Genomic DNA, 144,179 nt, shown 5'->3' with positions numbered 1-144,179 from the left:
TGTACCAGAACATCTTGTAATCAACATGACCATCACTCTACGCAATCGGGATATGATGTGGATTTGGACGCGGATTTTCGAGTGAGTGAGTGAGTTTAGTTTTAAGCCACACTTAGCAATATTCCAGCAATACGGCGGCGGTCTGTAAATAATCGAGTCTGGACCAGACAATCCAGTGATCAACAGCATGAGCATTGATCTGCGCATTTGGGAACAGATGACATGTTGTTTCAACCAAGTCAGCGAAGCCTGACCACCCGGTCCCGTTAGTCGCGTCTTACGACAAGCGTACTCGACTTGTGGCAAGCGTGGGTTGCTGAAGGCCTATTCTACCTTCGACCTTCACGGGTCCGCGCACCTTAGAATTTTCGACATACCGGGGTAGACAGCTCGATTTTTTGGGATTGAAAATGCGTCTGATTTTACGGCGCTTCACTGCGCATGTATATGCGGCACTGCGGTACTTCAGCTTGACCACCAACATGAATAATATCAACACAACAGACGGGAATCCTTTGTCGCCTTTTCGCCCACCCGCTACGATTATCGCGCATGAAAACCTATGTGAATGGCTTCTTTCCACTTATACCTAACCTACACTTCCGACCTATTTTCGTTATCAAAATATCTAAACATAAATATGCAAGCCATCAAACATCTCAGTCGATCTCTCACATAATAAGCGGCGCCATCTTGTATCCCTAATACAGTGACACGCGTGTTCATTACCCCGTTGCCTTACATACCTTATATTTAGAAAATAAATAATTAATGGGTAAACGAATCAGTTATCTATTGATTTCCTATATATATATATATATATATATATATATATATATATATATATATATATATATATATATATATATATATATATATATATATATATATATATATAATATTATAACTATTATAACTATGATAACTATAACTAATATTCTCTTGCCTTGAATATTACTTTTAATATTACTTTTAATATTACTTTTAATATTACTTTTTAATATTACTTTTAATATTACTTTTAATATTACTTTTAATATTTCACTGTCGTGTTAGGTTTCAATCACCTACTTCAAACCTTGTTATAACATGTTTTCATTTTCATGTTAGCAACCAGGTACCAAAAGAGTTTAAAAATTAAAAACAAAAATATAAATAAGGGGATGCATCTGAGTTTCAGTCGTTACAAGGAAAGGGACATTCAATTACATCACAGTGACAAATATCTTATTTAAACGCTTGACCACACATCATTCGACAAAAGGCGTTAATTGCTAGGTCAGTTGAAGAAATTTCATTTGCAAACCTTTCGACAGCAAAGTTTGGAGACTTTCCAAATTATCAATGAAGTATTAGTTTAGAATGTCTGTTTTACAAGATGCAATTAGAAGTTTGTAGAGAACTCAAACAATGACAAGGATATGAAATTGTGTACTGAATTTATTCTTTTGAAAGTTTAAACTTAAGCCCATGATAAACTAACTTAATAAATAATATGCACTTTATTTACTAGTCTTACCATTGTAATATTCAAGGTTTTATAACTGAGAGAAGAAATCATGGATAACAGTGTCTGTGCCCATTGCAAGGGCAAGTTCTTAGCGTTTGATGACGTGTGACTGGGTGAATATTGCTTTACACCACATTCAGCAATATTCCAGCTATATGGCGGCGGTCTGATAGTTACTTAAAGTTCTCCTTGATTTTTCTTTTTCACTATGTCCAAATCGTTTCCATGGAAATCACAAAAAATGTAACTGCCCAAAACTTGCAAATAACACGACACCACTTTTGAGACCTGTCTCGTATATCTACTAAGTTTTGTTGAAAGATATTACAAGATTTGGTGTTCCGGAAAAGATGCCCATCTCTTCGTTTTGAGGCTGTGCCCAAATCGTTTCCATGGAAAACGAGAGAACCGAAATGTGAAAAATCTGCAAACGGCACCACTTTAGACGTTTTGATATTGGTATTGAAAAATATTGAACGGTTTTGGAGTTATGCTCCAGAAACGATGATGAAATGGGCAGATGCACGGTAATAATAAATCCGTGAGAAAACACCATAAGTTGTTCATTGATCACAGGCGGGGAATGGGTTGATGTATCCTCCATGTTTATGTTCTCTGAGGCCGAATGTTACATGAACCCATGCGCCAGTAGGGACCAGGGAATAACGTATGTTACCTCAATGTTAAGTTTGAACTGTTTGAAGCATGGTTACAGGATCGTACACCACTCATGCTCCATCATGTCCTGTTGCATCGTTCACAAAATATGAGTCAACAATTGAACCATCAGAGTTCTACTCGCTGTCATTTCCCCTCCCCACCCCCTCCCCCCAAAAGCTTTCTCTGTTATGTTCGTACACTTTGAAAAACATGAGGTCTCAGATGATGAAAACAATGTAGGAATTCCAAGTTAGTCGCATTTACACAAACCTTGACAAAGCAGCACTGTCACTTTTTCGTCGCATGCCAAGAAGGAGGCATGAACGTGAAAACATGATCGACACTCAGATCATAAACATCAGGAGTCTTTGATGAGTGACAGGTCGTAGGTCGATCAGAAAAGGATTTGTTCTACGATTCTGACAGTCAGTCAAATATTTTCCACTGTCACGTCAAATTTCTCGACCGCTATTTCGAACTGTTGCGTAACTCTACTTTCAAGTAAATTAGTAGGTCAGACGATTCCATTGTGGTCAGGGAGGTACAGTAACTCGGCACACAAAACAATATGCTGGTTTCAGCCATGTGGAGTTCAGATTACAGAAACCCAGCTCTTAGGTATTGTTCTATTACATTGAATAAACGGTAGTTTGTTTCTTTGGACAAAATATGCTTTTATGTTGAGATATTAAAAACATACGAAAGGCACCAACATCCGCTTCACAGATGAGAGAATTCTCGTCCCATGCCGGATTAAGCGGTGTCCTCCACGGAAAGAAGGAGTGCGATTTATTTCGGTCACGGTAGAAAGCAGATAAACGTGCTGTGTTAGCAAATGAGATGAATGTTAGCCAGAATTGATAGTCTCTAAATTAATCATTTGAAACCTCGCGCAACGCTTCCTGTTCCAAGTGAACTTTAGAGACTATCAATTCTGCCTAAGATTCATATAATTTGCCACCACAGTACGTGCATCTCCTAATTGACATATATAGTCTGGTTCATAATTATTGAGAATTTTTCTTCTTACTTTGAGCTATCCTAACACCTCAACTGATTTACTGATACTTAAAACTAAGTAATGGTATAAGGGAGGTAACTCATCTTGGCCTACTGAGTATAGTACAATTAGAGTTACCTCCCCTGAATTTGTAGCAGACGTCATTTTCCTCAGCACTGTCAACAATGTCTGCTGAAGATAAAAGAAGGTTGATTTTTGAGTTGTGTAATCAAGGAATTGATGATGTAAATACATTGGCAGAGAGAACAGGAACTCCTCTTTCTACTGTGTATAGGATTAGGAAGAATTTTAAAGAGGAAAATGATTTTGGGCACCAGAAAGGAGCAGGGAGACCCAGAAAATTGGACTTCTCAGATCGCGTCCGGCTGGGAATTTTAGCGTCTAAAAAGCAAAGGGCAAGCATCTTCAACATCAGGTATGAAATGATAGAAAGGGGATCAACAGTTGTATCAAAATCTACAGTTAGAAGAAATTTGATTGATCTTGGATGGGAGAAAGAGACTAGAATTCCTTCTCCTCTCATGAAACAAGAACATAAAGACAGGCGTGTTGAGTGGTGTTTGGCACATGAAAACTTTGACTGGGAAAATGTGATTTTTACTGATGAAAGCTCAATATGGGTATATCCCAATAATGTGAAAATATGGACAAAGTCTGCGTCAGCACCGTTGTATCAACGACCTAAATACAGCCCAAAGTTTCATGTATGGGGAGGGATATCCTTATTAGGAACGACCCCGCTGTGTGTGTTTGAGGGAAATCTGACAAGTCAACGCTACACTAACATATTAGATAATTTTCTCCTTCCAAGTGCACATGTGTTTTATGGAAATGACTGGATTTTGCAGCAAGATAATGATCCTAAACACACCGCAAAACATGCCAAGCAGTGGTTTCAGGAGAAAAATGTGACTGCATTACCATTTCATGCATATAGTCCTGACTTAAATCACATTGAGAACATTTGGGGGATGATGAAGGAATGTGTGAATCAAAAGGGGTTGACAAAAATTGAAGACATGAAGAGAGAAGTGGTCCGATACTGGGACAGCATAACTCACGAGACACTAACCTCTCTGATAGGAAGTATGCCTACCCGTCTTAGACTGTGCCGTGAAGCTCAAGGAGACTTGATGAAATATTAAATTGTTACCTACACAACATGAAAAGGTCAGTTCACTTTCACAATACATTCAATTTTATCTGATTTGTTCTCGTTTAATAATATGAAATGCTTTAGCTATTCTCAATAATTTTGAACCATACTGTATGCTCCAGAGAAAACAATGAGGGGTATAGAGTGTCATTAGCTGATCTGTTGTACACTTAACGATACTTTTTATCTCAGTTCGTGTTGTTTACACCAATACGTAATCAGGACCAGAAAACTGTGCGATTAGAACGATGCACATCGATCTAAACGGGACATTATAGTTTTTACCATTAAATGGACAAGTTTGTCGTCTTCATCAGGGTGACAGCTGGGATTTCATCACAACAAAACAAGTTTGATTCAAAATATTGAGAATAGAAACATTCATAGTATAAAACAGAATATTTGAGCGAGATTATATACGCTGCTGTTTGTCAAGTTTTAAAATAGAAGACATAAACATAAACGCTTACTTTGTATGAGATTTCATTTTTGGAAACGCTTTTCCTTTCCTGTTTAGTATATCTGTAGCGGTATCCTCAACATGGCGAGAAATTTAGCATTGAAAATTAGGCTGACATGCCCCTGCATTTCCTAAAATTAAGGTTGTAGTAAAGTGGTGAAAGTGGGGACTTGCAGGAACTTTGTCGCTACCATTCTCGAAAGGTGTCTTTCTACAAAAAATCCTCAAAATGTTTTTCGAAAATACTATGTCTATGATAGCCATTGTGTGAAAGAAATCTTTAGATGCTAAAAAAGAGCCAGTGAAGTTTATAATTTTAAGATGTGTTAAATGTATTAAGACATTATCGTTTTCATTATCGAATACATTCGGTTTAACACCTTCAATAGCTTGGTAGAGTTTTCCTCTCGCGAATGAGACGCGAATCAACAATTTGAATTAATTTGTTCAATAATAAATATGAAGCCTTAAACTATTTGTCGTCATCTATCTTGTTTAATGCGGTATAAGTGTTGTTCCTGGTTTCGCGTTGTGGAGAGGAAGGATCAAGGACAATAACTGTAAGCCCACATAACAGTCTGACAATGTACAGGGTGACCGTATGTACAGTCGCTCTTATCACAGCTGTTTGTTCGGAACAAAGTAAGTATTACCAAATTACTTTTGGACTGAGCACTATATGGTTACATTCAAAGCCTCTGTCCTCGTTTCGGTTCGTTTTCCATGGCGTTTGTAGTAATGGTTAAAAGTGTAATAGAATTCTGTGTTACCAACTAAAATGTACATTTCCTTTTTCAAATGTTGTTTATAACGTGTCGTATTTGCGATACTTAACCCTAATGTCCCTGGTATCCTGTTGGTTATTCGGTTATACTATACTTACTCATTATCTGTACATGACATTGATACCACTATGTGAGTGAGGACGCCAATTTACCGCCACAATATGGGGCCATTGCTTGGGCGACCCTTCATCAAAATTTAAGCCCAGAAAACTTGCAGCCAGGATTGGCGACCGCTTACAAAGTCGAAATGTGATACTTATTTTAATGTCAATAGGTGTCAATTATTTTTGTTCATTTTTACCAACTTTAGAGCATGTACTTGTCGACTAGGTCTTCAGCAACCCATGACTATCCTAAATGGCGACTAGCGGTATCGGTGGTCAGACAGGCGTGTGTACGTACCAGTGATTGCGCAACACAGACTGCTTGGGACCACATCTAACCCTCTAACATTCGCAACCTGGAAAAGTACACCTAATGGGGTGGCCCTACATAGTTTGGTTGATTGGTTCTCGCTACACCCCACCGCCGTGTGCTCACGTGTGTGTGCGCTCACGTCTTTGTCTGGTCACGTGTGTGTACGCTCACGTCTTTGTCTGGTCACGTTGTGTGCGCTCACGTCTTTGTCTGGTCACGTGTGTGTGCGCTCACGTCTTTGTCTGGTCACGTGTGTGTGCGCTCACGTCTTTGTCTGGTCACGTGTCATGATTGTATTTTCAGCTGTCATTTTTCAACCAAACGTTGCTCCTCTAAAGATGATAGAGGGAAACCAAGTCAAACTTTCCTGTACGATAAAGGATGGTCACGACAGTTCGAAATTGAAATACAAATGGTCCATCGGGGAAAGGACAATCAGCCGAAAATCCAGCATCTCACTAATAGGAGATAGACACATGTTCGACGACGGAAATCTAACATGCACTGTACGAAATGCCTCCTATGTCGAATACGGGACAGCATCTGTTGCCGTGAGTGTACAATGTGAGTACAATGTCTGAATACCCATACAGTACACAACCGTTATGTCGAATACACTCATAGCAAACTGACGGATGTAGCGAACGTATTGTCCCGGTCGCGTTATGAATGTACATAATAACAAGTGTAACGCACTATCTGAATGTTGTGAACTTCGCCATAACCGTACTTACAGACTGTAACTGTATGTATGTTATATCAGGCATCAGTTCTCTAACATCTGGACATTAGATATTCAGGAGATAGGAAAGGGGCGAGAGCAGGGTGTGTGGGGGCTGGGGTATTTGGTCATGTGTGATGACGGTTTGGTGAAATCGTGAAAATATTATTTTAATCAGTACTTTGAAATACCTGGAAACTTAAAAACAAGAGCCGAGAAATTTCACAATGTTTGTTATTTCAAAACACACATTTATCAGGCTTTCATGTACTACAAAGACGGTTTTGGATAGCAACACGTTTCCCCAATAGGTATATTGGCAAATAGCACAACTTGATGTAAACGGGCAATCGAACACTGCATTCACTGAGTAAGGGCTGTCACACGTACACATTGTCAGAGTGGTCTTTGTGGTGAAATTATGTCTTGCTTCCATGAAGGTGAACCTCCACTTGTTCTACAAATGTAGACGTTTCCTGTTTGTTTAGATCCCCCGGAGGCGTTCAGTCAGAGGAGTCATCTTGTGTTCAGGGGTGAGGACGTCAGCATCTGTCAGGGGATCAGCGGTAACCCGCCGCCTGGGATCGTCAAGTATAAGAGGGTCGGCGTCACGTCAGGGTGGGTCACCTCTCACTGTCGTATTCGTCAAGTGAAGGCATCCCATTCTGGAGATTATATTGTTGTCATGAAAAACACAATGTCAGACAACATTCACAAAGAAGAAAGGACTGGCACAGGCGTGCAACTGGTCCGCTTGCTGGTATTATGTAAGTACAGTTTTACAATCAGGTTACTATTGTGTTTTCGCCATGATATTGCTGGAATATTGCTACAAGCGGCGTAAAACCATGCTCACTCACTCACTCATTCATTTGGTGATCATTGTCGTAAGAGGCGACTAAGGGATTCGGATGGTCAAACTCGCTGATGTGGATGACACTTGTAATCGTATCCCAGTTGCGTAGATCATACTGCTGATCACTGGACTGTCTGATCTAGACTCGACTATTTACAGACCGCCACCATATACCTGGAATGTTGTTGAGCGTGGATGTAACCAACCAAACTACCAGTAAACAAAATGTTTTGGTGATGGAATTGTTTTTGTTGAAGATGGTGCTCGGGTGATATGCCCCAGAAATTACACAGCTGTAGAGAATACCACGGCTGTGCTGGAGTGTCGAGTAGACGCTTACCCCCCTGCAGCCATCACCTGGACTAGAGAAGGAAGCCCCGAAGCGCTACCACAGACTGGTTCCTACCTCCGTATCCCACATGCACAGCTGTCAGACGGAGGCAACTACATCTGCACTGCGTCCAACACCCTCAGCGACTACACCGGCAGAATACACAACAAGGAAGACTCGTGCACCATACATGTCTTCGTCAGAGGTAGGGAACGTTTTCTGATGTGGGAGTGAGTGAGGTTTAAATTTATAATTATGTCATTATATAATGTCATTTGGAATAGTGATTGCGTGAGTATGATTTTACGCCACTTTTAGCATTATTTCAGCAATATCACTGCCAGAAATGGGCGTCACACATTGTACACATTATGGGAATCGAACCCGAGTCTGCGGTGTGACGAGCAACCGCTTTAACCACTAGGCTACCCCACCAACCCTTCAGCTGGATCAAATGCGGAAGTATTTCAGATTGTAAGCCTTTACTAAACTATAGGAAACTATGTACCAAAACGCAATAGCTGCAATGGTTGTGCATATACCTGTAAACCGTATATCTTGTTTTCCTTTACAGTCAATATGTCCGACGGTGCATCCCCAGAAACAACTTCCGTCTTTGCTATCTACAAAATCCACTTCATAGCTGCTAGCCTTGGGATATCCTCGTTGTCGACGTTGTCAGATGCATTCGGAGGAGGTATAAAGTGAAAGGTAAGTCATTGTCAAGTTGTGGGTGAGTAGGTGATGTGAATTGAAAGCTCGAACAGATGCAGATACACAAAGTGTACCACTTTTCTTTTACCCTGACAGCTAAGAATGTCCAGTATTGAGTGAGTTGGGTGCAAGAGGCGGATGCAGATTTGGGTGGAGTGGGAGGGTGCAACTTTCACCAACTTTCGAAAAAAACCTGCACCTGCCCGTCAGTTCAAAACCGCTTTGAGCAGTAATTCTGTTACAGCAGACGAGTACTCTCAACATAACACAAATGCCATGCCTCTGTATAAGTGTGATTGCTACTTTTCGGTGTGGGTTTTAGGCGGTGATGTACCCGTGGAAGTGGATGGGCAGGGTGACATTCAAGGCAAACGCACCGATGGAAATAAACAGGACTACGAGCAACCCAGCCCTGACAACCAGATGCCGCATGACTACAAGCAGGTCCTTACGGACGGTGGTGGTCTCTATCGTAACGTGGCAACAGGTGACCCCCACCTTTATGGCAATGTTTTCCCCGAGGAACACTCTGGTTACTACAGCAATGTTACTGTACAGGAACGCAAGAATATGTGTTATTCCGGCAAAGAAGACGCTGTCATGAAAACTCATTCTCGTGAATATGTCAACTGGTGAATCAGCAATTAGCTATCTCGTCACTGAACTGCATTCGATTGCGAGAAACATGGCTGCGATGGTTGTTCTGTGTATTGTTCAGTGTATTTGCCGTATTTTCACAGACGTTTTACAAAGAACACAAGGACAGGTTTTCCCAATAGGGAATGTTTCCTTGGAGAAGGTCCACAGATAGCTGGGCTACGTGTAGATGTAACTGAAGGAATTGCGACAAATTTGAAGGAACTGCATCTCAGATGTAAACAAATGCAGTTCACTCGTGGAACAATTGCAGCGGTATCGGTATTTTAGTGATAATAACATAAACACAACGCCCCCATCGGAAGCAATGTCGGTAATACTTGAAACACACTCGCAATTGTTTCGCGAGTTGGCTGCGTTTGGTTACATTTGAAGTACAGTTCCTACACATTTGCCGTAATTCCTTCAATTACTTAGAGGGGCCTGCCTGAGCTGACGATGAATGCCAGGATCATTTGAACCGTCACTGTTGCATTTGTATCTTAATCTTACCTAATGCACAGTGCATGCTCGAAGCGCCCAAATAATTCATTCATTAAAAGGATTTATTATATGTAGCACACATATCCATGCATCTGTTACATGCATACTCAAGGCGCTGTTTATCATTAGCCTGGGTAACCCAACCTGCCTGTTAAGCGCAAAAGGGTTTTAGTCACATGACTTTATACAGGGAGGGTATTTCTGTTAATTTCAGGCCATTGACATTGTAGATCCCATATATCAGATATTTATGGTTTCCTCGTTCGGTTCAAACACGAGGCTGTCGAACCAGGCAGCACTCCACGGTGTTGTTGTTTGTAATCAGTGTCAGTGATACGACCTTGCAAAATGCGTTGGCAGTTTCCATATAACGTGCAGAATTATTACTAACCAGCAACGACTCACATGTCAGCAGTACATGAACTGGCAACAATGGTCGGAAACAGGTCAATAGAATTCCCGTTGGATTCCAAAACAGAAAACATGATAAGTACATCGAGATGCAAGCGGATATTTCCAATTGACATAGCAGCATCTCCGTACTTTCATACTTGTCCTGCCATGGTCATAGACATATTAAACAGAACATGATGTTTATGTATGCGCATGTGACGAGCGAGTGGACCTAATGAGTGTTGTGTATTACCGTTTCATGGTGGCTACATACGCTGCGCTTAAATTATAATCAATTTGGTTCTTTCCAAAATGTATCGTTATCCTTTTCATGTATGTCAAGAGAGACTGCTAAATGGATAGCGTGGTTACATCCAATATGCTCCGACATTCTCAAGTGCGTAGGTCGACAGCTGACGATATTGTACCACAAAAGCTTTTCCTCATCGCAAATGGATATAGAATTGTAGATGTTGCGCAAATCAATACACATTCGTTTCTACGTATGGCGCTTTCATTGTTCTTCGATTTATGTTATTTCCATCATGTTTGTGTGATAGATATATGAATACAAGAACACCGGGGCCTCGAAGCTCCCTTTGCGTAAAGACAGTTGTAAGTGCCATACATTAACATTAATTAACGACTTTCTAAGCGTTAAGAGTGCTCTGACAATCTTGGCCCTGGTTAGTAATGATGATGAATATCATATCGCATTCCGCTCTATGCATGAGGAGCCGCTGACTATCTGTACAGAATAAAGCCATAAGCCAACGCCTCTGTTCTTCTTCCTCCATAACCCGCTTTGAATCAGTTATATTGTGGCCTGGTACTCATTGGATGAAACCCCGAAGTGAGCTCAGACAGAAAGGTGATGGAAACGTAGAAACACAATAATCAGACAAAAATCACCCTGCGAGTTTCCATGTTTGCGTAGGGTGTCCTGCGTACCATCATGGACGACAACTGGTTGGTGGTCAGCATCGCAGACTCGGTACGGCCTCTATTTCTTGTGTACGTAGAATTTTCCAGTATTTCCTTGACTAGGCATGCATACGACTGGAACAACATTGTACTGCCCTGGCTGATTTTATGAACCAAGCCAGGTGAAGTATGAACATATCCATGTGCTTTACACGCCCTTGCATGCATGAAGTGAATGTATAGGGGGAACATCCATGACCATGTCACGCCCTTCCATGAGTGAAGTGATGGTCTAGGTCGTGCATCCATGTTGTTGTTCCATGAATGCAGTAATGGTATAAGACGTACATATATATTTACCTTTCGCCCTTTCATACATTAAGTGCTCTTTTCTGATGTAAATCCATATTCATCTTACGTCCTTCCATGAATCCAGTGATGGTACAAGACGTGCATCCATGTTGATCTTACGTCCTTCCATGAATGCAGTGATGATACACGACGTACATCCATGTTGATCTTACGTCCTTCCATGAATGCTGTGATTGTACAAGACGTACATCCATGTCGATCTTACATCCTTCCATGAGTGAAGTGATGGTCTAGGACGTGCATCCATGTTGATCTTACGTCCTTCCATGAATGCTGTGATTGTACAAGACGTACATCCATGTCGATCTTACATCCTTCCATGAGTGAAGTGATAGTCCAGGACGTGCATCCATGTTGATCTTACGTCCTTCCATGAATGCTGTGATTGTACAAGACGTACATCCATGTCGATCTTACATCCTTCCATGAGTGAAGTGATGGTCTAGGACGTGCATCCATGTTGATCTTACGTCCTTCCAAGGATGATTTGATGGTCTAAGACGTATGCCCGTGTGGATCTCGTTGTCATGATTCTATTTAGAGAAGGTGCATAATAATATGTACCGAATGAGACAAGTTTCAGATAATGCGAGCCAAGGGGTCCATATTGATGGTGCCACTCCAAACATACCTACACGGAAGTAGGTAGTGACAAGAAACGACCGAAAAGGTATTGCTTTAGGTTCCGTTCGAATACATATTGACGTTACTTTCCAAACTCTTTCATCATCCAAGCTGATGTTTAATTGTTCCCCTTTGGAATAAAACGTAATGTGAAATATGAAATATTAATTCACCAAAGACGATTCGCATCTTAATCTGATATTCATGAAATCACTTGTAGCTGCCGTCTTTGGTGCTGCCATGCCTGAACTACTTGACTATAGATCTAGCGTGTGCTTTTAAGCCACTAAACAGGATAAACATGAAGAATATGAATATTCCCCTCAAAAATGCCTTGAATTGAAGGATAATAGGAACCCGTTGTTTCAGTACAGATGCTAACTTTAAAATCACTGTGAGCTTTGATGGCTATTACAGAATTGTTCACTAACGTCAGAATGTTGAAAACTAATGGGTCATGTTCTGCAGACATATTCCTAGTGTTAACCCTGAATGCGAAATGCATTGGCGTATCAACAACTTGGTGGGAATTTAATTGATATTTTTGTAACTGAATCTAAGTACATCTAATTGTACTCGGGGAACTCACTTAGAAAGCTTAGGTATCATTTTAGCTGTATACAGGACTATTCATATTGACGCCTTCATATATTCTAAAACGTCTTCCCTTCATAAATGTTCCTCCCGGTTTATCTCTAGCATATAGGCTGTTTTTGCCTCTCGCGGTATGTCCTTATTTTGAGATTAACGGTAAATACCGCCATTAGATGAAAACAGATACAGATGGAGCGTAAACAGTATTGAATCGCGAGGAATCTCATATAAATCAAGATTTGTTCTTGCCTGTGTGACAGTTTAAATTCTAGCGATCACACAAATGGGAAACGACATAAGATTTATGTTGTCAGTTATATCTTTCTCTATCAAGACAGATTTTATTTTCCACCAGAGAAGATACGTATACCGTGTATCAGTATGCGTTGACGTTGATATTTTCCATCTTTGAGATTACATTTAATGTTTTAATATTGTATATCACCAGTGGTCTATACATTTCTCCAGAGACATACAGTCGTAACATTACTGTATCATGGCGTGTTGGTCACCTTGGGTTCATTCTAAATAAGCTGGTCCATGGTTTCGAGGAGTGTTTGACATGTACAAGAAAAAAGTCCGATTTCTTGCGCTGATAGATATCGTATACCATTCATCTACTGCAACGATGGACGCAGGTGCTGTTAGAGTTCCGTTTGGTCTTACAATATGTGTGGAGTGGTGTCAAAGACTTCGGAAGTGTCGTTCCCCAATTTTTGTCATTCCTGACTTGTCATGTCATTTTGACAGGTACAGTTGTCGACCACTGAATGCATCAGGAACATATTTGATCACCGTGAATAAGGTAAGTCTGTTTCGGAAATCACTGTTATTATTCACTTGTCAAATGCGATTATAAAATTCAAGGCTATTCAAATCTGGAGCTCTAAGATGAAATGTGTCCAAAAAACAAACCCCAAACGCCCAAACGTTCTCTTTTGAAAACTCAGTTTGAATTTTAAAATGATCTAACGTCCATAGGATTCAACGAAGTTAATCCATTCTCGAACTTCACGCCATTAGGTTCGTTAGATTCTAAATGCCCATATTTTAGAATAGAAAAATTAATGTATATATACCAACTTCTTTTATAGAAAAAAAACAAAACGAATGTGTTAAAAACAAAATCACTCTCTGCATGTAAAAAAAATTAAACCCTCCATTGATAGGGATCAGGGCCATTACATCTCATTAGATGACAACCACATAGTCCATAAATAAGACTCTACTCACCCGATGCTTCTGATTAACCTGCCTGACTGGCATTCCTTCAACACTGGTTTGCCACTAGTTACAACACACTGGTAGACGCCCAACACCGGCAACACTTCAGTGTTTTGCGTGTATCCTGTCGAGTGTTTCCTTATAACGTTTGATCTAACAACTACACTTAACACTACAAAAGCACTTAATGTTGTTATGTGTTGCACTATGCACATTGTGTTCCATCTCAGGTGCCGCTCCCTGACAGAAGTCGACGACAGAAGACCATTATGGCCCGGAGTTCAGAATGGGCAACCAAGTTTGGTAAGTAAAAGTATTCTCCTTAAGTGAAGCGTAGGGCACAACCACGGTATAATGAAGCATTATGACTGGCAGGATCTCGAAATGCCTCACTCTGTAGGATTAACACTTTCTGTTGTTATATTTGTTGTCGTTCTTTCGCAAATAGATTAGCGCTTGACTAATTCTTTTGCACTTTGTAACATTCGACATTTATGTCCAAAATTTACTTAGTATGATTCTAAACACCGAAAAATCTTGGCTTTCTCTGTGAAGCTAGGATAAATGATGTGTAAGGGCTGGTACACGTTTCGTCTCAGCTCGCGTCCTAATACATACATTCAAAAACGATACCAACCCCAGAAAATCTTATCTCAAACAAAACACTTCACGAATTATTTATATCATAACGACATTTTAGTACACTAACGTTAAATCCAGAACAACCCGGAAATAAACAATACCTACGAATGAATACAGAGAGTTAATATTGTTTGTACCTTTCAGATGGGACCGGGAAGAAGGTGAAAACCTCCACATATATATTGAAAGTCAGCGAGCTACTTCTGTACGCACCAGTTGAACGGTTGTGGAGGCTTGCAAGACACCGGACAAATACCAGTGAAATTGTTCTGAAAATAGCAGGAGGCGGCGCCTCGCCGGTACTCTACTACCTGAGTACTGATGGTTATTATTACAACATTAGCTACTGCAATGTCAACAATCCTACCGAGCAAACACCGATTGTAGCGCATGGAAGAAAAGGTACATGCGTTTTCTAATAAAGATCCAAATGAAAGATCCAAATGAAAGATGGGATTATATGTGGAACACAGTCCTGTCGTTAACGTGTACCGGATGTTAATACAAATTGAACGATCCTACTGGTCAGAAATATGCTTTCGTAACGAAAATTGGCAGTCACTACAATTGAATTACTGAACATACTGAATCCCCATATTCAAACCTCTAGAACGAATGGGGGTAATCAAATAAAGCTCGCTTACACGTGTATCGTCATATTTGGATAGAAAACCGATCAGTGGTCATATATCGGTATAAAATATGGCCCTACATACCAGATCAATATTAAGTAATGATTCCATATTTTGTATATTTGATGTAAGAGATAAGAGATGTCTGTATTCTTGTTAGTAGTAACCAAACTAACAATTTCACGTTGTCACAATGTTATCCTTTCGGTGACTGGACCTTATTCAGAGGATTCCTATTACGTTGACGTTGTTATGCGTCGCCACAGGGTTACATACATTTGATGCACACATATTTTACGTTGTCTTATTGCTCTACTTAACGTTACTAGATTAATATTTTAAAATTTTTACCAAAGCAGAACATGTTTACCAATGTTTATTCGACAAATTGAATGTGGCCTGGTTCGTGCATTTTCTGGAGCTATGACTGAATATTGAAGACTGAATCCAAGATCTCCGTGACACCAAGTTATAAACAACGTTGTGAGGATCCCAAAGCGTGTGGTTTCCTAAATGTAAATCTGCAACGTTGTTATTACGTACTCACGATATACCGATAACAAACTGAAGTAACACTAACATTGTGACAACGGTGTGTCATTACGTTACCGGTCTACAACTTTCCCGCAACGCTGCCAAAGCGTCAAGTGTTAAATGGGAAGTCCCTAGTGCATTCCTATGATGAACCAACTGCAGCCATATCAACAGGTGAAATCGCGCGTTCTTTCAGTTCTGCTGAGCAGTGTACATTGAAACTATTTTCATATTTTTATTATTATTACCTTTTCTAGAAGCAACTGTCGAAATGGCTGTCGATGATGGTGCCGGGCTTATATTTCTTCTGAGCGTGAGCAACATGAGACGTTGTCGACTCCTTGTATTTGAGAACAGAGAGATCTCCAAGAACATCTCTCTGAAGATGGATTATTATGGGAATGTTGATATCGACAGGGTCCACAGGTACTTATCTGCACGCCGAGTACACGTATCATGTTATCATGAACAGCTTTTGTGAGCATTTATTTAAACATGTACTGAAACTGTCAATTATAACATCATAAACTTATATTCACTAGTTGCAAGACTAAGGGCATTTGTGGGAAACGTGTCGGTTTATGCGTATGAGCAGCTAAAGGTTATAAATGTATGTTGTTGGCTTCCTCCCATCTTATCACCCAAGGTACCACTCAGGTTACTAACTCGCACAAAAGTAACGTTCACTGACATGGACCTGAATATGATTTCAGGCTCAGGTTAAAAAAGAATCATACGATTCAGTGAAAGACAGTGGAAAGTTTTACAGATACATAGTCTTAAGCGTTCAGATTTACTTGCAACGCATACTATCTTCGACTACAGTCAAATATTGCTTAGATCCATTACAGTATGTGAACGATACAAGAATTCGTATTCTGGTCAAATCAAACGTGTTAACATGCATCCATCTGAGGGACGGCCATCACACGTTCTCATCAGTTACAGATAACTTCATTTGCCATCTGGGGACTTCACTTCATGATGAAGCACTACTGATTAAGAGACTTTACTCCAGTGTATACTTGGGAGATAATGTGACATACAACTTGAGGCAGTGAGGTGTGAAGTGCCTATGATTTCTAAATGGAGGACATACGATATTGATGATGATGATGATGTGATCATCGTCATCATCATCATCATCATCATCATCATCATCATCGAACGATCCTGGAAATTAAACAATGTATGCATTTGGCATTAACACCAGTGTTGGCATGTACCAGGAAGTTGTTTATCCCTTACAAGAGGTCAGACACTGCCTATGTGGGGAAACTGGACTACCATGGGTGGGTGTGAGACAAGATCAGACTACCTGGGCAATACCCCGTGGCACTTGCATACGACGCGAGGGGTGAGTTACAGTTTATCTTGGCCATGCAGATATTTTCACTACAATATTATCTTCAGTTTCTTTGCTGGGTGTAGCCCCATGGTTCTCTGTAGATTAACACTTCTGTGAATGGGCAAGCTCTTTATTGCAAGGGATGTGACGGTCCTACCACCGTTAGCAAATATAAGTTGTCACAAAAAGTGATCATCTTCAGCACACCAGCTTCTAGACGCTGTCGAAATAACGACGTTTGTAGCTATATGTTTTAACTATTTAGGTAATCTACCGAACATCACTGAAACTAAACAAGCAAGTGATTGACATCATGAGCATCTGACTAACCAACCAACCTAACTGAGTAGACTAATTAACGAACCTAACTAATCAGCCAACCTAACTGAGCAATCTAAACACTCAAACAACTAACCATATTAACTAAACAAACTTACTAACCCTAATAGACAAACCAACTAACTCACTAACTGACAATTTCAGGTTTCAGTTTTAGTTTGAGGTCACTGGGTGATTAGATTAAACTGACCACGTCTTGTCATAGGGACATTTTGTGTTTTGTGAGCAAAATATCAAATGTACAATAATAATTTTTCAGGCGAAGTAGTGTATTCCATCGGCAAGAACGCCAAGTATCTTTACTTCTTCAACTTTACGGACGGGTCAGAACAGAAGGTGACATCGATTCCGAGAGGAATCCAACCTAACATCATACTGATCAGTTCGACCACGCTTGCGCTGATTGGAAGAAGATCGACCACGCTTACACTGATTGGAAGAAGATCGTAAGAACTTACCCTGGACGCATCTACGGCGCACTTCGCTGGCTTTTTATCCAATCAGGTGTCTACGCTGGAAAGTTGAGCGAACCAATCAAAACTCACTTTCGCTTTTTCAATTATCTAACCGAATAAACTTGGAGACAGAAACCATGCAGAGGTTCTCTGAAAGAGGTAGGAGTTCTTGCTTATATTTGTTTAAAGTTGCGGACCTGTAAATTCGTCTGAATGATTTCCCTCAAATCCGTAGATGCATCCAGGGTATAGTGGAGACTTATTGGAACGTATACCTTGGAGATATCGAGGATGTGGTGGGTGTACAGAGAGATATATAACGCAGTAGAGTGGGTTGTCTGATGACTTCGTAGCCCAAAGGGATGACACCTAATCAGGTGAACAACACAGCAATATGTCCTGATGTGATTCGCTGTTACAACATGTGAAGATACGGGTTTAAGTTGATTTTGAGCAACCCATGTGAAACGCGACTAACTGGATGGCAGACTTGTTTGACATACTCAATAACTTGATCAATTTCCATCGTGATGATCACTGGGTTTTCTGTTCCAGGCTCGATTTTTCCAGATATATTACGGGAATATTATTGAGTGCGGCGTAAACTAAAGTCACTCACTCACTCTTATGGCAAGCGTGGTTGCTGAAGAAAATTCTAACCCTGGTCTTGAGGTTTATAACACTGGGGAAGTGATGGGACACGTTTATGAAAGTCGGCGTCAAATTTGATTTTTTTTCTACAGGGGAGTGCTGTATGACAGAATGCTTGGCGGAACACGGACAAATATCGACAGAAGGAAGTGTGAAGTAGGAGTCATCTTGGAATATTCTTGACATTCGTCTATATTGTCACATATTTTTTTGTAAGTCTCTGTGTTGCCCTACTCCCAGAGAGCAAAGATGTTATGTAAGATGCACCAGTGTGTTACGGGATGTAAGGATTTCCTTTTAGTGTGTGTTTCATGCTCATAGATAGCAATAAAGAATATCACAAATTTGAATAATTTGTATTGTTTTTAGAAACAATGCAAATTGACACGAAAATCGATAAAGGAGTTCAGATTACCCTCTAAGGCTGGAGAAAAGAGGATACTTTAATGAAAATATGGATGACATTTGAGTCAAATACTATTATCCACTTGTTCAATGTAAAAAGATATTCAAAAGGCCGGTTCTTCCTGTGATAAACGACTATGTACTAGTAGACAACCAGCAACACAAAATTAAGTGACGAAATCGAAAGGAATGCCTAGTAAGTTTGAAAAAACGTACCAAGTCAAAACATTCATTGCAGAACAGTCTCGTTTCCTGTTTACTTGGTTCTGTCCTATTGCGAACTATTGTGCTAAAACCAGTCCAGAAATTTTAGACTAATTCATTTAACTGGATACATAAAAAATGATCAGTATGATTTGATACGTCTAAGCACTTGTATATTGCAACTCCATGCTTCTTCCAAACCTTGCAAATACGTCGAACAACACGATCTCAAATTGAGACTGTTGTTGGTGCCCAATTGTCTCATGCCTATGACACGCTTTCACTCATTGCACTGTCACCCGTGGCATAATTTCGGAGGTTTTCTGTCAGCTTAGATGTGTGGCTACCGATTCGCTGCCTATTTATAGTATTACCATTTCTCTACAAGCATTTTGCAAAATCTCTGAGATGTACGTTTTGCCATTATTCGCAAAGTCACGTGCTTCTACATAGCCAAAATGCTTCGTTTGGGAGAATGATTGGTATCTGGGTGGACCGTTTCAAATATTTCCACACATCTTATTGCACCTGCCTGTGAAGGTCTGGATTAGAATTGATCTTCGCCAACCCCTACCTGTCATAAAAGGCGACTAAGGGGATCAAGTGGTCAGACTGTCTCACGTAACTCATCGTATAGCGTTTGCGCAGATCGATGTTCATGTTGTTGATCACTGGATTGTCTGGTCCAGATGCGATTATTCCAGATCGCCGCCAGCAGTAGAATGACTATTGGGGAATGACCTTAATATATTCGAATTTTATTTATGTTGTAAGAACATAATTTTTTCAGCAACCACAAACCCAATTTTCAATCAAGACAGGTTTACGAACGAAATGGCACCCAGGCTGCTCGAACTTCAAATTATTGGGGGCAGCAAAATAGTCAGGACTACCAGAAATGCTGCTACCTTTTACCACCAAATATCCCTGGCGACTGTTGAACCAAAATATGCGTAAACAAACATCCTATATATCTCCGTATATAGACAGAAGAAGACAAGTAGTTCAACACATACACAAGAGTAATCCCCGTGGAGGTGCATCCTCTCTAGAAGCATCGTATTTGGTTTCCGATACACTCCAAAAGTAGTATACACACATGCCACCGGTCTGAGTGCACTTCGCTTAGAGATATAGGAACCTGTCTACGCGGCACACCGATCCATGACATAGTTGCGATGTCACACCGTCTATAGCTTGCGGTCTGTGAGATCGTGTTACCCCTGTTATGTGTTCTCGTCGTCACATCAGAATGAAGTGGTCGACACTGTCGAGTGAGTGAGTTTAGTTTTACGTCGCACTCAGCATTAATCTAGCTAAAGGCGGCGGTCTGTAAATAATCGAGCCTGGGTCGGACAATCCAGTGATCAACAGCATGAGCATCGATCTGCGCAATTGGCAAGCGATGACATGTGTCAACCACGTCTGTTATTCACCTTTTACGACAAACTATGAGTTACTGAAGGCCAACGTCATAGCCCGGCATTGCACGGGTATTGTGCAGGGGTATTGTGCACGGGTATTGTGCACGGGTATTGTGCAGGGGTATTGTGAATGGGTATTGTGCACAGGTATTGTGCACGGGTATTGTGCAGGGGTATTGTGCACAGGTATTGTGCACGGGTATTGTGCACGGGTATGCACTCTGAGATATAGCAATGGTTCATCGTGTTAACGGTATACGATCTGACAACAATACTCGGAAATAGATCATTAGGTTTTCAGTTTCAGAGACATTAGAAAGCAAAACTACTTATCACATCTCTGTGTAGGTTTATGAGGATGTTTCCACTTGATATTGTCATACTACTTATGCATTGTGTTTGCTGTTCTGTTGAAATATGACATTTCAGCTCATGATGTATATACCTAATTTCCTCTATTAAGCGCTCGTGGGCTTATTTTGTCAACGGACCCTTATTAGCTGAACTTCTTTAGATCTGTTCTATTGAAAGGCACCCAACACGTCGGTAGTAGGGCAGATATGGTTCACCAAGTGACATTAGTTTTTGTCAGCCTATCCATGCATGTAATAGGAGATGACTTAATGGAACGGGTGGTTTGATTACTTGGTTAGATTTATCTCATGTAGTGAGTGAGTGACTGTGGATTTACACCACTTTTAGGACCATCACAACCAGCGTAACACAGGACCCGTAAGTGATGACTGATTAATGATACTATCGATTGACAGGTCAGATATATCACCTCTTAAAGATGAAAATACAAGCGCAAAAACATTTATTCACGAGGAATCTCATATAATTCAAGTTTGCTTCTTGCTTCTTGCCTTTGTGTCAGGTCATATTCTAGCGATCACACAGGTGGGAAACGATATACGTTTCTGTGTTGTCAGTTATATCTTTTTCTATCAAGACATTGACTTTATTTTACACAAGAGAACATATGAATATCTTGTATTAGTACGCATTGATGTTGATGACCTTTACCGTCTTTGAGGTCATATTTAATGTTTTAATAATGTATATCTCCTGAGGTGTATGCATTTCTCCAGAGACAAATAATCGAGGTAATGCTATATCATGGCATGTTGTCACCTTGGCATCATTCACGAAAAGTAAGTTCACCCATGGTTTTGAGTCTGTTGAAGCCCTCTACCACTATTTTGAATGCAGATGAGGAAACATGCACAAGACAAATGTCCGATTTCTTGCGCTGATAGTTATCGTACACCATTCATCTACTACTATGATGGACGCATGTGCGGTTAGAGCTCCGTTTGCTCCTACAATGTGTGTGGAGTGGTGTCAAAGACTTCGGAAGTGTCGTTCCCCATTTTTTGTCATTCCTGACTTGTCATGTCATTTTGACAGGTACAGTTGTCGACCACTGAATGCATCAGGATTGTATATGAAAACCGTGAATAAGGTAAACTCATCGAAAATCACTAATGTTATTATTCAGTTTGTCAGGCGTACACTTTGAGGTAACGTGAGTGTATACGAAAGCATAATGCTGCAATCTTTGTACCATAAAATATTTTTTGTGCTCGTGGCTCACTATTTTCTCACTACTTCTTTTACCTTTTCATTGCTTCGATTAAGGTTTCGTTGCTTAGACTATTTTCTCGTTACTTCAGATATCTTTAAAAATAAAAACGTAAGTAATATCTAGTTACTTCAAGTTTCTATTTCGAGAGTCTGAAAAACACAGGACGTAACGATTAACCAACGACTACATAATTGGAGTAACGAAAGAATAATTGGTGCCACTAAAAAGTTCTCTGCAAAAATAGTTTATGCTACTAAAGTGTCAGCATTGGGGTTTCCTAAGAACGACGGTACTTTGAAAAGACAATCTTTGGCAGTTTCTGCACTTAAAATGTCTAGTAAACTATTGTTTTATTCCAATGCAAACATTGATGATATTAGCTGATTAAGCAAGATGGCGAAGCTTTGTATTTTCCAATGTAGAGTGATTTTCATTGACATGTCCATTGTTAAATACAGAACTCATACATGTAGTATATTTCCCACAAAACATGGACTAATAAGGCAAAATCATCTCCATTATCATGGAATATCAGTATTATTATTATTATTCAAAAGTCGGTTGTATGATCGTGATGACATCATGTGTTTACGCACAAGTTATAATTTCGACTTCGCGTCCCCTTCGCTCCATTTTAAGGTATATGTTTGTTGCCATCATTTCAGATTCAAAAGACTTCAACACAGGGAGAAACATATTGTAAAACAATATACAGAAACGGAATGGAAGAATCTAACAGAAATTCCATAGAAATTCCATTCGATAGTGCTCAGTTACGGTGGTTTCAATATGTATTGTTATCAAAATCATTCCAGTTGGAAAATAGGTGTTTACACTGGATATATAGCCTCACCTGCTTGTACATTTTGTGATAAATTCTCCTATTTCAACATTGTGTGATAAATTCACAGCTGACATATGTCATGTTTTGTCCATTTCTTATTTCCAAAACTGGATAAATAACGAGTCTGAAAACATAATCGAGTTCACCAAAGAAACCAATCTAATGGGTTCCCCTTCTAAACGGTCCATTAAACTCAATAGGTCTTGTGATGAAAGGTACAATTTTCAAGGTTTAAAAGAAAGCAACGTTCTTTTGTTTCGTTGCAGAGAGAGTTAGCACATTACTATAATTTGAATAAAACCGTAGCATACTCCAATTGTGACTGCTGCAAAAATTTTGATCCATTTACCAAAAACATTTGTCTGAACCTTTTCTGTTAAAAGCCTTTGTCTATGAAACGTTGCATATTGACATGACACTAGATATGAATTCTTCAATGAAACATTATATGTCGAATTACATTAAATAGTTAACAACAAAAGTTCTTGTGACACATGTAAATTGATAAATTCGATCCAGTTTAACCCCATCCGTAAAAATCAACAATACGATAACCGGGGGTAAAGCGCAAACCAGGTGACACTGAGTTTGTAAATGCCATTTCCTCACAAACGAGATAGTCTGTGGGTGTTTAAGCATGAGTTGCGGTTTGAACCTTTCATTGTAGATAGAGACAAGTTCAATATGTGTTAACTGAAAAAAGGACATTGTATTTCGTACCATCAATTTTGACACCAGGGCTTTCTGAAAATGAACAGTCGGGTTATTTAGAGTGCTCCAAGCTTTAACTGCACGACGGGAGGTTGCTCGTCAGTTTAATGTCCATATGGACATTGATGGAACTTCGTTCACATCTTATTGTTTACAGGCGTGCTTATTCCAAACTCATGTATTTGTCGTGCATTGTTTTGTTTCTTCTTCTTTCTTCTGTGCGCGTGTCACTTTGAATGACGTCAAAAGAACTTTTGTTGTTGGGTATATGATTGTTTTGTACAACTAAAGACTGGAATAACTGATAAAAATCAGCGTCAAAGGATAAATATATATGGATGAACAACTCCTTTTGTTACAGTAAGGGTGACGTTTAACTTTCTTGATGACGATGTTAGACCGGAACGTCGCTCTCACTGTTATATGAAGTTCATCCATACATTGTTATACTTCCCCACTACTCCAGCTTTTAAACACTCCATCTTCTAGATGTCTCTCAAAAGGTGAGACAATGAGTGAGCCATTTCTGTCCTTTTTTACCTCGATATTTAATCATGTCATGTAAAAATATGATGTCTACTACCTATGATATTAAATGCACACATTTGATATATCTGTATTTGAATCAGTAAATTCAATAGCCCCACTTTCCCACTGCTAGAATAAAAGAAACTTAGATCAATACAGTGGAATCTGGCTCTCTCCAAAATCCGGACCATTTTCTGAGTCTCGGCAAAATTGTTCTTAATATGTTCAAAAGACATTAAAAGGTTCTTCATAATCCGGACTATCCCAGTTACAGATTTCAGACTAAAAAAACAGTCTAGACAATCAACTTGCTATGATGCTTTGTGATCAGGACATAGATGACTAAAATTTATAACAGTTCCGACAATGAACTTGCAATGAGAACAATGCTTCGAAAAACTTTGAAAACAAATCCATACTGAATACACTATGTCGTAATGTGCAAGTGTAAATACTAAGTGCTTACTTCAAAAGAGTAATCGCCAAATACAATGACTTATTGCTCAATATTAGCTTACCAAATTAACCTTTTAAAGAATGGCTGATATCATGCAATTAGTTGCCAGGTGTGTTATCTTGGGTGACAAATGCAACAATACACATTGTGAAAAACCGGAAATGATGTATCCCTTTTCGCACATTTACTGTTAACAGACACATGACACGGAACGTGATTCTTTTCAGCTGCAGTTGGATGTCATATCGTTCCTTCACGTGGATATTGATGGATACATTCCTCGAATATAGTAATAGATTGGCAGTGTTGCTATAAGTTTTGTCAGCTTAATTTCAATGCTTGAACTTTGTTGTAGCAATTAATATAATCACTGATTTCGCCGTGACGTGTTCTGAGACAGACAACATACACTATGTCGCACTTAGTGCACGTGTGAAATATGAATCATGTGGGCAGTTTATTTTAATATCTAGATGTAATGTCAAGGTGCAGTGCCCCTTTAAGGCATTCGCTCGTTTCGCCGACAATCTAGGTTCAGTTCCCCACATGTAATATTGCTGGACTATTCCTAAAATCGGCGTAAAAATACACTCACTCACTTACTCAGTACCATTCCAGTGCTAAAGGGTTACATCAGACTGGTAAACGTCCATGAAGTTTTCTGCCTGTCTCCGGATGAGTGCTTCCTATTGCAGTGCTTCCTTTTAAAGTTGATGAAGCACCTTGATTTATACTTAATAAAGCAATTACGTGTTGCTGTGTGTTGCCCTAAACATTATGCATCTTACGTCCTGTCTCAGGCACCTCTCCCTGGCAGCAAGACCACTGGGACCAGGAATTCAACATTACTAACCGTGCCTGGTAAGTGAACGTATTCTCCCTTAGAGCAGGGTACAATGTATGTACTGCTGGATAATCAAGTGATTCTCTGCCCATATAGGATTAAGACGTTGTTTTGTTTTGACTTTTGTCGTGGTTACGTTTTGCAAATAGGATAGGGTGATTTCAATAACCGGTAGCATAGTATTAAAGCGTTCTCTCGCCATGCCGAAGTCCCGGGTTCGATTTTTAACGTAGGTACAATGTGTGAAGCCCACTTCTGGAGTCCCCTGTGTGATATTGCTGGAAACTTTAGAACTGTACTTTAGAAACGCCCCATCCCCCAACCCCCCAACCCCCTCCCCCCACAAGAAGATGAACACGTCACGTCAGAATACATACATTCGATATTGAGTGAGTGACTTTAGTTTTTAACGCACTCAGCAATATTCCACCTGCATGGCGGCAGTCAGTAAATACTCGAGTCAAGACCAGACAATCCAGTGATCAACAGAATAAACATCAATCTACTCTTGGGATGACATGTGTCAATCAAGTCTGCGAGTCTGACTACCCGATCCGGTAAGTCGCTTCTTAGGACAAACAAAGGGTATTGAAGGTCCTGGCTGATGGGGTAGCGTGGTGGGTAAAAGAGTCGGGTTCGATTCCCCACATTGGTGAAATATGTGAAGCCCGTTCCTGGTATAACCACCGTATTGCATAGAAGCGGCGTGAACTCATATACACTCACTCATTACTGAAGGTCCAGTCTAACCCGGATCTTCACGGGTACATGTGATACCAATCCCAGACAACCGAATTCCAACCCAAACACTACACTATATGATAAACGACAACCACAAACTTTAAATTCAGAATATACTCATAGATAAACAACATCTATGAATACATATCGAGTGTTAATATTGTTTGTATCCTTCAGATGGGACCGGGAAGAACGTGAAAACCTCCATATATCTTTTATCAGACATTTACCTACTTGTATATGCACCGGTTATACGGTCATGGAGAGTTCTACGAAAAACCGGGGGGAAAGTTATGAAAATAGCAGGTGGTGGTAACTCCACGAGACTCTACTATCTGATTACTGATGGTCAGCGTTATAACGTCAGTTACTACGACGTCAACAACCCAGCCGAACCAAAACCGATTGTGGGACATGGCACTAAAGGTACTTGTAATCACGTCTATTTAAGCCAAATGCAAGAAATGAGAGTGAGTGAGTTTACTCTTTTGGCAGTATTCCAGCAGTATCACGTCAGGGCACTCCAGAAATGGGCTTCACATATCGTGCCTATGTTAACCCGTATCCACGAGGTGCCACAAGAAAAGTGAACATTGATCAGCTTCCTTATTACGAAATGAAGACGGTGACATCAATAAATTCTCACCTTTAGTTGTAACATTTTCACATACCTTCCAAACACTGACTATTTATTTACGTTTTTGTTTTTGAATGAATTTATGTTTTATTATCAATCTGTTTTGCAATCATGTATGAAAAACCGAGATCTAACATTGTATCGATTCCTAATACTAATCTAACTGTTAACCTTTGATAAATTTAGTGTGAAATTAAGAGTGTAATGAATCCATAAAAACACACCAAGGTGCCCATAATTCTAATGGCAGGACACGTTAGACTTCTTGTACAAATAATAGAACAGTTAAAATATATGTATCAAAATAGCACTGGTTACAGCAACGATTTCAATAAAAATAATTTTCACTCCAAAATATGCTCAGATTGGATAAATAGTATGGAAGTAATGAGTTTGAACCTTCATAAGGTATGGATGTCTTTCATAATGTTTCATACTTCAGTTGATACGTCGATACTGATTTATAGGAAGGTATGGTAGCCTTGTGATGAACGCGTTCGATCGTCACGCCAAAGACCAGGGTGTCATTCCCAACACGGGTACAATGTGTGAAGCCCATTTCTAGTGCCAGGCGCTGTACATGTGTTATTGATGAATACAGGTAACTCACTCACTCATTCACTCACTCACTCACTCACTCACAACTCACTAACTCACCCCAAATGCGATGACAACCATATTGAACACCGCATTCGAAACTCTAAGACGAATGATGGTTTTGAAATACCACGAACTTACACGAGAATCTTTCAATTGAAAACAAAACTGACTAGGTAATGAAAATAAATCGGTTTAAAATACTGCTGCCATTGCCTAACATACGAGGGTGCCGTTGTACTAAACAACCTTAGCGCAAAGACTACCTTAAGTCTATGTTAAGGTATGGGAATCACAGCGCTAAGGTCGCATTGCACCCAGATCAACAATAAGCAACAATCCTGTTTGTTGTATATTTGACAGAATAAATGCTATTGGTGGTAAGTCCCTTCCAACCAGCGCATGCCCATAACAGACCATATGGAAATGTGAAATAGCTTGTTCTTTAAGCTTTTTTTAGTGGTATACATTGACCTCATGTTCATAATGGTTCTTATTGCTATTTCTAGAATTGACTGTCGAAATCGCTGTCGATGAAGGTGCTGGCCTTATATTTCTTGTGAACGTTAACATCACGAGGCTATGTCGACTTCTAGTGTTCAAGAACAAAGATATTTTTAAGAACATTTCGCTGGAGATGTACTACTTCGGGAATGTAGATGTCGACAGGGTGCACAGGTATGTATATGCACGCCATGAATACATATCACGTGTTATCTCCTACAGAGGACAATACGGAACAGTTTTTGTGTGCATTTATAAAAACAAGTTGTGTAGCTGTCAATCATGACGTCACAGAGTTACAATTACTAGTTGCAAGATAAGAAACATTTGTGGGAAACCTGTGTGGTCATGTACAGGAGCAGTTTAGGGATAGTTCCATCACACATAAACATTGTTTTCTGATTGACTGAAAGACTGAGGATTCGTTTGGTACTTCGTGTTAGTGGTGTTTGGGTTGTTGCCTAACTCTGGTACTCCTTGGTATGATCCTATACCCGTGCTTCAAACATTTCAAAAGTACAATTGAGGTGTTAAATATGCTGCTCACATGTCCCACGGTGTCATGGATTGATCGAAGATCTTAGCAAGATTAATTTAGGAAAGCTTCAGATCAATTCTCAAATGATTTATTGAAAGATTTGCAAATGTAGACAGTTTTACAAATGAGCAACCATAAGCGTACTTACTTACTTACTTACTTACTTACTTACTTACTTACTTACTTACTTACTTACTTACTTACTTACTTACTTACTTACTTACTTGCAACGCATAATACCTTTGACTACAATCAGATATTACTGAGACCCAACACAATTTGTGAACGATACAAGAATTCATATTCTGATCAAATTAACGTGTTAACATCATGCATCCATTTGAGAGACTTCTACTACCCGTTCTCATCAGTTACAGACAGTTTCAATTGCTATCTGGAGACTAAGCACTCCTGATGAGGAGACATTACTCCAGTATATAATTGAAAAGCCATGTGACATACAATTTGATGTAGAAACAAATAACAGTGTGAGTGAGTGAGTGAGTTTAGTTTTACGCCTCTTTTGAGCAATATTCCATCATTATCACAAATAACAAATAACACATTTTTGATCTGTGTGCATCATTTTTGATGACTTCTCGAAGAGAACTTGCTTTCAGTTGTCAGCAAGTACACACCATGAATGTGAATAACCGCCTTAGTTGCATTCCCATGAAATATGGTATTTAAAGAGAAAGTCTTCACTACAATGTATTGTCTTGTACGAAGTTGAAATAACCTATTTATTTTTTTCTACTAACGTTTTCTCGCATGGTATGTGTGATGTACCGATGATTTCCAAAAAGGAGATGATGATGATGATGATGATGATGATGATGATGATGATGATGATGATGACTAAACTGACATTACTGCTGACATCGCCGTGGTACAAATGACTCTGACATCATCTAGGAAATCTATACAATACATGATTTTACATTTTGCACTAAGACCACTTTTGGCTTGTCCCAGGAAGTTGTATATTGCACACACATGGCCAGACATTGCCTATGTCGGGAAACTGGATTACGATGGATGGGTGTGCGACAAGATCAGAATACCAGGAAAATACCCTGTACCACTTGCATACGACGCGAGAGGTGAGTTACGCTGCAATCTCAACCTAGCAGACATCCGTTTCCATAACGGTGTTATCTTCACTTCCTCTGCTGACTGTAACTTCACGATGCCCTAACGATCACCTTTACTGAATGCACACAACTTCCTTATTGCAATGGCTGCACGGTTCGGTGTAGATCGTAACACCCTAATCACGTATATGCTATTATAAAAAGTTCTTCTTCATATTTAAGCTTCCAAATACCACTAGACGTTCTTTGACATACGACATGTATAAAATGAAATAAGAACAGTCACGGACACCCCCAATGGGACATACTGCATGAGAAGGACGGATGTGCAGGTTACACAATAACAAATGTTTTCCTATAGATTCCTATAGTAACCATAGATTCCTACAGTAACCACTTTTTTAAATCATCCAGGCTACGAACAACCATTCCATGTACACAAGGGTGCAGTCTGGCCTTTAAACTACCATAAACCACAATTTCTGGCGAACTTAAACCTTTAACTTTCCTAGCACAGATAGATACATCAAACCCACTTCTTCATCAAATGCCACCTACTTGAAAATATCCCTACGCACAAAAGCATGTCATGGTAATAAAATGACAGCACTAAATTTTTAAAATTGTGGTCAGTTTTAATTACTAAATGGATGTGCTTTTAGGAAAAACATGTTTCCAAGTAATCGACCAAATATCAAGGTCAGTTTTATGTAGTCTCAAAGACCACCATGACACCAAACAAACCAGTGACTGACATCATGAGCATCGATACATAAACACTAATATATGAATTAACCTCCTGACCATATCTTATATAACTAAGCTTTCTAACTTTCTAACTACTTAACTGTCTAACTAACCATCAATTTCACTTCAGACGTTATTGTTAGATCAAACGATGGTTGTATTAGAATAGTCATTTCTTGTCACAGAGTGAGAAGGATATTAAATATGTAACAATTTGTCTTTTTCAGACAATGTAGTATATGGGCTGGTTACGGAAATGGACAAAAAATATCTTTACTTCTTCGACTTTACGGACGGGTCAATACATAGGGTGAATTCCATTCCAGGACCCATGCAGCCTAACATCATACTCATCAGCTGGACGACGTTTGCACTCTTTGAAGGAGCTGCGTAAGAAACAATAGAATGTCATTTACATGAATCGTTTCATGAACCGTTTCATTAAAAGGATCGCCACTTTTAATTACGTCAAAACGAGACCGCGATTTGTTGATATGGAGAAATACAGAAAAATCGATGTTTGTTTCCGCAACTCATTAGCATTCAGTAGACTTTGTACACACATCAGCCAATTCATGATTCCGTGCCTCTGAAATTTGAGGCGATCGCGACCTATTTACTTAGCTTGTGATAAATATACTTAGTATTTCAAACAGCAACCAGTTAGAACTCTGTTCTAATGCGGTTTCGTTTTCATACTCTCATAAAACTGTTCAGTGTCGTGATTTGCCTGAATGACATATTTCCAGCGATCTGGACTGAGTGGGAAGAGATATAAGTAATGCAACGCAATAGATTTGGTGGTCATTTACTGGGGATTTCATTGGCCAACGACCCAATCAAGCGAAACCTACAGCAAAATATCCAGATCTGTTGTGCTCATCTGACACAGGAGAATTGGTTTTCAGCAACAGAGGCTTGTCGTAATAGACGACTATCTTGATCATGTGGTCAGTCAGGCCTGCTGACTTCGTATATCGATACTCACGCTTGTGATCACTGGATTGTTTGTTTTAGACACGATTATTTCCAGACCGCTTCAATGTTAAGAATTTTTACTGAATACATCGTAAAACAAAGCTCACTCACCCTTACGACAAGCATGTTGTTAAAGAACAGTTGTAACCCTGGTCTCCACGTTTATCTTTAAAGTTGTTAGGTAAATGGGAGTAATACTTTGTCTTGGTCCAGCAACACGTTTATGAAAGTCGACGTCAAAGTTGGTATTCTTCCACAGGGGCGTGCTGTATGACAGAAGGCTAGGAACAAGGACAAACATAGCCGGAAGGTATTCTACATCTGGTGTCATCTTCGAATATTCCTGACATTCTCCGGCCGCACGGGAATAACGTCAACTATTGTTATCGGTCTCAGTGTTCCTCTACTCCAAATAAAAAGTAATGAAGGATTTCATCAGTGTATTTAAGTCTTCTTGCGTCCTTCACAGTGAATAATCTGGTCCTATTTGTGCAGCACGATGGGTTGATATGAGTGATACACCAGTGTATTACGGGACATTGTGAACCACGTGGAGCTGGTGGTCTACCTTCGGGAACACACAGACAACCAGGTACAACATCACCATAGACAGGACCTCGTGGACGCTGGTAGTCTACTTTGTTGAACACCCAGGCAACCAGATACAGCATCACCACAGACAGGACCACGTAGACGCTGGTGGTCTACTTTGTTGAACACACAGACAACCAGGTACAACATCACAACAGACAAGACCACGTAGACGCTGGTGGTCTACTTTGTTGAACACACAGACAACCAGGTACAACATCACAACAGACAGGACCACGTAGACGCTGGTGGTCTACTTTGTTGAACACACAGACAACCAGGTACAACATCACAACAGACAAGACCACGTAGACGCTGGTGGTCTACTTTGTTGAACACACAGACAACCAGGTACAACATCACAACAGACAGGACCACGTAGACGCTGGTGGTCTACTTTGTTGAACACACAGACAACCAGGTACAACATCACAACAGACAGGACCACGTAGACGCTGGTGGTCTACTTTGTTGAACACACAGACAACCAGGTACAACATCACAACAGACAGGACCACGTAGACGCTGGTTGTCTACTTTGTTGAACACACAGACAACCAGGTACATCATCACAACAGACAGGACCACGTAGACGCTGGTGGTCTACTTTGTTGAACACACAGACAACCAGGTACATCATCACAACAGACAGGACCACGTAGACGCTGGTGGTCTACTTTGTTGAACACACAGACAACCAGGTACATCATCACAACAGACAGGACCACGTAGACGCTGGTGGTCTACTTTGTTGAACACACAGACAACCAGGTACAACATCATAACAGACAGGACCACATAGACGCTGGTGGTCTACTTTGTTGAACACACAGACAACCAGGTACAACATGACAACAGACAGGACCACGTAGACGCTGGTGGTCTACTTTGTTGAACACACAGACAACCAGGTACAACATCACAACAGACAGGACCACGTAGACGCTGGTGGTCTACTTTGTTGAACACACAGACAACCAGGTACAACATCACAACAGACAGGACCACGTAGACGCAGGTGGTCTAATTTGTTGAACACACAGACAACCAGGTACATCATCACCACAGACAGGACCACGTAGACGCTGGTGGTCTAATTTGTTGAACACACAGACAACCAGGTACAGCATCACAATATATCTGCTGTGGCGACTTAGACTATGTTACTGAAACTGTAAATGTATTCATCAGATCATGTGTCTCGTCATTAGAATTCCATTCAATTGCACGAAAGAAGGATGGATTTAGTAGGGTCCCCCGGTTTTTTTCCTTTTCTTTTTAAGTTTGTTTGTGGATGTTGTTGATGACCATACATTGTCCTTCACCATTTCAAGACTTAGTATGGTCTGCTGATTGTTCTGTTTGAGCTGCGTGACGGGGAGTGGATTTTTTGCCGCATTTACCAATGTGTCTAGCATGGTCGATAGAATGATACTTCACAAAATGTACGCACGCTTAATGTAAGCACATACTCGCTTCCTCTGTCATCTCCGATCCCCATACTCCGGAAAACTCGCAAATATGGTTATTTATTTTGATAACATAGGAATTATACTTTTGTCTAGTCTACGAAAATGTTCATTCCCAAATATCATTCCTCGCAAATGAGACATTTGCACAATTATATTTCACCATTTTGCTCCTTGCTTGGGTTAGCGTGAGTGATACGACTTAGTGCGTCTTCAGTTTCTGTTTTATTTATGAAACTCATGAGCACTCTGAGATATAGCAACGATTCATCGTGTCAGTTGCATATGATCAGACACCAGTGCTGTGAAAAAGATCATTAGGTTTTCAGTTTCGGGTACATTAGAAACCAAATGTACTTGATACTTGTAAGTGTATTCGGATGTTGCCACTGCTGTTGTAATACTGCTTATTCTTTAGTGTTGGCTTCTCTCATTAAATGCAACAATTTGGCTGTTGACAGACATTGATCTGTCTATTTTATATTTGAAGATTAATTTCATTTCCTTGTGTTATGTCATCAATATACCAGAATATCATTATGTCAATCCATCCCGTGGTAAATGTGCCTCATTACAATTAATAACAAATTCAGTTTCCATAAAGCGGATATCACTGTTCCTCAAAAGGAATTTACCATATTACATGCTATGTCGACCCGTGAAGGTCCCGGGGTAGAATAGGCCTTCAGCAACCCATGCTTGCCATAAAAGGCGACTCAGCTTGTCGTAAGAGGCGACTAACGGGATCGGGTGGTCAGGCTCGCTGACTTGGTTGACACATGTCATCGGTTCCCAATTACGCAGATCGATGCTCATGTTGTTGATCACTGGATTGTTTGGTCCAGACTCGATTATTTACAGACCGCCGCCATATAGCTGGAATATTGCTGAGTGCGGCGTAAAACTCAACTCACTCACTCACTCACTCACATGCTATGTCAATATATCTTACACGATGTGTGAGTTGCAGGAGGTCTGTATCAGAACTATTTCAGACAAAGGATCTTTTCAGAGTGTATTATACATTTCGTTGTGCATTGCATAGATTAAATGTTCATACTCAAAATATTAAACGTTTGAAAGATCATTACCAACTGTTATATATGCTCTAAGTTTAATCATGCCTGATTTGTTGAAGATGAATTCCTTTTTTATGTCCTTATAAGACGACTGTAACTGTGTATACCACCATGCCAATCTATCTATCTCTATGTCGCATTAATGTCAACAACAAATTCGGTTCTTGTAAAGACGATATCACTGTTCCGCAAAGAAATGTATCATGTTCATTAATCTTTCATTGTATATCACTATATCTTGCTCACTATATTACTTGTGGGGAGTATGCATTACAGTGTAAAGTGTAATTAATCTATATACATTATTGTGCATCGCATAAATTGTGTATTTAGTTGCTATGTTTTTCAAAGATCATTATCAACTGTTTTGCTCGAAGTGTAGTGTAGCATCTGTTGAAGATGTTCATTTCCTTCTTTTATGCCTAGTCCTTACTATAAGACATGTAGAGAACTTTCTGTACAACCATATTATTATAACAATCCATTCCATGCGAAACGTGTCTTATTAATGTCAACATTCTCAAAATAAACTTGCATGTTGAGTAGTCTTGCAATGTATATCAATATATCTTGCCCACTGATGATTTTTGTATCTTTCTACTATGGGCCATGAGGCCTCCAAAGGAAAGAGACTTGTCTCCTGTCACTTGTCACTTGATCTGTTTATATCGAACGAAGTCCATCGGCATGTCTGTACTTTCTATCTAAAGTGGTGTCAGAGATGGCTTAATCGAGCGGGTGGTTTGATGACTCGGTTGATACATTGACATTGTGTATCGAATGCACTGGGCGATGCCCAGTTGGGTCATGTTCTGTAAACAGACCGTCGCCACATAGCTTGGATATAGTTCTGATTGATAATTATTATTTTCATTGTTGTGACAAAACACAAAACCAGTTGCTGTTTGAAGTGAGTGACTTGATATGCTCTTACACTGCTGTTAGCAATATGCCTGCACAAATACGGCGGTGGAGACCAGACATGGGCTTCACACACTGGACCCATGTGGGAAGTCCAATCCGGGTCTTCGGCCGGACGAGAGAAGGGTATAACTACTAGGCCCCCACCACCCCTGTACATTTGATATCCAATAAACCCTTTTCTGTGTTATCCTTTCCCTGTACACCGCTTTGTACGATATTGCACTTATATTACGGACTGGCAGGGTTTTTTTCGTCAGTCTGAAGATACGCAGGTCGATTGCTGGAATGATGCAGGATTGTTAGTCCGAGTGGTTTAAGTATTGAACCGACAAACAAATTGAACCAATGACCATCGGTGCCTGGTACTACTCAGACACTCGACCTTGCATAGCGCATCCTTTGATGATTTGACACCCTCCCTTTCTCGTCAGTGTATGTCTGCTCTGTCGAAATGTTCAGACAACTTATAACAAAGTCCAATGACCATTGGCACAGGCCACTTGACTTGCTCGTATAATGCCAGTGTTTAAATGCTAACTTGACGCGACATGCACATGGGCTGGATCATCATCGCACTGTCTTTGTTTGTGGTAATCGATCAAGGTAGGTGCATTATGGCTTCTTTTCAAATATATTTACATTTCAAAGTTTTTATACATCTGTGACACAAATAAAGCATCAAAATAGAGACTAGAATTCAGTATGAATGTATTTTTTTTTATGTATGTGATGAAACATGTTAGTTGGTGTCTCTGAATATGTATTTAAATGATTATTGTAGGAATAGTCAATAAAACTTAACATGCATGTATTTCAGTACGGTGGGTAGTTGATGCATTATGCGAAATGTATGAATCCTCCTGTCACAGACATTAATTGATTTTTTACATCATCACAAATATTTCGTAGGTACAATATTGCTAAGAGACCTGTGAAACGATGTTAAAAAAGCGTAAACTATACCATCACGGACGAATTATGACGATCATCTTCCGCACATATCATAATACAATGTTTGACATTCAATTATTAAGAGCAGCAGTCCCTTCATATCATATTTGGTAGGTTAAAGGATTGTGGTCCCCGTTGTTCTAATTATTAAATGATTGTATCGTTGAATGATGGATATTTGTTGCAAATTCTCACAATAAATAAACTGTGGATAGTTTTCCAAGGACAAACTAGCTATAGCGCTTACACATAGTTTAAATACCAATCGTGGTGATTCCTGGTCAGTGTTGGTCAGTGCCAATTTTCGCTGCTTTTTATTATTATATCTTTTCAAGCTTACGAATCTGTTGTACTACACATCAGTTCGTGTACCAACAAGACAGAATGGAATATTTTGCAAAATCTAAATTAAAACATTTGACTGAAGTAAGTGGCTACATTTAAACGAGTGAGAGTAAACTTTTAATTTTATTGGGTAGTATATACAGGTTGCTGGTGGAGTGTATCAGTGCTCAGTAATTTGACAGGCTCGTCGGCTTGTAGAGACACATTAGATTCGTATGTTTGTTGCGCATCGCAGTGAACAGCTACTTAGCAATGTGACGACACACCAGTGTATGAGCACGCCGGATACTATAGCGCATAATCCATATTGTCCACCATCCGACAATCAAATACAACTCGGAATCCCAACAGGTTAGAAATGTGAGAATCTGTGGAAATCCATGACATCATCATGAAGAGTACATGCATATTTTGATGAGGTGTTGAATCTTGTTTTGACTCTAGGTGAGCCTGCCTTGATTCGACTTGTACCAGGAACCTATGCTGGACGCCTGGAGGTCTACCATGGAGGAGAGTGGGGAACTGTGTGTGATGATGGTTTTGACATGAATGACGCTAAAGTTGTCTGCAGAGCATTTGGTCTTAACGCGTAATGTACATTATGAATTGTGATCGAGTATTGTATTGATCAAGTTAGTAGTATGTGTGTAAAGCAAGATGTCGTTTGCAATTGTAGTATTGCTCAATTTCAAAATATAATCGTTCCGATATAAGTCGGTATCCTTGAAAATGTTTGTGTTTGTGTTTGTGTTTGTGTTTGTGTTTGTGTTTGTGTTTGTGTTTGATATTCACTGCATACAGAACCTTCACCCTATCACGTGTTTAATTACTCAAAGCAAAATATTCATAGGGTGTTTGACAAACCTCGTGTCATCTTACTGCTCCTCCCATGACTTAATGTACAGAGAGCAGAAGGGGCAAGAAAGGGGTGTTGGGGGTGCAAGTATCAATATTTTGTACAGAAAACGATTTTGGAAGAGGCAAAATGTATCACCGCAACCTCTCCATGTGCTGGACTACAAAAAGGCATATGACTCTGTCCCTCACGAATGGATTTTGAAGTCTCTTCAGTGTATTGACCTCCCTGAACGACTACTTGATCTACCCAAGTCTTTAATGAGTTGCAGGTCGACTCAACTTGAGTTGTACTCGCAAAGGCAGGTGTAGATTTCAGAATCTGTTCCAATCACAAGGGAAATATTTCAGGGGGACTCCTTCAGTCCTTTGGTTTTTGTCTGTCTTTAAATCCTTTCAGTTTTCTGCTCAATGGGGAGGAGGGTTACCACCCCGAACCTCCTCAGCACAGATCCCCAACACCTCTTACTCATCTAAATGGAGCTCCTTGCCAAAGGAGATATTAATTTGAAAAACATATTCTCCTTGTCGAGTCCTCTTCTAGTGATACTGGCATGACATTTGGACTCGACAAATGTAATACGCTTCATCTGAAACGTGGCAAGGTACCCTAGATGGATCGGTCAAGTTAGAAGGAGGGACTATTAAGCCTACACCTATCTTTGAATGAAAGTTCGAGACAAGCTCCAGACTGACCAGATTCAAGATAATACTTCGGGCCGAGTATAAATCTTGTTTAATGAAAATCTGGAGCTTCGAGCTAAATGCTCGAAACAAGGTCAAAGCCACAAATATATTTTCTTGCGTACTTATGGACACAATTATTTTCGATGGTGATGTATGTCAACACTCACGATGAAAGGAAGGAATTCCTAAGCTATTTTAAGCGTACCAAGGTTGCTTCAACACAATCTGAATTTTGAGGTTGATTTTGTTGATGGTCATGTACTGGTGGACGGTACAGCGATGGGAGTAAACCAGGTGACGTTGTTCACCAAGTCTGCCCAGGGTTGGTCCTTTGTGAAGAAGCTATCTCAGAAGCCATTGCATTGAGTGCACATGCAGTGCGTGGAACAGAACAGCATGGCATGGCTCGCTGCTTTTACTATCATTGACCCCGGGGTCCATCCATGGTACGACCCTGAACAAGTCCAGGGCGTCATGGAAAAATGATGCTTTTAAACATGTATGAAATAGGCCAATATACAGCTTGAGACGAATTCCAGCCAACAAACTTTATCTTGTCAATTATGATAATGCTAATGAATCTATGTATACCACTGAATTTTCTGACCCCCTAATCACAGCAGTGTGATTAGCACGATTAAGGAAAAGCATGCTAAATATGCGAAGCTCGCCTTTGAAACGCTGTACTTGAAAACCAAGTACACTGTCGTCAGGCTCCCCATTGTTCTCGGTGTCCTTGGTTTGGTACCTTCTGATCTCGTGCATATTCATCGTGATCTGTAAAACATAACTTGAGTAAATGATGATGATGATGATGATGATGATGATGATGATGATGATGATGATGATGATGATGTCGATTCAGATCAAGCGTCAAGGCTTCTGCTCACTACGGGCAAGGATCTGGTGATATCATGATGGATGATCTTGCTTGCACTGGAACTGAGACTTCCTTGGATAGATGTTCACATAGGGGTTGGAGATCGCACAATTGCGGGCATGGCGAGGACGTGGGCGTCGAGTGTGTCACTGGTATTTTTCTTGGAGTCCTTCAGAATGTAGTACATTAACGAAGCATTAAATGCGTGTTTGGAATTGAATGAATTCAATCATTCCAAAAAGTTCATCTATGAAATGGTATTAAATTTGATGAAAATATATCGCTGAACTAACCCTCTATTCCCTACATAGTTACAATTGGCATCATGAAGCAAACCTATTCAGCGACTGTTACTGATCACTGACTACAAACTTTGAAGTTCGCAGCTGAACTTTGCAGTGCCTGGTCAACGGTGGAACCAAGGACCTGCGCCCACCCGACTCATATCGCCATCAGCTGGAGGACGTCTCGAGGTGTTCGTGCAGAGTTGGGGCACTGTGTGTAGAGACAGGTTTGATGAAAATGACGCTGAAACAGCTTGTCGGGCACTCGGTCTACCCACGTGAGCAATATCTTTGTTTGTGACGCCGCACTCGGCAATATTACAAGTAGGTACAGCAACAGAATACCGGATATCTACCAGCCATACTGTGTATTATCACCTCATCATAACCTTAACGCTAACCCTAAACTTTACCCAAACCCTAACCGAACGTAAACTCGCTTGATGTCAGAAGGTATCCAGTATTCAAATGACTTACAAATATATGACGGCTAATTACAAGTAGTAGACGAGAGTGTACTATAATCCCGTGGCTACACAACCAGATTAAAGTGTCTAATGTGTCAGTGAGGTTACGCTTACAGTTACATGTGCAGTATTTCGGCTAGTAAGTTAAGTGCCCTTCACATTCATATCAAAATTATGCATATATTCTGGGGTGTGGTGACCGATTATTCACTGACACACGTTCTTGGATTTAGTGATGGTTTAGGAGTCTAACAAATAGTTAACTGACGTTCCTCCGTGGATGAAGTGGTGATGTGGGACGTATTACATTTATTAAGCTTATTCTAATGACTCAGCCGTTCTTCAAGCTATGGACGGTGTGATCATGCAGGACGTATTCCAGTGATGCGCCGACTTTTCACTATACAAGCAGTGATGTTTCAGGAACTATGCCTACGTTGTGCCAACGTCCTTCTTCGGAAGTGGGAGTGGGGAAATATGGGTGGATGAACTCCAGTGTTCTGGCAGTGAAGCATCAATAGATTCATGTCCTAGGTCGACATGGGGCGTACACAACTGCAATCATGACAAAGACGTGGGGATCATTTGCGCTTCAAGTAAGTGACTCCATGACAGAACTCTAGCATGTGATTAACATTTCATTATTTCGTCAGGTAATAGGGGAGAGGTGAATTGCAGAACATATCATTTATTGGATAACACTTTGTATCTTTGTTAAGAAGAGTATTTGGGACAAACTGAAGAAGCAGGTGCAAAATCCGAAACTATCAGCTCCTCTCTGAATAATGCAGAACTAGGAACAGGAGTCAGCATGCTGTTTTATGTATCCTTCATGTACATGTCAAGTGTGTGGGTACATGATGCCTAGCGAAACCAGTTAGACAATGTGTAATTGTAAGGTTTAGTTACTGTGGAAAATCAGTGTAAAAAACGGAAACTCACTTGATTCCAGGTGGAGGTTTCGGTGCACTTTCCATCAGGTTTAAGCTTTACCTAAACCAAGTTATTCTTGTTTTGCTGGTTAAGTGTTCCATCTCTGAACAAGCAACGCTTCAAATCATGACTTTTGAAAACCCATTTGGGAAAAATAACCAGGAGTATTATGTAAACGTTACACCAACAGTTACATAGATCCTTTCTTAGGATACCACGGAAATATGTTGGTATAGATGTAGTTACTGTAGCATATGCTGTTTTGTGTTTATTGCATTGGATTTCATTACATAGATCGATATTTCCTCAAAGCATTTCCAGATGTTCTAAGGTACACAAGTGTATCTCTGAGTGTGGATGCAGTCCAAGTGTTAGCAGGAACTAGTCAGACGGTCACCTGTAACGTGAAGACACCCTTAGCATCGACAATCACGTATACATGGACGGTTGGGGGCATCATCAATGGAACATCCTCCACATTCACTAAAGTTCTTGTCAACACTGATAATGATAAGGAACTCACGTGTCGTGTCCGATCAGGTGGAACTGAATTGGGCACTGCGTCTGTTTCACTGAATGTGCTGTGTAAGTATTTCGGTTTATAAATCTTAAATAAATAAGTTGGATAATTGTATACTCCTTCTAGCAGTATTCCACTACAAAATGAGGACATACCACGTTGCATGTGGCTTACTGAAACATGGCAACGAGCAAACGTTTGAGCCTTTGGACTACCCCTCCGTCCTCTATGAAGCTGACTATCATGAATCATGAAACCTTAATTTTAGAAGTGGGACTAAATTTTCGTGTATTTGAGGGGCATAAGATCTAATGGTTAGGAGGAACAAGTTCATGATTCAGCAAAACGCTATGAATCCCCACAAATGACAGATAAATATTACCTGCATAATAGAGCATAAACGTAAAACCCGCAATACTATCCAGGTTTAAGTGGAAGGGGACTCAACCAACATCCTTCCAGAACTTCTTGACATCAGAAGATCTCACATTGGAGACTATGTCATCGTTAGCAATCTTCGACCATCTACGTGGACAGGGGATGCAACTAGTCCATTTACAACTGCAGAGCACATGCTGTTTGTATAATAAAATGAAGAATGTCACGCCTTACTTTGCTATAAACTCCTCTACCGCCTGATTAAAAAGCATACATACTCACTCACTCACTCACCCACTCACTCATCGTGCCTCGTGATGGAATAACGCCACAGGAAATGGGTCATTTTGAAAATATGCTCGCAAATTTCCGTCAAATAACCTTGTGTGTGTTAAACTGTTTTAGTTTGGAATTGATGGATGGTAACCGAAAGACAAGGCATACAGTTATGTATGGACGTTTATTTTGTAGATCCACCTGATGTCTCCTGCCAAGACCAATATTTTCTAATCCAAGGCACAGATGGCCAGCTCATATGTACTGTTAATGCTATGCCATCACCAACGTTCCTCACCTGGTCACGTGGTACGACCAATATGACGTCACTGAATGGACAATATTTTGGTCTGAAGATATCAAAAGCTCACCCTAGTGATGGTGGGGTCTATGAATGCCGTGTCTCAAACACAATGATCACTAGAACAGGGAACATGAAAACGGGCAATGGATCTTGTGCGATCAACGTTGAGATATTGTGTAAGTAGCTTTCAATGGTAACACGGAGGAACCTTTCGGAATTTCGTACACATGTTTTAGGTCACATGGTTGAAGGACATGCAGAAGTGGAGTGCATACGAAAAATACCAGATTTATGGATTTATCAACTTTTTTGTTGTGAATAACACGACATGTGAATCATGAAAGAGCAAGCATACTCTCCGAAACGTCGTGTTATTCACAATAAAGAAGTTGACATCCATCAATCCATACATTTTGCTTTGCTTTTCTCATTTGTATCGCTTTTCTCATCATTCACAGCAATAGCATTTCCCTTTGAACTCTTTGAACTCTCTGATATCAAAATAATACCAAGTTCGAAAATCAACATGGATTGTCTCCCTCATGATGATTACAACAGTGGAACAACAGACGAAATTAGGTGTTAGACATAAAGGTAAAGCTAAAGGGCATAACAGTTGGAAATACAGAATGTCTAGCTTCCCAGTTTGCAAATAATACATCCCTTGTTTTAGGTGCTACTGAGAAGTGTCTGCACAATGCCTCAGAAATATTGTGCCTCCTTGTTCGGCTGGAGAGTAAATGGTGATCAAACCAACACTTTATTTAAAAAATGAACTCGTCCCAAACTGACTTTTCTCCACATTGCATCCCCTATAAAAACAACTGAAATAGTTGAAAGGAACAACTTGATTTTAACGACACAATCCTAAAATCCTTAATTTTGCCAACAATAAATCTGTTACTGTTCTAAGAGAGTAAGTTACATTCATGTGTACGATTAGCCAATATCAAAATAATTCAACTGCATAAGAGCAAGAACAGACGTCCCATTGAAATTTGATAAGAAGAAAAGGGAATGATGTTCTTAATATAACATTTGTCAGATTTACTCTTTTTTGAAATGCAAATATATAAATGTACGTCAGCTTTCGATATGATCAGAAAGGTAATAAGTAAAATTTACAATATCGAGAAAAACATGCCATCTCTTCATGCAATGTTACCACATTTGTTGGATTTAGACCAGATTTCCATCAAATATTTTAATGATATATACTGAGAACTTGCTTATTTTGTTACATCTGTTATCATATCCTTGTCAATGGTTGATATTGCCCAGACAAGAAACAGTATGGTGTATATTTTGTTATTTCATGCTATGATTTTTTTAAAAAAGGTAAATACCAAAATGTAAGAACAAGAAAATTAGATGTATTTTGTGCGTCTTCCCAATGCAGACAATCGATAAATTACTGTTTGATAATCATTATTTTTTTTCGATCTGACTCTGTGTAACATTGCTGTACAATGTGTTACAGACCCCCCTCGGCCCCTGGTGTCTGCAACGATTACTGTGTTTGAATCAGATTCTGTCACTTTCCCGTTCTCCTCTAATCCTCCACCACATCTGTATAAATGGAAAAAGGACGGTCTGGACTCCAGTTTTACCACGACTGTGTATCCTCCTGCCATTAACAACACTGGACGATCAGATGCCGGGACATATGTCATCACAGCTACAAATATGATGAATGATACACGAGTTGGTCCAATGGAAGGTCATGGCATGCACATCGTTTCGCTAAATGTACTTTGTAAGTATATTTCGTCTATCAGGTAAACATGAGTGAGGGTCAGAAGTCTCCATGTAGGAGCAACGGTTGCAGATTGTGGGCAACTAATGCGCGAGGGGTTTAGGGATGTATTAGGTTCAGCAGATACCATACACAGCATCCCATAGTAATTCATGAATTTCATGCTTAACGACATCCTTCTTATATGATCACTCTAATGTTGTTTATAATTACAGAGAGTTAACCAAATTTTCTGTCGAACAGATCAGATGACACTATGACCACAGCATGGTGGTTTTTCATATCCTGTTCTTCACGAAGAATGTACTGGAGCTGATATATCATGTTTCAGATCCCCCTGAAGTGTTTTGTCAGGAAAATGTAAGTGTGCTTCTCGAATCATCTTTTGACCTGACGTGCAAAGTGTCTGCCTCCCCACTCCCTGATGATGTGACGTGGACAAGGTTAAGCATCCAAGCGTCCACAATCTCCCCTGAGCCTTCACATGAACATTTCACCCCATCTGGATCTGGTGAAATGGAGACTATTCAGGTTGATAGCGCTGAAGACACAGGTGAAGGTTCCGGAGATGACACAGATCAAAGATTTTCTTGGATACTGTCTAATACATCCATAAACTCAGAAAGAGAAGTGACCGAGCTAAGGTCTATGAATACTTCATGGCTGGGTGTGATTCCAGAGTCTTCAGAGAAGGGCAAAATTGGAACATACCACGTCCAAAGTGCTGCCATTGCTGATGCTGGGGTCTATCAGTGTACAGCTGTGAACAGCATGTTAGATCAAACAGGAAGGAGAGAAACAGGGACAGGATCATGTTTAACAAGCCTGAATGTTCTCTGTGAGTGATGACTTCATATATTTTGATACAGAAATCCTAGATTTGATATGGTGTGTTACTGATGATGTCTCTTGAGTGCCATGTACAGCTGATCATTGTAAACAGTTTCTATCATCACACAATGCCACGGATCCACCTGATAACGCCAGCAGAAAATACAACTCTTACTCACTAGTTTGGCTCAGACTGCAACATTCAAAACCCCATAAAAAAATTCAAAGCATTTTATAGTAAACGTGAAAATTTCAAAATCCGATAGCTTGTTTGCGTGCTTGCTTGATTTACCTGTGTCATTTAGGTTTGATACTCACTCATAAACACTAGCATATGCTATAGGCGGGCTACAGGAAAGGTTTCATCGTCTGTAGCATAAGTAGGTGTTGCATCGGATGATATTTTATAAATATATATTAAACTTATATATTAAATATATTAACTTTAGTCAGTGTTCCTTTTCAACATTGAATTTGCACTAAATTTATTCCTTCTTACACTTTCTCCATTTAGATGCCCCGCCTCCTTTGAAGACGGGTATAAAGGACACGTTCGAGGGCGCCAGTGTTATCCTGAGTTTGCCTCCAGATTCCAACCCTCCCCCACATATCTATACTTGGAAGAAAGAAGTGGATGAACGTGAGGTATCCTCCAACACTCCACCTATGTTATCGAACATCAGGAGATCCGATGCTGGAACGTATATCGTCACAGTCACTAACTCCATGAATCTGACCTATGGTGGACTGATGGAGGGACACGGGATCCAGCTGGTGCAGATTAATGTTCTATGTACGTCAACTCATGCCCTTTGTGTGACTACCGTATGTAGACTGAAGTTGGCATTTCCCTGTTTCACGAATTGTATCAATAGTGGGAGGTGAGGTGGCTGAGTTGGTTAGGTAGCTGACTTTGTGTGCTGGCGATTAGGTCTTACACTGAGAGTGTGGACTCAACCCCAAAAGTACTAGAATCGGTACTTTACAGAGACGTTACTGACGAATATTGTATCTGTTGTATAGTACAAGTGTTTTGATTTTCATAATACAAATTTTTGATACATTGATTCTTGATTTTATGTAAATAGTATGGAGACACTGCTTTATTCATGCATTCATACCATATGTTACTTATTCTCTCACTCATCGACACTGAACCGTCAGTACAACCTCCGCAGATTCTCCGGTGCTGTCTTGCCAGAGTGAATACGTTGTCATCCAGAACTCATCTGTCAGCCTCAGGTGTTCTGTAGAAGCCTTTCCGACTCCCAGTGTTGTACGATGGCGACGGGAGACATCAGACAAGACTTTGATGACCGGAGACAAGTTCACAATGGACGATGTCCAAATGACAGACGGTGGTGTATATGTATGTACAGCAATAAACAGCATGACGGATTATACTGGTCAAAAGCGTACAGGGACTGGGTCATGCGCAGTCCGAGTTAAGGTCACGGGTAAGTGCTATAATATGCATCGATGTCAAAGTTGTATTGACTTCAGTAGGTCAGTAACCTGGTACGATGTGAAGATGTGACATGTATGCCCCAGCTCGACTTGCATACGCATGAGGGAGAGAGAGAGAGAGAGAGAGAGAGAGAGAGAGCGGGGGGAGAGAGAGATTGTGTATAGGCGGCGAGGGGCTTAGAAAAACCGGATAGAGAGAGGGAGGGAGGGAGGAAGGGGGGAGTGACTAAGGAAACTGTAATACAATCGTGTATACTTGTGGTGATTTCGAGACCTTCCCCTGCAATGTAAACACACTCAATGTTCCCTCCAGATTTTGTGATTCAGAAGGAACATCCATTGAAACCGTGATGGAAGTGACAGGGAGGTGCATGATAGTAATAATGGTAATGTATTCGGGCGGTGGAAATGTACGTTTACCAGATGCTGTTCCCAACAGAATAAAGCTACTATCCGATAGTACCGAGCAACAAGAGATTAGAGTATGGATATAAGTGTGAGGTCTTGCGTGGTTAAGGGTACACGGGCAGCCGACTTGGGCTGAGCAGAGATGCGTCACTTTGGTTAGTCCAGCCACTGAATATTGTGTTACTATGTTTCTTAGTATCGTATCCATGCTCGTGGCTTCATCAAGGCGGTAGACATCTCAGACACGAATCACTGTCCCCGAAGAAATCTCACAAGCTTTCATATAACTGAAATGCTCCTCCAAGCGGCCTACATTCAGCCTACCTGAAAAAGGGTCAGATGTATAACGTCTCAAACACTGACTGGGTTTCATCAGGACTGCTAGTGCTTTGTTTCTGTATAGAATTCATACTTGGGGACACAGAGGAATTCGCATTGCGCCTCTCAATCCCATTTCCGATACTTGAACATTGTGAAGAAAGATACTGATTTCCATTTTCTTTTGCAAATTCTAAATAGCACGTGACACAGCGGGATGTCCATATCATCCCCCCAAGAGCTATCACCCCCTTCAACGTGACATCATCTACATCGTGGGCGGTGTGTTTGTCGTCGTCCTGGTGGTCATCCTAGTGATAACGTTCATCTGTTTCAAGAGGAAACTCAAAAGAGAAAATCATCATGGTTTGTATAGAAATATGTTTGGTTTCTCAAATATAACTGAAATCAGTGTAGAAAATAGCTGCAAGTTAATAGTGAAAGCAGATAGATAACAATGAGCCTTATTCTTCCACTGTGGAGCGTTTAGTAGTTGCAGCTATGGCAATAGCATATTAACACAGCGCTGGTATTTCATTGTCAACAAGGATAATGCTATATCCAGTGGTAATGCATACTAATATTTTCCTATAGATTGTCTTAAAATAACTACAACATATTCCCACTGTTTCATTGCAGATCAAAACGTCGATAAAAAGTAAGTATAACTGTTTTCATGCATGAAAATCTACCACTTGACATGGGAATATTTATTTTCTTGGTCTCCTTAAGCTCCAATCAATACATCGTTGATAGAAAAATGGAACTTATGAAAATGTTTCTTTGATTACAGCGGAGACATACCACTGACTGAAATCCCGGGAGGTAAATATAAGCGTCTTTCTTCCCAGTGTAATCACTTTGTGGTATTGGTCCGTGGATACTTTAGGGTGATCATGAGATGAGCCTGTCTCAGTAGCTCCAGCAGTCAAACAAATGTGTACAGTCACATTACTGTAAGCTGCCATCCCACATTAGACTCACCGGCCGCGACATAACTGAAATACTGTAAAGTTCACCAACACTCTGGAATATGATGTGGTGTGTAATACAATGCAAACAAGTGGTTAACGTTATGAACATAGACGTACAGTACGCTGATGCACCCACCAAGTTATTAAATGCCTCCAACAAGCTGAGGTGTGTGTGTGTGTGTGTGTGTGTGTGTGTGTGTCTGTGTGTGTGTGTGTGTGTGTCTGTGTGTGTGTGTGTGGTTTTTTTGCCGTTGGTCGGGTTAGAGGGCTGACTTTGTGTATTAAACTGTATTATTCAGTCACATGCATTGGCATAAATTGAACGAAGGGTTATCATTAGCATAACTGCTACATGTCTTTCTCTCAACAGTGACCACGCTTATCTATAAACAGATGTGATTGTTGGGATCTCACTACTGGACGTGGAACGTCAACAGACACAACCGTAGTATTCACTTGATTCCGTACAACCGTAGTATTCACTTGATTCCGTACAACTGAAGTATTCACTTGATTCCGTACAACTGTAGTATTCACTTGATTCCGTACAACTGTAGTATTCACTTGATTCCGTACAACTGTAGTATTCACTTGATTCCGTACAACCGTAGTATTCACTTGATTCCGTACAACTGTAGTATTCACTTGATTCCGTACAACCGTAGTATTCACTTGATTCCGTACAACTTTAGTTCCATGTTAGATTACGTTCACTTGGACATATTTCACCATTCATTACGCACTTACATATGTTATATTAGGGATTAGCCATCATACCCACTTAGCCACCATTGCTTCCACAATTACAACTTGAGTGGAGCACAAAGTATGGGACCTAGATTACCAAGTGCCCCACTTCAATTTCTGTAGAAGTCTCTTAAGTAGAGTGGGTTAGAGGGCTGACTTTGTGTGCTGGCAATTAGGTGCATGACAAACTGTGTGGGCTCGAATCCCGGACGAAACACAAACTAACAAATGTACTAGAATCTCTGCTTCACCGAAACGTGTAATAGCAAATAACATATGCTACATTTGACCGCTTTCTAAAATGACATTTTGTGTTCACCCATTATAAATCATCTGGGAGATGGCGCGATGTCTGTAATGATAACTGCTTCGTTGTAATGAATAAAGTGTTAAAATATGTTCATATTATTATGTTTGAATCATTAAGTCATGTTTTACGTATTGGGTAGCTTGCTTATGTATGATGCATAGAGTATTTCCTCCCAAGGACGTAATCAACAACATCATACAAGACTGTTACAGAGAAGCAAACATGTTAACATATAAGATTTGGGATTACACTTTCTCAGTAGTGGAAACTGTTAAGGCTGAGTGGATTAGATGGCTAAATTGGTGTGCCGGCAGTTAGGTGCCTGATCCTTAGAGTATGGGCTCGAATCTTGGTTTGGACTCAACCAAACACATGTACTAGAGTCTGTACCTTACTGAGAAAGTGTATTCCCAAATATAACGTGGTACATTTAACCAAACTAAATGGGCTTTTGTATGCAGAAAAGCAATGATAAACGTCATCACAACCTTTTCGTAACAATTGAGCTTAAAGGCCGCGACAGTCCTTGTCGCCGTGTCATATTTTAAGACATTATTACAAATCAACACTGTCTATTTTAATTCTGGATATTCATAGTTAAACTCTCGTTGCCTTTGATCTGTTTATTTTCATAATGGATAAAGGAAGTTGATATTAACTACAAATGTATATACAATGTGAAATTCTAAGTGATTCACCGGTGCTTGTTAAACTGCGTGTTTGGCGATATATCGGTACACTTAAATGTCATCCTGGTTCAAAGTGGAAGAGGTCATGGAATTATACAGAAACGGAAATAGAACAGATCTGTTGTGAGCTTTACGAAACAAGCGAATCAGCACTTTACCACTTTGTAATCGATGTAACAATGGTTTCAGGAAATCAAGACTGTGTATATTTCCGCCAACCCCTACTCCAAATGAAGAACTTGTATTTGCTTATACATACATGTACGTTTACGGTGGTTTTATTGTCTTGACCAGGTTTTATGACAGTAAAGTCTACGCATATTGATTTCTTTACCTGTACGATTTATTTGCAGCTGTCCGATAAACATTTTCGTGTGAATTCATTTGCGGGTGATCATGGCTTAAACTCACTATGGCACACAGCTCTATTGCCACCTGACTGGCAATATGCATTGTACTGTTATACTGTGAGTGATTGAGGGTGTTTTTTATTTATAGGATATTAAACGAGCTTCCCCTTTCATATCAAGTTTATGTCCCGAGTGAAATAATGTTTGGTTTGTCACGAGCTTTAGCCTCTACATTTAGCCTCTGCCTCTACGCAGCGTACGTTTTCCTGGAGTGAAGCGGTTGCCATTCCAATCACCAATATGATGTATTAATCCGCGTTACATGGTTCTATATAGGAAAGCAAAATATTGCATTATTTTAACGATATTTTCATTTTTTAGAACGTGGATAATAAATAGGATACAAAACTCGTTCCCCTTTCATATCAAGTTTATGTCCCTCGTGAAATAAACTTGATATGAAAGGGGAAGCTCATTTCATATCCTATAAATATAAAAGTGGTCTTTGTGGCTTTCATTATATAAACATCACAGTACCACTGGCAAACAGTGTTCTAATGCAGAGGCCTACGTTGTTTACGCAAAAAACACGCAAACGATATTTTCTGATCTGCATACACTTTGATGTGCTTAATTTCTAAAAGTACCTTAAAAAGCAACATATAAATAAAGAATAAATATTGAAATGATTCATGAACATTTCACGCGCGAAAACTTGGACTACATGTGTATAATTGTATATCCACATGCACTCGTACAAAACATAGAGCGTATACTGGCAAACAAGGAGAGGTTGAGCACCGACCTGACAATTGACCCGAATTAGCATTATGAGTGCCACCAAGTAGCGCTTGCCATTGTGAGCGAAGGCGCCCCGGGTTTTGCGCGATCAAGTGCAGTCCGTATATTACGCCACGCGAGAGTCTTGTGAGCAAGACGTGTGCAGCTTCAGTTTCATCGTCATGCACTACATGTGCATTAGCTACATCAGCTCTTCCTTTCACAAACCAAATGGGTTTGCTCATTGCCGTGCACCGCCTACATCTCATAAATTCGTTTTCTGCATGCACTTGCTCATTCACTGGTCCAGCAAACACATATTCACAGCATGCGAAAATACTCAGTATGGAATGGGTTTTAAAGGGTGCATGTGTATATATATGCCAAATCTTACCCTTGTGCCAAATAATGTGGCCACTCTCGGTATCATATAACCACAATGACGCCATAAGTCAACGGGCAAAACATGACACAAATCATTTATGACAGCAAAATGTATTACCATGATAGATTTCAGGGAAGCAGTTGCAAGTACATTGCAGACGACAGTGGCAAAATATCATAGGGTAAGAACACATCCGACACTATGTGCTTGCTTGTCCAGGGCAGCGGAACTTGACGTTCCTCACTTGCTATCAGCACACCGGTGACCCAGTGGAACGGGTGGGGCGTGATGTTGTTCACTTCGTGTGAACGGACGATGCTCATGATATAAGCAATTAACTTATCTGAATGATATCCTGTAATAGCTGCATCACTGCTGAAAATATCGAAAAGCAATCAAATAAGCACACGAAGATATGCACCTTGTCCCGTTGGATGAGTATTCATTTGGTGAGACCGAAGAAGAAGACAGCTGTGACGGTAAATGTTACAGTAGAAAATATGAGGAACAGCATTCGATCCACAGTGAGAGCAGCATCCTGCCATAGCTCAATGTGGGCAGGCTTGGTTTTGACGCTGGCGTCTGGATCAATTACTGTTTCGGGTGTCGGGTGCCATGACTTTCTTCTACAACGGAGTAGCAGCCTGCATTTCATAATCCAAGATGGCGGAGGTTGTGGGCTTTTGCTATAGTGCATGTTAAGGACTGCAACGGAGAGCAACAAGGTCAGGACCTTCAGGCAGACCATGACGCTGAGATAGATGCCATATAAGGATATGGTGTCGGAGATTTCAGGGAGAAAGCCATGGATGATGGTCAGGAATACAGCATAGGAGAGAAAGACTGAAATACCCACAGTCATCTTCTCGCCGCTCTCACTTGGAACTAGAAAGACGACGAGATTGAGAACAGAGAGAAGGATGACGGGCAGGACACATAGTTGAATGTAGTACAAACTCTTTCTGGTAAATGTCACGCAAAACCGCAGTTCTGTTTGATTGCTTAACTCAGGGGTGACTGTCTCCACATTCGTGTGAACAATGGTGTACTCGCCGTTGTTGCCAACGTAATTGCTCAGATCTATATTACTGGACGCTGGACTAACACGTACTTCAGAGTTGATAGACGCCCACTGTCCGACGCGGATCTGACAACTTTGAGTGTCGAATGGAAACTCAGTTACGTCAATGCGACAGTATGTCTCACGTCTACCTCCAACACTGAACATGACGTCGCCCGTGAAGTGTAACACAACCCTGATGCTATCTGTTGTCAGGTATTCGTTGTTGTTGACGTCGTTTAAAATGACCAGATCTGGTACCCATAATGTGTTTGCTGGAACGATGATCCTGCTCACATTGAAGTCTCGTTTCGACCACGCGAGAGTTTCATCTTTCCACGTGACAGTCAGAACGCCCTGGGTGATGAATACTTGTCGTCTCTCGTCATGGTTCTCAAGAATGATTAGGCCAAAACCCACAGTCACGTTCACGGGGCTTACGATGTTTGACACTGGCCGAGCTAAGGTGCTGTGGTTGCTAAATAAATGATCGTACAATTCTCGTTGTGCATCACTCATCGACATGTTGCGTAACAAGCATAGAAAGGCAAGGTAGATGAAAAGCTGCATTATTGTTGTGATGTCAGCCTGTAGTTTTACAGTTATCGTAGTTTCTGATGAAGTCTAGGACTAGGTGGTGACACAGGTGTAAATCATGTCCACATCACAAATAAAGTTGATCCGTTCCTGAGATCACAAGCTGACATCTCAGTTCTGACCGCAAGCTCAGGTGAAAGGTTACAACAAGATGATGTCAGATATCCCAGATCCAGGTGATACATCCAGGTGTTAATATCGCAGATATCACTAGATGATATCAAAGAGAGTCTGTGAAACACGTGTCAATACAGAAGATCAGAGTTTTACATTAAATATTTCCAGTCACTGCTCCATACAACTGCACACAGTTTAAGGACGAAATCTACACAAATTGTACCGGAAAATGTTTTCCCTGTATGGTGGCAATGGCACCGTCGTCAATGTACCTCGCCATCAGTTCTGATGGCGATGGCCAATCAGCACTGTGTATCTGGGAGAAAGACGTAAACATATATTATACTGATTACTCCAGCATCAGATTTGTTGAAACACCTTGAACCGTTCATCCTGCCTGGACACAATCAATGGTGGGTGTTTGTGTTCGTGTGCGCCATCCCACTATTGATAGGGCCGCGCCACCTGATCACCCTGGGAACACGAGATGGCAACAGTATCGGTGTGTACTGTTCACTCAACGTGGGCAGTTGCATACACATACAGGTTCATATGTCAAGGACTTGCTCTAATTGTGTTTGCATTGCATTAGATAATTTTGTTTCAGAAGTAGAATACAAACGCATTATGTGGAGGAGTGACGCTGAGAGGAGCGTTGGCTCAACAGTGTTATACATACATGGGCATTAACCAAACCCCACCAACGTGTATATATGACGCATGTGAAACACTACATGTTGCTGTGTGTACTTTCAAAACCAGATTACCGAGTAACATGACAGAAACATGACATTTAGTCTAAATTAAACAATTACCAAAAGTTAATTTTGGTAAGAATGTCTAACATTACTGCTAGACACATATTAAATGATCCTGCGCACTAAACGCATTTGTGACAAGAGTACAACGTATTGGGCGAGTACACTTGGCTGCTACAGGTAGTTTGACGATTATGCACGTGCAATACATGCTAACCGTGACATGAAATCAACACCGCATATTCCTTCGAATGATAAGACTGCAATTTCAGGCATAAGATACTGATATTCCACGCTAACCTTTAGTTAAGACGAAGACAAATAGATGATTGGGGCTTTGACAAGCATTTTAGATATTCAACAATTTTGTTTAAAAAATATCAGGAAAATGTCATTTGCTTCGTGAAATGGATCGGTGGTCCTAAACATATTTGCTCAGCATATTGTGTTGATTCAATTCGTTGGGATTGTACCTGTTCCCAAATCGAGTGTGCTATAACAATTCATGCGTGAAACGCATGGGGAAAATGAACTTCTCGATACTTGTCAGACAACCTGTCTCCCTCTTGTTTCAAGTGGACCGTTCTATGGGGCGTTCCCAAGTATGCACATTGGGGTCATTTGTCAGGTCGTGGATCATCTTATATGTGTTTACCAGTAGTTATATACATCTCACCCTCCACCTTTTCACACTAACTTAAACTGAATCCTCAACCTCATAACGTTGTGCTTAGAAAAACACATTAAATTGTTTTGATGGCCTCACCGTAAAATAAAGTGAACTAAGTATGGCTGCCGGAGGCGTTACAACAGACATAGAACATAGTTTACTTTTCGTTAATGTTCAACATATTATCAAGGTCCACAATGACTGGTTACCTGTCTAGACGTCTGGACCTCTGTTGGGGCAACTGATGCCTCTCATCGTGTAATGCATCGGTCAATTCCCGAAGGTTCTAAACTGTAGGACCTCTTGCTCTCCCCCTAAGTCCAAAATGCCCCAAAAATGCTCAGCTGGATTAATGTCTGGACTTCTGCCTGGCCGTGATAGTATCTCAAAGGCGTTGTGTTGGAGACTGGACAACAGCTAGAGCACGATGATACCTTCTAGATAGAGATTCCAGTACATTCGTTTGGGCTGATTCAAATCACAGCCTGAGTGTGGCAACAATTTCTTGCAGTCTTAGTGGAACTCGGATTGTGTATATGAACAGTGCCGGAAAGTATGGTCACTGTGACTACGCCGCCAGTCTCATTTTCACAGTTCGATGATACAGAATATTATGATGACACATACCACTCTCCTCTAGGTACTGCCGATCAGGCGTCAAATTCACAGCATCATCTTTCTTTGACATTGCTCCGATCTGGTACCCAGAACCTGCGGCAGTACTGCTTATTTGGAAAAGTGTGATCTTCAGCTTAAACTTTGCGTCCCAAATATGTCCATGGTGTTTATACTGTCGCCCATGCTGCCCACGATAATGTTTCGAGGCCGTTGCCCTACTAAAAGGACGAAGGCGTCTGACTCTCACTATAATCTAGTTTTCGTCATGGGGTCATTACGGTCATTCATCTAGGATGCCGTTTTACATAGGGATCTTAGCGCTAAGGTGGCCCTACCTCCCATACCTTAACACAGACTAACCTTGTTTAACCTTGTTTTGTAGAACCGCTTCCAGGTCTGAAAAGATCCTTCATTTCACCGCGAGCCACGCGTTTCCTCACATGTCGACTGATAACTGTGGTTAATGTTGGTAGCCACGTTTGCGGCAGGACACGCATCAAGAATGACATTAACAGGTTATTTCCTGAAATTCTGCCTCCTCCCATGTCAAAAACGTTAATTGTTGACGCTGCCGTTATCAGTTCAAATACGTTTACATCCCCTAACACGCTTAGTGTCGTCGAAGGCGTGTGACCATGTCACCGTAGCTTTGGGAATGTTGTGTGAAGAATGTGCTTTTAAGTGCATTTCAGTATGATCAGCTGTTTGGACCAAATTGATCTACGATTCAAGTAGGGCTTAATTAATGGTTACTTTCTGAGGTTCGGGACAAACTGTAGAAATTGAAAGCAAATGTGTTCTGAAATGATGACCCCCTATGATAACACATTGTTGTAATGGTTGCGAAAGAAACATTGCTCGTACAGATTACCTGTTATGTCATATACTTCGCGAAAGAGGGTCCAGAATTCAAAATATTGCTAAGTAAGATTCAACGGAACTTCACTGGAGGTATGGATATGCGACATACGGTATGTTCAGCTACTGGTTTAATTACAACTGTGAACCGAAATATTGTTATAGAAATATCGTGGAACATTGTACATTTATGACTGTTTCTTTCAATCAACAGATTGAATCATAATATTTTATGGACCATATTCATTGACAAGTGTTTTTTTGTTTGTTTGTTTGTTTGTTTTCTATAACATCCTAGTGATAACCAAGTATGGCAGCAAGAATGAAATAAAAAATGGTAGCACGTCACGGACTTCAGGTTCAGTTATATCAATACATTAGACATTTGGCAAAAAATCTGAAACAAGCAACCAGTACCCACAACTGGATTAGTGCGGTCATTTCGCTGATATGTGTTGATTGCATTTATCACACTATACCTCCTCAGGAAACATTAAAATATAACGTGAATATTTGCTAACCATGCGTGAGATGTGTACCTGTAAGCACGTGAATGGAAAAGGTGGTGAAACACTCAGATACACATAGGGTGTATCTGAGTGCCATTGATCCAGGATTACTAAACTCCAGATCCAGATTAAGCAAAGATAACGGAAATGTGGTGTTTCGTTCCAAGATCTCATGACATCAGCAGAGTATAAATATAGCAATTCTTGTACGATCGACGTCAATAATGAAATAAAATATATAATGGGTAAGGCGTCGATGTGATCATATTTGAAGTTCTGTATACGACTACTGTTTATCTGTGTTAACCTTAAATCAGCTTAACAATCAGAGTAACAACGGACAGACCGAGAGCTCTGTCAATACCAATGGAAAGCCACTGGCAACAGAAGTTTGCGAACAGAGGTCTTGTTTAGGTTACACTTCAAACGCGTTGGTGAATATATAGTTCAATAATGATCAGAGTGTATATCCTCTACCAATGATTTAGCCAAGCAGGAAAAAGATGAGTAATAAAACCATACTCCATGGTTAGATCTAAATATAAAGATTTAAATGGACAAATGATCATCTGGCTGGGTAACAAAAATGAGTCCAAGTTGTAAATCTTCAAACCACCGTTGATGTCGAGCAATAGTGCAGAGGTTCCAGTCTTTCATGTTTGCATTTCACAACCTTTCACATACAATTGATTTTTCTCTGGCGAAGCGTTATCAGACTCTTGCAGAGATGTAGCTATTGGTCACATTTACTACATCTACAAACACTCTGTCCAAAATGATCACTCGGGGAATCCACTGGCTCCTGTACGTCTAATATCTCGGAATATGGCTACTTTCGGTTTAAACAAAAACTGATAGCATTAACTTTGAGAAGTTCTTTCTTGAAACAAATGGCATATCGAATAGTGAATAGTGTCAGTTTATCATTTTGGGTAGTTGTCAATTTCAACAGTTTATTTTTCTTACAAAATTGACAGTCTTTATGGATAACAACGTCTTTATTATGAGAGTGCAACGTTTCGATACAGATTCTTGTACCGTTGTCAAGCAGGAATGTAACGTGTATACAGATTCATGTACCGTTGTCAAGCAGGAATGTGACGTGTATTAAGATTCATGTACCGTTGGTTGTCAAGCAGGAATGCAACGTGTATACAGATTCATGTACCGTTGTCAAACAGGAATGTAACGTGTATTAAGATTCATGTACCGTTGGTTGTCAAGCAGGAATGTAACGTGTATACAGATTCTTGTACCGTTGTCCAGCAGGAATGTAACGTTTTCACAGATTCTTGTAATGTTGTCACGCAGGAATGTGACGTGTATACAGTCCTGTTTGACAACTGCAAGAATCTGTATCGAAACGTCGGACTTTTCCCAACTTCTAAATTTCCATTCAAAGAAGTATATTCTTCCTAACTAAGATCACATGACTTATCTGTGTCAGATATCTAAGATTACAAATGAAATATATAATGTTTGTTACACTGAGGTACCGTTATGCACGTAAAATTGTCTCAATGTGTCAAATTCATGAAACTCGCAAGCAACCAACATGTGTGTATTATGAAACTCCGAATGTTTACATACCGACATGAAAACTTGCGACAAAGCTTCCAGGTGACGTCAGCTGAGTCTACAACTGCCGTTCAACAGGACCTGGGGTATCATTGGTCTATCCTCCGCTTCTCACACATTTCAGTATGAATTTGGAAGATCAAGAAACTTTCCCCGTTTATCGGGAGATTCTAACCAGCCTAAAACCAGCCTACTATATCTAGTGACCACATTCTCAAAATGGAATATTCAACACACAAGGCGTTCCCAGAATGGAGCGTACATGATCACTAGCAGACGTTGTGTATAAGTCATGTCACAGTACCTCAGTCGTCCACGGACAATCTACTAACTGTGTGATAAAAGACACCTTAAACGAAAGACCCCGAATAGAAATGTCGAACAATGACCCCGGTGATATAATGTAATAAATATATATTCTGAAATATCTTCGGAAAAAATGACTCGTCTGTAGTCATATCATCGACTTGCTGGAGAAACGTTCGCCATATGTTTTGTGGACAAGCATGACGAGCCTGCTATTCAAATTTTGATCCAAATATTGAGCCGTATTTTGCTATGTAAAACCCAATTAAATCCGTAACACAGTATGATATGCACACGCACGATTTATTTACTAAAATAATCAAAGATCGACAAATATTGACCGAAAGAGTAGTTATAAAATTGATTGAAACTACATGAACAAGTCGTTAGCCCAAGTCAAATCTGCCCCACTCATATATTATAGGGCTAAAGCAAAGAGGCTACCTATTTTAATTGTGTGAACAAATAATCAAAATCAAAAACAGATGTTTGTCCGGTGAGACCTATAAAACTGTCATCGGTGAACAGTGCTTTTGCTACCTGCATGGACCCTTGTTGGATATGCACCATCCCTTCAGTCACTGGCGATAGTGACAAATACAGCACATATCCTACGAATAACTCTACTTTGAATGACCTGACCGTACACATCCACAAAATAATGATTTTACGCTACTTCCATCCCCGTTGATGGTAAAGCCAATAACAACCTATGTTACGATGCACACACAAGAATCTTCTGCCAATCATAAAAACGGCATGATATTTGCAGTACATGCTCCTCGCACTTTAGCTTGGGTACGAAGCTTTGAAAGTTGTATATGCATTCATTAAACAGTCTAGCTGTGATGGGCGGTTCCCAGTGTGCCTATGTCCTAGTTTGCCAACACTGCTATCAAAACAAATCCGGGGTTTGTGGTTTGTGTATTGGGTTCCTCTAACCTATGTAAGCAAATTAATTCTTCCACGGGGTGAATAAGATTTCATAATAATAATTATTACAGTATGTTTTGTTTTAATATATGCATAGCATTACTGTCACCATAATCACAAACGTCACTGACATCACTGTAGTCACATAATCACAATGATCAAGAAATGTTCAATCTCAATGAAGTTTGACCAGATGTCTAACATCGTCAATACACTGCAGCGGTGTTTTCTGCCTGTGGACAACTCGTCTATCGGTCGTTTTACTTTCGAGACCATGTATTTGTAGATTCAAGACCGCTGGTGGTCGGTACCGCCGTGTTCCAACTGTCTCCTAAAGACGCGCTCTTCAGACTCTTCTTACGTTCGATAATAAGTTCGTTTATATTAGGGTGGACTTTATCGGCTCTTTTCTTCAACCCGTTGAGTGGTTATTGGTGCTTGGTCCAGTGTTGTCGTGTTGGTCCCACATCCTGACAGGGAAGCTGACGTCGTAGTCTAACCACGTAGGTGATGTAATCGCTGAATGTCTGGATCTTATCGCCATCTGGCCTAGACTCCATCATTTCCCTCCAGGCATCGTCACGATACTCTGGAGCAAGACCTTTTCCTGAGGCACGTAGCCCCAGTGCTTAAGTATAGTGGAATAAAACACCCTGTGATATCAGCTTCAGGAAAAAACGTCTTCGCCTGCCCTGATTGTCGTCCATCCATGGGATGTGTCCATAGTTCTTCTAAAGACACGTCACGGCGCGTCTGAGGTAAAGGTGGAAGAACTTTCCAGCGGTGGTTGTACACAGCTGATTACACTAGGGAAAGTGGCATCAGTCGTAGAAGCGTCGTCATCGAGTAAAGCTATCGCATACTTGTAGCTAAAAACAGCTAAATCTGGTTGTGTTCTCATGTAAGATAGCAGATTGTTCCAGAGATGAGGGCCGGTCGTAGGTACTGAGGAGTTAGACCATGTATACTTTTGTAAACAAGAAGGAGAATTTTATATTTTATGCGGTCTGGATGGGAAGCCTATGAAGTGAGTGAAGAATGGGAGTAATGTGGTACGATTCCTTGACTGAGAGATCACTCTGGCTGAAGTATTCTCCACCTTCTGAAGTTTGTGTATGAGATAATTTGACCGACAAGAAGCGCATTACAGTAGTCCAGACGAGATGTTACATATGCCTGAATCAGAGATTCTGTAATTTTGACGTCCAGGTATCGTCGAATCATGCCGATGTTGCGAATATGGCAGTATGTCCTTCTACAGATGTTAATGATGTGTGGCTCCATTGCCAGTGATGAATCAAATATAACTCCCAAGTTGCGCACCTCATGCTTTGGCTGAATCTCCCACTGGTCGATGCTGAAATAAGGAAGAGAGATATTGGGTTAGAGGCGCTTAGGATGGAAAACTATGAGTTCAGTTTTATCATCATCCAGTTTTTGATGCATTTGACACATTCTTCAATAGTGAGAAATGAAGACACAGCTGATGAGGGAAGTAAGGGTTTGAACGATGTGTAAATCTGAGTATCGTCAGAATATAAATGCAGTTCAAGGATTATAGGATCTGACGATATCGCATATAGAAAAAGTATAAATTGTGAAAAGTAGCGGTCCAAGAAGCGATCCCTGGGGCACAACGTAAACAAGATCCTTGGGACTGGTGATGTGATCATCACCGACGGATGCCTACCTGATATGTAGGACTCAAACCACTGAAGAGCAGTTCCCCTAATGCCCATCCTGGTCTTAAGAGTATGCATCAGAATAGCATGGTCAATAGTATCGAAGGCACTACTCAGATCAAGTAGAACCAGTACCGCCGCACCATCTTTGTCTACAGCTCTCAGAATGTCGCTGTGTACTTTAACTAGTGCGGTTTCTGTAGAGTGAAAATTTCTGTATGCTGATTGCATAGCTTCGAAACACCCATTTAAGGTCGTGTATTCCTGGAGCAAAGTATCCAGGGAGTTCTTGAGAAGCCATGTTGGAATGGGGTCAACGATACATGACTTTGCTGGAGACTTAGAATTAAGTTTCACAATCTCTGCTTCTGTTGCTGGTCGGAAATGGGATAGGCATGGAAATGCAGCTGGGGACCATTGTGTGGAAGGACATTGTGTGATGGTGAGTCTCTGATAGTGGACATCTTCTGGGAAAAGAAGTCGGAAAACTTGGCAGTTAATTGATCAAAGGATGTATGAGGTGGAAGAGACAATGGATTATCCTTAAACAGAAGCCTGTTAGCTATCTTGAACACGTCCTTCTGTCCATTAGCATCCTGCAGTGCAGTTTCCTAATAGCTTGACTTGGCTGTTTGGATAAGAGAGTGAACATGATGTCTCTGGTTGTCATGCATCTGCTTATGAATTAGTGTGTCTAAACTGTTTCTCAAGCTTACACTTCAGGCGTTTAGCCGATCGAATTTCGTCATTATACCAGGGTAATTCTGGATGAAAGGTTACAGTGCAGGTTCAGTGGAGCATAATGGTCAATGATATTCCTGAGTTGAGTGTCATACAGAGTAACATATTCGCTGGCGGAGAGATCTGAAGCGCTAGAAATAGCTGTAGTGACATCTAGCTGAAACTCTAGAGGATCAATGTCCTTCCACTTGCGAAATGAGATGTTCTTTCTAGTTCGTCTTTCAAGTGTGATGTTGACACTGAACAAGACACTGTGGTGATCAGATCTTATGTTACAGGCCGTCAGCTCATTCTCACGCACAACCACCACGTCTAGTATGTGTCCCTTAATGTGAGTTGGGTCATGTATAACTTGTGTTAGACCACGAGTTTACAGAGTATTGAACAGCTTCTGCGCATCACTGTCGGCTGTGTGGTAAGTCCCCACATATCAACAGCTTACCGGATATTGTCGTCAGGGAATCAGGAAGTGCACTAAAGTCATCAAAGAAAGTACCAGGTATAGTCTGTACAAAACTGTGATGTTGAAACATTGGTTGTAAGATGTGAATTGTAGTGGTATAAGTTCAAATGAAGTATGGGGATTGGCAACTTTCGGTTTCCGGCCAACAACTTTTTCGTTGTATACCAAAACCGCTCCACGCCTGTGTTTCCTCGACACAAGAACAAACGTGTACCCTTGTCACGAGTTTTATAAGCACTGTCGACACCAGAAGTTTGAGAGTTTGAAAAAACTTATTTTTCCTGTTCACACATCTGTTATTCTTCCCTGAGCTTCTCCGACCCCGGCGTGTTTTCTTCACACTGCAGATGTTTAGGCGTGTCAGAGAGTGGAAAATTTCTGCTGAGACTTTATTTGATCTACCTTTGTTGAGAGAAGAATATTATGGTGGAGAATATGTTATCAATAACGTGAAAAGTAGACACAGACACAGCCTAAGAAAGTGCTCCACTGAAAACAGCTTGTAAGCTTGGTGATCCAAATGTGCCTATTGTTCTCCAATCAGTGATGGTTGCGTGAGCCTGACTTGAACAATACACTGTGTTCGAAATGATCAATCTGCTTGGGTTGAGTTAATTACACAAATCCAGTCATACTTGAAAACACCTCAAAGCTGATATTTAGAAAACCTATTTCCACCAATGTTTTCGAAATATCTTCATATGCAACTCTGCCAGTTATTTGTTCTGTAGCTTGTGTCTTCTTTCTCATGATATCGAACAATATGTGAGAGCTCTGTTGAGGTGCAACCAGTCGGCGCGACACTCACAATACCTAGAGATCTACTGCTAAATGTCCACGTTCAGTTGTACTAAGTTACCTTCCATAACAATTGTAAGTAGATTATAGTGGATAAGGTACTGGGTAGAAAAGTACCGTGTTAAGGAGACGCAGCGTGTTTAAGGAACGGTGCACAAAAACAATCTCCATAGGTTTGCAAGTCATCTGTGTAAAGCTAGGTACACTGATGGCTCGAGGGATATTGTTTTCATAATGAAGGGTGGTCGGTTAAATATCTTACATGTAAGGGCCATATCTATTCCCTGAGTAGGGGTGGAATTTCAGTTCCAAAAGCACTTACAACATTTGTAGGCAAATTTGTGGACGTAGGCAAACTGGGAATAAACCTCTGTAAGACAATGAGTCGTGAAGCACAGAGCATTCATTGCTATTTCGTGTGCATATGTTTGGGTAAAATTAGAAATTGTTCTACCTGAGTCTTGGTTATGAATCGAAACGTCTTGTCGTAAAATGGGATATGAGCAAATCTTGACATGTATGGAAGATAACTGTGGATTTACACGAAAGCAACGACCGCTCAAAAGTCGGGAAAATCTGCTTTCGTCACTCTCTGCCAACACTGGAGATGTTTGACAAGTATCTGGGTATTAACATTTTGGGATAGGTATATTTGAAATGATGCAGACATTGCAAAGAAAATAACAAAAAGTAGTGATAATTAGCTCTACCAACGGTTTTGTCCCGTGCGTGTGGCTGGACGTTGTTGATCTGGAGATAATTACGAGACTATTAATTGTTTATTTTGGCATACATCCACCTGAGCAATCTACACACACAAACGTTCGAGCTTTGCGAGATCTGGAAATATTTCCACACAAATGGAATAAATGTGTGATTAACCATGTGGAAATCGAAGAGCAGTTGTCACTTACCGATCGTGTATTTTGCGTCGTCCCATCATATGTTGAAATGACAGTACAAAATGTCAACTGTACACCAAAACAGAATTGTCGGTCTAAAGATTTACTCCCATTAATAAGCCATCACAACTGTCAGACTGTGGACTAGGGATTAATTAGGACAACACCTACGTTCCAATAGGGATGTCCCAACTGCATATTTCAAAGTTAGATGACCCTAGGGAAAACTTATTGTGTGTATTTTGTTTTACGTTGAAGTAGAATGCTAAACCTGTCAGTAGAATGTCTACTCTATCACTTTGATTCAGTGGCAAAGCTGTTGTCTTGTTGTACGGCTGTGAAACACGGGGATATGTTAATTTGAATATATGGTGGGATATGAGAAAATTATTACCCCATTGTATATGCATCATGGTGTCACATTCCTGTTGATGTTAAAACTTGCGTGTTAACTTGCTGGTCTAAATTGTTTACAAACAATTCATTGAAGTTATCTCCAATCTGTTCTGGTACTGTGTATGATTTTCATAATGAAGGTATTCACAACTGTAGCTGGATTTCATGTCTGGAGGCTATTTTCGGGTTTTGTATGGTTTCACATTCTGCTATTTCATCTTCTGGGATAAACCATAGAGATAATTCAATTTTAAATGCGAATGCTATTAAAATGGAGCACGGTTGTGGAAAATTAAAAGAAAGGTGAAACATATTCTCTTTTGAAATCTCAGTTTGAATTTTAAAATTATCTAACGCCCCTATCCTTTTAAAGCACTGTCCGAAATAGAAAAAAACGTTGTTATGCGAAAGTGTGAAATATCTCCTAAATAAGTTCTGCCTAACTACAGTTCCAGTGGTAGGGAGATGGGAAACGTAATGAAATGACTTTACTGAGGAGAGATCACTGTAGAAATGAGCAGTGTGAGTTTCTTTAAACTCCAAAGCGACTTATTTGGAACAGACCATTGCTTTATGCGTTGATATTGTATTACAAAGGGCACTTTTTAAAAGCCTATTTTCAAATTAGACATATCTTCATTACAAAGGATAACTGTCGTAAAAAGTAATAACTTTCAGGAGAATGTAGCTACCGTGGAGACTTTATAAAACGAAAGCTATAATTGCCATCTATAGTCTGATCTGTTGTTTTCAGCAGCTATTCGTATTTTTTAATAGGTTTTGATCGATTCTACGAGTAAACATGCTTTTCTGGACACTCTCTTACGTATCCCACTGAATGCATCAGTTAGGCAGAAGGGAGTTATTTCGCCGTATCCTATTTGTAGTTGTGTAAATTTGACGGATACAGTGTAACAGCCTAAAAACAGTTGTTTTTTTCCCTATTCCGACAGTACTTTAGTTGTAATCTTATTCCATTTTCATACTTCATGCCTCCGTTTACCTGTTGAATAATGAAGATGACACAAGTAGATGAAAAACGTCAATTATTTTGTATGAATGATGTGGGTGATGGCAGTGATGAGTTTCATTACACTCTTAAATGCGCATATTTTAGAAAAGAGAGATCAAAGAAATATCAACACTCACTGAAATGCTTGATCAAATGTTGAAACACAAGACACTATCTAAACTGTTTGGGGTCATTGGGGTCGCAGTTCATTGACACTGTACATATGTATCTCCATAAAAATCATCACTCCACCCGCACCCAAACCCCCAGTCATACATTAGAACAGATGTCATTCAGTCATTTGCTTCCTTGTGTGTGCTTGTGAAGATATTAAGTATAGCTTTGGATATTTGTTATGATGTCTAGAAGAGGGCAAGTTAAGCTGTGTTGAACCTGAAGGTGGTTGCGCATCATTATTTCGTGTGGTTAGCTGGTGTGTTCGAAAGAATGAGTTATGTCCCTTAGATAGCCTCAGACCAAAATGGTTCAGCAGACAACGAAACTTTGACCCCATGACGAAGTTTATTGATAAAACGTAAACAGTTATGGACTTAGGTCCTCAGATTAATCAAGGCTTGAAACATCTCTCAGAATTCGAACTAACCATGGTATTTATGTTTGTTACATTCATATCTAACGTAGTTGTATGTTGTAAACAAGGAACCACGCAACATGCAAAACATGTACAAACTGACAACGTCTTGTTAAATTATGAAAAAACAACTGTCAAAAGTGACAGTCTGCTTATTACATTACATTGAATGAAGTATGTGTATTTCCGGCATTGGCGTTTCCTCAAAATTACACTGACAACTTCACTGAACTGTTTTAAAGGATTAATCTGGATAAAGTGCAGTCCCATGGGAAAAAAACGCATACATTGTGAAACTTCACGTACGCACAGTCAGGGGGGTAAACGATTGTTTTGGAAGTCTTGTTTGGTTCAGTTTATAAATCAGGGTCGTAAACAATTGTTTTGGAAGTGTTGCCTGGTTCGATTTATTATTCAGTTATCTAGCAAAACCTTTCAGTTTTCGCAAACATTTATTATGAGGTCTAATTTGCTAGTTTTGACGTAAGTGCCATGTTTTGAAGGGGTTTTATGCATGCTATGTAATGCAGACTCTTTTCAGTTTTACAGAAAGTAGGTGCATAATGAAGTTACCTTAGAATGTCACCTTTCCACACTATGCTAAACTGGACCATGGCACATACAAGGCAAACCGCTTTGAAATCCAGCATGGCCATTCATATTCTCCAAAATATCTCCAAATTTGAGGTTGGAGGAATATGGAATGGCCAGCAGTTTTGGGGTAGCAAATACCATTTTGGATTTGGTTAGGGTTGATATCTCCCCACGCTCTGTTTGGCAATTTCAGATTCTAATCTTACTTCATTAAGTGTGCTTAATGATAAAAATAAGGATCTTGATGTTGATGGTTCCATTAAGCACAACCCATTTCAATCCAAATGTTTCCTCATAGTTCTAAATGATATGGAAGAACAGAAGTTAAACTCAGGCAAAGACCATATAATCACTAAGTCAGTATATTGTCCCAGACTCAAGGAATGAACATGTGTGCAGTTTTGTGGTGTTATTGAAACTTTATTGATTGTAGGAGGAAACTTTGGGGAGATTTGTCTTTAGTTCACAAACAAAATGTAGTGCCTTAAGATCTAGTGACAGATTGTCTGCAGAGTATGGAAAAGATCTTTGAACAAATGTTACTGTTAGTGGATGTTGTTATGTGGTCACTAGATGTGATGAGATCTGTATGAAATAATTGACCCATGCTTCTAACACATGTGCTGATGATGGTCAAGATCCTATATTGAATCCTTGCCTCGATGGGTAGCCAGTGTAATGATGTAAGTGGTGCAATCAGTGCAGTCATACCATTTGTGCTAACACATGTATGCACTGCTGACTTCTGATGTTTATGAAGTTTGGAAGTAGGACTGATTGATGTGATGCACCTATTGCAATAATCCAGTGTGGAGAGGGTCACATCTTTGATGTGCATGATGTGCAGCTTTTTTTGTGAGGTATGTGTGAATGGATTGATGCACCTTGCTACTTGAGTAGAAAACACAGCGACCACATGTATATGTTTGCATAGTCACAGACAGACCAGAGTCAAGATATGTATGGTATTCATGGATCTCAGTGCATCATAGAAAACATGATATATTTGGGATTACACTTTCTCAGTAAAGTACAGATCCTTGCCTTGTAGGGTGTAGTCCCATCAGGGGTTTGAATCCACAGTCTCTGATTTATCAAACCCATTCAGATCTGACTCACTTTGTGTGCTGGGGATTAGGTGTCTGAATCTGTACTAGTATCTGTGGAATAAGAGGTCCCTTGAGTTTGTTATAGACATAGTTTACTTTATATTTAGTTGGGGAACACTAGTACTAGACACTAGGCAGTGAAGAATTTACTTTGAAACTCAGAAATACTAACATGGATTAAGTTTGAATGCTACTTCATTACTCTGTTGGATAAAATACTGCAGTATAATATTACCAGGAATATTACACTAACTTCTATGTGAGGGATTTGGAAGTTGGGGCAGTAACAATGAATGATAATAAATGGAGGAACAATTTCTATTTTGCTGTGAGAGTGGTGTTTAGTATCCTCTATTTGTTATAAAGTGGAATATATTTTCTACTGAGTCTCAGGGCTAGGAGACCTGTGAAGGTCTGGATTCGAATGTATCTTCAGTAACCCATGCTTATCATACGTGGTGACTTAACAGGACGGATTAGTCAGACTCGCTGACTTTGTTTGATACTGCTGTCATTGGTTGCCAACAGTGCAGGTCAGTGCTCATAATGTTTTATGATTATTTACACGACTGCCACCATATAGCTGGTATATTGTAGAGTGCTGCATAAAACTTAACTTACTCATTCAGAAGTTGGACTTCTCTTCTCTGCAGCTTTCTTATACATGATATATCATAATAGTGGTGTGTAATTTAGGACAAAAAATATAGACTGCTAATTTTTTACAAGGGATGCCAGCTTGGCCATTTTCAAAATTACAATCTGGATATCTGATCTTCTTCGGGTCTGATTGAAGTGGTTCAAATATGCTGGTGGAAATTATGGTTTGATTATGTAAGCGTATTTATGTAATGTGGATTAAAACAAGTCTTCACTTATCATGAATTTGTAGAAGGCACATTACATCACTAGTCATGTTTATTATTACCATTTATTTGATCATGGTAGGATTAACATAAATCTACTATGGCTGAGTCCAACATGAATGATTTAGTCCCTGCATACCCTGGATATCATAGAAGACAAGGATAATATCCCCATGTCACCATCTTGATAAAAATGCCAACAGCTATCAGTGTTATGTCAGTGTGAATTTTACAGGTATTGAATGTGTTCCTGAAATATTAACTTTTGTGAATATAGTATTTTCTGACTAATTTGTTTTAAAAGTATATTTTATTGACTTTGCTTGACTACAGATCAACCGGATTTATTGGTAGAACAGTATGATTCAAATTCCATAATGATAAAGCAGACAGTACTGCCTTTTTTGACTAATTTGACCAATTGAGACATGGAATCAAAATAAATAGCAAAGAATTATTTCTGTTTTGATATTTTTTTAACAGTTAGTAAGGGTTTGGGTATTTTTTGTCACAAAAGTTAAAAAAGGAAGTGTTTTGTTTGAAGTTTGTTCTGATTATGATGGTCTACAAGTCAATAAGACTTCAAGTGCATCACAATGACTGATGTCCAGACATGGGTTACAACAAAGGGAATCATAGCATAAGGATCCCACATCCACATCTGCCATCAGATGTTAATGAGTAAGCTAGAGCCACTGACATTAGGAATAAACACGGGGCAAAAATATCAATATCGTTGCTTCATAAACAGGGTAATGGAACACACTGACAACAATCACCACACAATATGCTGATGGTTAAATTGTTTCATTTCGTCAACTATCAGAATCCAAAAGCCAAGTAAGATGTCTGTGTTTGTTTATTTTCCTGAAGTGGTTCTTCGGTTTTTTTCTTTACTTAACAACGTCAACCCATCTACCACTAATTGTTACTTATTTCATGATTCTGGTTAGACTGGCTCTCAAGACACCTATGTCCGATATCTGTGGTTGGGTTAGGTATCGAGTGATCACTCTGCGATTTGATGCCCCATCAAAGTAGACTGAGAAGTACATCTGAGAATATAATTGTACCCCAGGGGGATAATTAAAGACAGATTCAGCAACATATGCTTATTTATAATTAGTAACTTATGGAACATTTGGTTGGATTCTGACCTGACTGATAGAATGTCAGTCATGATTTTACGAGGTGTGCAAATGTGCATCCAGTAATACAAATGTGGAGAATGGACCCAAAACGTTCAGTGTGTCCATGTAGCGAAAGTTGACATGAGCACATGCCTTTTGAACTTTTACTTCGAAACAGTTTGTACCCGAACAATTCCAAATGCTATTTTCTGTATGATCGCTTCTGGGTCAGTGGGTGATGCACATGGAGCACACTACAAGATCGTCATTAGAGTAATCAGTTGCTGAAAATAGCTTTTTGGCAATATTAAGGATTTTGACTTGCAGAAATATTAGCTAATGGAACCATGTCATCAGAATGCCTTAGTGTATATACTGCAGGTCAAATATCAGTGCTTTAAATGCAGATTTTGATTAGTTGAGAAATCAGTGTCAGTGAGCAGGGAATTTTGTAAGTCCCGATAAACCCTAAACAGTAGCCGTTTTCTGATTGGTTAAATCCATTCGGCTATCTTGCATTTGATTGGACTGTCATAGTTCGCTCAAAGGATATCTGATGTTTCCTTCTTACTATAGTGTGTTATACTCACTACAACAGGCCTACCATACAAACGGTGAACCAATCATCAAAACTGAACTCATATACACCAAAACAGAACTAATATCCACCAAAACAGAACAAAAATCACCAGAAACTGCCACAATATCCTCTAAAACCGAAACCAACCCCCTGTAACGGAAAACTAGGAAGGGGATGCCTGCTTGACTTTGTCTTTGGAAACATGTTTTTCATTCATTTGATTCAAATTCCTGATTTCAATTAACCTTTGTTTACCTGTTTAGTTGTTTCTTCATACGACTTCATGGATGGTGTTATTATTTTTAACTCTCCGGGCTGAATATCATGGCCTGTTTGTACCATGTGTATTTTTGTCCTTTAGCAGCTGGTCCAAGGACGCTGAACCATCAGGTTATTGTTCCCAGCAGCTGGTAGCATAGTTTTGTACAAGAGCTTCAAAATGTTCAATATGGCCAGCAGTACAGAAAATGCCTAATCATAGTCATATTTGTTCCCGTTACAAAATGTGGTATATGTTCTGTCACTGTTGAGTTTTAGTGGAATTAGACACACAGTCAGGATAAATTGCTTACCTTTCATGTCTGCTTGTCTACAATGTGGCATGTTTTCTTTCTTGACAATGATTTGCATGGTTTACATTTGCTCTGGAGTATACTGGGCGAAAATAGTTTGGAATATATGCAAATTTGGCAATTTGAATGGTGATCTATTGATTCATTGACAGTAAATGGCACATTTATGAAATATCAATCATAAACATTCCATTCCAATATCCTTAACTTATTTTGTCCAGTATATAATGGCAGGGATAGAAATGCATTCTTTTCAAAGGGTGCCATAGGGCACCAGACAGATGATTTAGGTGTTCTTGTCAGTGTGTTCATACCTTTTAAATCAGTTTATTGCATAACAATAATTATGCCATTTCAATCTACTGCTAGACCAGTAAACAGCATAGAAACCTGTAAACATGGATTTCTTCAATGTTGTTATGACTATATTAATATTTTAGTTCCATATTACCCATAACCTTACCCACAAACAATGTTATCATCGAAAATGGGATTTCCCATTATGCACACTGACATTCAGATGATCATGCCCATGGTAAACTGTCTGAGTGAGAGTACCATCGATGAACATGGGGTACACAAATAGGATTTGACTCATGGTCAAAATATATCCATTAAATTAATAAGTGATTTATGTTGTGTGTTATTGTTATCAAGTTAGTTGTGGCTGTTAAAATGCTTCATCCATGTCATTTGAGCATTTACCTCACCATGGCAGACACATTAAGCGCTAATTTGATCCCTGAATACCTGTGTTGGTCTAAGGAAGTGACTTTATGGATTGGGTCGTTGGGCTTGTGTTAAATGTGTGTCATACTAGAACAATATCATCAATGCACATTACATCAATCACTGATTCGTCTGGTCCAGACAACTATCACAGCTGTAGTGTTTTTAAATGTGGCTATAAACGAGTGAGTGATTGAGTGACGTTAGTTTTATGACGCACTCTGCAATATTCCCGCTATATGGCGGCAGTCTGTAAATTATCGAGTCTGGACCAGTCCATCCAGTGATGAACAACATAAGCATTGATGTGCACAACTGGGAACCGGTGACGCGTGTCAACCAAGTCAGCGAGCCGGACCACCCGGTCCTGTTAGTCGCCACTTATGACAAGTATAGTCACCTTTTGTGGCACCCATGGGTTGCTGAAGGCCTATTCTACCCCGATACCTTCATGGATTGGCTTTAAACAAGTAACAAGCATAGGGCATCCACCATATGTTGTTATACCTGTTCTTCAGCACTTAATGTTCTTCGCACAACATCTTCTTCAGCGCTATGTGTTCTTCACCACTACATTAACTTCACCTGTACGTGTTCTTCACCTTCACCAATACATGTTGTTAACCACTACATGTTGTTATAATGACAGCATGTTGTTGACCATTCAACTGCCCACCTGTGGTACAAGTGAAATAGTAATTGCCCATTAATTTGGAGTGGATGAGTCCTGGCCTAGAAAAGATAATAGTCTATCAGCCACAAATGTTTTCCATTGCAGAGCATCATGATCACTTTTGTTGTTGCCACCATTACCATCCTGGTTGTCCTCTTCTTTGGAATATGGAAGTTCAGAACAAAAGGTAAGTGTTGAACATGCTGGGCTTTTATTGCAGTCCCTCCACTGTAACGCTATCACGATATCTTGGACAGTATATGCTGACAGGTCAGTGATTTGTTTTTGAGTTACTGGCAGATATGGGGATCATAAAAATACACAGACTCGGGTGAGGTTCATTACTCTGTTGTAATGATATTTTATGGTATTCATAGTAAACAAAACACTGTGCCTTCCCTGGGATATGGACATGCCACAGAGAGAGACTTTATAGTGAAGTCTCTCGTTTTGTCTATCTGCTCATGTTTTGTTGTGTTTGATGAGGGTATAAACTTATGGTTCCCATTGTGATGTTCCCAAACATCTATGCTGGTTGTAAGAGGTGATTACTTAATCGGGAGATAAGACTAGGTGACTTTGTTCATGAAGGCATGAGAGTGATTCTCATGATATCTTGATACCAATCACTGGTTTGTCTTGACCAGATGTGATTATGCAAAGATTGTCTTGTAATAGCTGAATATTGTTGAGTACCTTTTTAAATGACAAACAGACAGTGGTAAACAATTAATAATTTTCAGTCTGTTGTGCTTTTGTCAATGTAACGGTGACATCCTGTTTGGTTCAGTGGATTAAATGTCTGCTGGGAGAGCAGAAGGTTTAGGGTTTGATCCCACTGTACCAAATCATGTTTAAGATGGTACTTCTTGTACCTTGCCTGGTGCTTGGTATTTAGGGTAAAATACAGAGATGGTCAGCATGCTATGTCCCTGGTGTGGTAATGTTAAACTGCAGCATCGTATCTTGAAGGCAAGCACTTTGAAACATAAGTCCCTCTGAAAAGGGGTAAGCCCCACTTTCACCACCCACCACTCCCCCAAGACATGTGCATATATGCATGTTGCATTATGAGTGCATATTTAATGCCAAACTGAATCAGTTTCAGCTGAACTCACTAATGTCAGTACTCAGTTTATGAGTGTATGTTTGTTCTTCCAGTGTTGCCAAGTCAAAGTGAGGCTAACAGAAAGTATCGTTTCCGGAAACGAGACAAGATGCTGTTTTATGGCAGAAAGATGTTACGCAAAGTAAGTGTATGCACAGTAAACATAGTGAGTGAGTTGCTACGCAAAGTAAGTGTATGCACAGTAAACATAGTGAGTGAGTTGCTACGCAAAGTAAGTGTATGCACAGTAAACATAGTGAGTGAGTTGCTACGCAAAGTAAGTGTATGCACAGTAAACATAGTGAGTGAGTTGCTACGCAAAGTAAGTGTATGCACAGTAAACATAGTGAGTGAGTTGCTACGCAAAGTAAGTGTATGCACAGTAAACATAGTGAGTGAGTTGCTACGCAAAGTAAGTGTATGCACAGTAAACATAGTGAGTGAGTTGCTACGCAAAGTAAGTGTATGCACAGTAAACATAGTGAGTGAGTTGCTACGCAAAGTAAGTGTATGCATAGTAAACATAGTGAGTGAGTTTTGTTGCTGCTTTTAGGAATATTCCAGCAATATCATTGTAACGGACACCAGAAAAGGGCCTCTCATGTTGGGAATTAAACCTGGGTCTTCGGTGTGAATGGTTTAAGCAGAGGGCTACACTACTGCCTCTGGTGAGCTCTAGGCCACATATTTATATCTGTGTGCATTGTAGTTGGTTTATGCGTGTGACAGACAAAAGAATGAAATGCAGACACAACTATGGGGAAATGAAGATCTTCACAAGTGCTTTTATCTTACTGTAGGTGACAAGGTACATTGTTATGTTACTGCTCTTCATAAGACACTTGTGCTGAATAAAATGTACAAATGTCAATAATGTTATGTTATGATGTTGATTGCCTTCAGGTGTCATTCTGCTGTAGTAGTGTGATCTTGTTTACATTCATAAGTAGCAGGGCTACTCTGAAAGCTGAACATTATTGTTGGCTCATTTTATGCCACATTTAGGCCACATTGCCTGTAGACAGAGAATAAAAGCGTTTATGCAATATTGATTTATTGTAGGCAACTATTAGCTCATCAGTGTACCATGGACTGGAACAAATATGACCAATTTATTTTGCTATGAGCAATTTGTAGTGATAAACAATAAACACATTGAAATAGGAGAATGTACATATAAACATGATATGAAGGCCTCATTTGCAGCAGGTGGCTTTGGAATCTGACATACTGTTGGCATTTTGAACAAATAATCAAATATGTTCTTGTCTGAAAACTTGTCGTGGGAGTGTGTATGGTGGTATATGTGTGTGTGGATGTGTGTTTGGTGGACAGGTGACAGTGTTGGGCGGGGTGTGGGTGAGAATCATGTCCATCTTTCAACTGTAAAAGTGTGTTTAGCATGTCAGAATCAGTTCTCAATCTTTCATGGGATAATGAAACCTTGTGGAAACATTAACCTGACTAATCTAACTGTTACAAAGTGTTAGTACAAACAAAATATACACAAAATATATACATGGCCTCTGTGTTTCTTGACTCTTACATTCTATCACGACCAATATTGATCTCTTTCTTAGAATGTCCATTTTGACATGATTAATATACACTAGACCAGTATACCCTGGCAATGAAATGTTACAGGACATGTTCAAAAGTCGCTGAATTTGTATCATGTACTATAAGGAAATACTGGCTATGCATATCAAAATCTTGCTTCAGTGGAAAATGACAAACATCACCCAAAGTTTAGCCAGTTAATGGTACCGGTAAATATGAAGATTTAAGGACTCCAGATTCAATTACTGTAGAGGGACCACCATTCATTTATTTTGAGCTCTCCGAAATAATTAATCATTGTATTCCCAGGTTCGAAGTTTCACAAAGAACACAATAGCTGTGAGTCGTCATGGTAGAAAAAAGATGAGCCAGAAGGACATGGTGAACAGACTGCGCAGGTATGGAGGTGTCCGGATAGGCCATGCTGCCTAGAAAAATGATACTATATTAGCCAAAAATGTGACTTGAACTGCAAGCTTGAAATCTGACATTTCCAAATTTATGCCACAGCTAGTATTATTGCTTTGCAGAAGAAACTTGTACTTCACTGATAACCGGACTGATATGGAGGAAGAGATTTTGATTCATTCGTATCACTAATTTGTTCATGGAGCATTTGACTACCTTGAGAGAGTCATGGAAAATATGAACTGCGAAGCAATCCCAATTTGGAACAACATAACAATTGCTCCCATTGTCCCAGCAAAGGGCAGACGTGTTTATTCTTGGATAAATCAACAACCCATGCTTGTTGTAAGAGGTGACTAACAGGATTGGGGGCGCTGACGTGATGACTTTGTTGACTCATCATCATATGCCAGTTGTGTAGATAGTTGTACATACTTTTGAAAATTGGATTTATCTGGTCCAGACTTGATTATTTACAGGCCACCACCATATGACTGGAATGTTCCTGAGTTTGGCAGTAAACAACAAGAAGAAATAATGGAGCATGTTTAATATTTCAGATGACCATGTTTGATTTCATGAAGCCAATAGCTACTGTATGGGAAGATTAATTGACTCTCATGAATATTCCCATTTCAGATTTTTAGAAAGAAGGAAAGATTCAAGTCTACCACAGCTACGTTTAAAGGAACCTCCCAAATCATTCTTTGAAGCAGATACGCCAGATGTTCAGGAAATAGATAACAGACTGCCATCAGAGGTCCTCTATATGTTGAGAAGCATCAGGTACGAAATACTCTTGGAAGTCTACATCATGCATAGAATTCGAACTCATACAGTATGTCACATCCTCGACACTGAAGGTGTACATGTTGTATGAATGTTAGGCTACCAAGTCACCAGTTGCAAGATGTGCAAAATATATTTGTCAGGTACCCTGTGTCTTTTTGGCATATATAGAAATGGGTAGTGTCCATCTTTCCTCCTGTCACTCGATATCTAACGTGCACAGATCATTGCTTATCTTGTCAGTCACTCTATTATCTGATGCAGACATGTTTACGTACTGTTGTTATTAATAGATGCATTATTGTTGAATATGGCATTGAACAACAAACAAACAAAAAACAACAACTCAAAGACTGTTCCACATATCTTGTCCAAATAAACTCAGTTAACTGTTGCATTTTATTGGTTAACTTTGTTCTGGTAAGAATAAGTAATAAGAATAAGAAATTGTACTTAGGTTAGAGGGTGGATTTTCGTTTCTTGAGTATTATCAGCAACTGTTCAATATTTCTTGATCAAATCTTGGCAATGTCTAGTCATCAAATTACACCTTATGCTTTAGGAACATTTACTAGGTTACCATGACATGGAGTCAGTATGCTGTGTGTTATTGAAGTATCTAGATAACTTGTGGTGTGATATCTCAGTGAGCTGTGGCAAAAGAAACATAGTGCATCATTTCTTATTTACTATTTTGATCTTTGTGTATGTACAGTGGAAGCCCTCCAAACTGACTTTCAGTGGGACCGTCAAAGAATGCATATATTGCATTCATGCTGGTCTGGAGAACTTTTCCTTTTTCAACCTGAGAATAATCTTCCATGTGCTGTAAAACTCTAAACAATTGACAATTTCTCTTTTTTATTTTATTTAACGTCACTCACACAAATAAGGTATTTCGGCGAGGGTAAAGACAAATTGTGGCATGACAATTAATCTATGATACAAATGACGTGTCACTCACCAACCAACTTGGCTAATCCTTATCCTTTTTTCAGGCAACATCCGCGAGCTTAATATAGTAGTTAGTTAATGGGACTCCTTCCACTGATAGACTGACGCCAGATTAGAGGGCGTGTAAATTATCATAAGTAGCTTCAGGAGGGATGAAATTCTACTGCCAATATTGAGAACGTGCCGGATTGCAGGGCTACTTGTTGAGATGGCTTCCACAGTTTATTCAGTGACACTTTTGCTATGCAGGCCTGACAGGCTTATGGATGCTGTAATGTTTCAGAGTATTTGGTCACCTGGAAAAGCCATTTTTCTTAGAGCTGTGCCGACACATGGAGCCCCTTAATATCAAGACAGGCAACTACTTGTTCAAGATTGGAGATCAGGACGACAGTATCTATGTGGTGCAGAGTGGCCAGATCGAAGTGTTTGTCACTGAGAAGGTGCGTACAAGACTTACCACCTCTTCCGTTAACTCTTTTAAATGCATACATCAGCTGTAATAACTTCACAGAATGCTTATTTGACCAGCATCGCAAAAAGTAACACACATTCATACTATAAAAGTCATGTCCAATTTGTCGTCATTCAGTCAGGAAATAGCATTTAAAGTTATACTTCAGACCTGGATAAGTCATTTTCAAAAATGTTGCTACGGTAACAAATCAAATGGCATAGAATCATGTGAGTTTATGATGAACATCTGGAAAGAGCTGCAACACCATGCATGCACTTCAATCATGAAGGTGAAAATTCATTCACTGAGGCTTGAGACCCAAGTCTTTCAGTCACGTCTCATCTGATTATGCCACTGTCTCTTTTTCAGGATGGGAGTCAGCATCTGGTGAAGATGGTGACAACAGGTGACAGTATCCACAGTCTGCTCAGTATGCTGGACTTCCTCACGGTCAGTCCACACTCAGCTGTACTGTCATAATTCATTGTAAGGGGGATATCAAATGTGTTAACTCATCCCTGGGAAACTAAGCAGTAAATGATTGCTTGCAAATTTTATGGTTGTCCAGGGACAACTGGAGCTGATTTTTCAGCTTCCGTTAAATCTCACGAATTGAGTGTTTCAACTCTTGCATCAATTTGTACACTTTGTACAGTAATTGCAAGAGTCCGATTGATTGTATGAATCTGAAGGAGAAATAAGGATGTACTAGAAAATTAAAGAAATATATTTACATAACAATAGGAATATAATTAGATTTCTAATGTCCATGTATTTGCACCCCTTCCATCACCTGTTACATGTAACACTGCCTTCTAGGGTCACCCAGCTCCATACAAGACCGTTTCTGCCAAGGCAGCAGTGGACTCGCTCATCCTCAAGTAAGTTCAGAATACACTTGTGAACTTGGTCTAGAGGTTACCTCCTAACTCAGGTCAGAACCTGATGATTTGAATCCCCATATTCTGCTTCTTGATGATTGTTTGCCTAGCTTCTTTGCCTTTCATCCTTTCTGGTCCTCCATCCTCCATTAATGCTGCAGTAACACATGTTGTGGCATAAATTTTAGTGCCCATGAATGTTCACAAGGCAAGGGAGATAAGGGAAACCAATACACATCTCTCCTCCTTGTGTGGCTGTCAGGAAAAAACAGTCCCTATGAGGACAATCTTATTGGTAACTGCAGTCTGATTGCAAGAAAATGGACGCAGAGGATGTTTTTAGTTTGTTGGAGAGACAGTCCTAGAGTTTGACATAATTCATGACAAGCAAGGCTGAATATGTTTTGAGAATGAATTATAGGATGGAATCATTGCCTTTCTATGGATCTAAAGGATGTTGTTAACATCTCATCTGTCCCAGGTTACCTGCATCTGCCTTCAGCTCAATGTTCAAGAAGTTCCCTGAGTCTATTGTCAGGGTAGTCCAGGTTAGTATGACTTACTTCAGTTATAACTTTGATGGGGTGAGGGGGTAGCCTAGTAGTTAAGGCGTTCGCCCCGCACGCTGAAGACACAAGTTTGATTGCCACATGGGTACATTGCATGAAGCCTATTTCTGGTGTCCCCAGCCATGACTGCCAAAAAGTGGGGTGTACCTAAACTCAGACTCACTATAAAATTGATCTCTGTTTTGTATGTCTTTTAATGCCACTCACACCAATATTCCGGCTGTATGTCTTGACCAGACAATCCAATCATTGACACTGATCTGCACATAGGTTACAGTGCCATGCAATAATGCTAGTGAGCATTAGAGGAATTAATACTCAGCTGCTTGTATAATATAAATTGCAGAAGAAGTTTATGTAACTTCATCATTACTGACAAACTTCACAGAACTGCTTGTTCTGTTCAGATGGTTTCACATAAAAGTTGTGATGCCATGAACTATGAGTGCCTTCATGTTGACTTTTTTCCCATAATGAATGTGTGCCACCAACTATCAGAGATTCACAAAAATGCATGTTCAAATATCAGAAAAATGTTACATGTGGTCATTCAGCTGTTGTGACTGTTTTGGGGTTCATATTTCTCATATGATGCCCTAGGATAAAATATCACTTTGTCATGGTGACATGACGTCATGAACAATGCCATTCTTTTGTGATGTTGCGTTCCACATGCGTCAACTGCGGGTAGCCAGCCCATGTTTGAAAGTAGATTTGGGTTTATTTTCGTCAATTTAGCGGCTTCTGTAATAAACAGAATATTATGTTCGTGCCCATAACATACTATGTTTACGACACTCATGCCTAAATATTGGTATGATTGAGAGTGATTTAGGCACTATGTCGTAAACATAGAATGACATGGGCACTCATGTAATATCCGCTATTTGTTTCTGTACCACAGATAATGATGATCCGACTGCAGCGAGTGACATTCATGGCTCTCCACAACTATCTTGGTCTCAGCAGTGAGCTCATCAACCCTGTAAGTACAGTACTACCCTCCATTAGTAACTGCCAGGAAAAAAACGGTTTGAAGGTTGGAATTCCTGCATTGTCAGTGTTGTGGGTTCTCACTGAAATGTATGAGATAGTTTGAGGGTATGTTGAAAAAATCCACAAAGTTCGGCGTTAGCTTAACCAGCTCAACACATTGACACAAGACCAGCAGATCAACTAGTTTCTGTGTGAGTCTGTCTTGTTGCTTTTCGTAACTGCTGTTAGTCTATGGAGTTGAAAATCACATTTGTCTCATAAACTTTCAAACAGCATTCCAATTTAACTTCACACATCTTTGTCATTTTTGTTGTAAATTCAGTCATGCTGTGTGACTCCTTTATCAATAGTCTAAAGGTTCTTGATATATGTTTTTCATATTTTATGTGAAGACAAAATATATCTGTATCAACTGATAATCAGTTGTAAGATACTGAGAATCTCAAAATGTGCTGCTCATTTTTGTAGGAAAGTCGTACAGATCTTCGTACCCTCTCCATTCAAACTATCGCCCACCATGGCAGCCCCCACAAGATCCACAAATACTCCCACAGCAGTTCAGTTGGCGCTGGTGGTGCGGAAACGGAGGAGAAAGCCGAGGATGCTGACTCAAAACGACCGGCCTACATCAGATCTACATCTGAACAAGTTCCAGGTGTGCATTCCACCCCCTTGCTCATCAGTCAGGTGGGACTTTTAATAACTGGACAAGTGGATGGATATTTCAGTATTTATCAACATACTGTAGGCGGCTGTTGTAAATATGATCCATGTGGGACACAAAACCAAATGAAGTGTGACTGGAATATGTACCTGATGACATGGGCATACTTGTGTGTTTTTCAGGTCGTACCAAGCTGTTGAGCAGCACTTCAGACAAAGATCGCCACCCATCAGATTTTGACACTGCTTGCATGCGAGCCCGGGTTCCGAAGCAAGACAATTACAGTACCTCCATCACAGGCTCACCACCTACTAAACAGGTCAGATTTCTTGCCATGAGTAGTCTTGCCAGTCCAAAGTCATGTGTATGTGTGCGTGTGTATGCATGTGTTTGTATGTTTGAATCTGTGCCCAGGCTAATGTATGTATCTGCTTGTACTATTCAGGATTGATGCCCATTTTATGGGTGTTTCTTAGAAATTTTCCTCCCAGATTCAACCCTGAACCATCAGTTTTGTACCCATAATGCTGTGTGCTGGTCAGGATGACCATGGACCAGCACTGAACCACTAGGTAGAGTATCCAATAGAGCATGGAGATGGTGTTCTAACATTTATGGAGTTACTTTGTAGATTTGAAAAGATCAAAATATCTTGCATGTACCTTCAAACCTTAGATGACTGCAATACTAGTATGTAAAAGGTTTGCAAATGTTACACTTTGTAATCTGTTTGAATGTAAAAGTATGACAACCAGATTGTAATAATTTTAGAAAAGTAAAATGGGGTATTGATGGCAAAGTAGTCCTCATTTTCTTTGATCAATCCTTTTGCATTTTTACAGTCCTGATTAGTTATATTGTTACTGTTGTTATTGTTACTGCATTGTACATTTGTCCTGTATCCTGGGGATGACGTTTCAATAAAAGACTGCTTTATCCCCAGCTGTTCAAGGAGTCTGATGTTGACGGCCCAACGACGCCCAGCTATCGACATAGGCCCAAGAGATCCAGTGGTCACAGTGACACTCTGGGGATCATGTCAGACAGCTACACAGACGAGTACATCCTGGAGCTGGCACAGAAAGACCTCCTTAATCTCCTCGGACTGACTGTGAGTTAGTGCCAGGCAATGTCTTATACTAACATATGTATGCCCTGCATTTGATTGTTGTTGTATGATATCAAATTTTGGTGGTCCAGTGACTACAGCCCCCAAAATATTTAATGTATTAATGTCTTCCTCTAAATTATGATAACAGTATGGTACAAGAACTATATGGTTCATAGGGCGGCAGATAAGTCAAACGTGAAGAGTGTTTGCTACATTACTGAAATATTGTTAAAAGCAAGGTTGTGGTAATTTAGGGGCATAACATGTCATGCCCTCTTTGTTTGTTACCAAGGTAACCTTGCATTCCTACAGTGGTAATGGGCATGACATTCTGTTGACTGCTCATGACATTCAACTGAATAAACTAGTTACTCCCTATTGTTGACAGTTATTCACCAATTTATCAAATCATCCTGATAGATTTTTTTCTCTCTAGCTTAATCAATGGAAAGTATTGAAACTAAACCAGCAAAGACTTTGTACCATCCATTCATAATCATTTTGTTTCCAGAGCATAACTTTTAGTGGTGCCTTTTCCTGTTCACAGATTTTGGGGGATTTTATCATCTCATGGAAACATGTTGGACTTTGTCTCAAAAAGGAGGGGTGGGTTTCATTTTCGGAGACAGGATCAGGTGGTCAGGCTCTGTTCCCTGTTGTGCAGATCGATGTTCATGTTGTTGATCACTGGATAGTCTGGTCCATACTCGATTATTTACAGACTGCAGCCATATACCTGGAATATTGCTGAGTGCAGGGTAAAACTAGACTCCCTCACTCAAATATATAGAGGACGGGGGGATTTGCCATCCTTTGAAGACTCTTGTTGTTGCGTGTGTTTTGACTTAAATCAGCCCTCTGTCTTTTTGTTGCCATTCAGAACAGGTTCAGTATTTTTCATGTGTCATCGTGTTAAATCAGGTGGGTCGTAATTGCATTTGATCTTTCTTGTCAGCACGTTAAAATCACATGGTTGCAGTGTTTCAATGACTTTCTGAATGGCCAACTCATTGTTATCCCCCCGGCATGTAATGCCTCGTCTGTCTGTCTGTTTGTCTGTCTGTCTGTCTGTCTGTCTGTCCGACCATAATCATTTTGTTTCCGGAGCATAACTAAAAAATTGTTCAGTATTTTTAGACCAAAATTGATAGATACAGTAATCTAAACCTATGGTTGTGCCTTTTGCTATTTACAGATTTTTGGCTTTTTTATTTTTTTGTTTTTCCATGGAACGTTTTGGTCTCAGTCAAATAAAGGGATGGGCTTCATATCCGGAGCAGAACTCAAAAAACGTTCAGTATTTTCCTGCAAGACTCGGTAGATATATCAGTCAGAACATAAAGTGGTGCCTTTTGCTATTTACAGGTTTTTGGGGTTTCTTATTTTCTCGGTTTCCATGGAAACAGTTTGGACTAAGTTTCAAAGTGGAGGGATAGGCTTCATTTCCGGAGCAGAACTCAAAAACTTCTCAATGTCTTTCCGCAAAACTTGGCAGATATGTGGGGCAGACCCTAAAGTGGTGTCTCTGAACCTATGGTTGTGCCTTTTGCTAATTACAGATTTTTGGCATTTTTTTTCTTTTTTTGTTTTCCCCTGGAACATTTTGGTGTTAGTCTACCAGTGGGGTGGGCTTTGTTTCTGGAGCAGAACTGACAATCCGTTCAATATTTTTCTGCAAACCTTGGTAGATATATCAATCAGAACCTAAAGTGGTGCCTTTTGCTCTTTACAGGTTTTGTGATTTATTTCCATGGAAACGTTTCGGACTTAGTCTCAAAATGGAGGGATGGGCCTCGTTTCTTGAGCACAACTCAAAAACTATTTAATATCTTTCAGCAAAACCTGGCAGATATTTGAGGCAGACCACAAAGTGGTGCCTTTTGTCATTTACAATGTTGTGACATTTTTAATTTTCCTGGTTTCCCCAGAAGCAATTTGGACTTAGTCTCAAAATGGAAGGATGGACTTTGTTTCCGGAGCACAACTCGAAAAGCATTTCATATCTGTCAACAGATCATGGCAGATGTATGAGACCGATCTTGAAGTGATGCCTCTTGCTGTTTACAGATATCTGGCATATATATTTTTCAGGAATTCCATGGAAACAATTCAAACTTAGTCTAAAAGACATTAAGTAACTGTCATTTGATTTGTCCTTTCAAATATGTTCTGGTCTCGGGGATATGTAATCTTCTGATGACTCTTGTTTAAATATACCTGTAGGAGTAAATCATTCCTCTTTATTGCAGGATCCAAGTATTTTGGAAGGTCACCTGAGTTTGCAATATGTCAAGGCTGGTACAGTGTTGTGTAGGCAAGGAGATCAGGTATGTCAGTGCATTGACTGTGCAGCATAGGCAAGGAGATCAGGTGTGTCAGTGCATTGAGTATGTAGTGAAGGCAAGGAGATCAGGCATGTCAGTGCATTGACTATGCTGTTTAGGCAGGGAGATGAACCATGTCAGTGCTTTGACTACATGTGGTGTAGGCAAGGAGATCAGGTATGTCAGTGCATTGGCTGTGCTGTGTAAGCAAGGAGATTAGGTAGGTCACTTTGTCAGAGAATTTGTTATACTGTGAAGACATCATATGTATATCACTTTCTTAACATTCAACTAGTACCCTTGTCTTCTGTTTATTTTGGGTGCTGATGATGAGACAAGTGGTCTGTGAAATTATATTAAGTTGGCATTTATTTACTAGTTTCACTTTGAAGGAATGTTCTGTAGATGTGAGAGTCTCTTCTGAAGTAAATGGACATAATGGTTATGAACAATGACCCATGTGTTATTTTGGAAACAGTTTGTAGTTTACTTTGCCAGTGCCAGGTATTGACTGTGGTTATGTTCCAGGATGCCAGCCTGGTGTTTGTAGTGACTGGGACGCTGCACATGTTGCAACAGATAGTTGGCGAGGAGACAAGGGAGGTAAGTCATGGCTCCATGAGACTGCAGGTTTTGTCTTCTTTTGATTACAGTACATATGTGAAAAGAATAATGAGTTTCTGATGGGTGTATAAAGTTATTTGTTGCGGAGTGGATATACAGGATTGTGTAAGTGACTGGCTATGTACATAGCATCATTGAAATTTTGTTGAATGAGGAGCTGCTGACTGTTATGACTGTGAACAGAATTCAATGCCTTTCTTCCTTTCTACTTGCTCGCACAGTGACTGTATGCTGTTGCTGTTGTTGTGTCCAGGCTATCCTGTTTACCGCCGACCCCGGGGAGATTGTCGGGACCCTGGCTGTGTTGACAGGAGAGCCGTCACTCTTCTCCATCAGGGCCAAGACTGACTCTAGGGTGGTCTCTATCTCCAAGGAAGACTTCTACATGTGAGTCAACCCATCAGTCATAAGAGAAAAAACATATGTTATTCCTAGGAATGATATGCTACTTCAGTACATTAAAGTATATTGTTAAACTATTTGTTACTTAATCAGTTGAAATATGCTAGCTGTTGTGCTTCAATAACATCATGAAGTCTGTTGTTTCTAGAATTATGAGGGAGGAACCATTTGTTGTTCTGAATGCTGCCCACACAACAGTGAAGAGAATGACACCATTTGTACGTCAGATCGATTTTGCACTAGACTGGCAGATGACGGAAGCAGGAAAAGCATTGTTCAGGTGAGACCCGATGTCTCCATGCATGGTCAATTTGCAACTGTTCAGGAGAAATCTAATGCATGAATGCAAGGTATGTTCCACACTGCTCGGGTGAGATGCGATACCACAATGCATGGTTTTCTTCCCAATGTTCTATTGATATAAGATACTTGCATATGAGTGTATTCACCTTTTCTGATCATAGAAGGAAACAGTAACAGAGGGATTGTGTTGTGAAATATTTGTTTTCTGGAAGATCGTTGTCAGCTACATCTTCATGAGTACACAGGTCTTTCCTAATCCTATGGATTGATACATTTAATTTGTTCATCAGCAGTATTAGATTAGGTGTTGGTTTCATTTTGTATGACTCTTTAGCTTAAAAGGAGTAAGATTTCTTTTCTTTGTGATATGGAATAAACAGGACTGTATATCAAAGGTCCATGACACCTATGTGAGGGAACTTTGAATAAACATCTGTGAGTTCTAAATTACCTATCGTATGTTTACCTGCTCTCTCTTGGTTCCCAGACAAGGTGATGATTCAGAGAGTGTGTTCATTGTGTTGACGGGGCGTCTGCGATCGGTGCTCACACTTCTAGGGGGCAAGAAGGAGTTGGTTGAGGAGTATGGTCGTGGGGAGCTGGTTGGAATCGTCGAGGTCCTCACACAGACAGAGAGGGCCACCACCGTCATGGCTATCAGGTAATGGATCACTGGCCACACTGTTAGTCACTTGGAGTTCCTTGAGGTCAACTTGGCCAACATTTTGAATTTGATTTGATTCCGCTTGTGATATATATATTAGTCATCACCTAATTTGTCCCTGACTCATTTTCAGAGACACAGAGGTAGCTAAAATGCCCTCAGAGTTACTGAATCTCATCAAGAGGAAGTATCCACAGATTGTCACTCGACTGATTCACCTACTGGGCCAGAGGATTCTGGGAAACCTACAGAGTCGGAACACGCTTGGTGCTCACATATCTATGCCTTTCAGAAGTAAGTATGTGTAGAGGGACACGTGAAGGAGCTGCACTGAAACCTGAAAATAGTGTTCCCAGTGAAACTGTCCACATTTCAAGATTAATGAAACATAGGCACAGCCAATTTAATTTTATATGCATAAAGGTAAGTTTTTCTTGACTGCAGGATATGAACTAACCAAGTTTCCAAAGGTTTCTGTCATGGCACATATGCTCTATGACAGGATTTTATACGGGACATATGTTTTATAACAACTGCTATTCCACGGCCTGTATTATACAGTATGATTATCGCAAGGACAAATTTATTATAAATTTTACCTTTTAATTGTTATTTCTTATTCATTTAAATCTGTCTGCATGTCACCATGGTTATGAGAGTAGTTTCGAGAAGGCTGTCTGCCAATTAGAGAAACAATGGAGGATAAGTTGTCTGTTTTATTCCTAGTTGTTGTAACTGTATCTGTGTGCTGTTCAGCACAGGAATGATTTTGGTGTTGACTTGATGCAGCACAGTGCACTTGACCTGTTTGATGTGTTAACTTAGGTTTTAGATTTAGAGCATATCACACTAACAGTTATGTCATATTACACAACTGATCATTCCATCTGTACTACAAGGCCATAGTGTAGAGGAATGAAGTGTTCTTAAATATTTGATAAGTGTATCTGGACTGATGTCATGTGAGGTACCAAATTGGGGATATGCCCTTGTGGCCATGAAAAAGAATATGCAACAGATGGATGTCATCTTTGATGGAGATATAAATGTGAAGATATATTCATGGTAATGTTCTTGTTACATAGGTACACATTGTTATGTCATGGTGATGGTGTACAATGATTTTATATATTCTTTTTCATATATTTCTCCTTAGGGTACATAAAAGCATTTTAATGTCCATTTAAGATAATCCCTGTTAAAGTTGTAACAATATTTGAAAAAAATATTTACAAAACAAGAAACTATGTTTCTGTCTTGTGAGGCCACCCCCACAGGGCTGTTACGGACCCCTACCACCAAGAACTCTAGTCTATAACCTTGTACTTCCCATGCTGTCAATGTAGCAAATAGACATGTCAGTCAACAAGAGTACAGTTGAGTTGAAATCCCTCGTAACTTTCCTGTTGCCTGGCCATGTGCTTGTCATAATAGTGGATGCTTTTTTAAGGTGGTGTTTTTTTTTCGTCCCATGTACTTGCAATCATGCACAGTGTACCTGAACAATTTCTTTTCAAACTTCTTGGGGCAGATTTCTTCTTGGGTATATTGTCAGTTCCCTTTTTGTCTCTTCCGATCAATTGCGGGAGGGACCCCTTACCCTGGATCATGCCTCTGCCTGACTGGCTATTGTGGGCACGTGGTCAGGTAAGTGAGATTTCTTAATCTATTTATAGTTTAAGATTTACTCTTATTGGCTTTTTTCTACGAGACAGAATGCCGCTCCTGGACTCCGCCATCAGGAGTCTGTCTTTTGCTTATATGTAATCCAAGGAGGAATATATGAAAAGAAATCGAACAAACCTGTACAGGTCACAGATTCTTTGAATATAGTCTTCCCTGGTTTATAGCCACCCACCTCCCATCTCCCCATATTCTGTCTGATCACGTCAAGCATGGAAAGTGAGGTACAAGGTTATAGACTAGAGTTACCTGCCCTTGGTTAAAGGTGTGTTCCCACAAAAATGCATATTTTATGCAAATATTGTTATGGCTGTTGTAGGGATTTTAAATGGACATTTAAATGTTTACATGAACCTTTATCAGGACTGAATTCAAAAGAATCTGGAACCCCTACAGGTTTGTTCAAATTTGTTGTTATGTCTTATTTACTATAAACAAGAAGAAGAAGAACTTTCATATATTTCTGTGTCCATATAGCTGACCATCCTGGTTTAGAGAGCCGATCAGTGTGTAACCTGGCAACTGTAGCTGTGTTACCAGCTTCAGATGACGTTCCTCTGACCAACTTCACCTTGGAATTACAGCACAACCTCAGTGCTATTGGTAAGAACATGCAGTTACTCAAAACTACATAAAAGTCAGAGACTTTATATGTTTAGTTTATAGTAATAGGAATGTGTTTATTGTGTCAAGGGTCTTCTTGTCATTCCAAAAAAGACATTGGTTTGATTACCTTGCCATGTCATACCAAAAGACAGTTACCCAGCCTCCCCAGCAGTAAGAAGATGAAACAAGGCCTGGGTGGTTTGGAATCTGCATACCATGTTGGGGAATCCATTATGTTGAACTATCCCACAGTATCTGAGCATTATAGAACCAGCATTAGTCTGAACTAGTACAGGCAATCTCAGCACTAAAGCATGTCCCAGTCGTATAAGTGCATTTGTCACGAATGCGACATTTGCCCCTCGCGTTGTCCACAAGTAATCAGAATTTGTAAATGTGTGAAATAATGTGAGTGAATTTAAACGTATTATACGTCCACATACAACGTGTTGCTTATCCACCTGTGCATGCCCATGTGTACATCATGCTTTTGAGTACAAGACCAGCAGGATGAAAATAATCACCTGATTTTATATCATGTTACAGGTCTGACAACTCGTTTGTCAAGTGACATCATCAAAACTCGGCTAGGAAGCTCAGCCCTGGACAGGTAAGTCTGCAGTCTTGATCTACTTGGTTATGGGTGCACATTGATTTGTTGATGTAGGATACCCTGCTAGAATTCAGATACAAATAGAGTGCATGTTTTAATGTTATTAGTGTTATTAGGGGCAGAATGTTTGGAAGATGATAGAGATCGAGCTTTAGATGTGCTGAGCTGCACCTTCAGCACAGTAGAATGGGCTTTAGAATTTTAGAATGGTCATAGACATTGTCATGACACCCTGATGATGCTACTCTTAATATTGATCACTTGATTCTCTGACTAGATCATGGCAGTGTAATGGTGCATCAAGCTGTCGATGGATTGCATTTGTTGAGTCTCCGATAGCAGTTAATTGATGGTAAAAACGAAAAACTATTGATGCATTGATAGTAAGTGTGACTATCAATAGTAAGTAATTGACTTTCATGGATATATGTGCAGGGTAAAATAGAGTACCAGATTCAGTCACTTTGCCTTAGTGTTACCTCTAAAACAAATTTGAGCTAGGTTTCATGTTTTTTGTCAGTTATCAAAAGAGACTGAAGTAGCTTCAGCTATTTTGATGTCATATTAACTATACCTTCATGTGGGAAATGACTTCAAGTGAGGCACTTCATGGAAAAGAAAGCTATAGCAATAGTATTGACTAATTTGTGATAGCTGGTAGCAATAGACTGTCACTATCACAATCATATGTTGTATTGGATTGTTGCTATTTCAATAGTTGTCTCCCCTCCGTAGTCACCCCTACTGGATTATGTACTCAACGAAAATGTAAATGAAATATTGCTGTAAGACAAACGGGTAACTACTGGATGCAGCTTTAGGTGTGACTGCTGGTGTTTTCAGTGTGAATGAGTTCCGCCTGTTCAGCTGGCTGGGTCAGCAGGAAGACATTCATCGTATGGTGCTGTACCAGTGTGACTACACCATGACCAGGTGGACCAAGAACTGTATCAGGCAGGCTGACTGTATCCTCATTGTGGCTCAAGCTGACCATGACCACACTGTAGGGACTGTAAGTGACCAGTTCAGACCAGCAACAAAGTCTTTAACATGCATAGATCCTCCTGTAATTGATAGTGTTGCCATTAACCAATGCAGTACACTTGTTACCACAAGAGGATGTGTATGCGCATGAGATCAGCTGTATCAAGGTAGAAAGACAGAATATTTGTGATAGACATTTCTCAGACATGTATTTTTCACGGTGTATGTTTTATCTGAAAAAAAAATAATTAGAGTGATTTCCTGGATTTGATTCCAGTTCACAAACTGGCTTTACATTGACCAGTACAACTGAATGATGCTTACATTTTGGGGCATTCCCACAACAGTTTTAGGAACTATGCCTTTTCCGTTACCATAATGACAAAGCTGGTGTAAACGATAAGTGTAGGCTAGTGTATACTATTGTTGTGACCAAACTCTGCCCCTTGTGTTGTTGCCAGGTTGAGAAGGAGGTCGAGGGAATCGCCATCAGAGCCCAGAAGGAGTTGGTGTTGCTGCACAGGGAGGATGCAGAGACTCCACGGAGGACCGCTGACTGGCTCAACGCTCGGGACTGGTGCTCACATCACCATCATATCCGCTGTCCACCCCGGGTCTTCAGTAAAAAACCTCTACAGAAGAGGGTAAGTATGACATCGAATGTGACATGTGTTAGTGACATTGTCCACCTGTTCCAAATCTCCAGTTAAATGATATTTAATCTGATCTTCTTTGCTGATAAAAGATGCATTTTGTTTGCAAAAAATATGAGTAAGATTTAAAGTCAGTGAGTGACTAACTTAAGTTTTACGCCACTTTTGGCACTATCACAACAGGGTCAGCAGAAATGAGCATCAAAACACATGTACTCATGTGGGAATTGAACCTGGGTCTTCAACATGATGAACGAAGGCTTTAACCACTGGGCTTCCCCACTGCCCCAATAAAGATTTAGAAAGCTTGTTAGCCGAAGGACTATGACAAAATCTGTGAAAGTTTATAATTGTTCTTGAACTAACCTTCTTCACAAAGCTGTACTCTGTATTTAATGTTATGAAAGAATAGTTTGTAGAAATGTTACATTGTATCATATTACAATTTTGCTTAGTATGTGCATTCTGTATTCTGAGCGAATACAAGGCTCATGTAATGGGATTGTTTCAGCTTGATATGTATGACAGACTGTTTGAAAAGCCGCCACATCGACAGAAGGACTTCTCCAGATTGGCTCGCTATCTCACAGGAACATCCATCGGTCTAGTACTGGGTGGTGGAGGAGCAAGGTGAGAATATTGTTAAAGAAGTGAGAGCTGATGGTTTGAGTTGTTTAAAGAGGTGGAAAAGTAACTGAGTGAGAATGGGGTTATTTGAAGAGATGGGAGATGATTCCTGTGAGAATGGGGTGATTAAAGTAATGGAAGAGTAACCGAGTGAGAATGGGGTTTGGTTAATGAAATGAGGAGCCAGGTGAGCATGTGGATATAGGAGAGGAACTAGATGAGAATGGGGTTGTTGAAAGCGATGAAGGAGGATTTAGATGAGAATAGGCATTATTTTTCCTTACCCTGACTCATGCTTATTATGCTTTTCCCCTTCTTCTATGAGAATGATCGTGGAACACTTGAATCCCTTGTAGTTCCCTTGCAGAGGGCTTAAAAGTTCACTCACCCATGAGTTGCCTCCCTTGAACCCTGACCCTCCAAGACCAACATGATCGCAGATACCAGTTATCACCGGCTGATCCTCACACCTAATGCCCATCATTTATTATCCATAGAGGACGAAATAAGATATTTCACCTACAATCCTATCATTGAGTCCCAGCTGTTGGAACTTATGGAGTTCAAAAATTCACCTTAGTTCAACAGACCTTCTTTTCTTAGTGGTTTGTTCAGAGTCTGGATTCTGTCTGAGTTGTGTGATGATTTCAAATTTTAAATCATTCTTGCCATGGTTTTCAGAACTAAAATGAAGGGCTACTGGTTTGTAATGCTTGTGAGTGATATTAGCATTGCAGTGTTCTCTTTCCCTGTTTATCGCTGCAATACCCAGGGACCCTGATCAATTAATCATCCCCTGCCGCACATTTAGCACAAAGTGGGGGATATAGTATCATGCTCCATCTGTACATAAGTCATTCTCAAAAGTTGCAGCCATTTGGTATACAAAAGACAACATAATTCAAATACTAAATAATAAATCTGTATCTTCACAAATGGGAAGCTGCATTGTTAAGGTTCACTTATTAATAATATTTGACTCTTAATTATGTTCAGTATTGTCATGAAGACTAATTAAACTAATTAGGTACACGCCACAATGTCTTTCTTGTAACAACAGTGATATTTTTATTTTTCTTATAAAAATACATTGATACTTAAAGATATTGCATTGTAAATTGTACCTTACTTGTTATTTTGTTACACACACTTAAAAATTCAGTTCTATGATTGTTTGTTTATGAAATAAACCTGTTCTACACTGTGTCAGATGGAAAAGTGAAGTCTGGTAGAACTTTTCAATACTCTCGGTATCACCTCAACTGTCTCTCATACGAAATAATGCACTGTAGGTGATTTGAAGAGAATATATTGATATTTCTGATTAATTTGTGACAATGTTTTACTCTTTAGATCAGAAAACATTTACTTTCTAGTCCTGTTATACGAAAGACAGTATCGTTATGCCAAGACACTCAATGTTATTGGAAAGGAAATATGTCAAATAAATTTGAAAAACTATTTAATTGCAACAAAAATCTCTGATCTCTCTGTAATGAAAGAAAGAGTTCTTTGCCTAATACCCTCAGAAGTATAGTAAGTGGTTCATGTTATATCCAGATCTCCAAACAAGGTGACTAACAATGACATGTTTGTTACAGAGAAGACAATTCAATCATATATTTGAGTTAGGACAAGAATACATTAGTGGCATTGATGATAACCTAAGTCAATCAGTTTCTAAAAGTATATTTTTTACCATGCTTGAAGTGCATAATATATAGTCTATATTTAAGAACTTTTCCGATTTGTTACCCTAAAGGCATGTCAGCGTTACTGGAAAGACATTTCAGAACAAGTTAATGGAAGACAAAGAAGAATTAAATTCGGATGTAAACAAAACGTTAGACATTATGCTTTAAATAAACAATTAAAGTTGCAGTTACCATCTTGAAATTTGTTTCTTTAAGGAACTCAGAAAAAAACATTTTGATGAGAAGTTGACAGTAATTGTCATGAATTTATCAAACTGTCAAACAGGTTTTCAAGTAACAAAAGAATCCAAGTTTGGATCATCTGCCTCAAACTGTTAAACAGGCTTGCTACTAGCAAAAGTATCAAAGTTTTGATCATCTTCCTCAAACTGTTAAACAGGCTTGCTACTAGCAAAAGTATCAATGTTTTGATCATCTTCCTCAAACTGTTAAACAGGCTTGCTACTAGCAAAAGTATCAATGTTTTGATCATCTTCCTCAAACTGTTAAACAGGCTTGCTACTAGCAAAAGTATCAAAGTTTTGATCATCTTCCTCAAACTGTTAAACAGGCTTGCTACTAGCAAAAGTATCAATGTTTTGATCATCTTCCTCAAACTGTTAAACAGGCTTGCTACTAGCAAAAGTATCAAAGTTTTGATCATCTTCCTCAAACTGTTAAACAGGCTTGCTACTAGCAAAAGTATCAATGTTTTGATCATCTTCCTCAAACTGTTAAACAGGCTTGCTACTAGCAAAAGTATCAATGTTTTGATCATCTTCCTCAAACTGTTAAACAGGCTTGCTACTAGCAAAAGTATCAAAGTTTTGATCATCTTCCTCAAACTGTTAAACAGGCTTGCTACTAGCAAAAGTATCAATGTTTTGATCATCTTCCTCAAACTGTTAAACAGGCTTGCTACTAGCAAAAGTATCAATGTTTTGATCATCTTCCTCAAACTGTTAAACAGGCTTGCTACTAGCAAAAGTATCAATGTTTTGATCATCTTCCTCAAACTGTTAAACAGGCTTGCTACAAGCAAAAGTATCAAAGTTTTGATCATCTTCCTCAAACTGTTAAACAGGCTTGCTACTAGCAAAAGTATCAATGTTTTGATCATCTTCCTCAAACTGTTAAACAGGCTTGCTACTAGCAAAAGTATCAAAGTTTTGATCATCTTCCTCAAACTGTTAAACAGGCTTGCTACTAGCAAAAGTATCAATGTTTTGATCATCTTCCTCAAACTGTTAAACAGGCTTGCTACTAATGAAGTATCAAAGTTTGGATCATCTTCCTCAAACTGTTAAACAGGCTTGCTACTAGCAAAAGTATCAAAGTTTTGATCATCTTCCTCAAACTGTTAAACAGGCTTGCTACTAGCAAAAGTATCAAAGTTTTGATCATCTTCCTCAAACTGTTAAACAGGCTTGCTACTAGCAAAAGTATCAATGTTTTGATCATCTTCCTCAAACTGTTAAACAGGCTTGCTACTAGCAAAAGTATCAAAGTTTTGATCATCTTCCTCAAACTGTTAAACAGGCTTGCTACTAGCAAAAGTATCAATGTTTTGATCATCTTCCTCAAACTGTTAAACAGGCTTGCTACTAGCAAAAGTATCAAAGTTTTGATCATCTTCCTCAAACTGTTAAACAGGCTTGCTACTAGCAAAAGTATCAATGTTTTGATCATCTTCCTCAAACTGTTAAACAGGCTTGCTACTAGCAAAAGTATCAAAGTTTGGATCATCTTCCTCAAACTGTTAAACAGGCTTGCTACTAGCAAAAGTATCAAAGTTTGGATCATCTTCCTCAAACTGTTAAACAGGCTTGCTACTAGCAAAAGTATCAATGTTTTGATCATCTTCCTCAAACTGTTAAACAGGCTTGCTACAAGCAAAAGTATCAAAGTTTTGATCATCTTCCTCAAGGTGTCAAAGTAACATATAAATATAAGTTCTGGAAAAGATACAGAAATGAATGTTTCACTGATGTTTTTCCTTTAGATTATCATCGCCCATTAACTTTATTTAGGAAACTAGATGTTCAGCGCTTTGATGTTTTTGCAGACTGATTATTACGCTGTCATATTTAGTATGGTCAGTCACATGCTGTCTTTCAAATAACAGTCTTTACAATGGATTTAAGTATTCAGAGTTTCAAGGGCAGACTTCTTTGTTAAGCATAAGATAATTTCATCTCATATATGCACATCTGAATCAATCAGGAAAGAAAACCAAAAATGAAAGATCATTAATGTTAAACTGTCTTTGCAGTAACAACATAAGTCCTTTAAAGGTCACATGCAACGTAAAACACAACTTTGCAGATTCTGATGGCTTTAGGTATGCACTTACCAAAACAAATCATGAAAAGTACCAATTCAACCTATATAGTTGAAAAAAAATGTGATGAAAAAAAAGCCCGCGAAATCGGAGTTCAAACGTTTCACTAAATTCCCCCCAGCGCTGGGGGGAAACTGGTTTCAACAGCTGTGCTGTGCTGCGCTCATAACGCATGTGCCGTGAATAGGTTCGCGGAGCTTGAAACAGTATGCATGCTCGAAGTATGAGGTCGTGAGCCGTAGTCTAATCTTGGTTGTGTACACAAACAAGTAAATAATCTACTCGTAACATAAAAAAACTTGTTGATTGTAGTAAGCAGCCTCTGTCACCAAGAAAGCTCAGTGTCTGGTTTATTGACACCTGTATGTCTGCCTGCCTGTCTGCTAAAGACAATATACAATAGTCAGCTTCAATCATTGACCACATGCAATTTGAACTTAACACCTATCAGGCCATACGCCATAAACAAAATAAATTGATTTATGACTCGTGCACCCGAGTCCAGTCTCTGCCACATTATGTAATTAGGCAGGTGTGATACTTGTACACATGACAAGTTTTTATGTCTGTGGGTTGAAAACAAACTACAGCCATTTTTTTTGGATGACTGGATTTGACGGAAACTGGTGCAAACTCTTTCAAGTCCTGCTTTGTACTTGGACAAATAACACTTTCCAGTCACACAGTAGTTCACCATCTCTGCTGAGATGATTTTTGATTTGATCGAACTCAAATTCAGAGAACGTGTATTTACAAAACCCAACATCTCTATTTACATTCTCTTGGGACAACAACTTATTCTAGTGAAAATGATTTTGTTTGACAACGGTATATGAATCCATACTGAAACGATGCATCAAGTACAATAAAAAAAGTTGTTATCCATAAAGAATCTTACTTTCTTGTGACTAGCCATACTTATGAAAGGCCCATCAAACAGATCATCTTTCTGAACACACAATGAGCCCTCAGCGTATCAGCAAATGAACCAGCCAATTGGAAGACGTCGTTACCCTTGAGTGCACAGCCACCCGCTATGACTGGGTTCGGTCTCCCGAGGGCTTCGTTTCGAGGGAAGTAAGCCCAAGTACAAAATACTGCACTTTTGAATCGCGATTGTATGCTTATAATTTTGTTTATTTGTTTTATTAACAAGCAGCAGTGTATATTAGATGTCATGAATAAGTGATAATTGTGTTTTAATTATGTTTGATTTTTTGGTTGCATGTGACCTTTAAGTAACAGTTATTTTTTAAAGTCGTGAAACATACATATTGTTCAGGAGAATATCAGTTGTTACTTCAAATATAAACTTAATGGTCCTGATATGAACGCACAGCAAATCTAGATGAACAAAGACCTACCAGATATATTGGGTATTTTCAAATTTGTATTAAATTGTCTTTCCAATAACATCCTTTTACACAAATAAGTATAGCTGCATTCAGAAGGGAAAGTGTAAAACATGTTTCAGTTTCAGCATATATATACCTTAGATCTTTATCACTATTCAGTTGTTAATGGCCTTGACATTAAAATAAAAAGAATATGTGACTAATCAAGATATGTTTCTTTGAAGTAACACTGATGGTCTTTCCAATAACAAAATAGCTGTTACAGAAAAGACTGTTATATGAGAGACAAATTGTAAAAGTAAATTCAGGAAAAAAATAATGACTAGTCCCTTTCCCATTTCAGAGAACATCCTTGTGTTATAATTATGGTTCCAAATGCAAAGAGAAACACATATTTTTGGAAAATTGATTTTTTTCCTTTGTTAATTGATGTTACTTGAAAGGTGAACAAAATACTCGCAAATGTTTACCTTTTCAACTTGATTTTCTTTGAAAATTTTGTCTTGAACTTAACGCCACATGTTTGTCACTCTCAACCAGAAGTTGTTAATGAGCAAGATGGGGAGTTCCACTTTCACAGGATGAGAGATCATTAATTATTTCATACTTTAATGGAACTGTTACAGGAAAGACATTTTTTTTTGTATGCAAGAGAAAAGGGTTGTTTTTCACTTCAAAATACAGCTTGAAAATCATGAATATCTACCAGCAATGGGAAAAAGGTCTATTCTTTTCAACTATTCCAGAAATCATATCTTTTTAACTGAAATTTAGCAGACACCTGGTGTAAGGTTTTTGCACCCAGATATATGACAAAATGCATGTCACTTGTTACAAAAAGGAACAAAATATGAAGTATTTGGTCCTTTTGTTTGTAATAAAAAATTCCCAAGCTGAACTAGATTTTTAACACATTGATTAAATTTGACGTTTATATTGAAGTTTTGATCCTGATACTGAAAAAGCTGCTTCCTTTGAGAATGATTCACATGTGTCAGTGCATACAGATTGAAATGTCTTAAGAACCATTGACTAGATTCCTTTCATATTTGGTATCTAGGGTTAGCACAGTAAAAGAAAGGTCTGTCAGGTTTGGTGACCTTGACCTTCATCTCAAGGTCACAAATGCACTTTAGGGTTTTACCTTGTCTGGATTTTCACTGGATTTTCTTCATATTCAACACCAAGCTTTATGTAAGGAAGGTGCAGGGCCCAGTCGATTTGGGTGACCTCCAGGCAATTTCCAAGGTAATGGCAACTGTTTTTTAAGAGTTTCATACACTGGTCAAGGTCTAAGTGACTCTCCAAAATATTTTTGTGTTTGAACAACTACAGTGCAGATATCAAGAGAGTTTGAGAGATATGTTTTTGTTGACATTTTACTTTATGTCAAATTACGACCTTCACTTTCTTAGTTTTAAGTTTGATTTGATAGCATGCAGTGGGAATTATGTCACCTTAGTGACAATGCTTGTTCTTACAAAAAACAACTCTATGTCTTATATTATATTAAAGTCCTTGTTCATCTAAGGACGTAACATTTGTACAGCTACAACTGCTAGAATTAATCCAATGTACAAATATGGAACGAAAATTCTGTCCTCAATGGTACCGAACTGCTCACAACGCCACAACACCCGAACACCACCAGCGACCCTACACCAGGACTTAGCTGTGATGTCATGACGTCACAGTCCGTTTTGGCTGAAAGTCCTTGCTCACCTTCCATACCAGCCTAGCCTGAGTGATAAGACTCTGTACAACTAAAGATTTTATTTGTGTGTTAAGGAATCACAACTTATTTATGGTAAAGACCTTATCATAATCTATGGGTTGGTATAGATTACTAGTAGAAGACGATACTAGCATATCTTAAATCCACAGGAATCGGAGAGATCCACTTGTGTTAGAGAAATATGACAAGATGTGGTACCCCGGAGCTGAGAGCTGAAGTTGGAATAACAGGATCATCAGAGTGCCGTAGTATAGTACAGTTCCCATGGAGGAGATACACGAATTGTCTAAGCTCAACTGAAGAATTCACAAAGTGGCCTGACTCACCACCATTTCCATTTGATTCTGGAAGCATAGTAAACATAAGTCTTGATAAACAAACATATGTAATTTTTAAGTAAAATCTATATTTTGTACGTTTCCTGACTCTCGATGTCAAGCCCTCCCAACCTCCCCGCAGAAGGCACTTTGGGTTTCCCAGTTAACCTAGGTGCTAGAGCTTAATCAGGAGAGAGTGACAAGGATTGCAAGTCATGTGACTGTTTGGTTGGGAAAAGGATCAAGGGGGGCAACTTGTGGGTGAGTGAAATTTTACTTCCTCTTAAAGGGAATTACAGGGGATTCAAGTGTTCCACTATCATTCACATAGAAGACAGTGATATTCCTAATAAGCATGATACAGGATATGTATAAAATGTCAAGTTTTACCTAAAAGATTACATTTTAAAGAGATGAGGGTGGTGTAAGGTGAACACAAGATGGATTAAAGAGTTGATAGATGACCGAGGTGAGAGCATATGTAATCAAAGGATAAGCTTCCATGTTTACATACTTTATTTTATTCTTTAAGCTTTGTTGACTTTGTCTATGTCTATACATCACTGATGTTTGTATGAAACTGTTGACTGTGTCCTGCCTACAGAGGACTATCTCATGTCGGCATGATCAAAGCTATCACAGAAGCGGGTATCCCCATAGACATGGTCGGGGGGACAAGCATGGGGTCTTTCATCGGCGCCCTTTGGTGTGAGGAGCAGAACTACACTCGCTTCACTCAGCGGGCCAGAGAGTGGGCAATGGTGAGTTGTTGCACGGTTTGGTGTTGACAAAACATTAACCATTTACAAAATGCAGCTCTCTAAAACTTGAACCAGTTTCTTTGTAAACATATTGAGATTGTTAACATGAACTTACCATAAAGGTATTTGGAATGAAAGAGGTAAGAACTAGGAAGATTTAGAGTGCTTACTTGTAAAGCAGAGAGTAGTCATAAACACAATTGTCAATAATATGCATGTGTTAGGAATCCATTGTGACATTTGTAAAATTACTGCAGATCACTGCATTTTCAAGCAAACAGCTTATATGATATTCATAAGAGCCTAATGTCACCCGCATACAGCATGCTGTCCTCACCTTGCATGACAAAGTAACTGTAGTTAGCTGATGTACCTTGGTGTCCTTTAGCTTAATTTGTACTGTGTAGCACAATGCCATGGTACAATCCTTAAGTCAAATAGTTCAACTCATACTTCAGCTTGGTAAATTGTAATCTGTCAGGAGCTATATTAGACCAGCAGTTTGCTCATAGTAAACTTGTCAGAACAATCAAATCTAATATATTGAGAATGCTTTTTCCTGCAACCTGAATCCTTTGAACAAATATTACTTTTATAAATGGGTTGTATTTACAGGACATGACCTCTCTCTGGAAGAAAATTATTGATCTGACATATCCAGTTACCTCAATGTTTACAGGTGAGATTATACTGAGGTAGATAGATGGTAGTTAATATGAAAGTCAGGTAGATCGATGGTCAGCTCTATAGACTTTAGTGAGGTAGATAAGTTGTCACATGTATATTTTACATAGACTAGTCAGTTAGCTAAGTTGTCCACCAGATAAAATGCAGTCAGTTATAGATATTTAGCTAGATAGATTGTAGTCACCTTGATAGGCAGGTAAAGATTTAAAGAGTTAACATGCAATTTGTCAGGTAAATAGACTGTAGTTAAATAAATGCTGAGCTATTTTTATTATACACAGTTAGAAAGTGAGTGAGTAAGTTTAGTGTTATGCCGCACTCAACAATATTCAAGATATGGTGGCGGTTTGTAAATAACTGAGTCTATACCAGACAATCCAGTGATCAACAACATTAGCATAGATCTACAAAAATGGGATATGGTGACATGTCAAACAAATCAGCGAGTCTGACCTCCCAATCCAGTTAGTAACCTACGACAAGCCTAGGTTACTGAACATCAGTTCCATCCCAGATCTTCATGGGTAATCAGCTGGAAAGATGAGGTAAACTAGATATATAAAAGCTAGATAGATTTGAGATGACTTATGGTACTGATCAACTGATATGTGTTTACTTACCAGGTTGCCTCGTGGTGCTTTCAACCTGTGCTTATTTAACATGTTTATGAGGTGGTATTTTCAACAAGCACATAGTTACCATGTCATCACATGGTGCCTTCAACCGATGTCTGTTTACCATGTTGACAGGTGGTGCCTTCAACCGATGTATTGAGCAGGTATTCAAGGAAAGGCAGGTGGAGGACCTGTGGCTGCCATACTTCTGTGTGACTACAGACATCTCAAACTCCAGCATGAGGATACACACTACAGGTCAGTGTCACCTTCCACCTTCGCTTACCACTGCACCTATAGGATTGAAGGAGAACTGGTGTCACAAGCATCTCACTGTCCCTATAGGAATGACAACTCATTAACTCACGTGCAAAAGAAATGTCCTCTTGTGTTTTCAACTCATAAATAAAAAAGAACAAAACACTTGTAAATTCCAATGTTTAATATTATGAACATATTGTATAATTAACCTGTTAACAGAACTCGTGAAACACAAAAGCAGTTTTGGACGGATTTACAAATGGATTTCTTGACTAGGGGTCTATTGTCCTGTATTTCATCAGCTGCCACAACATGAATCGCATTGCTCGATCACTAAAACGTCCTAATATCGGGTGTGTCCCCCTCGTGATGCAACAAGTGACACAACACGACGTTGCATAGAGTTGGTAAGTTGCCTGATCATGTGAATAGGGATCTGTTGCCATTCGTCCTGCAATGCGCAACCCAAATCCTGTACTGTCAGTGGAGGCTGCTGACATTGACGGATACGGCGCCCGAGGTGGTCCCACAGGTGTTCAATCGGGGACATATCCGGTGATCTCGCTGGCCAAGGCAGAAGATGCACATTGTTGGTGTTGAGGAAGTTCCTTGTAATGACAGCAGTGTGGGGTGTGGCGATGTCATGCTGGAACACGGTTCTTGGGTTCTGGTGGAGCCATGGAACAACGACAGGCTGTAGAACCTCATCAATATACCGGCGTGCTGTCAGGTTACCACGAATGATAACCAGATCTGTCTCCCTGTCCCGACAGGTGTCGCCCCATACCATACAACTTCCGCCGCCATAAGGCTCCACCTCTGTGACACAACAACGTGCCGTTCTCTCACCCGGCCGCCTGTATACACGCACACGACCGTCTGCTTTGTTGAGTTGCAACCTGCTCTCGTCGGTGAAGAGCACACGGCTCCAATGTCGTTGCTGCCATTGACGAACGGTCCTCACCCAAGCCATTCTGCGACGTCGAATTTGATCCGTTTAACTTCATCCCTCTGAACGGCCTATAGGGTCGAATGCCATGTCGATGCAGTCGTCTGGTCACTGTCCATCTGATGGGGTGGTTCAGGCCATGGGCGCAGATGACGTCACGGTGAGGAATCTGTTCCTCAGGTGAGGCACCCGTAAATACCTGTCTTCGTTGGGGGTGGTCACCCTTGGTCTGCCGCTTCTGGGCCGGTCTGCTGTCCGGCCTGTTTGCCTGTATCGTGACAACAGTCTCCCGATTGTTTTCTTGGAGCAGTTCATGATTCTGGCGACGTGGTCGTGGGTAGCGCCAAGTTGCAGCGTCCCAATTGCTCTCTCTCTCTGCTCTGATGTTAACTGCAGCATGTTCTTTGTTTCAAACTGATGAAGCCAATGCCCATGAACATTGGCTGTTTTATACCCCAGAATCATACGGGTACTTTTCTGTACATACAGGAAATTTTACGGATGAAAGCCATTTTTCTCGCCTAGCACGTGCATTCCATGCACTGTTTGTGTCATGTCATCAAATTCAGAGTTCAGGTGATCTGTTCCTTATAATGATTTATGTTCATGGTCATAGAATAGAAAATGACACATAAAAATATTTTGGGGACTTTTCTTTTGCACATGAGTTTATATTCTTTTTCATAGAGATCGTCCTAGGGGCACATACATACCTTTTCTGCTGCTGAAAATGTCATGTGACCATTGTATCAATGTTGTAATAAAATATTGTTCAATAAACAATTACATACCAGTTAGGTGGCTCCCCACTGCGGCAGGCATACCAGACTTTCAAGGAAGTCTATTGGAATGCCATGCAGCAGGTGCAGGTCGTGGTCCATGAGGTGTACTTTTCCTCATTGCAAAGGTCTCTGGAGGCAGAGGGGAGCACTGGTAACATTTCACTGAATGTTGTTCTCCTCTGTCAACTATCCAAAGTGCAGGCCTACCTGAGACTCTTTAAGGTCTGCTGCATCAACGGTGATGTGTGTAGTCATGGGGATGTGCAAGCTGTGGTTGTCTGCCTCACATCAGACCTTGCTGGCCCTTCTGTGTCAGCTGGGAATGATGTTGTGTCCGGGGGCTCAGCAGGTCATTCAGGAGACTGCTGGTTGGCTTCACCTGCTCAGCACGGATTGAAGGAGTACCATCTTTGCCAAGGGTAAGAGTAAGAAGCAGACCTCTTCATCTAGCTCCCAGCAGCCTTTTCGCAGTCACAGGGCTTCTGCCACGCGGCCCTGTCAGATGTGCCAGCTGTTCAGACGAGGCAGTCTCAGCCAGTGCATCTGCAAGGGCTTGTCTCTCCCTGTTCCTACCTGTCATTGAGCACATTTTGGCCGATCCGTTCTTTTCAGTGGACTGTGTCCTACCACCCTGACCTAGTGGGTCTTGGTTACCTGGATAGATGACGCTGTTTTCAATTGTGTGTAATTATTGATTTCACTATATGGGCAGGGTTTTTCACATTCGCACTATGTGCAAGATCACTTGCATAACTTCTCAGTATATTTCCTCCATGTTGGTTACCTCCCATAATGCCTCTCATAGAAGCTTCAGGACAGGTCACAGGTGAGTATTATGGCGTAAGTTAATTTATACAAACCTGTAGAGGTTATGAATTCTTTTTCAGAAGAAGTCCTCCTTGGGGTACATATATAGCATTAAAATGTCCATTTTAAAATGCCTACGACAGTTGTAACAATATTGAATAAATATTTTACAAAACAAAAAACTCGTTTTGTCTTGTGAGACCACCCCTACAGGGCCCCTACCTGGGCCCCTTGACAGCCAAGAGCAGGTAACTCCCGCCGCGAACCTCGCACCTCACTTTTCATGCTGAACTCGTCAGACAGAATGTGGGGAGGTGGGTGGCCGTACCCCAAGGAGGACATTCTTCAAAGAATTCATAACCTCTACAGGTTTGTATAATTCTTTTTCAGAAGAAGTCCTCCTTGGGGTACATATATAGCATAAAACAGACTCCCAACGAACGTGAGTCGGGAGAGGCATTCTGTCTGCTAACATATACCCTTCACACACTCTCATACACTGCCGAAGCTGCGAGAGATAACAGAAACACTTACCCAAACACCGAGACCGCTGATGTCAATCAGGCGGGGGCGTGGCCAATGTGGGGTATAGCCAATGAACGGCTGCGCTCAGGACTGATGGACATGAGTCCACGCCCTAAACTCTACACTGTATGGTACATTCCCCAAACCAGCGAACAGTGCCGGGAACAACAGTGCATAATAACAGTAGCGTATATCGACGCTATAAGAAAGTGCCATCGTCTTCTTGGTACTTTTTTTTTTTTTTTTTTTTTTTTTTTGTAATATATATATATAAATATATATACAAAAACCACCACCAGTATAAAATCCACCACCATAATGAATTTACTGACCCATCACCAGAGGTAAAAAACACATGATCTCGATGTCATTAGCTCATTCAGCTAGGGAGGGTCACGACCCTGCCCACTGGAGAGAACTGTCTGACCAAACCGAGCACGCTCCCTCGAGTGTTTGTCCAACTGATAGTGTCGGATGAACGTGCTCGGCCGGCTCCAAATAGCCGCTGAGCAGATCTCCTCAATGGGCAGTGCCGCTGCATAAGCTTGTGATGTAGCCACTGCCCTAACCGAATGAGCTTTCAGCCCTTGGGGTATAGTTAACCCCTTATGGGTGTAAGCCATACAAATGGCAGAGACAAGCCACCTAGAAATGGTTTGCTTGTTCGCCGGCAGACCAGCTCTCCCCCCGCCATAACAGCAAAACAACTGTTTATCCTTCCGGATATCAGCAGTTCGTTTGATATAAGCTTTGAGAGTTTTACGGACATCTAAGACGTGAGCACGTCGAAGAGAGGTACCGGACGAGGGAGGCTGCATGAGCGTAGGTAGCTCGATAGGTGCTGTAACATGAAAAGCGCCTGCGATCTTAGGACGGTAAGAATCCGGCAACCTAATACTGACCCTGTCTTTATGAAAGACGGTCAGAGCAGGATCTGCTGACATAGCGTGGATGTCGCCAACCCGCCTGCCGGATGTTACCGCCACAAGAAAGGCAGCCTTCCAAGTTAACAGCTGGAGAGAAAGAGACGATAGCTCGTAAAAAAGAGGACCGGACAGCCAATCAAGAACGACTGACAAGTCCCACGGGGGACTAATCCGCCGGATAGTCGGACGGATCCTATCCACGCCTGCTAGAAAACGCTGCATAAGAGGGTGCTGCCCCAAGAGAGCACCGTCGACAGGAATATGGAAAGCCGAAATAGCTGTGGAATAGCCCCGAATAGTAGACGCGGCAAGGCCGTTCTCTAGCCGGGACTGTAAAAATTCCAGAACTTCAACTAAAGTTGAAGAAAAGGGATCAAGAATCCCCCTGTCGACACACCAGCGCGCATAACAGGCCCATCTATCCTCATATTGAACGTTTGTCGAATCCCTCCGCGAAGCCAAAATTGTGTCTGCAACTGGTGCAGGAATTCCGCTCGCCTGGAGGCGATCCCTGACAGTGGCCAAGCCACCCATTGAATCCTGGGATTCGGGTGCGGCGCTCCGTTCTGGGATAGTAAGTCCGGTCGAAAGGGTAACAGGATAGGAGGCAGTGCCAGAAACCTGAGTAACACCGGAAACCAGCTTTGAGACGACCAAAGAGGGGCAAGAAGCACTAACAGTCGAGCTGGTTGGGTGGCAAGCTGCGAGAGGACCCTGGGAATCAGTGGCAGAGGTGGGAACGCCCACAATACCCTGTCCGTCCAATCGAGTTGGAAGGCGTACTGGGCGATGGCTCTCGGATCCGGTATCCGAGAGCAAAACACCGGAATCTGGTTCGTCCCCCCAGAGGCAAACAGATCCACCTGGAACGACCCGAACAACCGGGAGATAGTCTCGAATATCTCCCGATGTAACATCCACTCGTGTGGAGCCAGAACACGTCGAGAGAGCGCATCTGCTCGAACATTGTCCACCCCCGGGAGATACACGGGAAACACCCGCACGTTGAACTGGTCGCACCAGAGTAGAAACTGCCACGCCTCCTGAAGGAGAGACGGAGACACCGTACCGCCCTGTTTCAGGATATAGGTCATTGCCGTCTGGTTGTCCATCTCTAGACGCACCACACAGCCGCAGACCATCTCCCGAAAATGTCGGAACACCAGCCGGACAGCTCTCAATTCTAGCACATTGATGTGCAGGTGCGTCTCGTTCTGCGACCACAGGCCCAAGACTGACTGACTGCACAGTACACCCCCCCACCCCGTGAGGGAGGCGTCTGTCTGAATTGAGAGATCTGGTAAGGGAGCGTCCAGGGGCAGTCCCCTGGATAGATTCCCTACCACTGTCCACCACCGTAAATGAGGAAGTAACCACCCCGGAGCGTGGAGCATTGTCTCGTAGCTCTGGGAATGAGACCACATCCGAGCCAAGGCGTACTGAATGGGCCGCATCCTCAACCGCGCTCTCCAAACGATGTCCACTGTCGCCGCCATGTTGCCTAGCAACTGGAGCCAAGTCCGAGCTGTGGCCGAGGGGGACTCGAGAAATTGTAGAACAACTCTCTGAACTTTGGAGATTCGATCCGGAGATAGGGAGACCAAGCCTCGCGCTGTCTCGAATCGTGCGCCTAAGAAAATCAGATCCTGTGTGGGAACGAGTTCTGATTTCTGTAGATTGATAATCCAACCCAACTTGGTGAGAATACACATGACTGCAAACGTCGCGTCTCGACTCAAGTGAGCGGCAAGTGCCCGAAGGAGCCAGTCGTCCAGGAACGGATGACAACACCTGCCCTGTGACCTGGCCACTTACGCTGGGATTAGCATAAGCTTGGTGAACACCCTCGGAGCCGTAGCGATGCCGAAGGGAAGCACCCGAAACTGATAGCATACCCCGTCGAAGGAAAACCGGAGGTACTTCCTGAACTGGGGATGCATGGGAATGTGCAGGTATGCATCCTTGAGATCGATGGACGTAAGCCAATCGCCTCTTTCTACAGATGAGATCACCGACCTCAGTGTCTCCATCTTGAATGAAGGGACCTGCAACAATTTGTTCAGACCTTTTAGATTTAGAATAGGTCTGAACCCTCTGTCCTTTTTGGGAACTAGGAAATAAGTGGAATAAAACCCCTCTTGTTCCTGTCCCCTCGGAACCACCTCGATGGCCGCCTTGACCAGTAATGACTGGACCTCGGCGCGGAGCACCTCGGCTTTCTCTGGAACAGCCGGCACTGGCGTGCAACGGATTCCGGAAAAGAGAGGTGGGTCTCGCTTCCACTGTGGTAAGTGGCCATCCCTGAGTGTGGATAGGACCCAGGGATTGGATGTGACCTTTTCCCATTCCGGCAGGAAGAGAGAAAGGCGGCCACCCACAGGGACATGTGGTAGAAGGCAGTGAATCCCCGACGTCGGCAGTACTCCGCCTGCTTGATTCGGGGTCATGAAGAGCACCAGAGGAGAGACTACTGGGAAGTCGGTGCCGACTTCCCTTTCCTCTGAAAAAGCTGCAGGGGCCCGGCAGCCTTGCCCTTACCCTTACCTTTACCCTTGCCCTTGCGCGCCTGCAAAGGCTGCGCCCATTTGGCAGTGTCCTTGGTTGGCACCGAAGGATACACCGAGGCAAGGGTCGAGGGCCGCGCACGAGACGAATGCGGCTGCTCCAATAAGGGTTTTGAATCCTTAAAAGTGGAAACAGCCTCTGCGGCCTCCCGAACTACTGTTGCCGCTCCCGGAAACAGGGTGGAACCCATCCGGTAAGGCAACGCAAGAAGAGCCTGCTGCGTGGCCGGCGAATACCGCGCCACCGAGAGCCACAGCCTACGGAGGGCCATAACCGCAGACATCATCTGGCACGCTGAGGACCTAATCGAGTCCCGTGCCAAATGAGACTGCACCTCCGTAAGCTGCTGCGCTAGGGTCGAGGGGGTAGCCTCCCCCTCGCCCCCCTCACTGTCCACCAGCTGGCGCTGTAACACCGAAGTGTACGCAGCATGGATGGTGACTTTGAGACATTGCGCAGCGTTGCGGTACTGCTCCTCAAAAGACCTATAGGCGGATTTGAGGGCAGTCGCATTGGAAGTAAAGGGTGGTAGCCTCCGACCCTGCCTCGCCGAGGCAAGCGAGCTGCCAGATGCAGTCGTCTACCACAGGGGGGTTATAAATGCCGAGATCCCCCATCAGGTATCTCCGATCAAGCTCCGGTAAATCAAAGCGAGATCGGGATCCCAACAGGACTGGATTGATAACATCGGCTAAAATTGACGGGATGATGCGGAGCCGAGTATCCGCCACCTTCGTCGGAGCGAATGCCTCCCTCGGGAGCCGAAACTCCATGGAGTCGGGCGTCGCCGTGGCCACAACCACCTGAGGCAGGACAGTAGCTATACGCTCCCGTACCTGCCTCAGGGAGGCGCCGAGCGAAAAAGAAGCTTCGCTAGGCCCCTCCCGACCCTCCCCCTCCTCCATGATCTCCTCGACGCGATCCTCCAGCAACGACGTCTCTGACTCGAGAGACAGCTCCGGAGGATCGGTCGAGGGAACATCGGAGAGTGAGAGAGGCTCGAGAAGAGCCGAGCGGCTCGACGCCATGGACCCGACCGAGACCGAGTCCGTGTGACGCATAGCCGGCCCCGCTTCCCTAGGAAGACCGAGAGAGGTCGTCCCCGAGTGACCGGCTACCGAAGTTGGAAAAAACAGAACCAAGCTATGTAGTAGCAAGGTCCGTAAATCCACTAAGCACACATAATTTTTACAGAGAAAAATAAAACGCACAGGCGATATCTAATCTGTAAAAAATAGCAGCTATTATACTGAACTGTATGAATAGCCCCCAATGCGCTTAAGTAGAGAAGTCATAAAGGATACTATACTAAAACTTACCAATTGCAAGCAAAGGAAAAATCCATAATCACCCCATAGCAATAGAATCCACGCCTAATTTTCTAATTAACAAGGCTGGAAACATTAACCATGCGGAACATGCTGACCGCCATCTTGTCAGCCACATGGCTGAAAGACGCGGACACCACGTAAAGTTACAACATTTCATGAATGAAAAGGTCTAACCTATGAATTCCTAATAGCGCCCGTGCATAAAAAAGGAACCATACATACAGAGTTAGAAGTCTTCTCACTCATAGTTATCCGTAAGCTTTGACAGTACTTGTGTCTTTGTGCTGGACGTCTGTCTCTTATGACGACAGTATGAAAAGTGAGGTGCGAGGTTCGCGGCGGGAGTTACCTGCTCTTGACTGTCAAGGGGCCCAGGTAGGGGCCCTGTAGGGGTGGTCTCACAAGACAAAACGAGTTTTTTGTTTTGTAAAATATTTATTCAATATTGTTACAACTGTCGTAGGCATTTTAAAATGGACATTTTAATGCTATATATGTACCCCAAGGAGGACTTCTTCTGAAAAAGAATTTGACAATTTTGATCACTATATATTGGTCCTGTGCCAGAATGCCCTCTTCCCAAGCCTCCAGTTTTGGGGAGTCTTGAGTTAATGCATACATTTACCCCAAGGATGACCTCTATGAAAAAGAATTAGACAAACCTGTAAGAGAATGGGCCTTGGGGTAGAGCCACTCACCTACCTACAGTTCAGTTCACTGATGTATTCAGCAGAAGGAATGATGACATGGGCGCATCATATTTTATTAAAAAAACATTGACACAACTGTCATGTGACATTTTCAGCAGCAGAAAATGCACGTATGTACCCCACAATGATTCTCTTCAAAGAATTGGAAACAGCTATAAGCATCGTATTATGTGGAACCAAATGTGGCTAGTACGAATCAGTTGTCACAGGACCGCACAGTGTTGAGAGTTTATCAAGATAAATGATTTGACTTCCCAATATCCATGTGATGCAAGGATGGAAACACCAAACGGAACCAATTTGGAATGTCTCAAATTATTAGGTTCTAAAGTATATATCTGACTTTGTATGAATCATTGACAATATTATGAGTTCAATAGAAATGTATTTAATACAAATGTATTGTGTGTACAGGTAGTTTGTGGCGGTATGTGCGAGCATCCATGTCACTGTCTGGCTACCTGCCCCCAATGTGTGACCCTATGGATGGTCACCACTTGCTGGATGGAGGATATGTCAACAATGTACCAGGTAAACATACAAATATGGTCTCAAACAAATGTTCATATGTCAAACAAATGGTCACCATTTCTGGTGTCCCTACCATGGTATTTCTGGAATATTGCATTAAATGGCGTGAAACTTTACTCAGTCATTCAGTCACTGTTGAGAGAAGTGGCAAACTGAATCACATTGTCTTGCTCGGTGGCTCAGTTCACCCATGTCATCATATCCTCCAGCTGATGTAATGAGGGCTTTCGGGGCCCAGACAATCCTCGCCCTGGACGTCGGCAGTGAGGAGGAGTCCAATTTCCTCAACTATGGGGACCAGGTTTCAGGATGGTGGTTACTATGGAAACGTTGGAATCCGTGGACAGAGAATGTCAAGGTAAGATTTGGCAGCATCAGTTTCGAGTACAAAATTCACTATTATAGATAGGGTACTTCTCCTCCAGCCCCAGAGAAAATAGAGCTTGGGGTATGTTTTAAGTGATTATACTGGTGAAAGGTATTATACGAGGGGAAGTCAATAAGTTCATAGAAGTGGGTGCTGATATATCCTTGGTGATGTTGTCATTGGTGTCATTATTGAGTTGATTCATCTGTGACTCTGTATACTGATACCCAACCTTCCTCGAGCATTTACTTGAGAGTTAGAGCCTTTAAAAGACGATTACCCTGCACAAATCATGGAAACCTCCAAAACTGAGTTTCGTGCAGTTATCAAGTTTCTCACTAAAGAAGGTGTGAATGCAACTGAAATCCACAAACGCATGATCAATGTGTATGGCGAGGAAGCCCCTCAATATTCCACTGTGGCAAAATGGTCAGCTGAGTTTAAGCGAGGTCGCAGCTCCTTGGAAGATGACCCACGGTCAGGAAGACCTTCTGAAGCCATTACAGAAGATACAATTGCCCGGATCCAACGCTTAATTATGTCCGATCGGAGAATAAAGGTGGACGAGATAGCTTCAGAGTGTGGCATTTCACATGGAAGTGTTTGCACAGTGATCCATGAACACCTGCACATGTCCAAGGTATCCGCAAGATGGGTCCCTCGTAACCTAAATGCACATGATCGTCACCAGAGAGTTGAATCCAGTCATGAGCTGTTGGACATCTACAACGCTGATCCTGATAACTTTCATGCTCGTCTGGTTACTGGGGATGAAACCTGGATTCATCACTGGGATCCCGAAACCAAACAAGAATCCATGCAGTGGAAGCACAAGCATTCTCCTGCACCCAAGAAGTTCAAAACACAACCTTCTGCTGGCAAGATCATGGCAACCGTTTTCTGGGATTCAAAGGGTGTGATTCTCATAGACTATAAACCACCTAAAACTACGATCACAGGGGCTTACTATGCTGACTTGTTGAAAAGATTGAGAGCGACCATCAAAGAGAAGAGGCGTGGGAAGTTGACAGCTGGAGTCATGCTTCTCCACGACAATGCACCAGTCCACAAGAGCCGTGTTGCACAAGCTTCTCTTCAACAATGTGGCTTCGAACAACTAAACCATCCCCCATACAGTCCAGATCTGGCCCCCAGCGACTACTATCTGTTTCGCAATTTGAAATCTCACTTGCGTGGAACAAGATTTGCCAATGATGATGACCTCAAGGCAACAACAGAGGCGTGGCTGAGGGACCAATCTGAAGACTTCTATTTCAAGGGCATAGACAGTCTCAAAGACAAATGGGCAAAATGCATCGAGGTTCAGGGAGACTATATTGAAAAATAAAACCAATATCACAACCATTGTGTTCTGTTTTATATCGAGTTCTATGAACATATTGACTTCCCCTCGTATTTGATGGAATCGGCTCAGGGAGGTTTAATTTACCTCAGGCTACATGGCTCAGGATGAAGATTGGCACTTAAAACACAATTACTGGTAAAGCTTAGTAAAGTAAAGCAAATGTCACATCTGTGGACATTAAAAGGGGGTCCACTTGATGACACTGGAAGGGACACACCTGAGAACATTGATAGGGGACACAAGTTGTTACATTGCCTTACGTTTGGTATTTGGTGGACAAAGTATGTAGTGCCTGTCTCACGCAGTATAATTTGTGTCTTGTCTCCATGTCAATCTGGAGCATACTGTGTCAGTGGGCTAGCACTATGTAACCGGCGTGAGTCAAGAATAATAGGACTAGCCACTTGAACGCACATGTGTATGTTCACGTGTAATAATCTTGTGCGTCATGCTGTACTTTGGTGTCCATGATTGAAGTGGTCACCTGGACATAGTATGTGAATCTTTTATACATCAACTGCAACCTCAAAATGCAAATCAAGAGAGGGTGAGGCTGTTATGGAGTAAATAAATGTGTTCTTTTGCTGTAACTTGATGTAGTATATTCAGTCCTTGCTCCCCCTTCAGGTGCTGGACATGACAGAAATCCAGTCCCGACTCGCGTATGTGTCATGTGTGCGACAGCTAGATCTGGTCAAGAGCAGTGACTACTGTGAATACATGAGACCTCCCATTGACAAATATGGCACTCTTCAATTTGGTAGCTACGATGAGATCTCTGTGAGTTGGTGTTATGATTAATTCATGCTATCCATTTAAACTCCCAGTTTAGAATAGTTTCCTTAACTGATATCAATAGTAAGACGTGACTAGAGATTCTGTGACCATGTTGTGTGACCTGGTTGGTACACTCACTGTCTCCTTCCCTCATGATTTTGTGCATGTCTGCTTCCTAGGAAGTGGGCTACCAGTACGGGAAGACGTTGTTCAATGGCTGGATGAGGGGAGGCTACCTGGACAAACTGTTTATTGAAAAGACGAAGGAAACAGAATCAGGGCTGAAGAAGAAGCAACAGCAGGTACTGAGCTGTATACAGACCTACAGTCCTGTAGTTGTTGGAGAGTTTGCTTGTTAACATTTATTCAACAGAAATGAACTGGGATGCAAATTTTGTAATGTAGTATCATAACAGAACTATTGAACATTGGTGTTGTTAAGTTGTTCAGTCTAAGTCTTTTTCCTTCTCACTCAAAGGTACCAGGTAGCAGTTTAGACACCTACTTGAGGGCAGTCCTCCCATGTTTGCTTTTTAACATTCCTATGATGCTTGACAGCAGTGCACAGAATGGAGCTCGAGGATACTCCTGTGTGTGTTTCAAATGAACTGATGCCCCCAAACTCTTACAATTCATCCTAGCTGTTTAATGGGTATGCATTCCAGAAATTGTTGAGTCAGTGATGAAATGTACAAGCATATTGATGAGACCTTTTCTTTTATTGTATTCAGCAATATTTCGGTGTAGATTCTTGCACTGTTATCAAGTTAAGAGTCCAGTTGCAACTTGGCAACACAACACGAAGTTGTCATCCATAAATGTGTGTGCTTCCTTAATGATTCATCATCCATATTTTATACACTCTTAAAAAACTTTGATTTTTTAAATAATATAAGTCACATCAGTTCTTCAAATTAGCCATGCAGTCCATTCAAATAGATTATTGGATTCATCAAACATTATTGTATAGCACAGAAATGAATCAGCATTTTTATATCAGAAAATATATATCAACACTTTGATAAATGCAAACTGAATCAAGGTTTGTCCTTTCAAATGAGACATATGCATTTTATAGTCAGATATTTATCTGTGTCAGATGTTTGATTTTTGCGTTGAAAGTGAGATTGACCAGTGAAGGTCCAGGATAGAATAGGCCTTCAGCAACCCATGCTTGCCATAAAAGGCGACTAGGCTTGTCGTAAGAGGCGACTACACTAATTGGATCGTGTGGTCAGGCTCACTGACTTGCTTGGCACATGTCATCAGTTCCCAGTTGGACAGACCTATGCTCATGCTTTTGATCACTGGATTGTGTGGTTCAGACTCGATTATTTAGAGACCACCGCCATAATGGTGGAATATTGCTGAATGCAGCATAAAACTAAACTCACTCACTCACTTACTGAAGGTAAGGCGTCTCACTTTTCTGTATGCACCAATATACCATTTGTATGAGATGTCTTGATCAGTCTTTGATCAACCTGGTTATGTTTGTATTGCTCTGCTGATAATGGTTGTGTCAATGTGTAAATGAAACTTGGTTGTGTTATTGTGGTGATATTTCCTGGAAGTATTGCATTGAGGATATGTCCTACTTGTGTTACAGCAGTCCCATATCCCTGTGATGGCCTACTTCACTGACCTGGCTGAGAAGGTGTCTAAAATCACCAAGCCCAAATCTCCTGTTTTCTACCTCACGGATGATGAATATGAGACAGAGTGTGAGTATACATTGTGAAAACTTTATGTCCTCTCAAAGCATGCCGTTAATTCATTTCACCTGATGGAAATTATTGCACATGAATTCTTTCAATAGATTCCATTTTCAGTGACTAAATCAGTTTTTCTTAAGTGACATGTTATGACCTTCCTCTTGTGTGTTGTTCCACGGTGGTGACCAGGTGCAAGTATTTTGTCAATGCCTGCATAACTAGGCAGGGATTCAGTTTGCTCAGATACTCTTGTATTGTAAATGAATATGTATTTCTTTCAGCAGTTTTGCAAGGGGTAGCCTAATGGTTAAAGCATCCATTCATCCTGCTGAAGGCCTAAGTTCGATTCTCCAAATGGGTACAATATGTGTAGCCCATTTCTGGTGTCCAGTGCTGTGATGTTGCTAGAATATTGCTAAAAACTAACTCACGCACTCACTCACTCACTCACCAGTTCACCTAAAACTATGCTTCCTCTTCTTCTCCTTCAGATACTGATGAAGAAATGATAATAGAGGAAGATGGTTTCCTTGACGATGATGGAAGTGAGCATGAAGCTGAGAAGGATGAGAACGATGAAGACGAGGTCCCCCCTGCAGTGGAGACCAACCCTGTATACTCCAGCTCAAACTCTGAGAACTCTGCAGCTGAGGTGAGACCATTGTACAAGACACCTACAGCACTTTATTGGTGGTCATGAGTGGCGATTGAATAGAACAGTTATTGGCTTGATTTTGTGACTTGCTTACATTGAAAATAGTCATGAGACAACGGCAGTATAACTGATTTGGGCTTTGAAGTATAAAACGAAAAATACCAATCAATTCAATAGTAACTGAAATAACAAGCTGTTAAGAAAAAATTCATCTCTCTTTTACAAAGATTAATTTCCAAATGACATAGGACAATAAGTCAAATTTTGTATGTTGAATTATTAAAGTGTTTCAGAACATTCAATGCATTTGATGAACGAATATGTTCCCATGAGTGAGTTTGGGCAGAGGTTTATCATTGAGTCCATTTCAGAGGTAACCTCCTGACATGTGCCTTACTGGTCTGCAATGTAACACAACTTTGTTTCAGGGTTTGACAGCAAGGAAGAGGAAACCCATGTCTGGTACTAAACAACCCTCATGATGTCTCAGCATCGTTCAACACCAGCTCTAGCCACCAGTACAGACTAGTAAAAGCCAGTCTTACCCAGAATTGCCAAAGTGTCAAGTGGGGGTTACTAATAGGACAATTTCTGTTTTATTTTGGGGTTTTATTATACATGCGTTTTGTTTTTACCTGTTTGTGTGTACACACAGATATCTTAATTGAGAGTTTAGCACAATAAGTGTGTGTGAAGTTCTGATTATACACCAGGGTATTTATGTCTTTAGAAGCTATCTCAGTTTTTTGTCTCTCCGTATACTAAGATTGTTTACTACTCATGGCAGCACTGATTTCGGGGATAGAGCATTCTATAGTCACATGGTTTGAACCTTTTATTTCAAGGTGAAAGCGTCGTTCACATTGCATTATACATTTTTTTCAAAGAGGTCTCTTTCTGTGCGTTGCCTTATCAGTGCACTGTCACAGAAATTGCATCCATTAATTTTATGTTTGCAGTTGATTTTATGTGGTATGGTATACTAGATAACATTTTTAAGCACTTTCTCCAAGAAGAGCTGAAAATGAAGAGGGTTTTATGTCATGTGAAGCTCTAAATAAATGTACCTTTACAGAGATAAAATGACAAATGCATTATGATGAAGACAAGGGGTAAAACTGGTCTTCAGCAGGATGACTGTGGAATCAATCATTATATAACACGAGACAGTCAGCAAGTTATATGATGTAACAAGATATATTTGATGCTGACACAAGATTTGCCACTTTCTAACAACAATAACGTATTCCCATCTTATGCAATACTGATGTTATCAATAAAAACAGGTGGAATTGCTGCAGAACTATATACCAGTGCTGTTATGAGTGAAAGCGTCTGGAGCATTACTAGACAATGAAGATAACTTTCCATAGCACATTGACTGTATATATCTCTGTTCCTTTGTACTGCTGAAATTGTTTCTGTTCCTGTGTATTGTTTCAGATCAAATTGTTTCTTACAAACTGTATATGAAAACTACAACTTCTTTAATATTTACAACACGTTTCTGGGCTACTTCTTGCCGCTTCCTCAGGTGAATGACATGACATGATAACAAGCAAAATATACACATGCACAAAAGTTAAGCACCACCCACTATTTTTGTGATCTGTAACTTTGGATACTCACTTAGTTGTAACTATCATAACGAGATCTATGACTGTCATAGACATCATTGGTTTGATAATGTTTGGCAAACAGGTGATGACTCTGTGATGACGACTTATTTGCCTTGCAATGGCCCTGCATGACATGCCAGCATTTTTCATGCCTATCACATGGCATCTATCAGCGGTAGTAACATTCTCCTCACCATGACTGATTTTCTAACTCTGAAGTGAAAGGAGAATCTGACAACAGACCAGTGAAACCAAGTATGTGAAACTTGATTTTCAAGATTCAGATGATAGGGAAATAGAGTTGCACTTGCAGAACGTTTTCCTTGTCATATCTTGACAATCTTAGGTTCAAGAATCTATGGAAGGCTAATTCATAAACATTTATATTTTGTATTTCTGGTCTTCAGTGGTGAAATGAAGACACTATGAAAATAGTGGAGCTTCACTTTTGAGCATGTGTATGTAAAGTATGTACAGGAAGACAGTGAGATAGAAGTATAGATTGAGATGTACAGAGAGGAAGGGGATTAAGTCATGCGTTTTCATATTACTCTCTGTAACTCTGAAGAAGTAGCCCAGAAATATGGTGTTGTAAATCCATACCATTCGTTGTCTTGTTACCAACCAATATCAATATTCCAATCAAGCATCTCTAACAAACTGATTGTGAATTTGGCTACTATTCTGAAATGTTTTAGCTTGTTGTTTTTCTGAAAAAACTGTTGCTGGTTTGTTAATTATGTGTGTATGTTTGTTTATTGTGTTGTTTGTTTTAGTATTCTGGTGAAGATTTATTTTTTGTCAGGCACATGCTATCCTTAGCCACCATGTCCAAGAAACTTATCAACTTCTTTTCAAATGAAAGAACTGATGTTGGATAAAAACCCTTAATTCCTTATGTGCTAGTTCACACACCTTCACCACCTGAACATATTAATTTGAAAAGGTTGTGGTCCCCAAATTAATTCTTTCAGGTAGATAACAATGCAAACCAGTATAGCACTGCTTAATTCTGTTTGTTTTCTGTTTGTTTTCTGACACTCTTTCCTGTATTTTAACCCTAGTATAGAAAGCAGTGTTAAACTCAACTCACACTCTTGTTCATCAGATTTTTCATACAATTTTCTAAGTCTTTTATTCTTTAATTATTTAACATTTTATATCACATAGCCTGAACATCTGATACTGATGTGTGGTTCCATTGAATTACCTGTATGAACACTCAACCCTGTGGAAGGAATGGCTGACTGCTACCAGTCTCATCATATACTAACAGATTTAAGTGATGGCATATGATGTTACCCTACCTGCTGCTTAGCTTTGATGGCTGGTTAGTTTTGGCCTTCAGTAACCCATGTTTGTGATAAGAGGCAAACAACCGGGTCGGGTGGTCAGGTTTGCTAACCTGGTTGACACATGCCATTGTATCCCATTTGCTTCAATTGATGCTCATGCTGTTAATCACTGGACTGTCTGGTCCAGACCGTCACTCAATGGCTGGGATATTGCTGAGTGTGGTGTAAAACATGAAACCAAAACCAAACCTGAGTGTATATATCCATGTTGTACTGTGGTAGTGATTTCTCAGTAGCCTTCATTACTGAATCACCTCACCTCACCTCACCTCACCTCACCTCACTTCATAAGGAAATAACAATTTTACCCAACATTGAACTTTCACGCTGACCTCTTATGCCTTCATCATCAAAAGTTGTTGTGTGATAGCAGTGTTCAGAGCCTGTGGCTCTACCCTTCAGCTTACAGAAAACACAGATCTCATGTATGGTATCTCAATGGTATTAATTGTCATAATATAATCTTGATATCACAATGAGACTCAATAAATCAATAAGTAATCCTGAGTTATCTAGACAAACAATGACATCTGACAAATGGTATGGACAATCAGAAATTGACATGTGAGATCAATATTCGTACTAAATTTCTGTTCTCTTGCAATTGTATGAATGGATTTGTATTGATAGATACTAAATGTCCATGGCAAATGTTGTATGCTATAAATGTTTTTACAGTATTATACTTAAAATTGTGACACAGTATTGCTAAGCACTTTCACACAGAATTGGAACAGCTGTATGGACAACTGTCCATGTTGTGCATCAGTGTGTGGTCAGCATCGCAGCCGACTGTGTACCATGATCTAACACCATCTAACATGGTGCAGACAGGTCATGTCCTTGACATAAACATAATACTTTAGCAAATAATGACATGTTTATTTTCACCTTTTAAAGGTTACTATTTAAACACTGTATGATGAAATGGTAGACTTTCATATCCTCTTGATTGGTTCCATGATTAAATTTGCAGCCATGGTAGCTGTCTTGTCAACACATCATAAAGCCTGGATATAGTTTGATTTTCAACTTCTTTTTAAACTTTATTCTTAGTATTTAATTTTTGTTGAAGTATAATTTACATTCAGTGCTGTTGTGTAAATGTTATGCCATCTTTTGTTAATACTGATGTACATATTGTGTGCTATAACTGTATATTTAGTATGAAAACTGTATAAGCCCTGCCTGAGTCAGAATGAATGACAGTGTTGAGTGTTTAAAGAGCATTTATTCAGGTGTACAATAGTGTGGAATGTCTTTAATAGTCAAGCAAAGATCTCATGATTCCAGTGAACTGCAATAATGTTTTATCCACAAAGTTACCAACTACAAACAGCAATATCACTGTAGAGGACACCAGAAATGGGCTTCACTCATAGTACCCATGTGGGGAATTGAATCCAGGTTTTCAACGTGACGAGTGAACACTTTCACAACCAGACTACCCCATCGCCTTTTTAGTTGTGTAGGATGTGCTAGTAAATGTTTAAATCCCTGGTCTCCTTCGATTGGTAACATTGTCTGTTTACATTAAGTCTCCTCTATTGTCCATTATGAAATGGCTTCTATAGAAATATGATTCAAAATATGGGATTGATACTGTAAAGTATGTTGATACATTTGAAATGACAATTTTTTCTATGAAACATAACTGCTTTGAATTTTGTTTTAATAATAATAATTTTGAACAACCTCACTTACCTATGGTGAGAGCACATGTACGACATGTGCTTCACTATGGGCAGGTCTGAAATCCTAGAAACTAGCTGCAGATTATACGACAGTTTAGTTTTTACCATTTCCAAAGGAGTCTTGTGAAAGATGACCATAAAAGGACATACAGTAGAGTAAAAACTTCACCAAACACCCTGTATAATTTCTCACAAAATGCATGTAACATTAAATTTGATTCTTCCATTTTCTGTTATGCTCATGGTAAAAGTCCAAATCTATAGTAATCCCACTGCAGGCCTGAAACTTTATTTGGAAACTGTATTTGCATGTACCTTGACAAATGCTCCCTGTGGAAGTCAGAAAGCAATGTGTATCAGGTGGAAGAACAAGGTGGTTGTTAGGTTTTGAGGAAGTAACAATAGTGCAAATATCAATTCATCCAGCTTTCTCTGTACATGGTGTAAGCCTATTTCTGGTGTCCCTATTGGATATTGCTGGAATAATGTTAAAAGTGGTGTACAATTAAAAACTGTCTTTAGTTAAAGCAAGAAACACTCTCCTGAAAGAGATTCACTTGGCAAAAGAGTTGTCACACAATAGTTGCTGGCACACGCCAACACAAGACAAGATTTTAATGCAAAGTGAATAATAATGATATCTGTTTCTTTATATTGACTGTTCCTTAGGCAGGTATTTAAGTCTCCACATGTGAAGGAAGTTTGGCCATTGTTGAAGTGTCAGCACTGTAGTGACAGTGAGACTGACATACAACTACAGAATGTGGAAATACACTTTAGAGGTCATGACTCATCTATGATTCGTGTTATTACTTTGTCTTGATGATATTTATGTGCCAATATTGGATGAAAGTAATAAATATTCCACGCAATGTTTTCATAGTTGAATTTCTAGTCTGTTAGTGAATGACTGACGATGCCACTAGCAACATCCCAGTTGTAACATCAAGGCCTGTGAATAGTCAACTGTGAATAGGGTGAAATACTTCAAATGCACTGTTCTAACTGCCCTTGGTGTTTTGGAACTGTTTGAAACTGCATTTAGATGTGTTTGAAAGCTAAATGGAAAACTGATTGTTGCTGAAAGGCTCCAACCATATTCGCAAATACTTCAACTTCCTGCATGCCATCCCATCCATCTGTCAGAAACACTTTGTGCCAGGAATTCTTTGTATTTAAGCTCTGGTAATTATGTGTCCAATTTGGTGATCAATTTGTAAAGCTGCAATTAAGCACAGGAATTATATTTCGCAATTGCACATATTTACATAAACGATAATAAGACAAATGCAGGCAAATTGAAATAATCTTTAATGTTTAACTCGGTTAAAAGAAGAGCAAATGGTGAAAAAAGAATATCACTGACCAATTAAGAATCTTCCGCTAAGCCCCACGTCCTGTCGGCTTCCAACATTTCGAAAGGGTCACACGTGATTGATGATCATGGACATTGCCACAGATATATCAGATGTTGCCACAGCAACCTGTGTCTCAGTCGTCTGACACTTCTTTCATAAAGAAAATGGAAGTTGAAAATGAAAGTATATATCTGATAATTACCTACAATTACCTCTTCCGCTATTAAACATACACATACTAAACATCTTTTTAAAAGGCGATATTTCTCATGTTTACACCCAACTTCTCAATATAACTGAACAAGAAATTGACTGCTGTGAACTTATTAGTAAAGTGCTTGAAGCTTGTAAGGGACTGCCACATCCATTTCGGTAGGAGGAACTGGGGGTCTGTTAAGAGGATACTCGGGACTTGGCATTATGGAACGTCACAATAGTGTATTGTTGTGCAGATTGGACACAACTATACGTCTATTTTACACAGTGAATAACTGAAAATCAATCCATTGTTATGTATACCCACAGCAAACAGAATGTTATGTAAGCATTAACCACAGCACAGACAGATGCTCTGTCTTTCTAGCCGTTGGGCCAATGCCTGCAACCTGAGGAACTTTAACAAAGCCGGAACAACTTCCCAAAACAGCATATACATCGCTGACGATAAGAGCATACGGCTCATATTATTATATCGCACTCAACAAAAAATATATATGCACACTAATCACTAGAATCCTAAAATTGAAACGACAGTTACATGTTCGAAAGAAGATGGTTATGTGAAACAAGGTTGCCATGAAATAACGACAACCGTATTTATATCGCTTTGAGCAGCAGGGTTTGGGTATCTATATCTGGCTGAATCCATCCAGTGGACAAAACATCAGGAGGGACATCGATGACAGAAATATGAGCAAACCAGACAAACGTTGGTGCAGTAGACGTTAAGCTTTGTACATGTCTTCAGTGTTGATTAGCAGTAACCTTGCATTGTCTGACTATAGATGAACATAGACTGAATAATTACTGAAGTAATCAACGCATGGCAAAATATTATTGCGAATCCGAAATCTGAAATGTTAATTACACGCTAGGCATTCCTATTGTGTTGGAATGTAATGTCTACATGCAGACGCAATCTTTCATATACACAAACCACCAGCAGGGACATCAGTACCAGGAATAAGAGCAAACCGGGCAAATGCTGATGTAATTGCCTTATGCCTGGAGAAGACGCTAGTGGAGCGTTGTTCCTGTTTTCAGTGTCGTTTATCAGTACACCCGTCTTGGTCTGTAAGTAGTTGACCACAGACCGCATAATTACTAAAGCAATCGACGCATAGCAAAATGTTCCAACAGAGAAGGGGTGTAATGTCGGCCTATCCTTCCTAGACACAAAACACCAGCAGGGACATCACTGCCAGAAGCAGGAACACCCCGAACAACGCGTACACTTCATTTGCGGATGTTCATTTGTGCTCGTGTTGTTGCTGACATTCGCTGGTTGAACACTCGCTTTGGTCTGAAATTCTAAACCCCTACTGCGTAGGTTGAGGGTGACCATGCTTGCAATGATAGCCAGGCAACTCTGGCAAAGAATGAGGGTCAGGTACACAGACATTCGGCACACGTCTCCAGACTTAGGGATAGAGTCGTTGACGAAGTTCATGAACACTGCATAGGACACAAATATTGAGATAAGATAGGACATCTTCTCCCCGGAGTCGGCTGGTAGGAGGAACACACAGGCGTTGAGCAGAGAGAGAAGCGCCATGGGGAAGATGATACTCACAATATAGAACATGCTCTTGCGTTTCAGAAGAAATTCAAACGATGCAACACTTGATATCTCTTTCGAGTTAACGTGTACCACCTCGGCTCGTATGTCAACCAGCTCCCATTCGTTGCTCTCAATGAAGAAAGGGGGTAGCCTCTCTATAATAGAACCAGTCGTAGATACTCCAAGATCGAAATTGTCGACAGGCGTGAACAGGATGCCACATCGCTGCTGGTCAAACGGGTAGAGAGTGATATCTATTTGACAACTGGTCTTGAAACCTTCAAGGAACTGAAGTGTTGTGATTCCATGCCTGTTAATCCTTGGCAGTTGGTTTGACGACATAGTAACGTCTTCAAGGGCATTAGGAATAGCAAAGACAGGTATCCACATATTCTCCTGAGAAATGATCACTCCCGTAATATTATCATAATCAGTTTTGTTCCAAGCCAGATTTCTGTCGAGCCACGTCATAGAGAGACCAGCATTGAAAGTGAATGTCTGCTCGGCAGCATTGAGATTGGAAATCGACATTGGCAACATACTTAAGTTAACCAGTTTCTCATTGGGGAGATCAACACTGATGCCAGCATTTCTGTCCTGTTGGAGATGTGTCTTCAGTCTCCTTAATGCCGACCCGGTTCCATCAATGGCATTGCCGTTGACCAGTGTGACAAGTAAAACAGAGAGGATTTTAATATACATGTTTCCGTGTTCAGAGGTGATGTTCACAATGATGGCGATTATCCAACAGCCTTCCATTTTATAGACTGATGCTTGGCCTGTGAGAGTGCACCTGTTAATTGGAGTATACAAGACAATGATTAATTTAATGAGCAAACAAGAATAACAGGTTTAAGTACGTGCATTGGTGAAAATTAAGTGAAGTATAATATTTCTAGATATTTTCCTTACCATCATTAAGCAGAGATAAAGCCATTTCATTAGAGATGATGCAGTCATGTGCTAATAAGGGAAACTGCAGTGCTAACATATGATCTGATGGCAATGATCATATGGTTAAAGACACCGGAATGCGTATTTCGAAAACATCATTAAGAAACGTATAAGTGACAATTAATACATGCTTCGTGACTTTCAAAATATATCTGGGCTAGAAACACTTAAATGTACATCTTGTTTAAATGTACAATGTTTACTATTAACCAGCATACTGATTTCAAAAATACGTTCTGCAGGCGTTGCTCTTGAAATGCATGAATTCACTTAAAACAAAATAGACCTAAGACAGTTTGACGTTGTTACAGATTTTGAACACGGTGCCAATACATCTGTAAGAAATTACAGATCACGTAACGGCGGATAGTTCCCGTCAGACTCAACCAAAGCCACAACTAAAAGAGCGTAGATGCAACCAGTATATACACACCGGGCAACGTTCGTTTTTGTCACCCTTCTATTATAATATATATACCAGCCAACTACCAAGTTGAGCAGAGACGGCAACAATATGTGACTGTTTCAAGAACGCCCATAGATGTGCTATGAACTTGAGCAGTGCCACCGATGTAACAAAGTTTCCAAAGGCAAGCTGGATACTGCACGGAACCATTGTGTCTTCAAAAGGTCACTTGTTCATACAGTTACGTGCAGCGTTAGTCACCGTGTTACGGTTTTTCAAGTGTATCACATTGTTTCTATTGTCATTCAGTAGGGGGCATTTTGTATATCATATTTACACTGAGAACTCTGGAAGGGACTACATGGTTCTAAAAGATTGCTTATGTTGATTTTTTTCTTATTTCTAGAAGCGAAAGAAGATAATTATTACCCATATTGGAAGGAGGTGATCAGGTAGTATTTTCCCTGTAAGTCCTTATATAAGCTACACCTTTGCGTGAACGTTGATTGGCTAATTCCAGTTAATGAATTGAAACTGCATCACACGCGTAGACTGATATAGGTAATAAAAACAATAACCAACTTGTGATGAAAATGACAAGACACCCGGTAGCTAATGTCTAAATCCTCTTGCACGGGTATTTCCACCAGTGTCTTGTAAAGACCTTGGAAATTTCAGGTCATCCAGTAAACCTTTACCTTTGTTACCTTTGTTACCTTTGTCGAAGATGTGCAATTAACGCTGCTCCAGCAGACGAATCAAGGGCTTGCTTCGACCACCCCTCTCCCCCAGGAAAACAGGAAGGTGGGGTACACAGAAGTCTCTGGCCTAGTCATGATCATGATTTATTGTAATGTGAAGCATTTCAAGTCAATGGCCACCTAGAATAAGAAAGAGGTTTAATTAGCCTGAACGCAACTTTGTCATGCCCCTTATTTCAGAAGATTGACTTTGTGGCCCCGTTTTCCAGAGCAAATGGGTAATGTGAAGTTAGACTTTGTTTCATTGAGAATGGACGAGGGCACATATCCCACTAAGAATAGAGACATTTTATGTCAAATTCATCACCGGAAGAATCTGATTCTAAAAGTTGGCGAGGTTTTTTATTACTATATTTATCCAAGTTGTATATATGGTGGTTCAGCAACCCTGCTCCCTCCAACATGTTCCGGAAAACTGACACCAAACGTAAACGAGAGTATTATAGTCCGGTGGATCAACCAAAATGGCTCATGAACCACCGCCCTCTAGGAGTAAGTTTAAGGCAAGTGTATCAAAAACCTATAAGAACAGAAGGTTATTCTAAAGAGTGTACGTTATTCAGTCAAGCAGATGCCAAACATTCTAAAATAGGGTTTGACAATCCCAGCCGACTGATAAAATCGGACCCACTCTACAACCAGCCTAAGTGAAGTAAGGGTCGACGTGATGTGCTGGGCAAAGGATCGCCTTTCCAGAAACCAGTGCCCTCAAACACCAGAATCCCGTCCTTTATCAACACGGGACCCATGGGTTGGTCAGTATAGTCGCCTCTTGCGACCAGCGATGGGATCCTGAGCACCTAGTTTTCTCCGGGTTAACACGGACAAAAAGCTATTTGCGTCACCCCGGAAGACCCTGCGCTTCCTGAATGCCTGTCTTTTTAAACAAAGATAATGGATAGCAGTGTGAAAAAGAATAGTGTTCACTGCCCCTTTTCCCTTACTAGCCACCGAGTGTCCACCAGGACAGGCTTATACTGCAGTGGGTCTTCAAGCTGCAAAGACTAAATATTGTTATACTACAGTGAAAGACGGGAAGATATGCAGCTGTCTCCTAAGTATAAGTTCTGGTAGGTTCGACGACAATCAGTGGGGGCGTACAAACATATCCAGGACTCCAAGCAATTGGAAGTTGGTGTAATAATGTTTTCAGAAATAAATGTTTAATGAAACCGTTTCCTAAAACTAAAATTGAATTGACTTTCCTATATCTTATCAAATGTCCATATAAACTTAAGAAATGGATCTGGATAAGATAACATTTTTTTTAATCAGAAGTTTTCCTTGAACCCACAAAAAAGAGATATCTCAAAAAGTCATATGTTTACAAACATAGTATAATGAGTAACTACTTAAAGTTTCGAAACTGCAACAGTTAATCTACTCAGAAATCTCTAGAGAAAAATAATTTGCCTTGACGTAACCTGCGATAAGAAGTGAAATAACGTATAATGTAAGCAGTGGTGCAAAAATTCGGATACGTTTAGAGCAATCTTGAATTTTCTAGAACGACTGTCCACTAATCAAGCATGACATGGAGCTCTCTACACCACGGTACAGTGTCCACCTTCATTTCATATCTTACCAAGACGACTATTCATCTGAAGAGTTACCAGATGGAAGTGGAATATGACTTTTGTGCTATTAGCACTGTCATTACAATGTAACTGTTTACTCACTGAAGTTTGAGTCGGGTGCCAATATAATCTCATATCACATCAAAATCAGACGAAGTATGAACTTGATTGCTACTTATGTATGTTGTTCGTAAAAAACCACTCAGGCTGAGAACTTTTCAGCCAACCCTCGTAGCCAGTGGTCGACCCAGCAGGATGCATCTACCAGATCAAATGCAGTTGTAAAGAGACATATATTGGTGAAACTGGTCGACCACTGGCTATCAGGTTAAAAGAACACAAAACATCAGTTCAAAATTTGGATCAGAAGTCTGCTGTATGTGAACACATCATGCACAACCCCAATCACAAGATTGTTTGGGACAACACCAGGACATTAGTTAGGAACGCCAATGCCTTAAAAAAACGGAAGCTCCTAGAAGCCATTGCAATCAAGCGGAACAATCCCTCAATCAACAGAGACGGAGGTGTTTACGTACCCAATGCATGGAACCACCTTATCCTCAGTGACTAACCTTTATCCAAACATCTTTACCTGTAACTCGTTAACCTAATCAACACAAGCCTGCACACCAATCAGTTGAAGCCTGTACATAAGTTGAAGCCTGTACATCTATCAATCGAAGCCTGTACATCAATTAATAGAAACCTGTATATCTTGTTACCCATTGTTATCAGTCAACTGTCATGTGTATATATACTGCAACCCTTTAGTTTTACCCTCACTTCACCTGAAGAAGAGACTAGAATCTGTCTCGAAACGTTGTGACCTTGTATAATAAAGAAGTTGAACCATAAAGCACTTTTAGTTTCAAATATGACTGGCATATATACTTGTTAGATTGGATAGTTAAGCCTTAATTAATCCATTAATCTACCTACCTACTCAATTGCTCTGCTCATCTAATGATTAAGAATAAGAAGTCTTTTTTTACTTTGGATTGGATAGGGTGTATATTGTGTACTTGGAGACAGGAAGTGTTTTAATACATTGTATATTGAGAGAAGGAAATATAACAGGCATAAATACTTGGTAGTCAGCATTTTGGTGACATACGATGGCAGAGAAAGGTGTCATGTTAGATGGATATGATATGTCCTTTGACTTGAACTCTAAATATCATATTTTGTGTTATCCACGTACATATATGATAAGTTAATATGAATTGCAAATGTTTCTTGCCTGTGTCTGTCATAGTAAGGTACCATAGATCAATGACGTTAATGCCTACTCAAGTCCAATTACTAATTTATTACCTATCAATTAAGAGGTGTGAACAGCATACTGCCAGAAATGGGTTTTACGGAAATCGCACTGCCAGAAACAGGACACCTCGCTGCACCAGTCAAGAGGTGCGATAATCTCACAGTCAGAAATGGGACTGCCAGAAATGGGACTATCACAACAACACAATAGCAATCACACTAACAATCTTAAGATGTACTTAGAGATAATGGCAATGCTCATTTCAAAGGGTAATGTTTCGGATTATTTTTGGTAATCAACCAACAAACAACAAATAATTGTAATGTATTTAACAACTGTATTCTAAAAGTTATTAAGTTCACAAATCAATACAAAGGCATAGCCTTATAATAGTAGGAGCGGTATAGTAGATCAGTGGTTAAAGCGGGGAACATTGTTACGCACGCAAACATAAAAACTCGGTCATATATACGATTAATGCAGGCACGAAACCAAAAACTCTACAGAACAGAAATATTTCATTTGGAAATATGCAAAAACAAGTCCATGTGTCCCACTCTGATGTTGACAAAAGTCACGTTCCTCAGCTCTTGTTTAGCCATGTGTTCCTTTGCCAAGCCACAAGTATGTCAAACTGTTGAACAAATTTTATCGACGTTTGCACAACTCTGTCTCTTGGCTGATCAAAATGTCGTCAACGGCTGATTTGACATGGGGTGGGGCTCACGTTGTGCATGCACATTGCAACAGAAAAAAATGGGAGATGAGGGGTTGAAAGAGTTCAAAGCCACATAATTGGTTTGTTCACACTCGATCACATTTTCGACCACAATGAATTTGATCTCCCGTCAGGTACATCTGATTTAGGAAAGCCCATATTGTACTTCATAAGTGTGTTCAAGAACATTAAAGCACATCATTGACCAGATTGAAAGCACATATTCAATCACATAGTCAACCAGGGGGCAACACTTAAAAAATCGCAAAAATCACGCATTTGAAATGGTAATTACTCATAAGGCATTTCGTCCTATACACAAAACACCAACAAGGACATCAGAGCCAGAAGCAGGAACACTCCAAACAAAGCGCGTTCTGTTCGACGAGCGTTTGATGCAGACGTCACACACGGAGGTTCATGACTGTTCATATCTACTTGTACATTCTCAGGCTGTACGTTTGTCTTGGACTGCCATAGGAAGATATTATTGAGAGTGGCCAAAGTTACGATGATAGCAAGACAGCTTTGGCAGACGACGAGAGTCAGGTACACGGACATCCGGCACACCTCGCCAGATTTGGGGATTGAGTCGTTGACGAAGTTCATGAACACTGCATAGGACACAAATATTGAGATAAGATAGGATATCTTTTCTCCGGAGTCAGCTGGTAGGAGGAACACACAGGCGTTGAGCAGAGAAAGAAGGGTCATGGGTAAGATGATACTCACAATATAGAACATGCTCTTGCGTTTCAGAAGAAATTCAAACGATGCAAAAGTGGGTATTGCTTGCATTTCGACGTCTTCCACCTTGGCAAGTATGTCAAGCAATTCCCATTCGCTGTTTTCAATGAAGAAAGATTGTAGCCTGTTGCCAAAAGACGACCTAGATACTTCAAGTGTGTAACCATTGACAGGCATGAGGAGGATATTGCATTGCTGCCGGTCAAACGGGTACAGAGTGATGTCTATTTGACAACTGGTCTTGAAACTCTCAAAGAATAGAAGCTTTCCAACTCCTTCACTATAGATGGTTGGCGATGGTGTTGAAGTTGGTACAACGTTGTCGATACCATTAGGGATGACAACAGAAGGTACCCACACGTAATCTGCAGAGATGGTAACATTTTCAATATCGTCATATTCAGTTTTGTTCCAAGCCAGATTTTGGTCGAACCATTGCATGCTGACACCAGCGCTAAAAGTGAAGGTCTGTTCGGCGGCGTTGAGACTGGAGATGGACAGTGGCATTATACTTATTCTAACATGTCTGCCCTCAGTGAGGCCAACACTAATACCAGCAGATTCTGTTTCCCCTTGGAGATATGTCTTCAGTCTCCTTAATGTTGACTGGCTCGCATTGTTCATACTTGCACTTGCCAAAATGATGAGGGAAGGAAGTGTTAAAGCCGACATGAAATCCATGATGCCCTTCAATGGTGGTGGTGCTCAGAATGATTTGTATGGATATATATGCATGCGTTCTTTCAGTTGAACCTTTTGCTTATGTTATCGCAGTGACCTTGTTTGGATCATACACTACATTTGCTGGAGTGGTCAATGCCGCACATCCATTTAACAAGAATATTGCCACCAGGAAGTTGGAACACATCTCTTTGTTATCGGTAAGTGCTGCATAAACAGATGTTATTTGCTCTTCCGGTATAAATGCCTGTCTCCACCAAGCTTTCGACAAGCTATCGGGTTTCATTTTACATTCAATTAAGCTGGAAATAGAAAATGGTGACGCCATGGCAACAATCTCACGCTACTCATATCGGTGTCCTTGTTAATATCGTCAATAGATGCTTTGCTGAAATGTAAAGATCAAAATGCCTTTTACCTATGTACTTCCTGCTAGTTATACAATACCCTAACTGCTTCAAGGATTCCGTGCACGATCTCAGATGTACAGTTGACATTAAAGTCCTGTTTGCTTCATTTATACTTGAGACCATGGTAATATCAATTTCTAATATCTTTTTTTAAAAGTGGTTAATGTTAGTTCAAAGTGTGGCTTAACCAATTGCCAAGGAGGAGAAGACAAATGTCGGAAAGGAACGATATGTTCTAATTCAATACGGGCAGCAGAGATAAGTGGTTTTATTCGGTGTCCTAGAGGCGGAAGAAAAGATGTCCTATTATATGAAATCCTCATTGAGTGGACTCAAGACACAGTTATGTTAAGGGTTAGATTCGTTGGAGTTTAGCCTTCTAATATATTATAAAGACAATTTAATATGGCGTTGTGTAAGAGATGACTCACCGGCCTCCATTTAAAGGCTTCCACTGGAGAAGTTTAACAAGATCCAAGTCAAAGGCGTAGACCTTGGTGGTGGGCAGAATAAAATAAAATTAAGGTTGCGTTTTACAGGCCCAACTATATACAATGGAACCATAATAAGCTTTGGAACGAATGAGTGATCTGTTTGAGTGAAGATGAGCAGTTTGATCCCCTGCCCAGTTTGAATTGGAAACAACTTTAAGCAGGTCGAGTGGCTTCAGGGATTTAGTCTTAAGTGACTTAATATGAGGCCAAACCTCATTTGTGCGTCAAATATAAGAGCCAGGAATTTGGCCTCCTTTACAATTTTGACAAGTATGCTGTTAAGAAAACTTTCAAGGTCTTTATGTGGTTTGTATGTATGCAAAATGTACGCAATTAGTTTTTTAGACTTAGAAAATTTAAGTCGTTTTCTAGACAAAAATTAAGCCGTTTTTCTTTTTTGACACCATGTATTTATTTTGTAAATACATAACAACATGGTATGCATATTTTGCATTTTTTTCACCACGACAAGAACTATATACTAGCCACATAAAGAAACTGTGCATTGTCAAAATAGTATCTCAGTTGATAAGTAGGATAACAATGTCAAAGGTACACACAATCTTTAATGGAGGCATCACGAGACCATAACAAGTAGGGAGAATTGAAAAGTCAACTGTGACGTCATGAGTCCACAAGCGGGACGGTTCAAACGGCCATGTCACAAGCTCAATAACGGGTATGTCCACCATCGGCATTGAAAACAGCAGAGCCTGTGAAACTTGGCCTGTCAAGGAAAACTTGTGGCATGTCACCACAGATTCTCTCAAGTTCTGTTGCAAGGTCAATGACGTTATCTGGCGGAAGAGGAAGACGGCGTAGACGTCGATCCATATCGTCCCAAACATGCTCTATCGGGGAGAGATCCGGTAAGGCCAAGGCAGTAAGTCAACTTTGTAGGGTTGCAAGAAATCCATAGCAACCCTTGCCGTGTAAGGGCGGGCATGTCCTGTTGGAATGTTAACCCCCTGGATGCCACAGGGACATATATGTCCTTCCTCTATATCCCTCACTTTGAAGTCCAATAAAATTCTAAATATACCACGCATATATAAATACTTCACAGTTTTGAATTCTGCGGAAAATTCCCTGTTTCTTGATACCATCCACTATTATCTCAGACCAAGCTACAGTGCTTAAAATTGCCTTTCAAAATTGGTTACATCGTAAATGTCGTCATTTTTCAAACTGTACAAAATCGAGATTCACAGCGTTATTTGCAGTATGTTTTGAAATATGAAAATCGGATAATTACTGGGAGTGATGAATTTCAAAAATAGCATATTAATGATGACTGATATCAAGTTTTCATTTAACCAGTAATGATAATTCTGAAACGTCGCCGATGAACCCAGAATCGGTTGGGATGTTTTCGAAAAATCACTTACACGAACGCCGAAGTGCGCTTTCCTATTGCAAGCCGTTTTCACTTCTATTAAGGTATTAAAGATATCTTGAATTGTTTTAAAGATATCTTAAACTGAATTGAAGATATCTTGAATTGAATTGAAGATATCTTGAATTGAATTGAAGATATCTCGAATTGAGATGATTATTGATATCTCCAATAAAATTAAAGATATCGCAAATTGAATTAAAGATATGTTGAATCATATTAATGATATCTTTAAAATAATTAATGATATCTTGCATTGAATTAAAGATATCTTGAAATTAATTAAAGATAACTCAAATAGAGAAAATATATTAAGGGATTACTGATATCTGAAATTGTTTTAAAGATATCTTGAATCGAATCGGTACATATCCACAAATGTATTACAGATGTCTTCAATTCAATTAGAGATATCTCATTCAATTACTGATATCTTCAATTCTTGCTATTACTGATATCTAAAATTGTTTTACAGATATCTTGAATTGATTTGAAGATATCTTGAATTGAATTAGAGATATCTTGAAATAATTTAAAGATATCTTGAATAGATTCAATTTCAAGATATCTTTAAATTATTTCAAGATATCTTGAATAGATTCAATTTCAAGATATCTTCAAATACTTCCCGCTACATATCCTTAAATACTTCCGGTTCGGAAAATGGCTGGTGACCATGCATGTACACCTCGCACATGCCGAGAGCCGAGAAGCGGTCCTGTACTGTCAAGACGTGATCCTGCATCGCGGCCGAGAACACCGCTTTTGTACATCCTACCCAGATTCGTCGCTATATGGCCGAAATAACGCCAATGCGACGTAAAAAGTCACCACAACCCTCTTCAGATTCTCATGGCCGACTACCCCTCGTATTTTCTCGTGACGTTCTAGAAATATTTCACGTGGGCTTTTGATTAAAACGTTGATATCGATGTACTGCCAGATATCATATTTTATGACCATGAATTTAAATAATAATAGGCCGGTAAACCGTTCAATTCTTGTATCAACGGTAGCGAGGTGGCTTGCTGACATGTTGTGCGCATGCGCCAAGTTTCTATAGTCCGTTTCTGTATGTGTTTAGCATTGGCGGCACGCAATGCTAGCAAATATTCCCCAAAGTTAGATTTCAAAATCCAAGCAAACTTAAATTCATGATAAGCATTTCAGTAGTAACTGTTATTACAGTCATGAAGTGCATTTCTCTGGACAGATTCGCCGGATGTTTACATTACAGTTTCACCGTGTGCCAAATCACAGGGCAATGTTCTAAAGAGCTGTGGTTGTGAGACAATATTTGTATGTTCAAATTTGTACATTTAAATTAAAGCTGTTTAGACAATAAGAACCTGGGAATCCATTAGCTTTATCTCTAATATCAATATGTTTATACCTTTAACGGGAATCAGGTTAGATGTATACTAATCGACATACATATACAACGATCTTATGAAAATGTGCGTCAGAAAAAGGCAAATATATTAGTGAGTGAGTGAGTGAGTTTAGTTTTACGCCGCACTCAGCAATATTACAGCTATATGGCGGCGGTCTGTAAATAATCGAGTCTGGACCAGACAATCCAGTGACCAACAACATGAGCATCGATCTGCGCAATTGGGAACCGATGACATGTGTCAACCAAGCCTGACCACCCGATCCCGTTAGTCGCCTCTTACGACAAGCTGAGTCGCCTTTTATGGCAAGCATGGGTTGCTGAAGGCCTATTCTACCCCGGGACCTTCACGGGTCGCAAATATATTAACTTAAACATATACTCTATAGTGTGTGTGTGTGTGTGTTGGGGGGGGGTGGGTGGGTTGTGTGTGGGGGTTGGGTTGAGTGTTACAATTGTATATATCATTTATTGGTATCGTTACAAATGAAACCCGACATTAAAACTACCCATTTCGACATTTAAATGCGTTAAATCGACCTTTTTGACAAATTTTAACTCGCGATTCAACCAATCGGAGTGGCGGCCTCCGTGAATTAATGTGATTTATACCTATGTGGGGCACTGTAGAATTCATGTACATTTCCGAGGATAATTTGTCTTGTTTACTGGTTTGTCTAAACACAGTTTCTCAAATTGAATTTAACCCGTGACGCCACGATTTTTGAAAAGAATATAGCAGCGCCTAGTGGCTAACATCCGCCAGTCTGAGAATGAATGCCATTAAGGTGTATTTCCACCGAGTAACAAAATTTAAAGTACTTTCTACTGGAAGTAAAATACGCATTTAATTGGTGTCCTATAGGATTTTGCAGGACACTGATTAAAATATAACAATTTCACTCTTGAAAGCGAGGTTAGTATTAAACACCCTTTTGGTCATTAAGCATTTACTACAACTAGTTGGTACTTTCGTGTTCTTGTTGGGGTTTTCTTTGTCTTGATCAAAACAAATCTTAAACAGCATTTTCTATCTTTAAGCAAGGGCTTCTTCAACGCTCGCTTCACAAACAAGCAATTAAGCAGGAACTGCGGGTCCGACGGATGTTTGTGCATGGTGACACCGTCACCCGACCCTTGGCTTCAGGGCAAAGCAATGATTGCATGTTTTAGTTGACGTCGAGAAATCAGCAAAATTACGGACTTGTTACACATTTTATATACATGTGTAAAGCTAACCGAAAACCGTTCCTTACATGACGTCACAGCGGTTCGCTGCAGTGTTATGGCGACAGATGTACGTAACCTGTTTGTGGTTTCGTCATAACGAGCAAGAGGGAAGCAGACGACTTTTTGGCTACTTTTAATCACTCGGTATTAACTAACCACAAGCTTTTCAAAGAATTAATTTGGTGTTCCGCACAAAACTAACCAGAAGTCTTTTATATGTTAATGGTTAAAAGTGTATGAAAACCGCAGAAGTTTATTCGTTCTTTAAAAGTGAAAAACGGCGAAAATGAAAGCTCGAATGAACATAGTGCACCGCCACTGTAGAACCCTATCCGAAACAGACTATAAAAATGTGGCGCATTGCCACACGTGTTAGCTCGCTAGCGATGATACAGGAACTGACTCAAAAAATTACGAGGGGTAAAAGACCACGAGAATGTGGGTAGAATTCATACAGGCGGTGTTTTCACCCGCGATACAGGATCATGTCTTGACCGCATCTCGGCTGTCGGCATGTAAGAGCTGTACATGCATGGTCACCAACCATTTCCAACCGGAAGTATTTACGGATATGTAGCCGGAAGTATTTGAAGATATCTTGAAACCGTTACAATTCAAGATATCTTCAAAATCATTTCAAGATATCTCTAATTCAATTCAAGATATCTTCAAATCAATTCAAGATATCTGTAAAACAATTTAGATATCAGTAATAGCAAGAATTGAAGATATCAGTAATTGAATGATATATCTCTAATTGAATTGAAGACATCTGTAATACATTTGTGGATATGTACCGATCATTTCAAGATATCTAGAATTGAATTCCAGATATGCTGAATTGAATTCAAGATATCTTGAATTAATTTCTAATACAATTATGTACACTATTATCGTAATTGTTTTGCAGATATCTTTAAAACATTTAGATATATCACGAAATATTATCTTATACATTTTGAGATATCAGTAATTCTATTTTGGATATGTGAAATTAATTAGAGATATCTTCAATTATTTACAGATATCTTTAAATCATTATTGATATCTATAAATATAATACAGATATCTTTAAAACAATTGAAGATATCTGTAATTCCTGAATAAATGTGAAAACGGCTTGCCATACTTTCCGCCATATTGGTTAGTGTTTACAAAATCACGTTTCGGGAAGGCCGGTATTGAGACGCCTATAACATCACGTGTATTTCATAGTCAGCTGCGACAAATGCACCATTGAATTCCCCACACATTTTAGTAAACAAATAAAGAATCCAATTTTACACTGCGTAGCATTTTCGGACATTTTCCAACATCCATCCGTCTAATCATTGCTTACAATGGCTCAATACGCTTAGTATGTTCAGGGGAAGAGTATCGTAGCAAGAAATAGCAAATTAAAAATAGATACAATGAAATAATTTGGTAATTCATAAGAAACTGTCAAACTTTTAGTGCAGCGTGACGCCATGATTGATGCAAAATCACGCAGAACGACAACGGTACTTACTGGCATTTCTGGCTCCGTCCGTCATTTACAATGTAAACGATAAAAACATATATCAATACACAAATAGTCAGAATAATTCTGATTACTTACATTTCACATTATATACAAAAGATCCCCGAATCAAGGAAAACGTCCTCGCAAAATCCTGTGTCCTCTTGTCAGCGAAGCCGCCATTTTGAAAGAAATCGGTCGTCGGTAGTGATGTCACACGTCAACATTGTTGCACAAATTAGGCAATTTCTTTGAGGTGAAGGTTGGTTGAACGAGAGTAAACACAATGCCCATACCATTCCCATTGCACTTTTAGTATTGTGATGTACATTTTGCGTATCGTTCAGATATTTTTTCATGAAACTGACTTCAGTATCTACATTTATCCATGTTCAACACCATATCACGTGTGGATATAAGGTATGCGTTTTTATTCTTTGAAAGCTTTTGATTGTTTGAATAATATTTACATGGGAAACTGACTCAGTAAATGTACTATACCACATTTTGAGCCTCTACAAACGTGTTGGAAGATCACACGTAGCCATTACTGCAACATGTGTTTTAGTTCCCGTGATGTGCAATATTCAATGCGCTGGGACAAATATTGTAGTTTCATATGTACAGGTTAATAAATAGCGATTTAATTCCAACTTATAAGTAAAACTGATAATATTAATGAAAATGATTTGAACATTTTATGAAATATAGGGGCACACATATTTATTTGTTCATTGTATTGGTTTGTGTCGTTTTTATAGACAAAACAATTATGAATATTGATTGACCAGGTGCGAGTTTGTAAAAAACGTTTTATGATTCATTATCATTTTTTACATAATTAAGTAAATTCAAATTCGATTAAAACATATCTGATGGCAGAATATCTAACTCAAACAATATTTATACGAAAATTGTTAAAAATACATAAACCAGGTCATTTCTTACGTCCATATTCTAATACTTCTGTACTGAAAAAGCTATCTCCTTGTACCTTTCATTGCATACTTATGAAGTGAAATAATTTCATAATCATAAGAAGAAAAGTCTATTTCCTAAATGAATAGTCAATGTATATTCAGGTGTTGTGAAAGATATTATATTATCCTGCCAACAGTGAAATGGTGATTACGGAAATCCCCACAAATCATGTTATTGTTATATGTGCATTAGAAATGGCACAACATCAAACAAAGCACCATCACTTAATTCCAGTAGTATATTTACATAATATCAGCCATATATCAAAAGTAATGCAAAACACTTACAATTTAGGTAAAGGGTATAAGGTTATGTTGTCATAAATAGAGGTTATCACGGGTGTGAGGTTATTTAGGATGGTTGATAACTAGACCTCCATTAGGAATGGAAATTGTATTTACCGAGCCTTCGTAGAAATGCCATAATTGTCACAAATCATGAAGCTATGCTTCGCGAAATATGCACACTGGATATCTGTGACGTCACACATATGTCTGTAGCAATACGTTACGTCACAAACTCTGTGACTCAATTTTCTATTGGTCACTGCGTTAGGTCATCCTGTTCCCACGAAGTTTGTTTGTAAATGTACGTATTGTTGTCAACAAATCTTAGTCCCTGTTTCAAAAATAAGGATAAACTCGTATGCTTTAGGGTTATTTAAAAACCTTTCAAAAACATATTTCATCATGTGAGTTTTTTAACGAAATATTGAAGAAATCCAATGAAAGTATGAAAAGTATGTAAGATAAACATTTCTTTTATGATATATTATATTATTATTATGATCTACTTGAAAGTAACTCTAAGAAAGTGGACTTTCATGGATTGTGCGTACCTCTGTTCTTACCACTGGGACTCTGAACCGCTATAACTATTAAACTTCAGACTTGTAGAAGAACAAGACAAAAAATTGGAAAGTGAAGTCGAAGAAGTTCAACCAAAAATTGGAAAGTGAAGTCGAAGAAGTTCAACCAAAAATTGGAAAGTGAAGTCGAAGAAGTTCAACCAAAAGCAACCGCGAGAGATGAAAAGGTCGAAACTTTGGCAGACAAACTGACCAGGTGGAGCAGTAGCAGTAGTGGAATAATGTTGGAATAATGGGAATTCCTGAAACTGAGGGGAAGAACATCGAACAGCTGGTCTTGGAGTAAGTTCAGTCTCTTGGTGTTGACAGACAGACACAGACGTCAACCACAGTCCTAAGGTACACACCCACATTGAAACACGCCCATGCTGTATGTGCACAATATAGTATGTGTGCTACTTTAGGTACACTGTGGATCATGTAACAGCAGATTCGAATATCATTTGCGTTTTCAGTAAACAGCATCTCACACAGTTTAAGACAATTCGTTCTCATTTTAAATCAAATTTGAGTCAATTATTTACATTTTGCTATCATTAAGATATAAGACAACTTATCGTTATAAACTAATACTTACAGTACACTTTGTATCGCATGCCGAAGTATCCAACTATCCACTGCTCAAACACATGTCACAGCCTGCTAGGAAGTGTACACTATTTGAACCCAACGCACATGCAGAAAGTGTATCTCATGACATGTGTGTTTCACCACAGCAACTGCGCTAGACGTAGTGTCACTTTGATTCAATATTTTCATATTTAGTTCCACTTTCAGTGACTGGTTATAAATTTATTGATTTACTTATTTGGTAACTTAATCTAACTGGATCTCTTCTCCTTTCTGGGGATGCTTGGCAGTTGAACTTCATGCAACAAGTACATATTATTCTCGCGTTTAGATGTTGCATTCCAACGTTAAATGCTTGTAAAAACTGCCTATTTCCATATTTATCAGCATCCTTTTACATTGTTACGGAAGTATTCACCCAAACCCGGGACCAAATAATGGTAAAAACCTAAAGGTAATAAGTGAACAGCAACAGAAACGCACATTTCATAAAAGTACGCGTTGATAGAACCTTCATGGTAGTGTGGTGAAATGATTCCAGATGGGATTCCAGAAGAGGATACTGCATTGCTTTTGGTCAAACGGGTACAGAGTGATGTCTATTTGACAACTGGTCTTGAAACTCTCAAAGAATAGGAGCTTTCCAACTCCTTCATTATAGATGGTTGGCGATTGTATTGAAGTTGGCACAACGTTGTCGATACCATTTGGAATGACAATAGAAGGTGCCCACACGTAATCTGCAGAGATGGTAACATTTTCAATGTTGTCATATTCAGTTTTGTTCCAAGCCAGATTTTGGTCGAACCATTGCATGTTGACACCAGCGCTAAAAGTGAAGATCTGTTCGGCGGCACTGAGACTGGAGATGGACAGTGGCAGTATCTTTATGCTAACCTGTCTGCCCTCAGTGAGGTCAACACTAATACCAGCAGATTCTGTTTCCCCTTGGAGATATGACTTCAGTCTTCTTAATGTAGACCGGTTTATATTGTAACTATTGGTGTTTGATAAGATGACGAATGAAAGTATTGTTAAAGCCGACATGAACTGCATGATGTCTCTGTGCAATGGTGATGATCAGAATGATAGGTATTGATATGCATGTGTTGTTTCAGTTCAGCTGTTTATTGTATCTCCAGTGACTCTGATTGGATCGTACACTACCCATTAGCTTGAATATTTAATGCCACGCATCCGCTAAACAAAGACATTGCTGAGCTTTCAACACATCTCTCATGTATCGGTAAGAGCTTCACAAACAGATATTTGTTGCTCTTCCTGTCAATATACCTTCTCCCACATTCTCCCACATGCTTGGCAGTTGAACTTCATGCAACAAGTGCATATTATTCTCGCGTTTAGATTTTGCATTCCAACGTTAAATGCTTATAAAAACTGCCTATTTCCATATTTATCAGCATCCTTTTACATTGTTACGGAAATTTTCACCCAAACCCGGGACCAAATACTGGTAAAACCCTTAAGGTAATAAGTGAACAGTAACAGAAACGCACGTTTCATAAAAGTACGCGTTGATAGAACCTTCATGGTAGTGTGGTGAAATGATTCCAGATGGGATGATGTCATGACGTCCATAGGAAACATTCGCCCGAACACACCCACAGAGCACCAGCAATATAAATTTTGCACGTGCATCGACGGTTCTGGATGGGTAAGCATGCATTTCACTCTGAGGTGTCCTTTATGAAGTTTTAAGAAACGTTTTTTCATCATTTCCGCCAAGTCTGCTGTGTTGATATGAGTCATTGTGGTGGTCAAGCTGAAGTAGTGCGTCAGTTTGGTATATGTGCGCAGTGAAGCGCTGTGAAACCAGACGCATTTTCAATCCAAAACTTTCGAAATGCCTGTGTGTAACATTGCGCGTAAGTCCGCGTAAAAACTGACGGAGTTATTGTTATATCCGCCATCACTGTGGTCGAACGGAAGTAGTTCTCACAATAAGATTTGTTACTGCGCGGGGAAAATCGGATAAGCGTCATTCCAAAATTGATGCCGTCAGTGTTTCTGAGCAACCAGTCAACATGTAGTATTTCCTTGATTCATGGTATAATGTCTCATATGTCTATGCTCATTGGTTATGTTCTTTTGAGTTTGTTAACCTACCCAGGTAATGAAGGTTTGTTCTTGCTTTTTCAGGAAAATAATATGTTAAAGCCAAATGGCTGCGGTGGTCACAGTTAAGTGTATGGAGGAAACGTATAAAGATCGCCACAACCATTGCCCAATAACGAGACTATTCCTTTGGATAAGGTCTTTGTCAGTCTTGTGAACGCTGACCACAGACCTGTACCTACAACGTGTCAAGAAAAATTAACTAGTATTTCATTATTGCGCGCATTGTTTTCTAAAATGCCAACAAAGCTAATTGAATCTTTTTTTAAAAAAAAAAAATCACCCAGTCGTTTAATAAAATATAAATTCAGTTCTTTCATTGTCTTTTAAGTGGTTCATGCAGACTAATTCATTTTGTTCTTCTGTTCTCAGAACTACGACATGGCGAGGCCTACATGCAGCAGATTCACTTGTTCCATTCTACTGACTCTCCTTTGTATTGAGCTGCTGGTTCATTTATAACATAAAGTGCATTTCTTCAAAATGATATATATGGAATGAAATGGGTCTTTTCGGGGTGTTCCCAGTTACCAGCAGGTATTGTTTAATAGTTCCTGGTCACCCGGCCGTGTTAGTTGACCAATTGTCTAAAACATGATTAATATATCACATCAGAGTGAAAATATCCAGCCATATACATAAATATGTATACTTGTTGATTCCAGCATATACCGAGCAAGATCGAAGATGCTTCTAATTCTACCCAAAACAGTACCAGAACATCGACCTCCCCGACATCTACTAGCAGACCTCCTGAAGTCAGGCTCCTCGTCTTTTCCATCCCAGACGACGTCCTCTAGCCTACACACGTCTTCACCGACTTCGAGATCACCGCCCAGAACGCTATGTGCATAGTGTTTCAATGCCAGATCGAGAGTTGCATGTTCCTTTATAGACAGGCTACATGGAAAGGTGCAAAGCCATTCATGTGGAAATGTGGCATTTTTGCTTGCTGCATGCCACACTTATGTGTGTAAATTTATCAATCTGTCAGAACAGAACTACGTGTATATACATAGAAATACTATTCATGCACTTCCCTTTCAGTAATCCATGTTTTGTCATGATAGTGCCAATCTTGCCTAATGGTTGTATTTCTTAATACAATGCACTTTGGGTAAGATTCATGATGATGATAATATGCATGTTGAAATAAATAAAAGAGTGGATTCATAGTGTCAATTTTATGGGTAGTCTTAATGGCCGGGCCATATCACACAGGGGTCAATTTGCCCTACACGCTCATTCATGTGTGTACTCTAATCCTAGGTAGTCCCTTACTGACTGGTGGCAAACTGGAGGTACACCTTCTTCTCATTTACCTACCACCTATTGTTTTTGGAGAGCTAAACAATGAATACGTCTCTGGAATTTTCACCCATATGGAACAAGATACCCCGCAATAGTGTTCAACATTAAGTATCACAAACACGTAAAAACTCTTGTGATCAAGGTGTGATCAGCTGCAATCAAATTACGAGCTTTTGAGTGATCGCTATAAGTGTAGCACGTTAGTTCGACCCAAGAATCGCTAGTGCCAGATTCTGGGCTTAACGTAAACGTCGCTCCATTTCACCCCTAGCGTGTTCTTTAGGTTCGTGGAACCCCTTGCCAGTAAGTATGAATCCGTTCTTCCACACCAGAAGCCCATTAATTCAAATCTGACGTTACTGGCGTAAATGGGAATCATAATGAGAACATATGTTGTCATGGAAACAAATGTTGCATCGCTTCAGATCCATGGGACAGACCTTCGACTGTGGCTGAATTACTGCAGGAGTGATTTAAATTAAACTCAATCTCACTCACTCGCTCTGACTCTATAAAACAAATCAGTTGTGTTGCATTGGTGTACTTTACACAAACGAAAAAATATAACCCCCCGTGTATATCCGGGGTAGATTAGATGTTCAGCAACCCACGTTTGTCATACAGATGTATGACAGATGGTCAGGCTCGCTCTCTTAAATGACACGTCATCATGTCACACGTCATATATATTCATGCTGTTGACCAATGGAGTGTGTTCATGAAATAGCTATATTTCGTATGTATAGCTGGAGTATTTCTGAGTGCAACGTTAAACAAACAAACAACACAAATAATCAATGATATCGCCGTTATTTTCACCATCACATAACATTACATACCTGTTTCTACCCGTGAAGATCCTGAGTAGAATACGCCTTCAGCAACCCATGCTTGCCATAAAACGAGACTATTCTTGCCGTAAGAGGCGACTAATGGGATCAGGTGGTCAGACTCGGTGACTTGGTTGACACATGTCATCGGTTCCCAAATGCGTAGAACAATGTTCATGCTGTTGATCACAGGATTGTCTGGTTCCAGACTCGATTATTTACAGATCGCAGCCATATAGCCGGAATATTGCTGAGTGCGGCGTAAAACTAAACTCACACACTCATTTCAACCAAGAAACAGTAATTGTACACGTGCTGGCGGTGGCCGATATGTAATATGAAGTATTGTTGGTTGTGGGTTTGGATTCAAGATTTACTGTGTCTATGACCCTTGTTGTAACTACTCTTATGCCAAACTATTGAGAAAATTATATTTTACTACAGGAATACGGTAACTGTTCTACACCAAACCATAATGCACAATGCAAGAAATATGAATGAAATGTTGCTAACTAGGCTAATAAGGAACAATCACCTATTAATTTTAATGACGAACAGGCAGAAGTCCGTGATACCCCATTACACACAGAACAGGTTATCAGCTGTAAGTACTTATATACTGGTAGGCATTTGCAAAAACAGTTCTGTAGGCAACAGCAATCTATGACGTAATCGTCCATACACATGCCGTTTACGGTGAACAATAGCCGAAGCGTTCAACGCATGACGTATTGACGTTGCAAATCCCACACCTAAAATGGTAATTATACGTTAAGCCTTCCCGGAGTAAGGGGATTGAATTTCCACCGGGCGATGCAATCCTTCCTATACACAAAATACCAACAGGGACATCAGTGCTAGAAACAGGAACACACCGAACAAAACGTGGTCTGTTTTTGACGCACACTTCAGATGTGGACGTTCAGAGCCGTTAGTGTTGATTTTGTTATTCACGGCTTGTACGGCGGCATTGGCCTGACATAGCAGACCCCTTCTATTCACATTGAGGGTGACCATGCTTATCATGATAGCCAGGCAACTCTGGCAAAGAACGAGGGTCAGGTATACAGATAGTCGACACACATCTCCAGACTTGGGGATTGAGTCGTTGACGAAGTTCATGAACACTGCATAGGACACAAATATTGAGATAAGATAGGACATCTTCTCTCCGGAGTCAGCTGAGTTAAACAAACAAACATAGCACAAAGAGTCAATGACATCGCCGTTATTTTCACCATCACAT

At 40.1% G+C, this 144,179-nt stretch overlaps 5 protein-coding genes and 1 pseudogene across 5 annotated transcripts; 3 read left to right on the top strand and 3 right to left on the bottom strand.

Moving 5' to 3' along the window:
- The first annotated feature begins 5,383 nt into the window (after positions 1-5,383).
- On the top strand, positions 5,384-10,932 carry LOC137272223 (lachesin-like; annotated as a pseudogene).
- A 24,931-nt stretch (positions 10,933-35,863) lies between these two features.
- On the top strand, positions 35,864-49,189 carry LOC137273185 (uncharacterized). The gene is made up of 15 exons (XM_067805676.1): positions 35,864-36,010; positions 37,148-37,292; positions 39,111-39,277; positions 39,525-39,687; positions 40,300-40,472; positions 41,122-41,394; positions 42,179-42,463; positions 43,768-44,043; positions 44,375-44,881; positions 45,389-45,667; positions 46,053-46,331; positions 47,269-47,433; positions 47,707-47,725; positions 47,861-47,892; positions 48,412-49,189. The coding sequence occupies exons 1-15, from the start codon at positions 35,956-35,958 to the stop codon at positions 48,438-48,440; spliced, it is 2,847 nt and encodes a 948-aa protein (XP_067661777.1). The 5' UTR covers positions 35,864-35,955; the 3' UTR covers positions 48,441-49,189.
- A 2,555-nt stretch (positions 49,190-51,744) lies between these two features.
- LOC137274778 (acetylcholine receptor subunit alpha-like) lies at positions 51,745-52,887 on the bottom strand. Its single transcript, XM_067808112.1, has one exon. The coding sequence runs from the start codon at positions 52,885-52,887 to the stop codon at positions 51,745-51,747; it is 1,143 nt and encodes a 380-aa protein (XP_067664213.1).
- Positions 52,888-65,764: 12,877 nt separating this feature from the next.
- LOC137273179 (patatin-like phospholipase domain-containing protein 7) lies at positions 65,765-120,452 on the top strand. The gene is made up of 34 exons (XM_067805671.1): positions 65,765-65,908; positions 72,251-72,332; positions 73,307-73,395; positions 75,123-75,211; positions 75,861-76,007; positions 77,248-77,407; positions 77,791-77,871; positions 78,241-78,302; positions 78,784-78,850; positions 79,776-79,856; positions 80,336-80,522; positions 80,714-80,850; positions 81,475-81,642; positions 83,892-83,969; positions 84,495-84,569; positions 84,844-84,977; positions 85,141-85,272; positions 85,783-85,956; positions 86,093-86,253; positions 88,120-88,245; positions 88,795-88,858; positions 89,705-89,873; positions 90,307-90,489; positions 91,010-91,128; positions 99,172-99,328; positions 99,944-100,007; positions 100,765-100,887; positions 109,900-110,016; positions 110,226-110,374; positions 112,377-112,529; positions 112,706-112,828; positions 114,136-114,250; positions 114,733-114,893; positions 115,325-120,452. Exons 1-34 carry the CDS (start codon positions 65,846-65,848, stop codon positions 115,376-115,378), a joined length of 4,044 nt encoding a protein of 1,347 aa, XP_067661772.1. The 5' UTR covers positions 65,765-65,845; the 3' UTR covers positions 115,379-120,452.
- A 1,884-nt stretch (positions 120,453-122,336) lies between these two features.
- Positions 122,337-123,404, bottom strand: LOC137274777 (neuronal acetylcholine receptor subunit alpha-6-like). Its single transcript, XM_067808111.1, has one exon. The coding sequence runs from the start codon at positions 123,402-123,404 to the stop codon at positions 122,337-122,339; it is 1,068 nt and encodes a 355-aa protein (XP_067664212.1).
- Positions 123,405-128,697: 5,293 nt separating this feature from the next.
- Positions 128,698-129,813, bottom strand: LOC137274776 (neuronal acetylcholine receptor subunit alpha-6-like). Its single transcript, XM_067808109.1, has one exon. The coding sequence runs from the start codon at positions 129,811-129,813 to the stop codon at positions 128,698-128,700; it is 1,116 nt and encodes a 371-aa protein (XP_067664210.1).
- Positions 129,814-144,179: the final 14,366 nt, after the last annotated feature.

The sequence above is a fragment of the Haliotis asinina genome, chromosome 2 (genome assembly GCF_037392515.1).
Source record: "Haliotis asinina isolate JCU_RB_2024 chromosome 2, JCU_Hal_asi_v2, whole genome shotgun sequence".
Taxonomy (NCBI): domain Eukaryota; kingdom Metazoa; phylum Mollusca; class Gastropoda; order Lepetellida; family Haliotidae; genus Haliotis; species Haliotis asinina.
Note: the sequence above shows the minus strand (reverse complement) of the source record. Positions and strands in the feature narration are given on the sequence as shown.

Excerpts from the sequence above, each read along its gene's own strand:
- LOC137274777 (XM_067808111.1), bottom strand. The coding sequence starts at position 123,404 with ATGTATATTAAAATCCTCTCTGTTTTACTTGTCACACTGGTCAACGGC.
- LOC137273179 (XM_067805671.1), top strand. The coding sequence starts at position 65,846 with ATGGACTTAGGTCCTCAGATTAATCAAGGCTTGAAACATCTCTCAGAA. Across the intron at positions 80,851-81,474 it reads GCTCACCACCTACTAAACAG|CTGTTCAAGGAGTCTGATGT; the intron begins GTCAGATTTCTT and ends CTTTATCCCCAG. Across the intron at positions 110,375-112,376 it reads CGTGGACAGAGAATGTCAAG|GTGCTGGACATGACAGAAAT; the intron begins GTAAGATTTGGC and ends CTCCCCCTTCAG.
- LOC137274776 (XM_067808109.1), bottom strand. The coding sequence starts at position 129,813 with ATGGATTTCATGTCGGCTTTAACACTTCCTTCCCTCATCATTTTGGCA.
- LOC137273185 (XM_067805676.1), top strand. The coding sequence starts at position 35,956 with ATGCACATGGGCTGGATCATCATCGCACTGTCTTTGTTTGTGGTAATC. Across the intron at positions 41,395-42,178 it reads TGTTTCACTGAATGTGCTGT|ATCCACCTGATGTCTCCTGC; the intron begins GTAAGTATTTCG and ends TTTATTTTGTAG. Across the intron at positions 44,044-44,374 it reads CGTTTCGCTAAATGTACTTT|ATCCCCCTGAAGTGTTTTGT; the intron begins GTAAGTATATTT and ends ATCATGTTTCAG.
- LOC137274778 (XM_067808112.1), bottom strand. The coding sequence starts at position 52,887 with ATGTCGATGAGTGATGCACAACGAGAATTGTACGATCATTTATTTAGC.